The sequence below is a fragment of the Carcharhinus amblyrhynchos genome, chromosome 27 (assembly GCF_965287045.1).
Source record: "Carcharhinus amblyrhynchos chromosome 27, sCarAmb.v2.hapA, whole genome shotgun sequence".
NCBI lineage: Eukaryota > Metazoa > Chordata > Chondrichthyes > Carcharhiniformes > Carcharhinidae > Carcharhinus > Carcharhinus amblyrhynchos.
The window spans coordinates 28,404,324-28,548,502 of NC_137350.1; the positions used below are offsets into that span (position 1 = coordinate 28,404,324).

General features: G+C 43.6%; 2 protein-coding genes and 1 long non-coding RNA gene across 4 annotated transcripts; 2 read left to right on the forward strand and 1 right to left on the reverse strand.

Annotated features, from left to right (window-relative positions):
- Window positions 1-4,152: 4,152 nt before the first annotated feature.
- Window positions 4,153-13,655, reverse strand: LOC145359119 (uncharacterized). Its single transcript, XR_013889548.1, has 3 exons — window positions 13,543-13,655; window positions 11,957-11,979; window positions 4,153-6,473 (listed from the first exon to the last, which is right to left on the reverse strand). It is a non-coding gene; the product is annotated as an uncharacterized LOC145359119 (long non-coding RNA).
- Window positions 13,656-14,002: 347 nt separating this feature from the next.
- On the forward strand, window positions 14,003-56,931 carry kat2a (K(lysine) acetyltransferase 2A). Of its 2 annotated transcripts, XM_080213356.1 has the most exons (18): window positions 14,003-14,263; window positions 20,849-20,972; window positions 21,943-22,088; window positions 24,559-24,648; window positions 26,586-26,767; window positions 28,299-28,490; window positions 29,670-29,776; window positions 31,725-31,835; window positions 34,178-34,314; window positions 37,395-37,603; window positions 38,259-38,385; window positions 41,355-41,465; window positions 41,597-41,740; window positions 44,532-44,646; window positions 50,259-50,295; window positions 52,948-53,011; window positions 54,632-54,716; window positions 56,088-56,931. In XM_080213356.1, the coding sequence occupies exons 1-18, from the start codon at window positions 14,012-14,014 to the stop codon at window positions 56,279-56,281; spliced, it is 2,427 nt and encodes an 808-aa protein (XP_080069482.1). In that variant the 5' UTR covers window positions 14,003-14,011; the 3' UTR covers window positions 56,282-56,931. The 2 variants fall into 2 exon arrangements, 1 of the variants encoding a protein (XP_080069482.1); XR_013889543.1 differs by lacking the exons at window positions 54,632-54,716; window positions 56,088-56,931 and having other exon boundaries at window positions 44,532-44,698.
- A 2,114-nt stretch (window positions 56,932-59,045) lies between these two features.
- On the forward strand, window positions 59,046-101,073 carry dhx58 (DEXH (Asp-Glu-X-His) box polypeptide 58). Its single transcript, XM_080213404.1, has 13 exons — window positions 59,046-59,157; window positions 65,327-65,510; window positions 70,775-70,979; window positions 74,785-74,975; window positions 77,030-77,146; window positions 78,061-78,187; window positions 80,767-80,955; window positions 82,596-82,846; window positions 90,752-90,901; window positions 92,839-93,000; window positions 95,686-95,876; window positions 98,030-98,123; window positions 99,321-101,073. The coding sequence occupies exons 2-13, from the start codon at window positions 65,334-65,336 to the stop codon at window positions 99,534-99,536; spliced, it is 2,070 nt and encodes a 689-aa protein (XP_080069530.1). The 5' UTR covers window positions 59,046-59,157; window positions 65,327-65,333; the 3' UTR covers window positions 99,537-101,073.
- The last annotated feature ends 43,106 nt before the right edge of the window (window positions 101,074-144,179 follow it).

Consider the following 144,179-nt stretch of genomic DNA (forward strand, 5'->3'; position numbering starts at 1 on the left):
AGTGTCAGGGGGATTAGCAGGTAAATGAGTAGAGATACAGTGATAGGGCCTGTGTGGGATTGTTGTCAGCACAGGCTCAATAGGCTTAGTGGCCTAATTCTGTGTTGTAGGGATTCTATGAAATTGCATTTATGGAAGACCTTTCACAACCGCTATATCTCTCAAAGTGTTTTACAGCTGAAAAAACATTTCTGAAGTGTACTCATTGTTGTAATGTAGGAAATGTACACACAGCCAACCTCCACAAACAGCAATGGGTTAATAATTTGTCTTTTGTTATTATGACCAAGGAAATGAGAGAGTGCAGAATGTAATGTTACAGTCATAGCTAGGGTGTAGAGAAAGATCAACTTAATGCAAGGTAAGTCCATTCAAAAGTCTGACAGCAGCAGGGAGGAAGCTGTTCTTAAGTTGACTGGAACATGACCTCAGACTTCCGTATCTTTCTCCTGAAGGTGGAAGAACGTCCAGGGTGTGTTGATCCTTAATAATGCTGGCTGCTTTGCCGAGGCAGTGGGAAGAGTAGACAGTCAATGGACAGGGGGCTAGTTTGCGTGATGGATTGGGCTACATTCACAAGCTTTTCTAGTTCGTTGCGGTCTTGGACAGAGTAGGAGCCATGCCAAGCTGTGATACATCCAGAAAGAATGCTTTCTATGGTGCATCTATAAAAGTTGGTGAGTCGTAGCTGACATGCCAAATTTCCTTCATCTTCTGAGAAAGTAGAGGTGTTGGTGGGCTTTCTTGACTGCAGTGAAAGGCAAACTAAATGGGCCTTGGTCTTTTTCCATCCAGTAATTTTGTTTTGACAGTATATTTGAGTGCAATCTCGGGCCTCTACAAACTTCTGTTGTTTGGCTATGGCCTTCTCAGAAGTGTTTGATTAAGCTTGAGATTTGCTGTCTTTATGGCAAGCACACCACAGCCAAATCTGAATAATTCATTCAATCGGTCAAAAAGTAGTCTTGTAGTGGTGTTTATTTGATATTTAGTGAGCAAAAAGCAGAAGAGAAAAATCAGCACTGAAGGGAAGCGGAAAGGTTCAGGAAGGGGAGGATGCAACTGTCAGGCAAGATAACAGGAACTTAAGAGATCGAGGATCCCTGGTCCTACACAACAGATACAATGTACTCTCTACCTGTGAGGGCAAGGCAAAAAGCTGCAGCATGACAGGGCAGACCAAGGCCTCAAGGGTCAGACGGTTGGGTAGGGGGAAGAATAGAAGTGTGGGGATGGTAGCAGATTCCATATTTAAAGAGGAACATAGCAACCTTCGCAGCCACAAAACTGAGTCCTGAAGTGGAATTGTCTAACCAGTACCAAGCTGATGTATCACAGAGCATTTGGAGAGAATTTGGAAAGGGTGAGGGAAAACTGAATTGTTGTGGCCAATGTTGGAAACAGGTGGAGCTCCTGCCGAAGGCATGTTAGGAATAATAAATAAAATAGGAGTGGCAAGGGGGTTAGCACTGTTTGCGGTGGATAGAGGAGAGCCGGTGAATGTGGTGTTTCTTGATTTTCAGAAGGCGTTTGACAAGGTGCCTCACAAGAGGTTATTACAGAAGGTCAGGGGGCATGGAGTTGGGGGTAGGGTGTTAGTGTGGATAGAGGATTGGCTGTCAAATAGGAGGCAGAGAGTGGGGGTCAATGGGTGCTATTCGGATTGGCGGTTGGTGACTAGTGGAGTGCCCCAGGGGTCGGTGCTGGGGCCTCAGCTATTTACCATTTATATAGATGATCTGGAGGAGGGAACCGAGTGTATGGTGTCGAAATTTGCTGATGACACCAAGATTGGTGGAATGGCAAATTGTGCGGAGGGTGTGGAGAGTCTGCAGAAGGATCTAGATAGGCTGGGCGAATGGGCCAGGAACTGGCAAATGGAATTTAATGTTGGCAAATGTGAGGTTGTCCACTTTGGTAGGAAGAATGGTAGGAAGGACTATTACTTACATGGCGAAAAACTGCAGCAGGCGACGGGGCAGAGGGACCTCGGGGTCCTTGTGCATGAGTCGCAAAAACCCAGCCTACAGGTGCAGCAGGTGGTCAGGAAGGCAAATGGGATGCTGGCCTTCATAGCGCAGGGGATTGAATATAAAAGTAGGGAGGTCTTGCTGCAGCTGTATAGGGCACTGGTGAGGCCGCAGCTGGAGTACTGTGTGCAGTTTTGGTCGCCGCACTTATGCAAGGATATTTTGGCCTTGGAGGGAGTGCAGAGGAGGTTTACTAGGCTGATAAGGCTGCATAAACTAGGCTTGTACTCGTTAGAGTTTAGAAGAATGAGGGGAGATCTCATTGAGACGTATAAGATGATGAATGGGATGGATAGGATAGAGGTGGAGAGGCTCTTCCCGCTCAGAAAGGACAGTAGGACTAGAGGGCACAGCCTCAAGATAAAGGGGGGGAGGCGCAGTTTAGAACGGAGTTGAGGAGGAACTTCTTCACTCAAAGGGTGGTAATCTCTGGAATTCTCTGCCCTTTGAAGTGGTGGAGACTGCTTTGCTAAATATTTTTAAGATGCGGGTTGATAGGTTTTTGATAGGCAAGGGGATTAAGGGTTATGGGGAGAGGGCGGGAATGTGGAACTGAGACATGACAGATCAGCCATGATCTTATTGAATGGCGCGGCAGGCTCGAGGGGCTAGATGGCCTACTCCTGCTCCTATTTCTTATGTTCTTATGTTAGCACTGCTGCCTTATGGCGCCAGGCATCCAGGGTTGATTCCCAGCTCGGGTCACCATTTGTGTGGAGTCTGCACATTCTCTCTGTGTCTGCGTGGGTTTCCTCCCACAATCTGAAAGAGGTGCATTGGTGCTAAATTCTCTCTCAGTGTATCCCAACAGGTGCTGGAGCGTGGTGACTAGGGATTTTCATAGTAACTTCATTGCACTGTTAATGCAAGCCTACTTGTGACACTAATAAACGTTAAAAAAAAGCTGTCATTTTTTGCAGTGCACAGTGGATGTTTCTTTACATGGTCACTTAAATGGGTTGAGTTGTGTGCAGGAATCTTGACATGCTGCTTAGAGGAGCTTTATCAAATAAGGCTTTGAGGGAATGGCCTTTGGATTATTGCCTGAGCCAGTTACAAATGGGTATACAGATCAATGTTAACAAAAGGCTAAAGGGCAGGTAGGAAGTAGGAAAAGGGCAGGGTCCTTTTTATGAGATTCAGGTGAATATTGAATATATATTCTTTCATTCAGCACTGTCTGCAACTGGCAAGAGCGAGTACATAAGAACATAAGAACATAAGAAATAGGAGCAGGAGTAGGCCATCTAGCCCTTCGAGCCTGCCCCGCCATTCAATAAGATCATGGCTGATCTGTCGTGGCTCAGTTCCACTTTCCCGCCCTCTCCCCATAACCCTTAATCCCCTCTCTTATCAAGAACCCATCAACCCGCGTCTTAAAAATATTTAGCGAGGCAGCCTCCACCACTTCAACAGGCAGAGAATTCCAGAGATTCACCACCCTTTGAGTGAAGAAGTTCCTCCTCAACTCCGTTCTAAACCGCCTCCCCTTTATCTTGAGGCTGTGCCCCCTAGTCCTACTGTCTTTTTTGAGCGGGAAGAGTCTCTCCACCTCTATCCTATCCATCCCATTCATCATCTTATACGTCTCAATGAGATCTCCCCTCATTCTTCTAAACTCTAACGAGTACAAGCCTAGTTTATTCAGCCTCTCCTCATAGCTCAATCCCCTCAACTCCGGTATCAGCCTAGTAAACCTCCTCTGCACTCCCTCCAAGGCCAAAATATCCTTGCGCAGGTGCGGCGCCCAAAACTGCACACAGTACTCCAGCTGCGGCCTCACCAATGCCCTATACAGCTGCAGCAAGACCTCCCTACTTTTATATTCAATCCCCCTCGCTATGAAGGCCAGCATCCCATTCGCCTTCCTGACCACCTGCTGCACCTGCAAGCTGGGTTTTTGCGACTCATGCACATAGCATTGTCAGTCTCATGAGTAGCTAGAACAAAGTATGTTTGGGACAATAAAAGTTTGCAAATCTGATGCTCCACAAATGATACAGCACCCATTGCAGACCTTTTAGTGCAAAATCCAACTGTCTGAAAACATCATCTTGCAAAGTTAATAGGAGCAATATAAAGGGGACAAAAATGTATCATCACTGAACATAAAGCAATGTCATTGATGGTTAAAGTAAGTTTTCTTTATTGATTAATGTCACAAATAGGTTTACATTAACACTGTGATGAAGATATTGTGAAAATCCCTTGATTGCCACACTGCAGCACCTGTTCAGATACAGAGGGAGAATTTAGCATGGTCAATGAACCTAACCAGCACACCTTCAGACTGTGGGATGAAACCCACACACACACGGGGAGAACAAGCAGACTCTGCACAGACAGGGACCCAAGCCGGGAACCAAACCCGGGTCCCTAGCACTGTGAAGCAACAGTACTAACCACCGTAAGGAAAAAAAGTTTGTTGATAAAAACACAAAAATGTTTGAGGTTCAAGCCTTGTGCTTTTTTGAATTGCCAGGGTTCTTGGGGTGTCTTGTTCCCCAATGCAAAGCTATCAGTTTCAACTTGCCAACTAATCAGCACCCTTTTCCCCTGAAGTATAAATTGTTGATTGCTTGACATTTGGCACTCTCTCATTTGTCCTGATGAGCACAACAGTAGCAGCTTCAGCAACATGCTTGACTTTTTGGTGCATTCAAAAAAAATGACAAAGGTTTACAGCTACCAATATGAAAAGTAGGAATGAATCTGTCATAACATAAGACTAGTCAGCAGAGTGCTTTATATATGCAAGCAGTGTGCTTGCAGCAATGTAATTCAATCTCTATTTTGTTGGCATACATTATCATTTCAATACTTTCATCAAATCTCTACACCTTTAGATTGTATAATTGCCCAAGTAAACTTGTCATATTAATTACACCTTCCTGCCTCAGAGCTTCAGCAAGACAAGTTTACAGAAGCAGTATCCATTATAAATATGGAGAAAAATCATTTATAATGTAAATTAGTTAACAGACACAAAATGTTATAAATCATAGGACACAGGAGTGATTCAGGAAATTTGTAAACACTGCAAAGTGGAACCTCCTTCCTCCATGACAAAGAGCCATTCTGTAACTTTCAAAAGAGAACTAAATATAGATGTGAAAAGGAAGACAAGGCAGGTATGGAGGTAGTGAGGAAGAAGCAGGCAGCCCTTTCAAAGAAGCAGCAAAAGCATGATGGGCTGAATGGCCTCTTTGTGCTGTATAATTCTCACTTTTGCTGTGTAGTGCAAGTTTCTAATCATTTCACCTTGCATATACAGTGTGACAATAATGTCAAATACTGCAGCTATCAGAAATCTGAGAAAAATAATGTTTGAAACTCAGAACTGGCAGCAACATTAACTCCATTTCTCTCTCTCCACTGATGCTGCCCAGCTTCTATTTCCAGCATTTTAGTTTGGTATAACAATTCCCTTGGCACAGGGTGAGAAACTACATAAATATATTGAATTTAATTATCCACAAGCTGCAAAGGAGTTTTATGTTGGATTACTGAAATCAATGATGCAATGTGGTATTGTTCTGTTGTGTGTAAATTGCATTCAAAAACAAATCAGATCACACTGTCAGATAACACTGAACATTCCATACAGTAGCAAAGGGCCAACATTTTCCAGCTGTTCTCAGCAGCAGGGTAGAATCCCTACAGTGCAGAAAGAATCCATTCGGCCCATTAAGCCAGCACTGACAACAATCCCACCCAGGCCCTAACCCCGTAACACAAAGGATCAATTCACCATAGCCAATCAACCTAACCCACATATCTTTGGACTAGAGGAGGAAATCCACACAGACACGGCAGAATGTGCAAACTCCATACAGGCAGTCACCTGAGGCTGGAATTGAACTCGAGTCCTCCTGGTGCTGAGGCTGCAGTGCTAACCTCTGTGCCACATGCTGCCCAGTCCCATTGATGGGTGATACCCCACCACAGGTTCCCTGGCAGCAGAAGGTGTGAACAACAGGAAAACAGTGGCAGGGCTGGAACATCTTACTATCAGCAATGGCACTGTCACCGCAAGTGGGCAGAAAATCCTATCCACGCAGACACAGGTAGAATGCTATTTTGCTTAGAAGCTAAAACGGTAAAAGTAACTTATTAGAAATGGGGAAATAAACTTGTCGTATTAAAACACTCACTTTACTCTTGTTTTGTTTTCAAATGCACTTGAGATTTATTAAAAACAAATTTTCAAAACCATGTTAATTTTATTTTATAACATCAAAAACTTTATAAAACACATTCCAAAACAAAGTTCAGTAACTGGTGAAACAAGTGGGATTCCCCAAAACATGAAGCCTTGAGCATCTTTATTGATTACTGATGAAGCTAAAACTTGAACAGCCACCAGTCATCATGGTTCCACCATCCTTTGGTTGAAGGTGTTACTTGGATCTTGCTCTCATCTTCCTCCTCTTGCGTTTCAATCTATATCAGAAGAGAAACAGGGGGAGTTTAAAGTGAGTTACGCACTGCTAACTGCATTTACAAATTAAAGCAGCTAACATGCAAAAAAAAAAGTTAAACTCTTTTTATAATCTAACCATAGAATCTTTACATTGCAGAAAGAGGCCATTTAGCTCATTGAGCCTGAACCAACAACAATCCCATCCAGCATCTATCCCTGCAACACCACATTTATCCTGCTAATCCCCCAGCACTAAGGGATAACTGATCATGGCCAATCAACTTAACCTGAACTTTGGACCGTGGGAGGAAACTGGAACACAGAGGAAACCCACGCAGACATAGGGAGAATGTGCAAACTCCACAGTCTGCCAAGTCTGGAACAGAACCCAGGTCCCTGGCACTGAGGCAGCAATGCCAACCATTGTGCCACCCTGTTGGAAACAGGGGGAAGAGTTTTCCGCCTCATTTCTATATTCCAGTATTACATTCTACAAAATACTGTTCAAAAATATGAAAAAGCAAGTGTTTTACGCTGACTGTTTTAGCTGATTGACTATGGAGTGCTGGTCCTGGTTTTCAAATCCCCCCACAGCCTCATCCATCCCTATCTTTCTAATCTCCTCTAATCCCACAATCTTCCAAGATATCTGCACTCTTTGGATTCTCATGTTCCCAATTACACAGTGGTGGTGCCATGCCTCGAGTTGCCTACACCCCAAGCTCTGGAATTTCTTCCCACATCTCTCCGCCTGTCAAGCTTCACTTTCCTAAACTTCTGGTCATTTGATCTTATTTCCTTATGTGGCTCCGTGTCATATTCTGTTTTGTAATGCTCTTGTGAACTGCTTTGTCATGCTCCGTTGTGTTAAAGGTAATGTACAAATTTAAATTGTTGTTGAAGGTGGGGTAGCGCAGTGGTTAGCAATGCTGCTTCACAGCACCAAGAACCCAGGTTCAATTCCAGTCTTGGGTCATTGTCTGTGTGGAGTTTGCACATTCTGTGTGTCTGAGTGGGTTTCCTCCCACAGTCCAAAGCTGAGTGGGTTAGGTTGATTGGTCATGCTAAATTGACTCTTAAGTGTCAGGGGGAATTAGCAGGGGAAATATGTGGGGTTATAGGAATATGGCCTGGATGGGATTATAGTCAGTGCAGAGTCAATGAGCTGAATGGCTTCCTTCTGTACCGTAGGGATTCTGAGCCTGAACTGTCACAGATTTTCTCTGTATAAATACATTAAAACACATTCTGGTCAACATTCCTTTTAGAAATGTTAACACTTTTTACCATACCAGTGACGTCACTACAATATGGTTTGCCCTTGATGTTTTTCAGTTCCAAGCCTGGGATTTCTATTAAGTTTGGTTTCAGTCACAATTCCATACTTAGTCACTAGGCAGCACTGTGGAGCATGAACTTTTCATGTGTAATTTTCTCATTAATAGTTTTCTCCATCCAAACAGGAATAGGTGTGTGTTCCTTTCAAACTGCAAGGATGAGATTCTTCAACACAGTGAATTCCCAAAGATTCATTTTTCCACAATTGTGCTCATGTTCTTTTGAGTGATGTTGTGGACACCACAGAACACAGCAGCAGCAGCACTTGGGAAAACAAACTGCACCTCAATATTGAAATGACCAAAACCAGAGCTTTTGGTCTCAACACTAACTCCATTCCAGAGCCATGACGCTCTCCCTGAGACCTGTCCTAAGCTGACTTAGACTGTTTGCAAGCTTGGTATCATATCTGATCCTGAGAGGAGCTTCCGACTACATTTTCACCAAGACTGCCTGTCTCCACCTCTGTAATATCACCCAAACTCCTCCAACCTCCAGCTTACCTGCTGCTGAAACCCTCATCCAAGTCTTAGTTACTCCTAAACTTGATTATGCCAATGCATCCCTGGCTGGTCTCCCACATTCTGCCCTGCATAATCTTGAAGTCATTCAAAGCTCTGCTGCCTGTGCCCTAACTCACATGTTCTGTTCACCTATCTCTTCTGTGCTTAGTGACATGCATTAGAATCAAGGCATTGCTTAACTGAGAGCCAAAGTTCTCCTCTAGGTTTTCAAATCCCTCCCTATCTCTGAAGATAGCATCAAGGATCTAAGATCTGGAATTCCCTCCTAACACCTCTTCTTCCTCCTGCAGGCGGCTTCTTAAAACCTACCTCTCCAACCAAAATTTTGGCCATCTGTCTTAATATCTGTGGTTCTGGTCAAATTTTGATAACACCCCAGTGAAGCACCTTGAGATGTTTTATATTAAAGGTGTTATATAAATACAAGTTATCATTTTCATTCCAAATTTGTTTTACTATGGGATAATGATGGTAGACAGTTTAATAACCTACTGCAGAAAGAATAAGTAACCTGTTCAGTTTTAACTTTGTGGTGAGTGCTTTACTTCACATAGTACAAGAGATTTAAAAGCTGCAGTTATTTATTTGATGCAATTTTGCAATTTTTTTGTCAATGCTCCCAAAGCTGGAGGGAGGAAACAACCAACATTCAAACAATTTGTTTAGTCATATGTATGGCAGACTGTTTTGAATAAACTCTGAAAAATTCAAGTATGTGAAACAGGTTGAGCTGGAACAGGTTCAGCCAGTTATATACGAAATGACACTTTACAAAATTTAATTGCAGCAGTTACAATTGTAAATATAAAAAAATGCTAGTGGGGTGTTGGCATAACTGGCTCGTGGGATGTTGGCGTTTCTGGCCATCCAAATTGTCCTTGTGAAGGTGATGGTGAAGCTAGTCAGAAGCTTTCTGCCCCCCCCCGCCCCCGAGTGAAAGAGTCAATTACTGGGGGCATAGATTTAAGTGTAAGGGGCAAGGTTTAAAGGAGATGTTCAAGGCAAGTTTTTTTTTTAAAACAGAGACCATAAGAAAAGGAGCAGAATTAGGCCACTCAGCCCACTGAGTCCGCTCCACCATTCAATCATGGCTGATATTTTTCTCATCCCCATAACACTTGATCCCTTTATTAATCAAGAACCTATCTATATCTGACTTAAAGACACTCAATGACTGGCCTCCACAGCTTTCTGCGGTAAACAGTTCCACAGATTCACCATTCTGGCTGAAGAAATTCCTCCCTGTCTCTGTTTTAAAGGATCATCCCTTTAGCCTGAGGTTGTGATCTCAGGTTCTAATTTTTCCTCCTGGTGGAAACATCCTCTCCATGTCCACTCTATCTGGCCGTTGCAGTATCCTGTAAGATTCATTAAGATCCCCCCTCATCCTTCTCAACTCCAACGAATACAGACCCAGAGTCTTCAACTGTTCCTCATACGACAAGCTCTTCATTCCAGGGATCATTCTTGTGAACCTCCTCTGGACCCTTTCCAAGGCTAGTACATCCTTCCTTGATTGTGGGGCCCAAAATGGGATCTGACCAGAGCCTTATACACCTTCAGAAGTACATCCCTGCTCTTGTACTCTACATTGCATTTGCCGTCCTACCTGCCAACTGAAACTGCACGTTATCTTAAGAGAATCTTGAAAGATGACTCCCAAATCTGTTTTTCTGATTTCCTCAGCATTTTCTCATTTGGAAAATAAATGCGAGGTTGGTGGGTGCCTGGAACTTGCTGCTGGTGGTGGTGGGGGTGGAGGGTAGTGGAAGCAGATACGGTAGTGACTTTTAAGGGACTTCTGGACAAATACATGAATAGGATGGAATAGAGATATGGTCCCTGGAAAAATAGAGGGTTTTAGTTCAGTTGGGCAGCATGGTCGGTGCAGGTTTGGAGGGTTGAAGGGCCTGTTCGTGTGCTGTAATTTCCTTTGTTCTTGATTCACTGCAGGCCATGTGGTGTCAGAACATCCCTAGTTCTGTTCGGAAGCAAGTTCCAGGATTTTGACCCATTGGCAACAACAACAAAAAAACAGATTTGCCAATTCATCATGAATCTGTGGAATTCGCTATGCACGGAGTGGAGTGTTGGTTCCAGAACACTAAACAAATTTAGGGAGGTATAGATTGGTAACTAATAGTGAGGTGATGAGGAGCAGGCAGGAAGGTAGACATGAAGCCAAGATGAGATCAGTCACAGCTGTGTTGAAAAGGTGGAACAGGCCTCGAGGAGCTGAATTGCCAACTCCTGCTCCCAGTTCTTAATGTTTTTATACATCTTTTCTCTGCTTAATTTGCTTGTTAAATTAAAATGGAATTTGAAATTGTGACACTCTGCTGCTTGTGACTCCTATGAAAGATTGAATGCAGTAACTTATGCAGACGTTTTGTTCACCATCACAGAATCACTGTCAGAAATTTACCTACCATGTGGAGGGAGGTGGCAGGAAAATGTAGATAAATATGTAGATGACTAGCTCATTGCCTTCCCACAAAGCAGGTCCCTATAAAATTAGTAACCCACCTGCCATTTTTAAACCAGCAACTGAACTTGTTAGCAATTGCCCTGAATATTACACTGCCCACAACATAAAATGGTTGCGTGGGCAGAGCGAGAGGGCCTTATTTAACCTAATTGGTTAAAAAAGGAGGGTGAGAATAGGGTTTACCCTGTATGTAAAAGGGCACCCACCACCCCTACCAAAACCTGACCCTCAACCATCTTCAATAGGCTACCAATCCTTCCCTGTACAATGCCTCTGGCTAACCTCTCTCCAGGATCCACATAATCTTCATTCCAGAACCTACTTGTACTCCCAGCAGTGTTCACTACAGAGCTCTGATGCTGATTGAATTCTGACAGAGTTGCCAAGAGATGGGCCAGCAGCTGTCGAGAGTGGGACTTCTCCCACTGAGGGGCAGAAGTCCCACTCTCTTCCCCAAGGCCAATAATGCATTATTGCTGCAAGATGGCTTTGTTTAATATATGTCAGTCCTGAACAGACCCATTTTGTCTGAGGGGGTAGGCAATACACATTCCAACCGCTCCCATCGCACCACACCCCCACGTCTGCATCTTTAAGACTTGAATAGCAGGTTAGTTCTAAAGACCCACATTCTAATCAGTAATCTGTAAACTGTGTGTGCTGTTATATGTTCTGTCTGAGGCCAGAACTCTCCATTCACCTGACAAAGGGGCAAACCCCGAAAGCTTGTAGGTTTACTATCAAATAAATTGGTTGGACTTTAACCTGTGTTGAGACACTTCTTACTATGTGGAGTTTGCACATTCTCCCCATGACTGTGTGGGTTTCCTCCCACAGTCCAAAGATGCACTGGTTAGGTAGACTGGCATGCTAAATTGCCCGTTAGTGTCAGGGGGACTAGTTAGGGTAAATGCATGAGGTTATGGGGATAGAGCCTGGGTGGGATTGTGGTCGGCGCAGACTTGATGGGCCAAATGGCCTCCTTCTGTATTGTAGGATTCTATGATTTGATGTGACTTCTCAAAAAAGCCTCAAAATAGGAAGACAATAAGTAGTCAGGAATATGATTGGGATTGAAGTAGAAACAAAATGGAGACCATCCCTCACTTCACATTTTAATAAAATTCTGAAAACATTAAAGATTTATACAGACCTTCGCATCCGTTTCTTCCTCCACTAGAAATTAAAAGAAAAATAAGACGATTAGAAATGTTTGTTTTTGTTTTAGAACATGGACATTTTAGCATGTATTTTGAATTTATCAGAGATTAAAGCATACCATTTACTGCAACTCAGAAGCTCTAAAAATTATGCTCAATGAAATCCAAGCCAATCTGGTTGGTTTCCAATCACTTCTTTCTTATAGCAAAGATCTTCTTTGGTTATCCTCTACTTAAGAGATGTCCAAAATCTACATACCTGAACTATTCCCCCTCAACCATTCACATAATCTCAAATAAATAGCAAGATAAATGCAAATTACTGTGGATGCTGGAATCTGAAACAGAAGATGCTGGAAAATCTCAGGTCTGACAGCCTCTGTGGAGATAGAGAACAGAACTAATATTAAGTCTGGATGATTCTTTATCAGAGCAACAAAGCTCATCAGCTCCGAATTTATCCAGATTTGAAATGTTAACTTGTTTTCTCTCCATAGATGCTGTCAGACCTGCTGAGATTTTCCAGTATTTTGCTTTTAAAACCAATCTCAAATATTAATACACTTTCTACTTCATTTACTGGCATTGATTCTGGCTTGTTTTATTGTCTACAGGATGGCTCTTTTGTTTTCCATCTTAAATCTTTTGCCTTTAAGCTCATATCCATGGCTCCTCGATATTAACCCCCTGAGATCATCAGTAAGCGTTTATCTCATTCTCCCAATCACCCCACAATCTCCTTTGATGATCAAAAATAATTCTGATGAAGAGTCCACAATTGAAACACCATTCTCTGCACTGTCTTGGGCTTCATCAATCATACACACATTTTTAAATCAGAGTTTATTTTAAGCATACAGCCAGTTTTTAGATGTTAACAGGGAGTTGGTGATGCAGTGACATTGAACTAATAATCCAGAAATCCTGGGAACCTGGGTTTGAATCCCACCACAGCAGGTGGTGAAATTTGAAATCAATAACAAAACTAAAAGTAACTGTGAAATTACTGTTGTTACGTCTGGTTCATTATGGAAGGAAATCAGCTGTCCTTACCTGGTCTAGCCTACATGTGACTCCAGATCCACAGCAATGTGGTTTGACTCTGGGATAGCCTAGCCAGCCACTCAGTTCAAGGGATGGACCAGTGATACCCACATCCCCATTAAAAAAAAAGTGAGGATGGTATCCAATCAATAAATACCCCTAAACCATCAGTATGCCCCCCTTCTTCTGGAGAAGATGAAGGAAAATGTCTAAAGTACAGCCACATGTTGGTGAGAGCCAATCCGATTTATCATTTGAATTGAAGCTCGCTTTGTCCCAACTTAGAATCTGAGTTTGTGTCCTCTTTAAAGAACATTAATAATTTAAACACAATTCCCTTAATTATCCTCATCCATCGAACATGAAATGGCGGGGGGGACGGGAGAGGCAGAAATGCGCCAGCAGCACAGCGACGACACTCAACATAAACATGAGCGAGGGAGAGGCAAATAAATGCCTTCCACATAAAATATTTACCATTACTTTGCCTAAATCATGACTTTAGGGGCTAACTCGTTCCCCAGACTTCACTCACCTTGGCCCTCATGGCTTAGAAGCTAAACGGCTCCCAACGGTCTTAAACGTTCCAGCGCGCACGCGTCATCAGACAGCAGTAAGGCGCATGCGCCGATGCACGACAGAATAACGCATGCGCTGCCGAGCAACAGAAAAGCGCATGCGCCACCGGGTAACAAAATAATAGCGCATGCGCCGCCAGGTAGCAGAAAGGCGCATGTGTCACATTACTACCTTTAAAGAACGACAACTCCCATGATGCTACATAACTGGATAATAATTCATAAAATATTATTTTTCCTCTGTTACGGTTGTGTTCGAGTTATGTCATTGTTTTAATCTTAACTGAGATGTTGGGTTTCATTTTGATTTCACTGTGAGAAGATTGGACTACATGTCCCAATGTGCTCTACGCGGCACGCCTGCGTAATGGCGGCCCTGGCCGGTTGCCATGGCAGCGGGCGGGAGGGGTTGGGATCCTCTGGGTGATGGCGGAGGCAGCGCAAGCGTCGCAGGCCCGGCCTCAGCCGCCTTATCCGTCCCCATGCCAGGCACAGGCCGCGGCGTCGCCTTCTCCCGCCGCCGCTGCTACCGCCGGCACCACGACCGCGAGCCCGGCCGACCCGGCGCGCCCCGGTGCCAGTAGCAGCCAGCAGCGCTCGGTCCAGCGCAAGGCCCAGGTCCGCGCTTTCCCACGGGCCAAGAAGCTGGAGAAGCTCGGCGTTTTCTCAGCCTGCAAGGTAAGAACTGAGCCGCGGTGTCCGAGTGAAGCATCCCGCCAACTCCAAGGGGCTGCAGAGCGGACCAGAAATCCAGTCTGTCTCAGCCTGAGTCCTTTTTAAAATTTCAAACGCTAGTTTCCTAAAACAGACAGCAGGATGCTTATTTTAGAATTAAAATGTAAGAATGGCATCACCTCCTCTGCCTCCAGTATCCTTATGCATTCATTGTCTGGGACCATTGATCACTTAAGCTCAGAAAGCTGCGTGGGGAGGGGGGTGTTGATACCTTTTATTTGTTGTCACATCTTGAAAAGTATTGTTTCTTGCGAGCTATACAGACAAAGCATACTGTTCATAGAGTACATAGGAGAGAAGGAAAGGAGAGGATGCAGAATGTAGTGTTACAGTCATACGGTGTAGAGAAAGATCATTTACTATATGATAGGTCCGTTCAAAAGTCTGATGGCAGCAGGAAAGATGATCTTGAGTCAATTGGTACGTGATCTCTGATTTTTGTATCTTTTTCCTGGTGGAAGAGAGTATATCTGGAGTGCGCAGGGGCCCTTGAAAATGCTGGCTGCTTTTCTGAGACAATGGGATGGGAGGCTGGTTTGCGTGGAACTGGAATCAAAGTGGACAGAAAAGAATTGTCATTAGCTCCGTGTTATGTTCCAGAATCTTTCACTGACTAGAACTCTCCTTGAATGGACAAGTAATACCAAGCCTCTCAACTTGTAACCATAATTAAATAACATTTTTTTAAATCTAGTAAAATGATCTAAAGTGTCACCTTCAGAGGCAAAGACTGATTATGTACTGAGCACAAGTTTGTGAGGTGACCGAAGCATTGGTCAATGGTTGATGTCTTTTTTTTTTAGAGAAGGCAATATAAAGTTGCAGGGAGGTGGGTTAGAGACAAGAAAAGGAAGTTTAAAGTTTGAGCAGAGACGGTTTGAAAGCTGATGTACCATTCCACAAAAAAGAATACAGGCGTAAGTGGATGCAGTGAGAATGGGAAAGGCATTTACTGGCTGATTGTAAGGTAAAACTGAAGAGTTACAGTGCTGTTGGTGATGGATAGGATGTGACATTTGAAGTTCTGCTAAGGATCAACATACAACTGTCAAATTCAGTCTGAGTGAGTAGCTGAGGAGATAAAAACAGAAAATGCTGTCAATACTCAGCAGGTGAGGTAGCATCTGTGGAGAGAAAAACAGAAAACACTAGAAAAAAATCAGGGCTGGTAGCATCTGTAGAGAGAAACAGCATCTCTGAAGAGTCAGGTGGACTTCAAACATTAACTGTTTCTGTCTTCATAGATGCTGCTAGAGCTGCTTAGTCTTTCCAGAATTTTCTGTTTTTATTTCAAATTTCCAACATCTGCAGTGTTTGCTTTTATTTAAAAAAAAGGCAGAGTTAACTTTTCAGGACTGTGACCTCTCACACTGCTATGGATCTGGAGTGAAATGTAGACTAGGAGCAGGAGAGACCACTTGGTCCCTGAAGTCTGCTCCTGAGCATAGCTGTTCTCAGCCCCACACTTCTACTTACCCCGATGATCTTTCACCCCCTTGTTGATCAAAAATCTATCTAGCTCTGCCTTAAAAATGTTCAAAGATTCTGATTTTATTGGCTTTTGAGGAAAAGAGTTCCAGAGATTCTGAGAAAACAGCCTCATCTCCATCTTAAATTTGTGATTCTTACTTTTACTCAGTGATCCCTAATTCTAAGTTCTTCAAGAGGAAACATCCCTTCTGCATCCACCCTATCAACACCCCTTAATTTTGAAGATTTCGACCAAGTTATCTCTTACTTTTCTCACTTAACCTATCCATTCCCTTTGTAGTCTCTTCACGTCCTCTTCACAATTTACTTCCCCAGCTATCTTTGTGTTGTCAGCAAATTTAGCAACCATACCTTTAGTCCCTTCATCCAAATCATTTATACAATTTATAGGAGTTGAGGCCCCAGCACTGATTCCTGTGTCATGCCACTCGTCATATCCTGTCAACCAGAAAATGGCCCATTTATGCCAACTGTTTCCTATTAGCTAGCCAATCTTCAGTCCATGTCACTATGTTATCACCTATAACTGAGCTTTTAATTTCCACAATGCTTTTGATATTGCACCTTATCAAAAACGTTTAGAAATCTAAATACAGCGATTTCCCCTTTATTCACAGCACATGGCAGCACGGTGGCACAGTGATCAGCACTGCTACCTCACAGTGCTTGGGACCCAGGTTCACTCCCCGGCTTGGGTCACTGTCTGCGCAGAGTCTGCATGTTCTCCCTGTGTCCGCATAGGTTTCCTATTCGTGCTCCGGTTTCCTCCCACAGTCCGAAAGACATGCTGGTTAGGTGCATTGTCCAAGCTAGATTCTCCCTTTGTGTACCCGAACATGCGCCGGAGTATGGCAACTAGGGGGTTTTCACAGTAACTTTATTGCAGTGTTAATGTAAGCCTACTTGTGACACTAATAAATAAACTTTAACTTTAAAACTTCAAAGAACTCCAATAAATTGGTTAAATGTGATTTCCCTTTCACAAAACCATTGTTGACTGTGCCTGATTGCCTTGAATTTTTCCAAATGCCCTGCTATGACTCCTTTAATAATGGTTTCTGGCATTTTCCCTATGACATGTTAGGCCAATTGGCCTGTAGCTCCTCCCTTCTGTCTCCCTCCCTTTTTGAATAAAGGAATCATATTTACTATCTTCCAGTCCAATGGAACCTTTCCTGACTGTTGGGAATTTTGGAAAATTAAAAGCAATGCATCAACTTTCTTATTAACTACTTCTTTCAAGACCTTTTGAAGTCCATTTGGATGCAGTGGGTTTGTCAGCCCACAGAACCAATAATTTGACCAGTTCCCTAGTGATTGTAATTTTCTTAAGTCCCTCTCTCCCATCCATTTCCTGGTTTACTGTTATTTCTCTGTAGTGAAAACCGATCTAAAATACCTGTTTAAATTATATGCCATAGCCCAACTTTCTTTGATAAATTCCCCAGATGCACTTTCTATAACCAATACTCACTTTAACTCCTTTCTTACTAAATATCTATAGAAACTCTTACTATCCATCTCTACATTACTAGCTAGCTTTCTGTTATCTAGTTTTTTTCCCTCCTTATCAATCTTATTGTCATTCTTTGATCTTTGTTTTTTCACATCTTCTGAAGTGTCACAGCTCTTTGCACAAATATATGCTTTTTCTTTAAGTTTATACTGTCTTTAACTTTTTTTTAGTGAGGATGACAGATTTTCTCCCCTTAAGGTCATGAGTGGACCAGAGGGTAGTTTTATGACCAAAATTAATGTGACCAGCATTTATTCCAGATTTAAATTCCCTTGCTGCTGTGGTGGGACTTGAATTTATTTCTCCAGACTATTGGTCTGGACTTCTGGATCACTAGTCCATGTAATATTACCATGTAAGTATGAGGGGTTATGGGAATAGGGCCTGGGTAGGATTGTGGTCTGTGCAGACTCGATGGGCTGAACGATCCCTTTCTGCACAGTAGGGATTCTATCTATGATCGTTGCCTTGAGTGAAATGGGTACCCCTGAAGACACTCAATGAGAGAGGACTTAAAATGGATGTGTCTAGCATGCTGGCACAGTGATTAATGCTGCTCCCTGAGCACCAGGGACCCGGGTTCAATTCCGGCCTTGGGCGACTGTCTGTGAGCAGTTTGCATTTCTCATGTTTGTGTGGGTTTCCTCCGGGTGCCCAGTTTCCTCCCACAGTCCAAAGATTTGCACGTTAGATGGATTAGTTATGGGGATAGGACGGGGGAATGGCTGGCCTGGGTAAGATGCCCTTTCTGAGAGTTGGTGTCGAATTGATAGGCTGAATGGCCTCCTTCTGCACTGTAAAGATTTTATGGTAGCAGAATTCCATGATAGCAGCAACAGAATTTCCTCAGGGTGGAGCAGAATGCATACAAGCCCAGTTGTCTTGGGAAAATAGGTGAGATTCTTCAGGCGGAGTATGGCATGGAGTGGGACTAAGCAGATAGATTTCCTGAGACAGGAAAGTGACAGGGTTTGATGGATTGGCATAATGTGTTGCAGTAAAACCTGGAAGGTCATATTTGGGTTGTTTTTTGAGGGGCAGCCTGAGAGCAGAAATTAAAACAGGAAAATCTCCACAAAGTTGTCATAGGGCAAGATTGGAATTGATCCGAACGAGAATAATTGAGAGTTGCACTGCACAAAGTAACAGCAGTGAATTACAAGATAAGTTATTGAATTTATAACTGCAGAAAAAAATCCCTTGTGGAAGTAATTGTATTGTTCACCATTGTCCTGATATATTACGCAAGTTTCAGCAAAATCACATGGAAAACACAAGAACTGCCTTTAGACAAAAAATAAAATAAATTGTGTTTTAGAATGGATGTGCCCTGATTAGCAATATGGTGCGATAAATATGCCCGCTTGGCTGAGGATAGCTCCCTAGTGTCTCAGTGAATTATTCAATCAGGATGCCTCTCCGAGATATTTATCGTGTTATATACAATTGGTCACAACACTGCTGAAATCTGTGTCATATAAACCTACTGAAATCTGTGTCATATAAACCTACACAAAAGTAGTGCTTTTATATTGAATTATTACCACAAGTCCTCATCCAGACATTTATTATGTGCAATACAGTTTGGTTAGGCAGTTCTGAGAGTCACTGCCAGGTAATATTCTACTCACCTGTGGTTGTAAATAATGAGCACTGTGCTTTTATAAATCAATCATCAGAACCCAAGAGTCAAATCTAGAATAAATAGGCCTGTGTTTAAGACAACTTGGAGACATTCAGTTAAGTTTTGTTTATTTATTAGTGTTACAAGTAGGCTTGCATTAACACTGCAATGAAGTTACTCTGAAAACCATGCTTTTGCCATGGCTAATCCACCTAACCTGCACATCTTCGGACACTAAGGGGCAATTTGGCATGGCCACACTCCAATGCCTGTTCGAGCACACCGAGGGAGAATTCAGCATGGCCAATGCACCTAACCAGCACGTCTTTTGGACTGTGCGATGAAACCGGAGCACCTGGAGGAAGCCCATGCAGATACGGGGAGAATGTGCAGACTCTGCACATGCAGTGACGAAGCCAGGAAACAAACCCAGATCCCCGGCGTTGTGAGGCAGCTGTGCTAACCACTGAGTCACTGTGCCGCCCAGACTGGAAATTGCAGGAGTTTTACTCCGAGATTTATTTTCAGTCTTGAGAAGTGCTGCATCTTTTTTGCATGATCTTCTTACTGGTTAATACCTAAATAATAGCAATCTATTGCTAACGTTGTCAGATGTTGTTTAACAGTTCGTTTTGAAAGAAAGTGCAAGTACGTCTAATTAAAACAAATGATTTAAACTGAAGTTCTATTGTAGTCTTTAAATTACAGCTTTTGTGTCTGCTGATGAGAAACACACAAAAAGCCTTATTTATTTTTGTAACAATTCATATATCTGAATTCTTGCTTTGTTCAGCTGACTGCATGTTTTATACACTTGAGTGTTCATTCATGAATAGAAACTGCAGCATTATGTGAACAAATATAATCAATTGAACTTGGTTATATTCATTCCTCCTTATGGTCACAAAGTTACTAGTGGTCAGTGTCAGATAGAATGGTTTAATTTTAATTTTCCCCACACACCTAAGACGATAGAATGGTTACAACACAGAGGCCATTCAGTCCATCCTGTCCATGCCAACATCCTACACCAACAGCTCAACTAGTCCCAATCCCTTGGCCTTTCCTCATAATTTTGTTCTTTTTAGGGGAGCATCCAGTTCAAATTCCTGATTAGTCTGCCCTCCAGCACATTCTTGGGCATTTCTTTCCAGATCCTAGCTATGCAATGTTGTTACTTTTTTTTTTGAAAGTCACTTTAATTGATGTCTCTGGTTCTCAACACTTCCACCAATAGTTTCTCCCTATCTACACCCCTTTATTTCGAACAGTTCTACTAAATCAGCTCTCAGCCTTTTCTTTAAGAAAATAATTCCAGCTTCAATTTATCCTCATAATTGGAGTGTCTTTTCGGCACCCTTTCTAAAGCCTTTCCATCTTGCCTAAAGCCCAGAATTGAACACAGTACTCCAGGTGAGGCTGAGCCAGTGTTTTATGCAAGTTTACCATGACTTCTACACCTCTAAAAGAACAAAGGAGATCCTTGTCTTTATAACTACTTTCTCAACCTGCCATGATACTTTCAACAATTTTTGCGCTTGTACCCCCCAGCCCCCAACTTTGCAATAGCACCTTTTAGATTATATTGTCTTTCCTTGTTCTTCCTATCAAAATGTATAATTTGGCACTTTATTTTTATGTTCAAATGCAGGGACAGGTATTTACCATGGGAGTTGTATGGTTACCAGGAAACTAAGTAATTCATTAATAAATTGATTAAAACCCTTTACTCTCAATGCATCATTTCGTCCAGCTTCGCTTCATGTCAAAATGTACAGAAGTTTAAATAATACTGACCTGCATTTATTTTCATGAGAAATATCCCTGCTGAACAAGATGTCTCTGATTAGTTCAGCTATTATTGACATTTTCAGTAATATTTCATATTTCTCTCTAGGCTAACGATACCTGTAAATGCAATGGCTGGAAAAACCCAAACCCTCCTACAGCCCCAAGGATGGACATTCAGCAGCCTGCTGCCAGTCTGAGCGAGCTCTGTCGCAGTTGTGGGCATACGTTAGGTAACTATTTTTATGGACCGAGGTTTTGCTGTGATGCTTAAAACTTGTAATTTGGTGGTTCAACATCTTGGCGAACTCCAAACTAGGGTTTGGCTTCAGTCCGGCATGATGGATTGAAAGCTTTCTGTCTTCAGGTGCAAGTGCAATGAGTTTTTAATCAGTATGACTGGGTCCACAGTGTATAACTGTTCAATATTCAGCGCAATGAGCACATAGGAGGTCAACAGTGTGAAAAGTAGGGTGGCTGGGATGGGCACAGAAGAGTCATCTTTCAAGGCTGACATTTGCTTAGGAATGATGCCCATGCAGTGATTTATTTTCAATGTGGTAAGTTTGCCTGTGCCTGAGGGAAGGACATGCAAACTTAATACTCTCTCACAGGGACGCAATGGAGCATTAGAAGATGATTTACTATTGGTCAGTTGTCGACTAGTGAAAGTTTTGAGGAAATTATCTGCATTGTTCTGTTAAATAAGAGGCCGTTTTGAACGTTGTTGTACTCCACTGCATGTAAGGAATTGATATAGCAGTGAGCAACACTTCATTTTAAAATTCTCATCCGTATTTTCAAATTCTTCCATGATCTTGCTCCTGCTATTTATGTAATCTCCTCCAACTCTACAATCCATTGCAATATCTGGTGATCCTCCAATTCAGGCCTTGTGCACACTTCTGATTTTAATTACTTATTCCTTAATGCCTTTAGTTACTGAGAACCTAAGCTCAGAACTTCCCTCCCTAAAACTCTCCACCCCTCTACCTTATTTTTCTCTTTCAAAATGCTCCAAGGGATATACCTACTTATGACTTGATGTTAAATTTTGTTTGATAATACTTGTATGGGTCTTTTTAGTAAATTAAAGGTGCTGTAGAAATGCACACTAACTGTAGAAATAAGATCATATTTCAAAATAATTTGAGTAGAGAAGTAAATAAATGTCTCAAAGTCGCACTTTTGTTTGATCATTAGCGGACCATGTTTCTCACTTGGATAATGTCTCAGAAGATGAGATTAACAGGCTGCTTGGGATGGTGGTGGATGTGGAGAATCTATTCATGTCAGTTCATAAAGAGGAGGACACTGACACAAAACAAGTCTATTTCTATCTTTTCAAGGTAAGCCTGAAAGGTACTCTGGCTGATCTAACAATCTAGGAAATTGGTGCTCTAGCTTTGTATTTCCTGTGTTTGTTGAAGAAAATATTTGCTAAGCGTCTGTTAAGTCTAAAAAATGTCCTTTTGACTGCAGGTGCAAACTACATGTATGAGGCATGTTGCAATTTCAATGGCAGTGGTGCGTTGTGGGGCTCACTTTCCAAATGTGAGAAACTCAATTAATGAACTTGGGTGCAGCAGCGCAATATCTCATTGCGTATCCTGTTATCACGTGAAAATGTTTATCGCTAGTTTTGAACTTTGTGATTGCGAAATATTGAATGGCTTTGTGTAAACATTCATGCACATATTATTTTTAAGGTTAAAGTTTATTTATTAGTGTCACAAGTAAGCTTACATTAACACTGCAATGCAGTTACTGTGAAAATCTCCGAGTCGCCACACTCCGGCACCTGTTTGGATTGCTGAGGGAGAATTTTAGCATGGCCAGTGCACCTAACCAGCACATCTTTTGGACTGTGGGAGGAAACCAGAGCATCTGAGGGAAATCCGCACAGACATGGGGAGAAAGTGCAGACTCCATACAGAGTGTGACCCTAGCCTGGAATCAAACCCAGGTCCCTGGTGCTGTGAGACAGCGGTGCTATTTATAACTATTTCAGTTTAAGTTTTCAGGAAAAAGGAAAGGAGGCACTGGCATTTCAGGTTGTCTGAACCTGCTTAAGTTACTTTTTAAAGTGTAATCAATGTTATAATGTGGGGATAACAGTGCAATTAACATGGACGTAGCAAGGTGCCACAAACAGTGATAAGATAGATGACCTGATAAGTGTTATTATTTGGGAATAAATGGTGAGCTGCCATACTGTTCTTCGAATAGTGCCATGGGATTTTTGGAGAGGACAGAGGGCACTTTGGTTTAATGTCTTGGTCAAAAGGTGGTCCTTCTGAAAATACATCACTCTTATCGAATACCAGCTTAAGTGATATGTTCGAGTTTCAGGCATGAGGCTTGAACTGACAACCTTCTAGCTATGATGAGAATTCAATTATTAAGCCTCAAGGGTAAAGTAATGGCATTAAATAGAAGAATTGAAAATATGCGAAGTACATAATACATGTTGATAATGTTTGAGGTAATAGCAGATCTAGGGTTTAGTGGATAGCTTCTTACAGTTCTCCATTCAATGTTCACAGATGGCTTCAAAAGCAAATAGTGCATAGCTGGGTGTGTGACACAACATGAAGGAGATGATGATGAATTATATCTGGACTTGCTGAGAGCATGTTCAGTTCTTGCCCCACCATGTGGTGGAATTACTGTTGGGATTTTAGAGGAGAGTTAGTACGTTGGCTCCTGAAATTAGAGAGTTGGTCGAACTTCACTCTCTAGAGAATAAAAAGACGAGGCGTGTTTGATAGAATTCTTCAAGATTTTCCCAGGAATGGCAAATTTGGAAGTTCTGTCAAGCACATGATTTGAGGACTGGGAATATAGATTAAAATCACGAGTGCTGGAATAAATAATAATGTACAAGTTTTCTTTGGAAAAGGTGATAGTTTGCAGAACGAATTTAATCAGTGCTATTGGATGATGAAATATAATCAGAGAATCCCTACAGTGCAGAAGGAGGCCATTCAGCCCATCGAACCTGCATCAACAGCAATCCTACCTAGGTCCTGTCCCCATAACCCCAAGTATTTACCCTGCTAGCCCTCTTGACGTTAAGGGGCAATTTAGCATGATCAGTCCATCCAACCCGCACGTCTTTGGATTGTGGGACGAAACTGGAGCATCCAGAGGAAACGCAAGCAAACTCGGAGAAAGTGCAAACTCCACACAGTGACCTGAGGCTGGAATTGAATCTGGGTCTCTGGCGCTGTGAGACAGCACTGCTAACCACTGTGCCACTCATCTGATCATGTATTAATAATAACGTCTGGTCATGTGTTAAAATATCTGGATGAATTCCTATTACTATGTAGGATATAAAACTATTAATTTCAGAATCACAGGACAGGCTCCAGTGGAAGATTTAAAGTGTAGAATTAGAGGCATTAATGTTCAGTTCAAAACAATCAGTAAAAACAAATTCTGGTATTACACAGCAGGTCAAGTAATGTTTATCAAGTTAATGGTTCAGGCTGATGACCTTTCCTGAGTTAGTGTTTGGTTTTTGTGTGTTGCTGCTGTTTGAGAAATGTACAATTTGTATGTTGACTTTTAGACATCAAGTGGAACAGACTTGTAAGCAATGTGCGTATAACATTAAAGCTCTCCAGACAAGTTGGATTAAGTGAAGAAAACAAGCATTTTTATAAAGTTGTGCAATGTGTACCAAGCAGCAAACCAAACATTCCAATGCAATGTACAATATGAAGCTGCAGGTACTTAAATTGCATTCCATTTGCACTGTATTTTCACACATTGTAATGAGGCAAGTAGCTGACATTCTTTCCTCCTTGTTAGCTTTTACGGAAATGTATCTTGCAAATGGCGCGCCCTGTGGTAGAAGGAAAGTTGGGAAGCCCTCCATTTGAAAAACCAAGCATCGAGCAGGTGAGGTTTTGTGCCTGGAAGTTTGAGTTTGGTTGTAGTTTTGGCTGGATTATGAGTGCTGGATAAGAATGTTCCATTCGTAATCTAAATCTTCAGCATTACTGATTAAACTTTGTGACTCTAGTGGGATTGAAAATAGTCTTCTATCAAAAATAGCAATGCAATAAATACTTGTGGCTAAAATGTAAAATCTTGGTTGTGATGTAGGATGAATCTAAGAGTTGCAAATGTTGTGGGCTAAAATGTCTGAGTACAAAGACACAGCAGTTTATCTTTAGTCTTTTGGATTGATTGTTTCGTTACTAAATGTATTGAGGTGCTTGCTTTTTAAATAAGCCAAGGTAGTATATTTTGCAGAAATTATTCATTATTTTGCAGAAGAATTTCTCAATGTTTTCACATTTTGAAGTTGAAATCAGTGGTGAGCATAGATTTTTCTAAACAGCACTGAGCCGCTAAATGGAGGATCTAAACCTTTTTTATTATTCGTTCATGGGATATGGTTGTCACTGGCTAAGCCAAATTTATTGCCCTTGAGAAGGTGGTAGTTGGTGCAATCTATGCAGTGCTTGTATACCATTAGAGAGGGAGTGCTAGGATTTTGACCCAGTGACAGTGAACAACCACCGATTTATTTCCAAGCCTGGGTGGTGAGTGGCCTGGAAGGGAACTTGTGGGTGGTGACATGGATCTAATGCCCTTGTCCTTCTAGGTAGTCATGGGTTTGGAAGGTGCTGTTTAAGGAGTCATTGGTGAGTTCCTTCAGTGCATCTTTTAGATGTGGCACATTGCTGCCTGTGTGTCAATAGTAAAGGGGATGAATGGTATCCTTCTCACAAACAATCTGAGGGGCAGATGATTGAAGAATAAGTGACGCATTGAAATGTCAACCAAATTTATGTGGTCAGTTCACTGGAAAGGTGCATGTAATTGCAACTTGACATTGTTAAAGATTTAAATGTTGATGGAAAAAGAAGTGAAACAGAGTTTCTTGCATGTTCAACTTGGGGATAAAGGAAAAAGCTGTGGTACCATTAACTTGCCAGAATTAGCATTAATGGGAATTGCTTTCAGCCCTGTTAGTATCTGCCTGTCACGGGCAACATCATGCTCAAAATTAGACGACCTCCAATTGACATTTTAACACAACTGTTTGGAGTGTGATGTTGGTGATGTACCTATGAGGCTCCAAAAAAGCACTTTTTTTTTTAATGTGTCGCTTTGCTGTTACAAAAATAATCTGGACAATCTGCCTTGGGCTCTCTTGTAAGAAGTCTCACAACATCAGGTTAAAGTCCAACAGGTTTATTTGGCAGCACAAGCTTTCGGAGTCTCACTGCCTCTTCAGGTGTGCAAGGAGTTGTGTTCACAAACAGGGCATATACAGGCACAAACTCAATTTACAAGATAATGATTGGAATGCAAGTCTTTATAGGTAATCAAATCTTAAAGATACGGACAATGTGAGTGGAGAGAGGGCCAGACACAGGCTAAAGGTGTATATTGTCTCCAGCCAGGACAGTTAGTGAGATTTTGTAAGCCCAGGCAAGTCATGGGGGTTACAGGTAGTGTGACATTTGGGCTCTTGTGCCATGATGGAATATTGCCCAGACACTTTCCTTGCTGTTGGACAGGCATGCTCAAGATCATCCAGCCTGAATTGAAAGGTTCTTTTTGGCAAGCAGCTGGTAGCTCTATTTAAATGAACCCCGGACCTCAAAATAGCTCTAACCAACTCATTTAATCAGTTGGCATCGCGAAAGTTAAAATCAATCACAATGAGGCCAAGATTTGGTGGATGTAAAATTAAGGGTGGAACAGTTAAAGGTAAAAAATCACAGGGAACAAAGATGAAACGCCTTTGGGGAAGGTAGCATCAATAAATCTTGGATGTAAATGTGTGATAATTTAAATCTTTGGTATTTTGTTTCTACCAGGGAATTTTTAATTTTGTTCAATACAAATTCAGCCACATTCCTGCCAAAGAAAAGCAGACTATGTATGAACTTTCCAAAATGTTTCTGCTCTGTTTGAATTACTGGAAACTGGAAACTCCATCTCAGTTCCGACAGAGGTCCCAGAATGAAGATGTTGATGCGTACAAAGTTAATTATACCAGGTATTGGGAAGCATTACAAGTATATTTGTGAAGTAAAATACTGGATAAAAGCAAAATATTGTGGGTGCTGGAATCTAAAACCGAAAGAAAAAATGCCAGAAAATCTCAGCAGGTCTGGCAGCATCTACAAGGAGAGAAAAGAGCTGACATTTCGAATCCAGATGACAAAGCTTTGACAAAGGGTCATCTGGACTCGAAATGTCAGCTCTGTTCTCTCCTTACAGATACTGCTCGAGCTGATATTTGGTAAATGTTTAGTAATCTTTTTCAGTTTTTGTTCGATGAGAGGTGTTGATATGAGAGAAGGAAATTGTTGGTGACGGCATCAAATTCTCTCAGACTAGACATGAAATGTTTTGCTTAGCAATGTGTCTCAGTCTGACTTTTAGGAGAACATTTTATTGCAACATGGTGACACTTCCAATTCCTGCAGTATTTATTGACTTTCCTTGCCAAGTAGTGGACATTCTTGTGTTTTGGTCTCTTATGCTGTCAGAAATTGTTCGAGACTGCCACAACTCGTTTTACAGTAGACTCTTGGCGCAGGGTGTAAGGGGGAGCAGATAGTGTGCCAATGGATTTTGTTATCTGAAGCAGAGGCACAGTATTTTAGTTTTTTTGATTCAGTGTTTTCTTTGTGGAGTGTTTTACTTTAAAGGAGATTCAACATGAACACCAACTGGAGTCTGTGTGAGGAATGAGAGGAAAGAAATTGTGGATTGTTTGTCACATGAAGATTGGTACAATTCTTGTTTCCACAATTGTTTTATTTTTTACTTTTTTTCTGTTGAACATTGCCTTAAAGTTTATTTATTAGTGTCACAAGTAGGCTTATATTAACACTGCAATGTTACTGTGAAAACCGCCTGGTCGCCACACTTCAGCATCTGTTTGGGTATACCAGTGGATAATTTAGCATGGCCAATGCCCCTAACCAGCACGTCTTTCAGACTGTGAGAGGAAACCAAAGCACCCTTTATAAACATTCTTATTTATAAACACAAATATCACTGTCAACAGTGCTACCTCCCAATTGCATAAAATCTATTCCTGTGCGAGAGGGAGGTTCTTACGTTTTTGTATAGGAATGGTTTTTTAGCATACAAGAAAATATAAGCTGACTAAGGTGAGGATTGTTGATGCAAGGAAGTGGTACCCAGTCTGCTACCAGCATTATCTGGCCATGATTAGCAATTGGATGCAAAACATAAATATCTTTCCATTCTATCCCAGTAATATATCTCAGTACACATTTTAAAAGAACATCTCTTTTTGAACAGTCTTTTTTTAAATTTTCCATTTTGCCTTTTTTATATACAGTTACATATTTCCTCATTTAAGTTGGCAGTTTAAGTGCCAAAGGAAGGAAGATAATTTAGCTGCTGTACTATGGCACAATAGGTCTATGCTTTCTTATTTGTCACCAAACCAAAAAAAAATTCATTTCTAAAAGTAAATCGTGCATAATTTGTGCCTTGGTTTCAAGAATCAAAAGAGAATTTTTTCATGTGCTGCTTTCTTTGTTTTCCAGGTGGCTCTGCTACTGTCATGTCCCTCAAAGTTGTGACAGTCTTCCCCGATATGAAACCACGCAGGTGTTTGGGAGGACGTTGCTTCGGTCTATCTTCACAGTCACTCGACGACAGCTGCTTGAGAAGTTCAGGGTGGAGAAAGACAAGCTGATGCCAGAAAAACGAACGCTCATCCTCACCCATTTCCCAAAGTAAGAGGTTAATTGCTTCCAATTTGGTGCAATATTTTCTTTGGGGCATTGGAAGAAGTGCAGAAATTGAGGCCGTTGCCATGGAAAACAACTTTCCCCTTGGCATAGCTTTAGAAACTTTTCCCACCCCTTCTTCCCCAATCCCAAATCTCCAAGATATGTGGGCAAACCATGTTTGGAAAGTGTTTTCAAATGCTGCATCCTGTTAACTGTACCAGTAACCTCAGCTGCTGCTCAAACTATACACCCCCATCATTACCTATCAAAACTTTGTGTCAGATCTGGTGCACTTAGTACTGCTGCAAATCTCTCACCTATGTCTATTCTACAAAGGGTTGGTACATACTCTAGGTTTGATTCAGACATTGGGATTATTTCTAAGCTGTATTGCAGAACTAAGAAGATACGGATTACATAACTTCCCACTGCCCCAGCAAAGCAGCCAGCATAATTAAGGATTCCACACATCTCAGACATTCTCTCTTCCACCTTCTTCCGTCAGGAAAAAGATACAGAAATCTGAGGTCACGTACCAACTGACTCAAGAACAGCTTCTTCCCTGCTGCTGTCAGACTTTTGAATGGATTTACCTTATGTTAAGTTGATCTTTCTCTACAGCTTAGCTATGACTATAACACTACATTCTGCACTCTCTCCTTTCCTCTCTATGAACAGTATCTTCGTAAAGCGTGCAAGAAACAATACTTTTCATTGTACACTAATACATGTGACAATAATAAATCAAATCAAATGTTCCTAATCTCTCTTGAACTAGTTGTAAGAGAAAATCTCCTCCAGTGGGTAATCTGTGCAACCTGATCTACCCTACGAGGTTAAGCTCCATTCAAAGAGGAACTTATAATACAATTTCTAGAAAGTTTAATAGTTCATTAGTTAATCACGCAACTAGCTTAGAAATCTTTATCTTAAAATTACTTGTATTTTTCATGGCTTTGTCCTGAAAAACAACTGTTTAAATGCATTTAGAATCTTAACCTTTTGATCCCTCTGATAGTTCTGTAATGTATCTGGCATTTACTATTTTTGTTAGGTTTCTGATAGTAAACTATATTTTAAGACATTTCAACAACAATTTTTTTGATTAACAATCTTTCCAATATAGTAATTTTAGTTTACACTAATTGTCCTGTCAACTCAGTTTTGTTTATTTTCTTGCAGATTTTTATCTATGCTGGAGGAAGAGATTTATGGCCAGAGTTCTCCAATTTGGGATTCTGATTTCACATTGTCTGCTGCGGAAGGAGTGCAACTGGGACAACAGCCAGGTACCTGTCTCTAGAATCAATAGTTGCCGCAGATGTGCTCTCTCTCTCTGTCAGGCGTCAGAAGATTTAGTGGAGAGCCTCAGCAGTGAAAGTTTGTCTGCTTGCCCTGCATTCTATGTGAAATAAGTATAAGCAGCTTGTGAGTTAGGCTAAAAGCTATCCCTAATTCAGAACTAGCTGGTAGTCATGTTCAGTGATACCATGCAATAGCTAGTGTTTGAGATGCAAAACCCTGTATGCTCGGGAGAGAGGGTGCTTTTCCAAGGGTGATACTGAGATATCTTGATTCAGGATAACAACTATAAAAGTGCAACTTGAAACTTTGCGAGTTTTGGTGTTGACTCTAAACCCAGTATGAAAAGTCTTCATTACCCAGCACTATTCTTTTAAAATTTGTTCATGGATTGTGCACATTGCTTGCAAGATTAGCATTGTTTACCATCCCTAATTGCCCTTGAGGTGGTAGTGGTGATTTGCCTTTGTGAACCATTGCCATTCATCTGCTACAGTGCCCCTGTAGTACTGCTGGGAAGGAAGTTCCAGGATTTTAATCCTATGACAATGAAGGAGTAGCATTTAGTTCCAAGTTGGGATGGTGTGTTGTACCTTGAAGGGGAAATTTCATGTGGCGATGTTCCCATGCATCTGCTGCTCTTGTTCTAAGAGTTTAGAAGGTACTGCCAAAAGAGCTTTGCTGAGTTGCTGCAGTGCCCTTTGTATATGGTATATCTTGCTGCCTCTGTGCGCTGATGGTGGGTGATGTAAATGTTTAAGATGGTGGATTGAGTGCCAATCAAGTGGGCTGCATTGGCCTGGATGGTGTCAAACTTGGGTGTTGTTGGAGCTGTATGCACCCAGGCAAGTGGAGTGCATTTCATTGCATTCTTCACTTGTACCTTGTTGATGGTGGGCAAATTTTGAGGATTTGGGAGATGAGTTACTTGCTGCAAAATTCCCAGCCTCTGACTTGCGACTGTAGCCAGTTTTTATATGGCTGGTTCTTGTCCAATATAGCCTCCAGAATGTCGGTATTAGGAGATTCAGCAATACTAATGCCATTGAATGTCATGGGGAGATGGTTGGATTCTGTCTTGTTGGAGATGGTAATTGCCAGGCCCCTGTATGTTGTATCTATGTGGTATCTGGTGTAATTCACCCCACAACTCTGCATGCAATATTCTGGGGCTCTTAGGGTACTCAGTGCCCAAAATAAAATGGTGTTAACAAATGCAATTTCTCATTCAAAAAATCTGAATCAAGTTGAGGACAAAATAGGTTCAGATAGTAAAGAATGAACGAGAGCTAGTTACTAAAAAGTACTTTTAGTACTTTAGAACAAACTGATCTTAAAACAAAAGGTACCAGTCAAAAATAAAGGCCACTTCTTTACCCCTGTCTTAAATGTGAAAATTTTACTGCATTCTATAATTTTTCTGCAAGTCTGTGAACTTGATTTGGGTTGCCCTGGTTTAGGGGATAGTCTGGGCAGTGGTTGGAAATGTCCAGACAAAAGTCTGAGTGTATACAGAGCACTGATGGTTGTTCACAGCTTTGAACTTTGCATGCTTACTGTCTAATAAAATGGACTCTTTTGGATTGGTAATGTTGCATATTATAAAGTAGCATGTGTGGAGACGTATGTCGGATGGTAGCGTGCCTGTTAATTCCTAACTTTCATAAAGTACGATAGATTTTTGTGTTTTAATGCAGCTTCAGTCCTTGAAGGATTAATGCACTTTCCCCATACTAATTTGAAGCTAGAACTGCACTGCAGATATCCAATAGTGCTCAAGGACTGTCTTTCTGGTTGACTGTGCATCACTAAATGTAGCTTGGACATCAGATTATCTTCCACTGTATATATTTATTTTATGAGGTGATGAATTTATTCACAGCAACTTTATGTTTTACAAAAAGAATTTTTTACCACTGACATTTTATTTTTCAGCTGTCAGTCCATCCCCAGTGCCTAGTATCCCTACATCAAGCAGAAACATCAATTGTAGCTCAAGTCCAGCATCCATTAGTGTTGACATGGGGGTCTCTGAGCCAGAACCAGGTAATTACTTTGTTACTGTGAACTGAGTCTTTTTTAAATCTGATATTTGTGTTAGAAAATTGTAATGCAGTTACATAACTAATGCATGTTTCGCATGTAAAGTATTTGGCCTAGAATCTTTTCAGTAGATCAGCTGGTGATCATTGTATTGTAAGATTAGAATTTTTTTTAAAGTTTCTTTTTTTTTAAAGTTTTTTTTTAAGTTTGTCTATTTAAGTTAAGATGTCTTAAGACACACCACTATGATACAGCAGTCAATTTAATTGATGAAGATCTCAGCCAGCTTTGTAGTGCTTGGCACTTGTCGAGTAAGGACCTGCCATTTAGTATAACAAATAGAAAGCAGCAAATATGAAGTACCAGATAATGGATGATGTGCTGTAGCGTTACTTAGATATTCAAGGCTTAACCTAGCTGTGTTTGCCGAGATCAGCCACTGCTGTTCTGTTCACATCACGTTTGCTGCTTTTCTCAAAATGTAGTTTTACATCTTAAACACATGGTGGCATCAACCCTCTATTTATCAGTGCTTTAAATTATTACCTATCTTATATATCACTGCAATGATTTACTGCAATGTGGTTTGGAAATTCACCTTTTAAATGTAATGACCTGATGGCCTAGTTTTGAAAGCTGAAGTGAAAGAGGAAGCTTAATGTCCAACAAATCAACTTTGTGATCCCTGTAAATGGGTTACATCATGGTTACTTTGTCTGATTTACCATCTTGCAGTTTCATCTGTTTGATCCAATTTTTGGCAGTATTTTGGCAAGCAAGATTCTTTTATTCTCCTTCCCCCTCATATCTTAAAATCTTTGCTATGTGACATAGGACTACACGGTGGTACAGTGGTTAGTACTGCTACCTCACAGCGCCAGAGACCCAGGTTCAGTTCCCGGCTTGGGTCACTGTCTGTGCGGAGGTCTACATGTTCTCCCTGTGTCTACGTGGATTTCCTCTGGGTGCTCTGGTTCCCTCCCGCAGCCTGAAAGACTGTGCTGATTAGCTGCATTGGCCATGCTAAATTCTCACTCAGTGTACCTGAACAGGCACCAGAGTGTGGCGACTGGTGGATTTTTGCAGTAACTTCATTGCAATTATAATGAAAGCCTACTTGTGACAATAATAAATAAACTTTATACAAACTTTGTCAGGCAAGGAAGATGGGTTAAATTTTCTTCTGCTTGTCTCCTTTCACTCTTCCTATATGATACACCATTTCTTGTTTGAAGGATGGAGTTGACTTATTTCAAAGTCTTTGTCAGTGTCACTCTAATAAATTAGAAGAAAGGGGGATAGTTCATCCTGAATTCCCTTCATTCTGCTTCAGGAGAATTTTGCTTTTTCTTCTTTCCTCTTCCTAAGTGACCTGAGGGGAGCTGAAGTGTGCAGATTCTCATAAGAATAGATGAAGTGCACCAGTCCCAAAAGGTAATGGATGATATATGAAGATTCTGACTAGGGCGATACTTGTTTTCTTCAATTCTCCCTCCAGTTTTCTTTCCTATAATGGAAGTGGTCAATCCTGCTGGGATATGATTTTACTGGTACCATGGCTGCACTTTGCATCAGAATCTGGGCAGCTTGGGCCAGTTTCACAGAAACTTCATTGTAGTGTTAATGTAAGCCTACTTGTGACTAACAAACTTTAGGTTAGTTAGCAATAGGGTCATCATTGCTAATGCCAGCCTTGTGATCCATGAAGTTCTTGAAAAGCAGTCAGGAAGAAAAGCCACAGTGAATCAAGTCATTTCTGCAAACACAAACGGTGAATATGTGAGACTGCTTTATTCATTAGAAATCATACACTCCTTACAGTGCAGAGGGAGGCCATTTGGCCCATCAAGCCTGTACTGACAACAGTCCCACCCAAGTCCGATCCCTGTAACCCCACATATTTACCCTGCCAATCCCCCTGACACTAAGAATCAATTAACCACAGCCAATCCCTTTAACCCGCACGTCTTTGGAGTGTGGGAGAAGCCAGAGGAAACCCACGCAGACACAGGGAAAATGTGTAAATTCCACACACACACACTGACCCGAAGCTGGAATTAAAGTTGGGTTCCTAGTGCTGTTAGGCAGCAGTGCTAACAACTGACCCCCTGCACATTTTGATGGCATCCCAGTCCGGTCTTTACTCAATAACCATGCACAAGTCGTTTCAGGACAGAAATTATGAGACTAGGTGGAGTACTTCTATCATCAATTCTGTCTGGGATGAGTCACCTTAAGAGTGCTGACAAGCGATTGACTCTGACTTGTCTGGCGCTATGCATTGCAAAAATTTACCTGTTTACTGAATGCTCAAATATTTCAAGCTAATTATTTGTCCATCACAGGAGAGAAAAGGAAAATGTCTGAAACTATGACACTAGAAGATGCGAAGAGGATGCGTGTGATGGGTGACATTCCTATGGAGCTAGTTAACGAAGTAATGTTGACTATCACAGATCCAGCAGCCATGTTGGGTCCTGAGGTAAGTCACTGCTTAAGATAATGGAATGCACATGCTAGCCACATCATCCAAGGAATTCAATATCACCCTGTCCTGAAAGCAGATCCAAATGGATATTAGCTGTGTGAATAATGTCTGGACTGGGATCAATTGTGATGCCAATTTGTATCTCAACTTATTTCTTCCCTTGCTCAGTCTCTCCCCAGCTGCAACCATGACTCTGCTGATGCCCCCCACACCATTTTAATAGTTTCATGTTTGCTGGCCCCATCTGTCCTTTCCACCATGGCATCCAAAGCCTCTACACCATTAGCCTCCAGGACAATCTGAGGGTGCTCCACTTTTTCCTTGAATGGAAACTCAGCTAGTCCCCATCCACTACTGCACTCCTCCCCTTGTTGAACTTGTTCTCACATTGAAAAAAAATGTTTTGATACGTTCATCTACCCCAATGGAAACTACGCTCGCCTTTCAGTGGGGTTTTTTTTGAGGATTTGTTGTTCCGGTCCGATTCAGGTCCCACCCCTCATCTCTTTTCGTGGTAGATTGATGATTGTTGGAAATACTTAGGGACATAGAAACAGGATTGGTTTCCTTCTTTTGCCTCACAAGCTGAAAAATTTAAGCAACCTCGCTTCCAATTTCTACCCTCGCTTTGACATAATCTAACTCCATGTTACCCTTTCCATTTACTTTGCTGTCTCCCTTTCTAAAGTTGACCAGTGTATATCATAAGCTCACTGATTCCCACATACAGTTTGATTTTGCTTCTTCCCATCCCGCTTTTTCCCATCCCACTTCTTATAAGGACTCAATTCCCTTCTTCCTGGTTTTCTGTCTTCGTTGCGTTTGTTCTGACAATGATGCTTTCCGTATCAGAGCTTCCAGTATATTTTTCTTTCTCGGTAAAGAAAAATTCTCCACTGCTTTGGCCATTCCATTTGTTGCACCTTCTCACATCTCTTCTCCTCTCTCCAGAACTACAGTACGGTTTCTCTTGTTCTCTACCCCCCCAGCATCTACATTCAGTGAATCATCTGCCATTTCTCTTACACTTCTGCCCACCACTACCTACATCTTCCCCTCCTCTCCACTTTTAGCACTCCAAAGCTGAACGTTCACGGCATGACACCTTAGTCCATACTTTGATCACCACTAAAGCCATTCTTCCCCACCCAGTATCATCTTCCTGGCTAGCATAGGAATACATTACTGTTCTATTGCATCCTTCCATCCCACCATCCAGTGCTCAAACACTAATACCAGGTGAGATTGTCATTAAAGTACCTCTTTCAGTTTGATATTAATTGTTCACGATGGACAGACCAATTGCAGATTGTGTGATCGTTCTTTGGAACAACTTGGCTCACTCAACAAAGTTTATCCTGAGTTCACTTATTATTTCAATCCTCTGCCTCATTTCTCCTCTTGATCTTTCTGTTTTTGGCTGTTGCAGTAATGTTCTAATGAAGGTTCAAGAAAAACAGCATCTTGTTTTTTGCTTAAGCACTTTTTAGCCATCTGGACTCAAATTTGAGCTCTGAGTTCCAAATTACTGGTCCCATTTTTTTGGACAACAATTATTGGTAATGATTCTGCTATTTCCATTTATATCTATAGACCAGTTTTTGTTTCTTCACTTACTCTATTAACACCAACCTTTTGTTATCTATTCTCTCCTGTTTTCCACCCTATCAAAATGTTTTTTTCTTCACTTGCCCTGACCCAACCCTTGCATTTGCTTAAAAGCTGTTGCAGCTTTAACATTTTCCAGTTCTAATGAAAGGCTATCAACCTGAAACATTAATTTTTGTTTTTTTCCATTGGTGCTCAGTGTTTCAGCATTTTCTATCTTTATTTCGGATTTATAGCATTCAAATTATTTTGTTGTTGTGTTAGTGTTGGAATTATGCTATGGCAACTTCTCAAAATGCTATTTTTTAAACTTTGAAAGCTTGTGTTGCTTCCCACCAAAGTGTATTTATTTCTTCCTGCTCTGTGACTCAGAAATTGGAGGTGTTCAGGATAGGACAGCAATTATTTTCTTTCCCTGGGGTGTGTTCAACTCCTGTATCCAGAGGAAGCTAATGCATAGTAAAATATCAGTTTGTATTGCTTTAATTTACAAGTCAGCTGTGCACAACAAATGGGTAAATGAAGTCGCCACTTCCTGTTTCAATTAATTATTTAGATAAGACTGCAATAACATTTCTCTACTAATTCATCTATTTTGCTCTGAAGAAGAGTCACACAGACTTGACATTAACTCTGCTTCTCACACCACAGATGCTGCCAGACCTCCTGAGTTTTTCCAACAATTTCTGTTTTTCTTTCAGATTTCCAGTGTCTGTAGTATTTTGCCTTTTATCATCATCCATCTCTCTTTCGAACAATTCTCTCCCTGTAAGTTTGGGCGGATGAGGAAGTAATAATAGAATTGTACAGAAGGAGGCCATTTGGCCCATCGAGTCTGCACTAACCACAATTGCATCCAGACCCTATCCCCCTAAACCCCATGTATTTACCGTAGCTAGCCTCCCCGACACTAGGGGCAACTGAGCATGGCCAATCAACTTAACTCTTTGGAGAGTGGGAAGAAACTGGAGCACTTGGAGGAAACTTACACAAACACGGGGAGAACGTGCACACTCCACACAGTAACCTGAGGCCAGAGTTGAACCCAGGTCCCTGAAACTGTGAGGCAGCAGTGCTAACCACCGTGCCACCCTTTGTTTTTCAGATTCCAGCATCCTCAGTATTTTATTTATTAGTCTCACAAGTAGGCTTACATTAACACTGCAGTGAAGTTACTGTGAAAATCCCTTCGTTGCCACTCTCTGGCACCTGTTCAGGTACACTGAGGGAGAATTTAGCATGGCCAATGCACCTAGCCAGCACGTCTTTCAGGAAATCCACATAGACACTGGGACGAGGTACAGACTCCAAACAGACAGTGACCCAAGCTGGGAATCGAACCCGGATCCCTGGTGCTGTGAGGCAGCAGTGCTAACCATTGTGCCACCAAGCCAATTAAGAATTAAAAGCGTATCAGTTGATCATCAAAGATTTTAACGCATCTTTTATTCTTGGATTTCTTTCAGACAAATTTGTTGTCTGCAAATGCAGCTCGGGATGAAGCTGCACGTCTGGAAGAGCGGAGAGGTGTCATTGAATTTCATGTCATAGGAAACTCGCTTTCTCAGAGGTCAAATAAGAAAATAATGATGTGGCTGGTTGGCTTGCAAAATGTCTTCTCACACCAGTTACCACGAATGCCAAAAGAGTACATCACACGGCTTGTCTTTGATCCGTAAGTGTATTTGAGTAACTTATAGTGCAGATCTTTCACAAATGAAATTGTCATGTTATAAATAGCAGTTATTATTTTCTAAACATCCGTTTGCTTAACAAGTAGAGAAAGTAGAAGTTCGATGTGCTGTCAGGCCAACTGATGGTTATGATTTTAATTTTGGTCACAATTTATTGAATTTGTATGTAAACCATTTTGAAATTTACTCACAGCTAGAAACAGCGATCAGTGCAAATGAAATTTTAAATGCATCCCTTTGGACCACGTTGAAATTTTTTTGGGTGGAAATGAGTCATCTCTGCAAATGTATTTTTTATGTTGCTATATATTACCAGAATAGGAATTTTACCCAATATGTGTTCTCAAGTGAAGTGTCCTGAATTATGACTTCTTGAAATCAGACTACTTAAAATTAACAACAGAAATAATCATGTGGTTGTTGATCTGCCAACCTATTTAATTCTTGCTTTAAATTGCAATTTATGTTGACATTTTAGATGTGTTCGCTCAAACAGGAGCCAGCGAGTGTTACACTGTTAATTGTGTAAGCGTCACAAGTAATCTTTTAAGTATGAACTTAAAGACATTATAATTTTTGTTTTAGTTTTTTTTTAAAGTAAACTTTCCAAACCCAGTTTACGTCCTGTTTCTACAGAAAGCACAAGACCCTAGCCCTGATTAAGGATGGTCGCGTCATTGGAGGGATATGTTTCAGGATGTTTCCCACCCAAGGATTCACAGAGATTGTATTTTGTGCTGTTACATCCAATGAGCAAGTGAAGGTAAAGGAATAATGCTCTGGAGTGTAAGCCAGTGATTTCTATAATGCAAAAGTTTGTAGCACATGTAAGTGATAGAGTTTTCTTCTTGGCTGCAACCTATTGCTTTTTTGTGGAAGTGAACTTTCAAGTTTAAAATAAGGACTTGAGAAGGATTTGTTGGTAACTGAGAAACCATCTTTTCTGAAATTATTAACAAGCCAATGTTAAAAATGCTAAAATCTAGGTAATACTACAGTTAAATTCATTCATTAGCATTTACCAATTTATCGTCAAACACAAGGTTTTGGCTTATTTTAAGAGCCCTGAGATTTTTGTTGCTCTTGTTTACATCCAAAAATAATGTCTGTGAGCATATTTTCCTTAGCATCATTTATCAAGGATACTAATAATGCTGGGAGGACTATTGTGAATAGGTACTGAAGATGTTCTGTCTTTTTGCTGCGCAAATGATTACAATTATGCATCACGCTGAGAAATGAGCATGGAAATTAAGTGATTTAAGGTGACAGTACAAGGGATCAGAGATGACCTATAATCCATTACTGTCAAGCTTAATTCCTGTTAACTGGTTCTTCCATCTTTCTCCAACTTGTTTGCTTTAGATGAGAAAGTTCATTCTAAACTTTACATAATGTACAACATATCTCATAAAACAGTTAGTGAGCACGGTGCCAACGAGCCAGTATTAAGATGCAGACAATAAAAGAAAACAGTGCAATCAACCGCCAACATCTAAAACGAATTGTGGCTCTAATGTAAAGATGTTATGCATTTTAATACCTCATACATCTTAAACATTGGTTATCACCATTCTAAGGAGATCTGCACTGCAAGGTTTGACAGATCGTTCAGTATCCTTATCGGTTTCACAATTGTGAAAGTTTCAAACAATTAGTGAAAGGACAGAATGTACATGTTGCCTGTAAGAGGGAGCGAGGAAAGAAAGCATTAATCTTTTCTCATCTTTTCAAAGGAATGCTCTCAAGTCTGGGAATTCTTCACAAGGAATGTTGATGCAATTTTACAATTAATGTTCACCCAATTATTAATGTTTTATTTAAACAAAACTTATTCCAAACTTTGCATCAAGCACAGCTTACTTCACATAAAGTAGTTAGTGAACGCAGTGCTGAAAGCCAATATTAGTATGCAAAGAGTAGAAACAAAATATATAGAACAGATTGTACTCCAAACGTAGAGATGTTATGTATTTTAAAATGGCATATGTTTTGCACATTGACTTTCTCCCCTCTCAAGGCAAACACTACAAAATTTAACAGACATGTTTGTCAAGAGTCGCAGTTGCATGGCAAATCTGTGCACCAATTTCAACAGTTATCAAGAAACTGAAATGGTTGGCGTGTTCATAGACCCAACCTCCCCTCTCCCTGTTTTTACAAACCAAATTTTAACAAGGAAAAATCATAAGTATTCTCTAACTGTGATGCATTATCAGTCCTTGGTATGTGCGCAGCTTTTGACAGAGTTGACCCACACGATTATTTCCTAGCGCCACTGTTCCACTATTTACTTGAGATTGATCTTGTCTGGTTCCATTCCTGGCATCCAATCACAGCCAACACTTCCCTAGTAATGAACGATTACCTCTGATCTATCCGAGGTTCCTTCATCGTCCTCACTGACATGCTTCTCTTTGGCAAGACCAGCTGCAGATTTGGGGTCAGTACATTGCCTTTCTTGATGCTTTCCATTGCCTCTGTGCTATTGGATTGCTTGTCTAGCACCCAGTCTTGGATCACCTGGAATTTCTTGAGGCTAAGCAGCAAGGAGTCCAACGTTATCATTTTGACCCCATCCCAGGCCATAGTCTCGAAGTGAAGCTGATCTTTCCCACTCTTGCTATCCTGGTAAAGCCAGGAATGAAGTCCATTCTTATATTCCCGCCATCCTTGGCCTGTCAGCTTCCATTTCTGGCAATCCCTGGCTCTGCCTTTACCTCAGCTGATTTGCTGCTGCTGAAATTCTCAAATGTATCTCGTCACCTTTATTCCGATGCTCTACAGGTTGGTCTTTGACATCCTCCATTGTTTGTAAGTTCAGCTCATCCCAGGCTCCGCTTAGCCATCAGCCTAGTTTTCAATAACTTGCTGCTAGTTCCCCATTGTATTAAATTAAGATTCTTATCTTTGCTTGTTCTTCCTCTTAACTCGTCTTTCAACCCATCATCTGTTTTTGCTTCATATCTTTGCAGAGTGCCTAGGGATTATTTATTTATAAATGGTGCAATAGAAAATTCAGGTTATTGTGGTTTTCTTTTGACCTATCATAATATTAGAAAGGTACATGATGTATAATTTATAGGATTTGTTTATCATCCTAACAATGAATTAATTTGTTAGATAATTACGGGGTGGTGATGACCTATTGGTATTATTGCTAGACTATTAATCCAGAAACTCAGCTTGCATTCTAGGGACCCAGGTTTGAATCCCACCACAGCAGATAGTGGAATTCAAATTCAATTAAAAAATCTCGAATTAAGGATCTACTGATGACCATGAAACCATTGTCGATTGTTGGGAAAAAAACCATCTGGTTCACTAATATCCTTCCGGGAAGGAAATCTACCATCCTTATCTGCTCTGGCCTACATATGACTCCTGAACCACAGCAATGTGGTTGACTCTTAACTTCTGAAATGGCCTGGCAAAGTACTCAGTTTCAGGTGCAATTAGGGATGGGCCATAAATGCTGGCAAGCCAGCGATGCCCATGTCCCATGAGTGAATTAAAAAAAATTACAACCATTGGGCAGATGTTTAATCTCAAATCTCTTTTTATACTACTGATTCTGTTCTTAACAGCAGTTGAATGACAGAGTTTTGCATCAATGTGATCCTGGGGCTTGGGATGAGGTTTTCACAAAGTTGTGCAATTATATGTTCCCACATAGGAGCAGCAGTAAATGCATGGTGTTAAATATTAATAAAACCTATTTTCATGTGGCAGGGTTATGGGACACATTTGATGAATCACCTGAAAGAATACCACATTAAGCACAACATTCTGCACTTCCTGACGTATGCTGATGAATATGCCATTGGCTACTTCAAAAAGCAGGTACTGCTCCTCTCCAGCTCAATGCTTTCTTTCTCCCTCTGTCAGAATAAAAGAGGAAAGTCTAATGACTTCAATACATAATAGTCACTTAAAAAAAAATTGAATATAGCTTTTTATGCTTTATTCTTCAGGGATTTTCAAAAGATATAAAAGTTCCCAAAAGTCGTTACGTGGGCTACATCAAGGATTATGAAGGAGCAACGCTGATGGAATGCGAACTTAATCCCAGAATCCCTTACACAGAATTATCCCATATTATTAAGAAGCAAAAAGAGGTAAGGCCACTGGAAAAGCATTATTTTTATTGCTGGAGGCCTTCATTTTGGTATATTTGACATAGAAGTGCAGTAATATTGAAAAATAGATGTGTGCACTGAGCACAAAGTGTTAACTGAAACAGAGTTCTGAGGGCAGAAAGGGCTCCAATGCCAGACTTTAATACTTCTATTGATTGAACCATTCTTTCTAACAATTATATATTCTTTATATATCTGCAAAGTTTTAAACCTGCATGAGCAGTTTGTTCATTTTTATTCATTGTCAATTCTTGTGTTCACATTTCTAATTATATAAACTTGTCATATTATAATTGCACCCTCCTCCCAATAGAAGGGCAGCAACATCAGTGCTGGCTTGAGGGCATCAAGACAGTGATAAACAGTGTCCTTATAAATATGAATATTAGTTTCTAATGAAAATATAGGAAACTGAGAGAGGTGAATTTTTTATTCATTTGTGGGACATGGGTGTCGCAGGCTGGCCAGCATTTATTGCCCATCCCTAGTTGTGCCTTGAGAAGGTGGTGGCGAGCTGCCTTCTTTAAATGCTGTAGTCCATGTGCTGTGCATTGTCCCATAATGCCTTTGGGGAGGGAATTCCAGGATTTTAACCCAGCGACTGCGAAGGAATGGTGATATCTTTCCAAGTCATGATGGAGTGGCGTGGTCCCATGTATCTGCTGCCCATTGTCCTTCTAGGCAGACTGAAATATGGTCTCTGCCACTTGGTCCAATTATGCACCGACTTCTAATGCCAAAATAAAATGCCTGGAATGATTCTGCTGTTGCCATTTACAACTCCTTTGGACTCATCTTTTGTTTATTTATCTATTCCTTTATCAGCCCTTTTATCTTGCATTGTTGCCCTTTTGGTCATTTTATCACCTCTTCCTACCACCCATTCACAGAACTAAGCTTTTGTTTTTTTCTCTCCCCATCACCCCACCCCCCCGCCGCCACCAAAGATACCTCTTCCACTTATGAAGAAAGGTACCAACCTGAAACCTTAATTCTGTTTTTCACTCAATAGATGCTGACTGACTTGATGAGTATTTTCAGAATTTTCTGTCTTTCTTTCAGATTTACAATATATGCAGTTTTCTTTGCCTTCATTGTCATTGGAAGTCATTTCAGCCACCTATGGCTGCCTACTAATATTTATTTTATTGGTCAGAGATTCATACGTAAAATGAGTAATGCACATAAAATTCTCTGGTCCATCACATCATGCGATATTGATATAGCACTTTTTTTTGGCAACTGAATGCTAGAAAATATCCGTTCACTTGGTCTGAAATCAGAAAACTGAATGTGTAATCATATTTTATCACCTTGAGTAAGTCAGCTAAAACTGATAGCTAATGAAATTAAGAGCTATACAAATTTTATTTAAAGAGACTCCACAATACATGCCTCCATAGGATTAAGTAGGAATAGCCTGGGTGTGGCAAGAAACCAGTTTAAGCCCCTTGAGAATTTAATTAATGACACTCCCCTGACGCTGACTGGGTTTTCAACCTGGCAGAGGGTGGTACCTGTCACTTCAGGAGGCCGTCTGTGAAATGGCCAAAGACTCCATTCGATGGTGCTCTTCCAAAAGTTGCCCACGATTGTGGCATTGCCTGTTACCTTGTATGGGGTTTTGCTCACATGTTCAACAGCTCCAAACCTTCTGGCTGTCTGTGTTCTGTGGCTGGCAGTTTAGGAATGTAAGCATCTTCACACTTTTCTACTCGCTTCAGCAGCATCCACTTCTAAAAGTGGAGTTGCCAACCTTTGACCACTGAGCGACATCCAACTGGCCCACTGAGCCCACCCGATATCCTTATTTGGACTTGGTACTCGAAGTTGGACACTTGTTTGACCATCTCCTCCAAAATTCACCCTTCGGACCTTTGAGCCGGCATTTGTGGGTTCCCGACCCTCATTTCAATCTGAAGGTGGGATAGTGATCTGGAGGCGCAAGCCCTGTCCATAATCTGTAAAACATACAGTACCATGTGTGAGTGAATATTTATTTAAATATTTCAATATTTAATATTTATCTCTAGTTGCCTGATAGGTTCTCTCTCTCATTGCTCTTTTTTTGGTGCAGGCATTGGCAGTGTTAAGTAATGTTACTGTGTAACAGCTATAGCATTCTGTACTGCACAGTTACCTATCCTCCAGAATTCATACGCGCATAAACAAAATAGTTGAATTACAGGAATCATAGAATCCCTACAGTAAAGAAAGAGGCAGTTTGGCTCTTTGAGCCTGTACCGACAACAATCCCAACCAGGTCTGATCCCTGTAACCCCATGTATTTAACCTCCTATTGGCCTGACACTAAGGGCAATTTATCATGGCCAGTGCACCTAACCAACACATCTTTGGACTGTGGGAGGAAACCAGAGCACCCGGAAGAAACCCATGCAGACACAGAGAATGTGCAGACTCCGCACGAACAGTGACCCAAGCGGCAATTGGACCCAAGCCCTTGGTGCTGTGAGGCAGTAGTGCTAACCACCATGCCGCTCCATAGAAACTGAAGCCATGAGTTGTCAGCTACTGAGCACTCATTGAATAAGATAATGCAAATAATAAAGACCATTCAAAATAATTCATGTTCTAGTTTAGAGAGACTTTAACAATAAACAGAATACTGTATGTGCTGAGCACTTGCGGAAGGTGGAGAGCTTTTTTTCTGCCCCTTGGAAAATCAATCACAGTTCCAGAAATAAATTAGTACTCAATATTTACAACCAATTCTAATTTAAGTCACAATAAACTTCTGCCTCCCATACAGATCATAAAGAAGCTGATCGAGAGGAAGCAAGCACAGATTCGGAAGGTTTACCCTGGTCTTACCTGTTTCAAGGAAGGAGTTCGGCAGATACCCATAGAGAGTATACCTGGAATTCGTAAGTGTTCCATTTCAGAAGAGTGAATACAGAATGCATTGAAAAGCTGAAGGTACATTGACCATGGGAATGTATTAGATACTGTAAATATCATTATGCCAGAAGTGTATGGTAAACAATACAGGGATGTATGTGGTCTGTTCAAATGTAGACTTGTTCTCTGAGCAAGATTTAAATAAGTTGTAGATAATATGCAAATGGTAAATTAATGGAGTGACCTGTTAATAGAATCAGTGGGAATGGACAGTCAACAATTTGGAAATGTGATTAAGAACCTGACAAAACATTTGGCAGAAGGGTAGGAGAGGTAATGTGAAGTCAGAATATTTTCCAAAATCAGTTTCCCTAGCTCTGCCAGTCTCTAATATCCAGGTTAATTGAAATTTTCAGAACTAAAATAGTTTTTTTTTTCGACAAGTGTATTGAGGGTTTTACAGGACAAAAGCAGGTGGATGAAGTTGTGGTATAGGCACAGGCATGGTACTGAACAGGCTCTTGGTACTGAGTGGCCTATTCGTGTCCCATTTTTCTGTAAATGAGATTTCTTGCACACTGGATTCTTAGGATTACGTGAGTAATATGAGGACTATGTAAGAGATAATATGAAAAATGTTTCTCAGTAATCCAACTGTGCAGCTCATAAATAGAAATATTTTATATATGTTACATCCCAACTGAGTTCCTGTGGAAAGCAGTTAGAGAACTTGCACAGTACATGGTGTGTCCATAATGTCGGCCCAGGCTCAGTTGGCAGCACTCTTTCCTCTGAGTCAGAAGGTTGTGGATTGAACTATCACTCCACAGAGTTGATTAGACAAATCTAGGCTGGCACTCCAGTGTTGTACTGAGGGAGTGCTGTACTATCAGAGGTGCCCTCTTTCAGTTAAACTGAAGCCCCCGTCTGCTCTCTAAGGTGAATGCAGATGGCTCTTCTGCACAATATTGACATGAGATTAAGAGAGTTATCTTCACTGTCCTGACTAATATTCACCTCTCAATGAACATCACATAAAATAGATTATCTGGTCATTGTCACATTGCTTTTTGTGGGAATTTGCTGTGTGTAAATAAGCTTCCGAAACTCTTGCATCGCAGCAGTGGCTACGTTTTGAAACTGCTTCACTAGCTGAATGATGCTTTGAGACATTCTGAGGTTGTGAATGGCACTATGTAAATGCATGTATCAGAGTCATAGAGTCATGCAATCATACAGTGCAGAAAACAATCTTCAGCCTACTGAGTCTGCACTGATAATATCTACCACTGAAGAACAATGTCTACCACTTGTCCCATATCCTTGAATAACGTGATATTTCAAGTGCTCATACAAATGTTTGTAAGGTTTCCAGCCTTGACTACCTTCCCAAGCAGTGCATTCAAATTCCAAGATCTTCTGAGTGAAAAAGGTTTTTCTCAAATCTCCTCTGAATCCCCTGTCCCTTACTGTAAAAATATGCCCCCTTGTGATTGACCCTTCAACCAAGGGGAACAGCTGCTCCCTACTCTCGCTGTCTCCATAGCCCTCATTATCTTATACAACTTAGCCCCCCCCGCACCTCCTTAGCTGCCTTGTGTCTTTCTCAGTCGTGAAAACAGGAATAATTTCTTGAGTGCATGTTCCCAAATATAGTAAGAAGTCTGTCAACACCAGGTTTAAGTCCAACCGATTTATTTGATAGTAAACTCACAAGCTTTCAAGGTTAAACTCTTCACTTGACGAATCTTTTTCTTGAATCTTCTGGGTGGTGATACCACTACTGCTATATGTATGCATATCTTTGTTTCATCTGTACTACTCCAGCATCCTTTTGAACAAACTTCCATCCCAACATTTTTCTAAATAGTTAAAGGCTTTATAGTTTGCATCAGTGTTTTTCAAGACAAAGGATTTCATAAATGTCAAGCATCCTAATGGCAAAAGTTTATTAGTGTCGCAAGTAGGCTCACGTTAATACTGTGATGAAGTTATTGTGAAAATCTCCCAGTCATCACACTGGTACACTGAAGGAGAATTTAGCATGGCCAGTGCATCTAAACAGCGTGTCTTGCGGACTGTGGGAGGAAACCAGAGCACCTGGAGGAAACCCACGCAGATACGGGGAGAATGTGCAAAATCCGCACAGACAGTGACCCAATCCAGGTCCCTATCAGTGCTATCCACTGTGCCGTGCTTTGATATTTGATCCAAGTATTCACTATCTGTCGAGCTAATAATCTAATAATCAATTAAGTGAGACACCAATTATAGTTCTATTTGCTCAGCAGTTAGAGAAAGGTACCAGTGAGGAACTGATACCAGCTCAAAACCGAGGAGCCAAGCTTGTTCTTCCCCCAAATCAGTGAAATTACTTGTACAATTTTGCTGTAAGTAGTTCAATAAAAATAATTCTTTTTGAGCCACTGAATTGAATGTGTAAACACCAAAAGAAATTCTCTGAAGCAAGACTACTAGCCCGCCTCCCCACTCCCAGTCTATCTGCTTTATCTTGGACATTTGTGTCAAAACTTTCTTCAGAGGCTACTCCTATTTGTGTAGTCTAAAGCTGGAGAGTTGCCAGGTTCTCAATGCTTAGAGTGGGACATCTATGCCTTTTAGCAGGTTCCATTTATTTTGTGACTTCTGAAGGCCACCAATATTTACTGATGGCAAAATCTTGTTCCATGCTGGTGTAATTAATAAAGTTAGAAATTTATGAAAATATGGGATGGCGCAGTTGCTAGCACTGCTGCCTCAGCGTCAGGGACCTGAGTTCAATTCCGGTCTGAGGTGATTGCTTGTGTGGAGTTTACATGTTCTCCTTGTGTCTGCGTGGATTTCTTCCGGGTGCTCTGGTTTCCTCCCACTGACCAAATAGGTGCAGGTTAGGTGGATTGGCCTTGGTACATGCTCAGGATTGTGGGAATAGGACAGGAGAGAGGGCTTGAATAAGATACTCTGTGTCGATGGGCTGATTTGGCCTCCTTCTGCATTGTAGGGATTCTATAGTTCTGAAATCTCCACTGGCAAAAGAAAAAATAGACTCAAGAAAAAGTGAACCAGTAAAGAGCATTTAATTCACCAGCAGGCCATGTTTATCATACTAATGTGGGTTTACCTGGATGGGTATGGTTTGAGACATTCTAATGGATGTTGTTTGAACAGGCTATTACACTGCATTGAATGAATCATGTTTTTTACCACTTTGTTGAATTATCCCAGTTTGTTTCAAAGCTAGTCGTCAGGAGGAGTATTATGACATGAAATAACATTCTTTTTGAGTTATGACTGTCCCACAGCATCTAGCTCCTTACCCTTCCACCTTTTCTGCCCATGGACATTGTGGAGATCAGCCAGCTTTTACATTTTGATCTCACTGGCTGACAGTGGAGTTAGTGCCCAATCGATCAGTACATATTCATATAACATTGCCTCCAGTTGACTTATGAACTGGAGTTTATTGCAATGCTGCCGGATTTTTAGGTATTATAATTTGCAATGGAACAAACCAAGATGATTTTTTTATTTTTTTCTGTTGACTCAAATCTTAGGATGCTTATCTTTAATGTCTAAGGACTACTCACAGGTCAAAGAGCAGAAGCAGCATATGATAAACAGAACTAAGTAATGCCCCAGCCAACAGCTCAGATCAAAGCTTGGCAGTCCTGCTACCTGCAATCCTGAATGGTGGCGGACAATTAAATAGTATATGGGAGAAGAAGGCTCCGTAAATATCTTTATTCTCAATGATGGGGGAGCCCAGAACATCGGTGCTAAAGATGAGGCTGAAACTTTTGCAACTGTTTTCAGTCAGAAGTGCCGAGTCAATGATCCAGTAGACCTTCTGAAGCCTCCAGCAACACAGACGTCAGTCTTCATCCAATTCATATGATATTAAGAAATGGCTGAAGGCACTGGATACTGAAAAAGCCAGGGGTCCTATCAACATCCTGGCAATGGCAGTGAGCTCTCCTAGCCAAGCTGTTCCAGTGCAGCTTTAACACTGCATCTACTCAGCAATATGGAAAATTGCTTAGGTCTATCCTGTCCATAAAAAGGATGGCATGGTGGCATAGTGGTTAGCACTGCTACCTCACAGCGCCAGGGACCTGGATTCAATTCCAGCTTCGGGTCATGGTCTGTGTGGAGTTTGCACATTCTCCCTGTGTCTGCGTGAGTTTCCTCCAGGTACTATGGTTTCCTCCCACAGTCCAAAGATTTGCAAGTTAGGTGGATTGGCCACGCTAAATTGACCTTTAGAGTCAGGGGGCTAAGCAAGGTAGATACATGGGGCTATACGAATAGGACCTTGGTGGGATTGTTGTTGGTGCAGACTTGATGGGCCGAATGGCCTCCTGTGCTGCAGGGATATATGACGTTCAATCCAACCAATTACTGCCCCATCAACTGCCTCTCTATCGATCAGCAAAGAGATGGAAGATGTCATTGAAAATGGTATCAATCAGCACATACAGAGCAATAATCTGCTTACTAATATTTGCTTTGGGTTCTGCAGGGCCACTCTGCTCCTGTTTTCATTACAAGCTTGGTACAAACATAGACAGAAGAGCTGAACCCGAAGGAAGATGGGCGGAATGCTGGCACAGTGGTTAGCACTGTTGCCTCTCAGCGCCAGGACCTGGGTTCGACTCTTGGCTTAGGTCACTGTCTGTGTGGAGTTTGTATGTTCTCCCTGTGTCTGTGTGGGTTTCCAGCAGGTGCTCTGGTTTGGTCCTACAGTCTGAAAGGCGTGCTAGTTATGTGCATTTACCAAACAGGCACCTGGGAGAATTTCATAGTAATTTCATTGCAGCGTAATGTAACCATCTCCCTATGACATTACCATGACCGGAACTCTCACTATCAACATCGTCAGAATTACCATCGACTAGAAACTGGACTGGGCCAGCCATATAAATACTGTGGCTACAAAAGTGGGTCAGAAGCTGGGAAATTAAGGTGAGTAAATCACCTGACTCCCAAAGCCAATGCACCTTCCACAAGGCACATTGAGGCATGTGATGGAATATTCTTGATGAGTGCGGTTCTATTACTGTCAAGAAGCTCAACACCATCCAGGACAACTTGATTGGCATCCATCCATCACCTTAAACATTCAATTCTCCATCACCAACCAGTGCACAGTGGCTACAGTGTGTACTGTCTACAAAATGCACTGCAGCAACTCACTGGGGCTCCTTTGAGAGCAAACTCCCATGACTTCTACCACCTAGAAGGTCAAGGGCAGTGGACATATGGTAATACCATCCCTTCCAAGCCGCATACCGTCTGACTTGGAACTATATAACCATTCCTTCACTGTCACTGGATCAAAATCCTGGAACTCCCTCCCTAACAGCACTATGGGTGTACCTGTACCATATGGACTGCAGTAGTTCAAGAATGCCGCTCACAACCACCTACTCATGGATAATTTGGGATGGGCAACAAAGCTGGCCTTGCCAGTGTTGCCCACAACCCGCTATAGAATATGTAGAAAAAAAGACACTCTGAATAAAGATTTTGGGTAATTTGATGTCTGACAATGTGTTCTTTACTGTGCTCTGATGCTGAGAATAGTGTTTGTTGTTTCCTTTTAAACCAAATTGTAAAATCCACATTTTCTCCCCAACAGAGGAAACTGGATGGAAACCTAGCGGAAAAGAGAGAGGGTAAGAACATTTTGTCAAAGGCTTTTTGTATGAATGTAAACTGAGACTGGATGATGAAGTTAGGATAAAAGATCGAATGCAAAGTATTCTAAAATGTGTTTTAAAAAGACATCTGTTCTCCAGGTGTGGACAGTTCTGAAAAAGATACATTTATTGCCCTACTCTAGTCCTGAGAAAGCAATGGTAGGTGCCTTCTCCCTGAAATACTGCAATCCTAATGCTGCGACTGTGCTCTGAATGGTGTTTGGTCAGGAATTCCAGGATATTGATTCAGCGGCAAGAAAAGAACGGAGATAAATGTCCCAAGTCAGCATACCGCGTGACTTGACGCAATATTGTTGCACTGCCTGTTCTGCTTGATGGTATTCACAGGAGGGAGATGGTGCATTATTTCTTGTTGACTGTGTGAACTATAGCCGTAGTACGTGGTATTAAGTGAGGTGGCGAGAGCATCAATCTGTCCTGTAGTGCTGTCTTTCGGTGTCGTGGCTACACCATCTGGATGAGTAATGGGGTTTACATCACTTGAACCTCGTGGATGCTGGAAAAACTCTGTAGGTGCCACCAAAGTGAGCTGCTGCTGCATAGTTGTACCCTGCTCCTGTAGCCATTATGTTTAAACTAGTTCAGCTTGTAGTTAAAGTTTTTAAGTTTATTTATTTATTAACGTCAAGTAGGCTTACATTAACACTGCAATGAAGTTGCTGTGAAAATCCTGTACTCGCCACACTCCGGCGCCTGTTCGGGTACACCGAGAGAGAATTTAGCATGGCCAGTGTACCTTGTCAGCACGTCTTTCGGACTGTGGGAGGAAACTGGAGCACCCAGAGGAAACCCATGCAGACATGGGGAAAAGGTGCAAATTCCACATAGGCAGTGACCCAAGCTGGGAATCGAACCTGAGTTTGTGGAGTTATGAGGCAGCAGTGCTAACCACTGTGCCACCCAATGAAGAAGACCAATTTTAATAATGGTGGTGGTGGTCGTCAGGGCACATAGTAGAACTAGTTAAATGTGGTTGTTACCTAGTATTTACATGATTCACATGATACCTGCCAGCACAAATGAGTATGTTCTGCAGGCCCTGTTATAAGCTGGTATTGGCTATTTCACTTATCACAAGTGTTGTGAATGAGATGAGTACCAGTATACAGCCCCACTCCTGATGGAAGGAAGGATACTGAAAAGTATTGGATTTATCTGGTACACATTTTTGTAGAAGAATACTAGCCAATTTAAATGAATTCTTTAAAAAGTTGATAAATTCTTGATGGCTTCAAAGAACCTGGTTAGGAAGTTGCTACATTTATAGCTATAGATTGATGTAGCAATTCCAAAAAACTAATCTACTTTCTGTACACTCAGCTTCAGTTGCTTTGCAGCGCAGTCAAGTTTAATTTCCAGTGATGTCATAGGGATTAGTACTTAAACAAAAAACATTAGCCAATAATCTCCGGGTTCAGCAGTGTTGCATTTTGGGGGGATTATGCGCTGGGAAATTCCTCCAGGAGATTCGTACATGAATGGTTACTTGGCACTTGTCTCGAGGCATTAAATTCCTCTGGGCAATTGCGCTGGGTTGGGAACTGTGCAACAGAAGCGATTTAAATTGGTAACTTTCGGTTGTTCTGCCAGTTTTACCTTGATGGATACTCTGAAAGAATTAGAAGGGAAAAAAGTCCCTTCTAAAGCAGACCAAACTTTGCGGGAGAACCCCCACCCCTGCGTGCTTTGGACCCTGGGCTGTAGTCCAACTCGTCTCCCAGTCCAAACTCTTCTCCAGCGCCAATACCCTCTCCATTTCCAACGCTCTGTCCGGTCAGACCTGACTCTTCTGTCTGACCCACATCCCACACATGCTGTGGCTCCCCCTCTTTGGTCTGATCCCCTTCCCCCACACCCTCCACCCCACCTGCTCCAGGAGCCCCCTCACCCCCACCCACTGCCATACAAAGGTGGGGAGTGACTTACCCCGTTATGCCCTAGGCCCCAGTTACTGCACCAATGCTACTGGAGACACTGCATAGCTCCTGTTTCCCAGCCGGAGTGTGCAAGGTTGGCTAATTGTGGGAATCAAAATGAAAGTAAATTTGTCAAGAGTGACAATCCAATGGCAATTGCCACTCTGGAAGTTGCATCTAATGTTGTAAGCAAATTATTAAACATTTCCTCTTTTAAACACAGTTTCAAACAGTTTTTGTACATAAACATTTAATGGTTACATCCCTAAACACAATCCTGATTGATATTTGAGTACAAGAACCATACAATTTATTGCTATTTCTTTGCTTCCTCTGTGAAACAAAGTTTTATTTTTTGCCACCCTAATTAGATGATCCATGTCTTACTGCTGTGATGTTCCAGCGAATCTGCATTAATATTGGGAGATATTGATTTCTCCCTTGGTGAATCATCCTGCAACTTGAAGTTTTTAAAAAAAAATGTATGCTAAGAATGTTTAATATTGAAACACAGCTCATTTTTCATTCTTGGTACAGTTACACTTGAGACTAACAGCTTCTCATGCCTGAATTGTGATCCTGCCAGACAACCAATTGAATATTTTTCCAACTGTAATTTGTAAAATCGCATTAGTCTGCAATCCAATGCATGTTAATAAGGAGCATAATCAATTTCTACTTTGTTTTCCAGAAAAGAGCTGAAGGATCCAGATCAACTACACAACTCTCTGAAAAATCTACTGGCCCAAATAAAGGTTGTGAGAAGAGAGTGCATGGGATGTAATTAAAGGATGATTTGCAATAATCCTTATTAATGTGGGGTGGCACAGTAGCTAGCACTGCTGTCTCACAGCGCCAGCGACCTGGGTTCAATTCCAGCTTCAGGTGACTGTGTGGAGTTTGGACATTCTCCCCGTACCTGCATGGGTTTGCTCCCACAGTTCAAAAGATGTGCTGGTTAGGTGCCTTGGCCATGCTAAATTCTCTCTGTGTACCCAAACAAGTGCCAGAGTGTGGCGATTAGGGGATTTTCACAGTAACTTCAGTACAGTGTTAATGCAAGCCTACTTGTGACACTGATGTCACTAGTCATAGCCATTATCAATTACAAATCAGTCTTTTTTAAATTAAGCAGTGAGTAACATTCATGCCCCATAAGTGCCAGGCAATAACTGTCTCCTATAGGAGGGAATGCATGACATCGCTGTCATTATCATTCCTGAATCCTCACCCCTATCAACAACCTGCAAACGGTGAGAGGGAGGAGAAAACCTGAACTGGATTAAAGGTAAAGTCGCCATTGTCCCAGATGAGCATAATCTGCTCTTCCCTTTCAGGGAGGAGAATTGACTGGTGGTGATTTAACCTGAGGATCACCACACTGAGAAGGTGTGCTTTCATGAACAATTTCAGCTGGTACGGCAGTTGAATCTGTGCTGTTGGCGTCACTGTCCATCACCAACTGAACTAAATCAACCCCTAGTCACCCACTAACTCCCCAAAGGCTATCCATCATCTGCAAGGTTTGAGTCAGGAGTGTGATGGAATGCTGTCTACTTGCTGGATGCATGTGGCTCCAATAATACTCAAAGCTCAACGCCATCCAGGACAAAGCAGCCCACTTGATTGGTACCACATTCACCACTTTAAAAACTTTCTCTCTTCACCACGAGCACACAATGGCAGCCATGCTGTACAAGATACACTGCAGCTACTCTACTCCTTCCATCTTCCAAATCTGCGACCTCTACTGTCTTGAAGGATAAGGGCAACAGATGCCAACCACCACTTACAAGTTCTCCTCCAAGACACACACCATCCTGACTTGAAAATATATCACTTTCCCGTGTCAGAATCCTGAAACTTCCTTCCTAACAGCACTGTAGGTGTACCTACATCACATAGACTGCAGAGGTTCAAGGATGTAAGTCCACACCACCTTCTCAAGTGTAATAATCAGTGCAAGAATATTTTTTTTAAATATACTTTGACGTCCCAACTTTAAAGTTCCTTCTCCCCTCTTGTTTGGATTTTTGCACAATGCACATTCTGCCTGAAATAATGAGCAACATTCTGGGTTTCCACCAATCTGGATTTGCATCTAGTATGTGAAAGTGGTTGCAAGCTGGACTGTACATCAGTGAGACCCAGCGTAACTTTGATCTTCTTTACTACGAGTGAGCAAATAACCAGAGTCTTCTGGCCGACTACCCATGATGATAACGTTAAACTGGTGTAGGGAATTGCAGAACCAGATCCACATTTCACTGTTCCTATGTTTCAGTCCTATTTATTTTACAGACTTCCCTCCAAAATAACTAAAATTCCATTTTCCGACATTCCCAATCTCTCTCAAACCACTTTTTCTTTAACAGAGCCATCCTAGTGCTTGGCCTTTCATGGAACCAGTGAAGAAGTCAGAGGCTCCAGATTACTATGAAATTATTCGGTTTCCAATTGGTATGTTTTAGTAATTGCACAAGTTTTTCATTTTAACTCTTTCACCTTTCTGTTATAAAGGGGATATATAAAGTGATTAAATAATTGATTCCACATACAGTGCAATTTCATTTTAATTAGATATTTGCATTTGATCAGATTACTTTTTGGCAGTGTTTGAACATTAATCCAGTTTGTCTCTGTAATTATGATTGTGATGACTTGTAGCGGGTTCTATTTGACCCAACATTAATCAGCTGGACCACGCTGTCTTTTGTTAAACTTATTAATATGAGCCAACTGAAGAGAGTTTCAAAAGCAATAGCCATATTGCAAGCTAGCTTATTTTACACTTTTGTTCCGATCAGCAATAATTCATTTGAATTTGAGCCAATTTATATTCTGCTGGGATGCTTATCTCTTGATGAACCACATTCATTGGCTTTGTTTTTGTAAAGAGGATGATATTTAGACTTCATTTACATTATTTCTTCAGGTCAGCCGTAAGATCTATAACTGCGCTACAATGGTTTCCTTCTAATTTATAGCGTTTAATCAAAATGGGTGGCACAGTGATTAACACTGCTGCCTCACAGCACCAGGGACCCGGGTTCAACTTCGGCTTGGGTTACTGTCTGTGCAGAGTCTGCATGTTCTCCCTGTGTCTGCATGGGTTTCCTCTGGGTGCTCTGGTTTCCTCCCGCAGTCTGAAAGGCATACTGGTTAGGTGCGTTGGCCATGCTAAATTCTCCGTGTGCCTGAACAGGTGGCGGAGTGTGGCGACTAGGGGATTAACTTCATTGCAATGTCAGTGTAAGCCTACTTGTGACACTAATAAATAAACTTGGTAAAATCTTTGTCAGTTAAGGAAGGTGGGGTAAATTTTCTTCTACTTGCCTCCTTTCATTCTTCCTATATGATGTACCATTTCCTGTTCGATGGACGGAGTTGAGTTATTTCAAGGTCTTTGTCAGTGTCACACTAATAAGTTAGAATAAAGGGGTTAGCTGCATTGTCCGTGCTAAATTCTCCCTCTGTACCCGAATGGAGAATTTAGCATGGTGACTAGGGGATTTTCACAGTATCTTCATTGCAGTGTTAATTAATGGAAGCCTATTTGTGACACAAATAAACTTTAAACAAAATGCGGCAATTAGACTGACAGTGCCTAAGAATTTAAATTTGACCACTCTCCTTTTGATTTTTGAATTCAGAAGATTTTAATTTATGTATTTTATAGAAAGTTTTCATTGTAGAAAAAGCCAACTTGTGCAAGCTGCAACCTTGCTAAGTATTTACCAGTTTTAGATTTTCTTATTCTCTATGGTTTATTTTCTTTTGTAATTTCTATCTGAGTGATGGTGGCTAATTTGTTGCTTGTTTTTACCTCAGATTTGAAGAGTATGAGTGACAGGCTAAAGAATCGTTATTACGTTTCCAAGAAATTATTTATTGCTGATGTCCAACGTATCATCACAAATTGCCGTGAATATAATCCTCCGGAGAGCGAGTACTGCAAATGTGCCAACATGCTGGAGAAGTTTTTCTACTTCAAGATTAAGGAAATGGGGCTTTTGGACAAGTGAAGCCACTTTCAACGAGAAAGAACTGAAAGCTTGGGGCATTGAGATCTGACAGACCAAGGACACAGCAAAATAAACTACTCCGAAAGTGCAACTCGGTCTGATCAGTGCGTTTTGGAAAGTGGCATTATTGAAATCTGTTTGGATGCCCTTTATGATATCCTGTAATTGCATGGGCTGGTTAATGGTATCCATAATGATTCATTACCTTACAAACATTCAGTCTGTTCCAGTGTTTAACTGTTGAAGTATCCATCTCACTGCATGTAGTTTCTGCTGTCAAAAATGTACACAAGTAACCAAGACATTGGGTGCTCCGTTAGGATATCTAATGGTCTGTAATATTCACACGTGCAAAGATGATGCCCATCACAGACGTAATCACTAAGCATTCATGTTGCTTATTGAAATCGATGACGGAACCTACACAAAGTAGATCATTTCAGCAGAATGCGTACTACTGTGAGCTTCTCACTTCTCACTCTGTGGAGTCTGTGACTTCAGTGTTGCCTGTCAGTAAACTATAAATAGGGCATGTTGTGATAATGCCTGACTACCTACAAATTTTGTAATTTTTTTTAAAAACTGAGTTGCATTTTGTATGTTTCCTGTAATGTCTTGCTGATGTAAATAAATTCAACAGTACTTCACTCAATGATGATACAGTCTTTATTTCTTGCTCTTTGTAAAAGAGTTGCTGTGTATGTCACCATATAAAATCATTAAATATCATTTTGGAATATTCCAGATACCCAAATGCAAATTTTTTTATTGTGTTAGTGTGTTTGTGTCAGATATATGCTGGATTAGATTTTGTCACCGAGCATTCTGCGAAAAAAATTGCTTCTATATTCATTACACAGTTCAACACACTGGAAATTTTCAGTATCACTTGCAAATATTTATGAAGCCTTTGTATTAACTTTTAACTGTGCTGAAAAGAGGAACAGGGAGCTTTGCTCCAAACAGTGCATTTATATTGGCTAACTTGGATTCAGTTTTGTTATGACTTCTTTCTGTATTGCATGGACCTTTTTGATTACATTTTCTGTTTGCAACAACCAGGGTGGCATGTGATTGGGTTATTTCCAGGAGAGCCCAGCACAATAGACAGCTGCAACCCTAAATTGCAAACTGTGTGTTGCTGGTTTTTATTTGGAGATGTCTTTAATTCTTGAACCTTGCAGTTCTCTGCAGTCCATGAAGCATTGACAAAAGCCCATTGTTTGGAGAATAAAAAGTCAAATTGTGTGGCTGTAACTAAGTAAAAAGAGAATAATGAAGGTTATTAGGAATCAAACAATGAGGCATATTTACCTTTAGGCTAATATACTTGTCTAATTCAAATTAATCTAACAATGAAACCTGTGTCTAGTCTGAACCAAACTAATCTGCAGTACTGTCATGGAATAGTCATTTTGGGTTGTCTTGCAATTGGCTGTATTCATCTCTTAAAACCTGCACCAAAGTTTTGTTTTTAAAAATTCACATTACTGGAGTGGCACGGTGGCACAGTGATTAGCACTGCTGCCTTACTGCACCAGGGACCTGGGTTCAATTCTGGCCTTGGGTGAATATATGGAGTTTGCATCTTCTCCCCATGTCTGTGTGGGTTTCATCTGGATGCTCCAGTTTCCTCCCACACTCCGAAGACGTGCAGGTTAGGTTGATTGGCCATTGCCCATTAGTGTCAGGATAAATACATGGGATTACGGGGATAGAGCTTGGCTGGGATTGTTCTTGGTGCAGACTCGATGGGCTGAATGGCCTCCTGCCTTGTAGGGATTCTGTGGCAATCACGCTCGTGCGAATGACATATATAGCCTCGGTAAGGTTTCCTGCTTGTGATTATTGTACCTGCTGGAAACGTACACATGCGGAAGCTACTAAAGGTGACTGGGCTGAGCTAAGATGCCATCACGTTTATTGGATAGCTAACACCCATTCACTGAGTTTGTACATGGTGAATTTAGTTACGTCGGGCAGCATGGTCAGTGCAGGCTTGGAGGGCCAAAGGATCTGTTCCTGTGCTGTAGTTTTCTTCGTTCTTTGGATGGCCAGCTTGGTGATTAAATAGATAGTTGCTGCTAGCTATGGCACAAAGCTGCTTGGGTTGATATTGTGCTGCAAGGCCCTTTTGTTTCATGCATTAGTTGTTTTATCCTGAACGCTATGAAACTCATGGCTATTCTATCTATAAAGTAACCTTGGCTTAAATATTTTCCTTAATGTTATTGAATAACTCAGATTATGGTCTTGCAAACCTCGTATTAAATTGCAATGGGGAAAAGTTGCATAGTGCAAAAGAGTAACTTAATCGAATAACAAGGGGAGTTCTCTAATATTCATGAGATCTGGGGAAGAATGGGAGATGAAGCTGTGGATGGTTACTAACTCCTTCGCTCCCTCCCTCCTTCCCCGCCCCCCTTCAACTTGCAAAGCAAACAGCAGTCACCCTACTAAACAGTCTGGAATCCATATTTCCGGTTAATAGCAGTTCAAAGCCTTTCGATCCCAAAGGCTCTTTAAGACCTTTTATTTTATTAGTGTTTTACAGCATGACAGTGCAGCTCCCTAACATACATTTCCAGCAACACCATTTGCACACAAACCATTTTCAACCCAGGAGCACAGAACGAACCCCGGTCCATTTATTTTTACATTCAGCACAAGCGCAGTTTCAGCAACAAACATTTGACGTTTGTTGGTTGTCACGGAGCTCCTCTGTGGGCCCTTGACAGCATTTCAGAGAAACGTTCAGTTTCAGTTTCTATTCCAGTTGCATGATAGCAGAATGAAACTGATGCATAAGCTTTTTCTCAGACCCGAGAATTTCCTCCACTGCTTCTGAGGAGGACAAGAAGGGAGGGAGCTTCTGGGTGAGTTGTGTTAGATTTGCAAAGCGGTGTCGGGGTCCCCAGTTGCAACTTACTTTTCCCTGCCGGTACTGTTCGTGATATACTCCCGATCTTAAAAGTATCTGAATAATCTCTATTTTTTTCTTAGCTGACATTCCTCGCCTTTAAGTGAAGCGATGCAATTCTCTGGAGTTGTACCAGCAGTGAGTGGGCATTCTTCTGAGTTAAGTGGGTGCCTCCAGCAGACTTTGATAGCAAAAGATTGAGTGAATCAAAGCAGAAACCGACTGTTTTGCACCTCCACGTCTCAGCCATATATCCAATAGCCAGAATCTGTATATAGAAATCAGGAACATGACATTGGCTGGCTATTTCTCGAACGCAATAGGTGTGGTAGATTGAGTGTTGCTATCACTGCGTTGGTTTGTAATGAGATTATTTTCCCCAGGCTGGCGATCCAGCCGACTTGTAAGACCCACTGTACCAATATGGTCTCATTTCCCCAATGAGCCATCACTGTGGGTCTCAACGAGTTACTTCCATCCGTTGCAATGGTATCACAGTAGCGAGCTGTGGATAAGGAACAGATGTTTCAGATTTAATCCAGGGTTGCTGGGTGGCATTTGATGTACCCAGTGTTTTTCATATCCTAGTTCATAGCACAGACTGGTTTCAGGAAACCATGCATTGTTACCTGAAAGGAATGGAATTCCAGTTCCAAAATGATCAGAGGGAAGAGGGTCCGATAGGTAGGTGAAATGAAACCTTGCCAGTGTTATGCTTTGATGCAGAATTTTTTTTATTCATTTGTGAGACATGGATGTCGCTGGCTGGCCAGCATTTATTGCCTGTCCCTAGTCACCCTTGAACTGAGTGGCTTGCTAGGCCATTTTAGAGGTCAGTTGAGAGCCAATCACATTGCTGTCCCTGGAGTCACATATTAGCCAGACCAGGTCAGGACAGCAGATTTCCTTTCCGAAAGGACATCAGTGAATCAGATGGGTTTTCCCAACAATGGTTTCATGGTCATGAGCAGATTCTTAATTATAGATTTATTTACTAAATTAAAATTCTACCACCTGCTGTGGTGGGATTCGAACCCAGGTCCCCAGAACATTAGCTGAGTTTCTGGATTAATATGAGATGCAGTTGTGCTCCATACCAATGCCACATGTTCCTGTTTGCATTCATGTAATAGTGCTTCATCCATGATCTTGTATAAATTAAGTCTTCATAGTCCCAAATGACCACACTCTCCTTTGAGGGGGAGAGTTGCAGATGGTGCTTTAACTTGAGGATCACCACACCACAGGCAAGGAACCTTCATGAATAACCTCAGCCTGTACGGAATTGAACCCACGCTTGTTGGCGTTACGCTGCATTCACAAACCAACTAGCCAGCCAACCGAGCTAAAAGGCAGGTGACCGGTCTGTGTGATAGACAGTGGAGTCAGGCGTGGAGTAGACCATTTTAATCTACTTCCTGACTACACTGATTTCAGGAGCATAAGATTTAAATTTTCTTGTCCAATTTGCCAAACAAGACCTCAGTATTCCCCTGAAGGAATGTAGGGCTTGCCATGCAGTCAAGATTTCTACTGAGCACTGCTGTGACATCCCCAGGAAAACATTTACAATTAGCAGAACAGGTAGCTGAATGCTTGCAGTAGAAGAGGATTTGTACCCTTAGATAGTGCGTGATAACAGGTCGTATCTTTAACAAAGCCAAGCTTTTTGATATCTGAAGGCTAAATATTGCTTGGTTCACTTTTCAGTTATCCAGTCAATGCTCCTGTGCCAGATGTGCAGTTAATCATTTGTCGAGGTAAGTCTCACTAGGCACAAACGTGCCAAAGTTCTTTTAGCATTATTATGATACATTGTGGATATTTTCACATTGGTAGTTCAACTTTCTTTTGGTCCCTCATTTTCAAGGACAGACTGTGTAAGGACAGACTGCACAATGATCCCAAACAGGGAAATTCCATTCAGTTTATCTAGGATGATGATCAGAAAATGTTGGAAATGCTCAGCAGATCAGGCTGTGGAAAGAGGAACAGAGTAATCAGAGAAATAATGAACTCGTTCTCTCTCCCCAGATGCTGTCTGAACTGCTGAGTATTTCCAGCATTTTCTGTTTTTATTTCCGATTTCCAGCATCTGCAGCGTTCTGCATTTTAACCTAGCTAGCGCAGGTCTGTCTTACCAGGAAATAAACATTATATGTAATTACATTGGCGTTCTTCATGGAACAGGTAATGCGACAAGCTATAGAATACAAGCTTGGGTTACAGTACTGGATACATTCTGTTCTTTGTTTATCATTGAATTGAATCCCTACAGTGCAGATTAGGCCATTTGGATCATCAAGTCTGCACCGACTCTTTGACAGAGCATCTTAACCAGAACTTCTCCTCCTTCCGTATCCCTGTAACATCTCACATTTCCATAATCCATCTAAACGACACATCTTGGGACACAAAGGGGCAATTTAGCATGGCCAATCCAGCTAACCTGCTCATCTTTGGAGTGTGGGAGAAAACCCATGCAGACATGGAGAGAACATGCAAACTCCACACAGTCACCCAAGGCCGGAATTGAACCCAGGTCCCTGGCACTGTGAAGCAGCTGTGCTAACCACTGTGCCACACTTATAATATGTACATTAATTTTTGACCTTTTTGTCAGCGACCCGTGAAATAACAATCAGTGATGATTGGTGGCATTCTACATTTGAGTTGTGTGATCTGAATTACAATAATATTGAGTTTAATTTTACTGCATTTCATGGGGAATATCATAGAATAAAATCATTGAGTTGATAAAATTGATAATGACTGCTCCACCCTGGATATTGAAGCCAATAAATAATGCAAGAAGCAGTCATTCTCACTTTCACCTTAGGTACAGCTACAACTTCCTTTAAAAACACAAAACAACAATTGGGTTGATTTCCTTTCGACCCGCTCACCACTAGGCTATCAAAATTGAAGCCCAACTTTCATTTTCCTGTTGCTTTCAAGTGGCAGGATGGAGGTGGCACAGTGGTTAGCACAGCTGTCTCTCAGTGCCAGGGACCTAGGTTCGATTCCTGGCTTGGGTCACTGTCTGTGCAGAGTTTGAACATTCTCCTCTGTCTGTATTGGGTTCTAACAGGTGCTCTGGTTTCTTTCCACAGCCCAAAGACATGTTGGTTAGGTGGATTAGCCATGTTAAATACCACGTCACTGTACCTGAACATGTGTCAGAGCGTGGTGACTAGAGGGTTTTCACAATAACATCATTGCAGCGCTAATGTAAGTCCACTTGTGACACTAATAAATAAACTTTTAAATCTACTGCAATAATAAAGGAACATGGACATTTGGATGATGCCAACCACTAGTGTCAAGTTCCACTCCAAATCTCTCACACACCATCCTGACTTGGCAATCTATCTCCGCTCCTCCACTATCCCTGGGTCAAAAATCCTGGAGTTCCCTTCCTAACAATCCTGTGCCTCCGCAACTGGGACTGCAGCTGGTCCAATAAGGCAGCTCTCATCTTCTGAAGGGCAATTAGGGTTGGGCAATAAGTGCTGGCCTAATTAACAACACTCATATTCTCTGAAAGAATTTTTAAAAGCACAGTTGAAAAACAAACTAATTCCCATGGCACAAGTTTGAGGGACACCATTGGAGATTTGCAGTTATATTTTGATTTTGATTTGATTTAATTTATTATTGTCACCTGTATTAGTATACAGTGAAAAGTATTATTTCTTGTGCGCTATACAGCCAAAGCATACCATTCATAGAGAAGGAAAGAATAGGATGGAAAATGTAGTACATAAGAACATAAGAAATAGGAGCAGGAGTAGGCCATCTAGCCCCTCGAGCCTGCACCGCCATTCAATAAGATCATGGCTGATCTGTTGTGGCTCAGTTCCACATACCCGCCCTCTCCCCATAACCCTTAATCCCCTTGCCTATCAAAAACCTATCAACCCGCGTCTTAAAAATATTGAGTGAGGCAGCCTCCACCACTTCAACGGGCAGAGAATTCCAGAGATTCACCACCCTTTGAGTGAAGAAGTTCCTCCTCAACTCCGTTCTAAACCGCCCCCCCTTTATCCTGAGGCTGTGCCCCCTAGTCCTACTGTCCTTTCTGAGCGGGAAGAGCCTCTCCACCTCTATCCTATCCATCCCATTCAACATCTTATACGTCTCAATGAGATCTCCCCTCATTCTTCTAAACTCTAACGAGTACAAGCCTAATTTGTTCAGCCTCTCCTCATAGTTCAACCCCCTCAACTCCGGTAGTGTTACAGTCATAGCTAAGATGTGGAGAAAGGTCAAATTAGTGCAGTGTACATCCATTCAAATGTCTCATGGCAACAGGGAAGAAGCTGTTCTTGAGTCGGCTACTACGTAACCACAGACTTTTGTATCTTTTTCCTGACAGAAGAAGGTGGAAGAGAATATGTCCGGGTGCATGGGGCCCATAATTATGATGGCTGCTTTTCCGAGGCAGTGGGAAGTGTAGACAGAGTCAATGGACGGGAGTCTGGTTTGCGTGATGGATTGGGTTTTGTTCATGACCCTTTGTAGTTTCTTGCAGCCTTAGAGCAGGAGCAACACAAGCTTCTGTACAACCAGAAAGAATGCTTTCTATGGTGCATCTGTCAAGTTGGTGAGAGATGAAGCTGACATGCCAAATTTCCTTAGTCTTCTGAGAAAGTAGAGGCATTGGTGGGTTTTCTTAACTGTATGGAGGGACCAGAACAGGTTGTTGGTTTTCTGTATACCTAAAAACATGAAGCTCTTGACCATTTCTACTTCGTCCCCATTGATGTAGACAGGGGCTTAAAAGGAGCAATCTTCCCACAAATGTCATAGATGTCTGAAAACCAGAGAGTTTAACTCCATTTTTTTTCAGCAAGCTACCCCACGCAATTTTCCCACATGCTGGTGAGGGGGGAGAAGGCAGAGCCTAAGCTTACTGGTGAAGCTGGCTGCAATCCCTTTGGGGTGCCGTTGTGCTGGTGCTCCTGTTTCCCAATGCACTGGGAGGCCTCCAGCCATCCTCCACTGCACTGTCCCCTCTCCTACACACACACACACCCCTCCCTATCACCAGTGGCAGTGTAACCTCCCTCACCATGACAACACAGGTCGCCGTCATCGGGGCCCTCCTAATGAGTGCCCCACCATGACCCCCTCCATGGCCCACTCCCTCCTCGGCCCATCCTCTCCTCAACTACCCATGCACGATCGCACCAGCAAAACAAGGCTAGGAAGATGACTTTTGGGTGTGGCACTGGCTCGACCGGTTTAGTGGGCCTGAAATATTGCACCCAAAGTCTTTCCAGATGGCCTTCCGATGTAGCTGGGGCGTTCCCTACATGGCAACATGACCACCAGGGAAACTCTTCTCTCCAGTTGCTTAGTTACTCATCTCATACACACTGCCTGTCACTAATCTGTTGATCTTCCATCTTTGGTGAAACTACCCCCAACTCTTGCACACTTTTTACCTCACACTTCAATTCCACTAACTAATTTTCCAGTTAGGATGCTTCTGTTAATATCGACAATTGCTTTACACTCACGTTCCCCGGTAGATTTATGAATAGCGCATCTTTAAACCACAGGAAAATGTAAATAAAAAAACTACCTTAAAGAGAGAAAAATTAGAATGATTTCAATCTCGGTGTTGCTCGGAAAGGAGTAGCTGAGCTATAAGGAGAGATTGGATAGACTTGGATTGTTTTCTTTCGAGCAGGGAGCCTGAAGAGGGGACATGATTCAGGTGAATAAGACTATGAGGGGTATGGACAGGGTGAATACCTTTTGGTAAGGCGTCAATCACAAGGGTTTTTTTTAGGGTAAGGGGCAGGAGATTCAGAGGGGCGTTGAGAAAATAAAATTCACTCAGAGGGTGGAGGGAATGTGGAACGCGCTGCCTGGGAAGGTAATGGAGGCTGGAAACCTTTAAAAAGTATTTGGATAAGCACTTGAAATATCAAAGATATGGGGCGAGTGCTGGAAAATGGTATTAGCGCGACTTTAGTGGTAGTTGTTGATGATGCAGACTCGATGGGCTTCAGGGCCGTTTCTGCGTTGGACGACTCTATGTAAATCTGCAGGCTGTTTCATTTGATGTCAGGTTACTGGCGGAGGAGGGTTAATGTTTTAAAATCTTGTTCCAGGTATACAATGCAAATTAATTTGCGGGATTACCAGTGGGAGGTTGTGCAGCCCGCCCTTCAGGGCAAGAACATCATCATATGGCTTCCGACAGGTGGGGGAAAGACCCGTGCGGCTGTGTTTGTTACCAAATATCACCTGGAAACGAGAGGAGGTGATGGCAAAGTAGCAGTCCTCGTAAATAAGGTAAGAAAAAATAAAGTCGCCATTTTTCGTTATAAGCAAATGTTGATTGTAAGAACATCATTGCCTGGCGATGCTGCTTCTTATTTTGGAGGTGGGATTGAACAATGATACAGGGGGGATTTACAAGAATGTTTTCAAGGGATGTGCGATTACGGTGATGTGGATAGACCAGAGACGTTGGATTTGTCTTTAGAGCAAAGAAGGTTGAGAGGAGATTTAATAGAAATGTTCAAAATCATGAAAAGCTTGGATGGAGTAAATAAAGAGAAACTGTTTTCAATGGCTGATGGGTTGATAACCAGGGAGCACAGATTCTAGGTGAACCATTGAATCCCTACAGTACAGAAAGAGGCTATCCAGCCCATCGAGTCTGCACTCACTCTCCCAAAAGGAGCATTTCATCCAGACTCTCCTTGCTTTCCTATCCCTATAATCTCACACATTTACCATGATTAATCACCTAACCTGCACATCTTTGGACTGTGGGAGGAAATGGGAGCACCGAGAAGAAACCCAGGCAGACACGGGGAGAATGTGCACACAGTCACCCAAGGCCAGAATCAAACCCAGTGCTAACATCTGTGCCATTGTGAAGTGGAAGGGACTACCTGATTTGCACTTAAGTTGCATTGCCCTTAAAATCTTAGTGTGTACTTGGTTTGCAATAATGATTGCTGCTCTTATGATTATTTGGAAGAGCATTTGGAAAAATTTATTGCAAGTTTTATTTAGGCCTAGTTGTTGAGCTCCTCTGTTCATTGGTTGTGTAGATTCTGCAGAGGGTTAACCCTAATGACAGCTAATGAGCATTGTGGATAAGAGGCCATGCCATAGTCACTTACTGAGAGAAGATGATTGAGAAGTACTGCAGAGAGTAGCTGTAGCCAAATCCTGACGCTTTTCAACCTCGTTAGAAATGAGAGATTACTCATGGAGGGTAGCGATGAGCAATAGAACATTCTCATAGAACACACACACATGCATGCACACAAGCACACATACACACACGCTGTCTCTCTCTCTCGCTCTCTCACTGTCGGAACAGGGCTAAAGAAGTAGGGTGGCACAGTGGTGAGCACGTCCTCTGGGTGCATTGCTTCCCTCCCACAATCCAAAGATGTGCAGGTTAGGAAGATTAGCCATGGTTAATGTCTGGGATTACAGGTAAGGGGCGGAAGAGAGGGCTTGAGTAAGATACTCTGTCAGAGAGTCGGTGTAGAGTCACTGGGCTGAATGGCCTCTTCTGCACTGTAGGGATTCTATTCTGAAGCTGAAAATATAGCAAGGCAAGAACTAGGGAAGCACCTTGAAAAGGCGGTAGCCACTATTTTTCAGTGTCTCCATTGTGGTAGGGACAATGCGCACTGGTGGAAGAACACCCCGCCTGAATTGTGCAATGCACTGGGTGTGGTGCAATTGGTCATTTCAAAACAATCTGCTGTATCTGGAAATCTGTGCTTACAATACGGAAGGAGAAATCGGTTAAAGGAACATCCATTCAAGATCTTAACAATCAGGAAATCACCTTCCTAGGAGAAATAGAGGAAAATACAAGTCAGACTTGGAGCACTGACATTGAGCATCCTGCTGAATGCAACCACAGACACAGCAGCAAGGCTTTCAGTTTTATCTGACAGAGCTTCATGGCTGAATAAGATAACTCTGCAAGTTTCTGTCCGTACAACCCCCAAGGTTCAGGTGGAATCCAGCTAAATATATTAAAGGTCAGCTTGACGCAACACTAAAATACAAAGATGGGAACATTTCTGAATTGTTATATATTATTCAGAATCAAGAATGTTCGGGGTTGAGCAGAAAAGCTGAAAGACCTTGCTCATAAAATTTGGTAAAGTCAACAAGATAATAAATTTCAAGAAGCACTCCCCACACTCTTCAAAGGTTTGGGTAAATTGAAGACTCTGAACCACATCAGCCCCCGTCTCTCCCCTCCCGCCCCTGTCAGCCCGCCACCCTCCCCCTGCCCTGGAGTTGACTTCAGAGAAAATGGATTCCCAGCTACCTCAGAAGGAGCCTCCACACTCGTTCAGGAAGACGGGTGGAACAACCAAAGAGACTATCTCTTTAAAAATGGAGATGTTGGTGGTGTAGGTGCTGTGGGTTTCCTTTTACATTCATGTGATCAAGCAGATGGGGGATGGGATTAATGAGCCGTCCAAAATGGCAGCCAAGTCGCCAGTGCCGCACTCCCTCAGTAGTGCTCTGGAGCGCCAACCTTGACTTTTTCTGTTGCTCATGATACAGGTTAGGTCTGAAACTTAAACTGCATAACTCAGTTTGGATGAAGAAACAAAATGGCAGATTATTACTTACATGGTGATAGGTTGGGACTTGAATGTCCTTTACGTCAATCGCTGAAAGCCAACGTGCAGGTGAACATAGAAACATCGAAGATAGGAGCAGGAGGAGGCCTTCGAGCCTGCTCCATCATTCATTACAATTCTGGCTGATTATCCAACTCAGTAGCCTAATCCTGCTTTTTCCCTATAACCTTTGATCCCATTTGCCCCAAGTGCTATATTCAGCCACCTCTTGAATACATTCAATGTTTTGGCATCAGTTATTTCCTGTGGTAATGAATTCCACACGTTACCACTCTTTGAGCGAAGAAATGTCTCCTCACCTCTGTCCTAAATGGTCTACTCCGAATCCTCAGACTGTGACCCCTGGCTCTGGACCCCTGGTTCTGGACTCCCCCATCATTGGGAATAACCTCCCTACATCCTTCCTGTCTAGTTCTGTTAGAATTTTATAAGTCTCTTAGAGATCCCCCCCCCATTCGTCTGAACCCCAGCGAAAACAATCCTAACCTAGTTAATCTCTTCTCATACATCATTGGCCTAATCCTCCTTTCTCCCCATAACTTTTAATCCCGTTCGCCCCAAGTGCCATATCAAGGCATCCCTTGAATACATTCAGCGTGTTGTCATCAACTACTCCCTGTGATAATGAATTCCACAGGCTCACCACTCTCTGGTGAAGAAATGTCTCTCACCTCCGTCCTAAGCAGTCTACCTCAGATTGTGACCCTTGGTTCTGGACTCAGCAAGCAGTTTGGAAGACAAATGATATGTTGACTTTCATTGCAAGAGGACATGAGTACAGGAGCAAGGATGTCTTACTGCAGCTTTACAATCCTTGCTGAGACTGTATCTGGAGTATTATGTGTAGTTTGGCCTCCTTATCTAAGAAAGGATAGACTTACTATAGAGGGAGTGCACTGAACATTCACCAGAATGAATCTTGGGATGGCAGGATTGTTGTTTGAGGGGAAATTGTGTCGACTGCGCTTATATTCACTGGAGTTGAGAAGAATGAGAGGGGATCTAATTGAAATGTATACAATTCTGACAGGACTGGATAAACTGGACACACAGATGTTTCCAGGTCTAGATCAAGAGGTCGCAGTCTCAGGATACAGGGGGAGGCCATTTAAGACTGAGATGAGGAGAAATCAAGTCTGCACTGACCCTCCAAAAGAGCATCCCAAGCCTACCTTATCCCCATAACCCCATGCATTTTCTCACAGCTAATTTCCTTAACCTGCAAATCCTGGAACACTAGGGGACAAATTAGCTTGGCAATTCCACCTAACCCACACCTCTTTGGACTGTGGGAAGAAATTAGAGCAGCTGGAAGAAACCCATACTGACGTGGGGAGAATGTGCAAACTCTACACAGTCACCCAAAGTAGGAATCGAACCCGGGTCCCTGGCGCTGTGAGGCAGCAATGCTAACCACTGTGCCACCAATTATGTTTCTATGTCACAAAGGCAAGAGGGCTATCAACTCAGCCACAGCTAATACTTTAATGTCACAAGATTGACCCAACTTGTTAATGTACTAAATACCATAGAATCCCTGCAGTGCAGAAGAAGGCCATTTGGCCCATCGAGTTTGCACCGACCACAATCCCAACCAGGCCCTGTTCCCATAACCCCACACATTTACCCTGCTAATTCCCTGACACTAGGGTCAATTTAGCATGGCCAATCCACCTAACCTGCATATCTTTGTACTGTGGGAGGAAACCGGAGCACCCAGAGGAAACCCACACAGATATGGGAAGAAAGTGCAAACTCCACACAGGCAGTGAGTGACCTGAGGCCAGAATTGAACCCGGTTCCCTGGTGCTTTGAGGCAGCAGTGCTATCGCCGTGCCGCCCAAGTATACTAAAGAATTACTTTGGCATAATACTCTAAATTCAGCATCTCAAATTAAGAACATATTTTGCCTGAGTAGTTATTAGATGTTTCCAATCTTGCAGTTCTTCAATGGTTGTAAGTTTTTGCAACATTACCGATACGTGCGGAAGTGTTGCAAGCATAAGCAAAAGAAGGATACCGATCACACATGCTCCAGATAACATCGGGGCCATGACATCTACTGCAGTACAACATCCGTCAAGGCTATTGGAAAGTATTCAGATTAAGCTGTTCAAATTTAGCCTGCCCCTGAATTCTCCCAAAGGGAACAAGGTTGCTTGTCAAGTGCATTTGTCCATGGTTTTGACTGTGAGCAGCCAGGGGAGGATATTATCTCAGTCCAGTTCACATCACCAGAGGGAAAGCAGCTTTGGACATGTAGTTTCTGAGCACTGCTATAAGCTAGTCTCTAATGCATGTAGTTAGCACTGCTGCCTCACAGCGCCAGGGACCTGAGTTCAATTCCAGCCTTGGGTCACTGCCTGTGCCGAGTCCGCACGTTCTTCCCGTGTCTGCACGGGTTTCCTCCGGGTGCGCTGATTTCCTCCCACACTCCAAAAACATGCAGATTGGGTAGATTGGCCATGCTAAGTTGCCGCTTAGTTTCCCAAAATGTGTAGGTTAGGGGGATTTGCAGGATAAATACGTAGGGTTCTGGGATAGGGAAGGGGGGAGGATGGGGTGGGCTTGGGAGAGTTATTCTGTCAGAGAGTTGATGCAGATTTGAAGGGCTGAATGGCCTCCTTCTGCACTGTAGGGATCCTCTGAAAATTCCTGTGTGTTAAAAATCAGTTCCTAATATTCGTGAAATTTTTTGAAGCAACAAAGTGAGTTTGGATAACTTTGCGAAAATAAAATTGCCTGTTGCATATGGCTTTTTGTACGTGCTATATCCGACTGCTCGTTTACAATGATGACAATCGGGTCTTCTGTCTGGGACTTTTGCCACGTCACTCCGTTGTAATCCATAGTACATCTGGCCAAATCGTAAGTGAAATGATGGACATGTTTTCTCTGTCTTTTAAAACTTGTTCGTATAGGTGCCTTTGGTGAATCAGCATTACGAAAATGAATTTTGGCCAGCCCTGAAAGATACATACAAGGTGGTGCCAATAAGTGGAGACAGTGAGCTTAAAGAACACTTTGCAATTGCTGTACGGAATAATCATGTCATCATCTGCACAGCTCAGATCCTGCAAAATGCACTGAACAGTACTGAAGAAGAGAAACATGTGGATCTAACAGGTAAGGGAGCTTGGTCCACCCAGCTTTGCACCTTTCAAAGCAAGAGCCACTCTCTTTAGAATTTAACGCGAAGGGAAGAATAAGCCACACAGTTGTTTCAGTAAGAAATCCCCCACGAGAAAGCAGCCTGTTTGATTGGCACCACATCCACAGACATCCACTCCCTCCATCACCGACGCTCAGTAGCCACAATGCGTACCACCTACAAGATACACGGCAGAAATTCACCAAAGACTTTTAGACAGACCTTCCAAGCCCACCACCACTTCCATCTAGAAGGACAAGGGCAGCAGCTACATTTGAGTTCCCTTCCAAGCCACTCAACCTGGAAATGTATCACCGTTCCTTCGCAGTTGCTGGGTCAAAATCCTGGAATTCCATCCCTAACGGTGTTGCGGGTCAACCCATAGCACATGGACTGCAGCGTTTCGAGAAGGCAGCTCACCACTACCTTCTCAAGGGGCAACTAGGGATGCGCAATAAATGCTGGCCAGCCAGCGATGCCCACGTCCCACAAATGAGTAAAAAAAACTCAGATAGGATGTCAGACTTGTCTGGGTTAGTTTCGTAACTGGGATTAATGTTGGGATTTTTAGTCATTTCTTTCTTCATGGTAATTACTTGACTTTGAGTTTTGTTCTTTTTGAAGGTCTAATTTTGTGCAGTTTTATAAAGAAAGGTGACAGGTGTTGACAATATGACAATATGTGTTAAAACCAAGCTTTGCAGTATTTTACAAACTGATATAACAGCATCATCTCAAGCCAAGTAACCAGGCTGACTAGAATCATAGAGTCCCTACAGTGCAGAAGGAGGCCATTCAGTCCATCAAGCATGCATGAAAAACAATCCCACCTAGGCCCTGTGCCCGTAACCCCCATGTATTTACCCTGTAATCTCCCTGTCGCTAAGGGGCAATTTAGCATGGCCATTCAACCTAAACTGCACATCTTTGGACTGTGGGAGAAACCCAGAGCATCTGGAGGAAACCCATGCAGGCATGGGGAGAATGTGCAAACTGCACACAGACGGTGAATTGAGGTCCCAGTTGATCCCTGGCACTGTGAGGCTGCAGTGCTATCCACTGTGCCACCATGCTGCCCAGGGGGGTTAAACAATTAATTATCGTGTTCTAGATGGTCAACTAATGTTCACATCCATCTTCCTGGGAGATAATGTGCTCAATAGGTTATCCAACCCGCAACCAACGCCTTACAAGGTAAGGTGCCCTTCTGTTCCCTCCGCAGCAGGACATTGCAATCTCCCCCCTCCGCCCCCTGACTTCTCTTATGGGATAAAAGAGGTTAGTAAAAAGAAAAAGCAGGGCAAACTTGATGGGCCGAATGGCCCCCTTCTGCCCCATAAAGAATGAAAAGCAATGCCAAAAAACAAGGAAGCCAGCCCGCAAAAAAAGTGTGATAACCCCTCCATGAGGTCCATGGGAAATCACTGATGATCAGCTATGATCAAAATGAACGGTGGAGCAGGCTCAAAGAGCTGAATGGCCTACTCCTGCTTCCATTTTCTGCATTTATGACCTCCCTGTGTGGCTTGTTGAGCATGAGTTCCCTTGGTAACAGGCAATAAGTCTGCCCAGCTGGAACTCATCACCTGAGCCTTTTTTAAGGCAGGCCCAGGACTTGGCCTGTTGAACTGCAGTCAAAGGCATCGACTCGTGTGTGTACACCACGGCAGTGGTTTTACTTTACATTCTATAATAAACCAGGTTCCTTTCCAGTCAGGCTTCCTGAGTCATTACAGTTTCAGATAAAGGACAATTAGAATTGTTCATAATTCTCCCTCCCCCAATTTTTTTAGGACAGAAGTTATATTGAGCTAAATTTCATAGAATCCCTACAGTGCAGAAAGAGGCCATCCGGCCCATCGAGTCTGCACCAATCACAATCCCATTCAGGCCCTACCCCCATATCCCTGTACATTTACCGCTAATCCCTCTAACCTACGCACCTCAGGACACTACAGGGCAGTTTTTGCATGGCCAATCAACCTAACCCACACATCTTTGGACTGTGGGAGAAACTGGAGCACCTGGAGGAAACCCACGCAGACACGAGGAGAATGTGCATACTCCACACAGACAGTGATCCAAGTCAGAATCAAATCCAGGTCCCTGGAGCTGTGATGCAGCAGTGCTAACCAGTGGGCTATCGTGCCGCTCTTTGCTTTGAGTGCTTTGAAATAAAGGTTAATAAATTTTGGCCTCCACTTATGCTTCTCAGTAAACCTTCAAAAATGGTGAGGAATTACATTGTGTGGACAAAGGAGAAAAACATTGCACTAAAATCAGGGCACAAATTTCTGACTGTTTCTTAGTTTATGTTACAGCATGCTTAGCAATATTTCAGCACTTTCCTGAAAGTAAGATGCTTTGACCATGTAAGGTGTCATCACTGACGTACCTAAAAGACTGTTGCAGACAGACTTGCATTATGTCTCCTCATCTCTTTAATGGGTGACCCCTTATTCTGAGATTATGCCCTCTGGTCTTAGATTCTCCCACAAGGGCAAACAACTTCTCAGCATCTACCCTGTCAAGCTCCCTCAGCATCCAATGCGTCTCAATTAGGTCACCTCTCATTCTTCTTAATTCCAGTAAGTACAGGCCCAACCTCCCCCCATAAGAAAACCCCTACCACACTCAGGATCAACCTTGTGAACCTTATCTGGACTGTCCCCAATGCCAGGATAGCTTTCCTGAGATAAAAGGACCAAAAATGTCCAATGTCCTTTGTCAACCAGTTTAAATACCACCTTATAGAATTCCAACAAATTTGCAACATGGAATCTATTGCTTCTAGATCCACACTATCAAGTATGGCCCTGTGTTCTTTGATGAAGCCTCTTGGAACATTCTCCCACTATAGATATTAGTCTAGTTTTCCTGTGAATTTCCGGACTCATGATTATGTATTATGGGTTAATATTGTTTTTCCCCACTTTTCCATAATTACAGAAGTCCTAAGAAATATTAGTGGGAGCCTCAACTATTTTCTTAAGAATTCTCAGATGTATTCCATCTTCCAATTCTTTGATTTTTCTCATGTGGGGCAGTCAGTACTAATGTTTATTGATCTAATCTCCCAGTGTAATAGGTCTGTGTGATCGACTTTTGAGTCGTAATGACTGATCTGACGTTTGTTCAAGTTTATTCATTAGTGTCACAAGTAGATTTACATTAACACTGCCATGGAGTGAGAATTCCCCTCGTCACCACACTCCAGCGCCTGTTTGGGTACACTGAGGGAGAATTTAGCATGGCCAATACACCTAACCAGCACGTCTTTCGAACTGTGGGCGGAAGCTGGAGCACCCAGAGGAAACCCACGCAGACACAGGGAGAACATGCAGACTCCACACACAGACAGGGACCCAAGCTGGGGACCGAACCCGAGTCGTGGCACTGTGGGGTAGCAGTGCTAACCACTGTGTCACCGTGCTGCCCTATGTCGCATGGCAAGGATTTTAAGATGTTGAGGGGGAAGGAGAATAATCTTACTGCGTATATTGGCAAAAATTTAATCAAACAGATCTGTAACTGTGCTAGACGGTGACCCAAGCCGGGAATCGAACCTGGGTCCCTGGCACTGTGAGGCAGCAGTGCTGAACGCTGTGCCGCCGTGTTGTCTTTATGTAACCTTTGCTTCGGAAAGAATTTCTGAAGGCTAAGTTCTGAATGAAGTAGAATTTACTCTGATACCTGCAGCGTAATCTCCAGTTGTGGCCGTTCAGGGCTTTAAAGGCTTTCTTTAAGAGCGAGAGTTTTTTATTTATTTTTTTGATACAGAATTTTCCCTGCTGATAATCGACGAGTGTCACCACACCCAGAAGGATGGAGTCTACAATAAAATCATGTGCCAGTACATTGAGAAAAAGCACCAGCACAAGAGGGGTTTACCTCAAATCCTTGGATTAACAGCATCACCTGGAACAGATGGGGCCAATTCTTTTGAGCATGCAAAGAAGCACATCTTACAGGTTAGTCTAACTTCTGAGTCCCAGTTGAAACAAAGATGTTGCGGTTAGGTTGATAGGCCATGCTAAATTGACCCTCTTGTCAGGGGGATTAGCAGGGTAAATTAAGGGAATAAGGCCTGGGTGGGATTGCAGTCAATGCAGGCTCGAGGGGCTGAATGGCCTCCTTCTGCACTGTGGGGATTCTATGATCTTTCTGATGCTTGTTGGCTGTCACAGAGGCTCCGCCGTTTCTATTTGGGGAATCTTCTATCCTTTGCCTGAGTTGCCTTGGTAAAACAAGAGCCAGACAGCCTTCTTTGTGCTTATTTTCCTTATTTGATGGTTTGCGAGCTTTATGAGCTTGGAGATTTTGGAGTTAGCTTTTTATCTCACTGCTGCCCTAATCAAAAACCAGGACAGCCACATTTGTTGAAATTGGCAAATTGAAATGTAAACAAATTCAAACCTTGAGTTCCTACCATGCTGACAGAGGCCATTTGGCCCATCTGGTCTGCACTGATTCTGCAAAAGAGCATCCCACCCAGACCCTCCCCTTCACTCTAGCTCCATAACCTTGCACATTTATAATGTCTAATCCCCCTAATCGACACATCTTTGGACACTAAGGGCCCTATTTTGATTCTAAGTGCCAGGCGGACTTGGAACTGGCAGTGTTTCAGATCCAGCGTTTAGACCTGTTCTCAGGCGTCCCCATACGCACTCTGCTGGGAAAAAAAAATCAGCAATTCCAAATCGTGCTGCACAAGCCTGTGGGCGGAGCTTAACGCACCCGAAACCCTGCAGCTCCCATCGGAGCCCCCAACTGCGCACGCGCAAAAGAAAATGATAGAATGCTGCTCCCCTACCACATCGTTCCCGGGCCAGATAATGCCTCCTCCTGACTCCCACAGACATTGCCCTACCTCTGCTAGCATCACTGGCCCCCTTATCCCACCACCACCCCCCTGCTATCCAGACTGATTATAGCTCCCTCTGCCCCTTTCCCCCACTGATCACGGGCAGAGTAGCAGTGGACAGCATCCCCCCTATTTCTCCCCATCGGATCTCAAGCAGAGTACTGACAGACACCCCCAAACCCCCCACCGATCTCAAGCAGAGAACCGTCAGACGCTCCTCATTAACCCTCACTAACTGGAGCACCCAAATCGGACTTCTACGGAGCACGTTTGTTTTGTGCTGATTCTGGATGGGCGAACGCAGTGGTAAAGGGTGGGGAAGTGCCGATAAAGTTGACCCCATTAAGTCAGTTTAAACTGAGCACTAATTATTGTAAATCTAATGTAATCATCATTCCTATTCACTTGCTTACCTTTCAGTTTGTGGTGATATTATGTATGAGGTGGGCCTGCAGTCACCAGCGAAACCATAGCTCAAAATGAAACCAAAGCAAGTTACGAAGGTTCTTTTCTTCATAATAGCAGAGAGTAATGTCAAAGGCCGCATTCTAATCACACAGTTCAAATAATAGTTATAAGCTGAGCGAAGCTTTTAATAAACTCTGTCTCAATTGAGTTATTGTTATAATTAGCAAAAGGCAATCAGGATCAGAGGGGTTTTTTGTCACAAAATAAGAGTGCTTTGGAACAACAGGTCAATGTGACCGAATGTGGAGTGAGCCGTCACTGTAAGAGTAATTGCACCGGTTGAAAGTTATACTTGGCTTCTCAGTAAATAAAATTGCCCTCTCCGGAAGTTTTTGATGTACAGGTTCAGAGTAAATCCACAACGGAAATAAAGCTGAGAGATTTATTTGGGTTTTGTCACTTTTATGTTCCTGTCTGGTGCCTCGGGTTGCCTGAATGTGCTGTGCATTGACTCAACCCATTTGGAATTCCAGGCTTCGCTGAGTTTGTACTTAGCTTCTGTTGGACTCACTGGGCAGATCCAGTTTCCCAACTGCTGAGAATAGAGGAAAGCAATTTTCACATATGGCGAACAAAAAACATAATTAATTTGGGGCTAAGCACAGCCGTTTTTTAATATTAGTTACAATATTGACATACTGTATTAATTTATTGATGCCCATTGAAGCTTGCATCTCTTATTTGTCACAGATCTGTGCTAATATGGATGCTGCTATGATAGCATCCTCCAAAAACTGTGTGAAAGAACTGCAAGATACTGTTCCTCAGCCTGTGAAAACCTACGATATTTCAGAGGAAAGAAAGAAGGTGCGACATTTTAATTCCTGCACGTGAATTAAAAAAAACACAAAGTCCATAAAAACTTCTTTTCCAGATGTATCACAGCTTGGTATGGCTCCTGCGCTGACTGAGATGGCAAGAAACTACAAAGGGTCATGAATGTAGCCCAGTCCATCATGCAAACCAGCCTCCCATCCATTGACTCTGTCTACACTTCCCAGTTCCTCGGAACAGCAGCCAGCATAATCTAGGACACCACGCACCCCAGACATTCTCTCTTCCACCTTCTTCTGTCAAAAAAAAAGCATGAGTCTGAGATCACATTCCAACCAACTGAAGAACTACTTCTTCCCTGCTGCCATCAGACTTTTGAACGGTCCTATCACAGAATCATAGAACTTCTCCTGTGCCGAAGGAGCCATTTGGCCCATCAAATCTGCACTTACCACAATTCTACCCACGCCCTTTCCCTGTAACACCACATATTTACCCTGCTAATCCCCCCGCGGGGCAATTTAGCACGGCCAGCCGACCTAACCTGTACGCCTTTGGAGTGTGGGAGGAAGCCGGAGCACCGGGAGGAAACCCACGCAGACATGGGGAGAACGTGCAAACTCAGCACAGACCGAAGGCTGGAATTGAACCCGGGTCTTGCTGTAGGAGCAGCAGTGCTAACCAATGTGCGCGTGTATTAAGCTAATCTCTTTCTTCTCCCTAGCTATGACTCTAACACTACATTCTGCATCCCTCTCCTTTCCTCCTCCCCTAAGTACTCAGTGAATGGTATACTTTGTCTGTAATGTGCAAGAAACAATACTTTTCACTGTAGCTCTTTACATGACAATCATAAATCAAATCAAATATATAAGAAAAGGATGTTTGGAGCACATTATCTAGTGCAAATTTCTAAACATTCACCTTTCATCATGACTCTTACGCAGGACCCCTTTGGTGACACAATTAAGCAGATGATGAGAACCATTCACTTCCACTTGGACGAACCTTTAGTCTCGGGAAAGTTTGGGTCACAGATTTATGAGCAAGCGGTTGTCGAGCTGGAGAAAGAAGGTGAGGGAGTCCATTTCTTGTTGCACGCGGTAAATCATTTGCACCAGAGATCCAGGGTAACGCTCTGGGGACCTGGGTTCGCATCCCACCCCGGCAGATGGTGAAATTTGAACTCAATGCTAAAAATCTGGAATTAAGAATCTAGTAATGACCATGAAACCATAATCGATTGTCAGAGAAACCCATCTGGTTCACTGATGTCCGTTAGGGAAGGAAATCTGCCGTCCTTACCTGGTCTGACCTACATTTGACTCCAGACACATAGCAATGTGGTTGACTCCTAAATTCCCTCTGAAATGGAGGGCTGTTATGGATGGGGAATAAACGTTGGCCCAGCCAGTGGTGCCCATGTCTCGTAAATGAATTTTTAAAAAACGTTTAGGTGATAAGCAGAGATACAAAGGTGAAATTCTGCACGGAAATATGTCCCCCTCTCAACTGAATGGGCTGACTTGAGAAGTTTAAACACAGCCCCCCTGTGAAAAGGAGGGAGTGGAATAATGCACAATCAGCAGTCAGGCAAAAAAAAGACTTGCATTTATGTAGCACCCTTCATGGCCTCCTGATATTGCAAAGTTCTTTACAGCCAGTTAAGTGTCTTTATTTAAGCACTTAAACATTTAAACGCTGTTGTAATGTCGGAAATGCTGTAGCGAATTCGGGCACAGCAAACCACCACAAACAGTAATGATATATTTTTCTGACGGGGTCTTGGTCCAAAAGGCAGCATCTTTGACAGGACAACACACCCTGAGTAAGGCATTGGAGAGCTAATCTTGATTTCAAGTCCAAAGGTGTATGGGTTAGTTTGATTGGCCCTGTTAAATTGTCATTTAGTGTCGGGGGATTAGCAGGGTAAATATGAGGCGTTACAGCAATAGTGCCTTAGGTGGGATTGTGTTTGGCGCAGACTCGATGGGCTGATAGGCCTCCTTCTGCACTCTAGGATTCCACGGATTCTAAGTCTTGGAGCAAGATTTAAATTTTGAATCCTGTGTCTAAGAGGCAAGATTGCTACCAACGGGAGCCACGCTTGCCGTGCTCCTCGTAAAGCTTCCCATGACAGGTTAGCATAGTGGTTAGCACTGCTGCCTCACAGCGCCAGGGACCTGGATTCAATTCCGGACTTGGGTCACTGTCTGTGCCGAGTTTGCACATTTTCCCGGTGTCTGCGTGGGTTTCCTCTGGGTGCTCCGGTTTCCTCCCACTGTGTAAAGATGTGTGGGTTAGGTTGATTGGCTATGTTAGGTTGACCCTAGTGTTAAGGGGATTAGCAGGGTAAATATGTAGGGTTATGGGAATAGGGACTGGTCCTATTCCCATAGGATTGCCCTTAAGATTGTGGTCGGTGCAGGATCGATGGGTCAAATGGCCTCCTTCTACACTGTAGGGATTCTATGATTCTATTCCATGATTGATTTTGGTTTAAGCCAAAAACAATAGCCAGTGATTGCTAGAAAAATAATGGTTCATTGGAATGAAGGGACAGTTCTGATTTCAGTGGGCTCTGCAGCCACAGAATTGGTGCGTGCAGTATATTTCATACTTGCTGCATGTCTGAATTTGGCCACAGTTGAACTTCCAAGACTGTGTAGACAGGGGAGATACATGAAGGATGTTCCTGATGGTGAGGAGGTTCTGAATCAGGGATCATGTTCTAAAGATATGGGGTAAACATTTTAGGACTGAGATGAAGAGAAGTTTCTTCACCCAGAGAGTGTTTAGCCTGTGGAATTCACTACCACATAGCACAGTGGCCTAGTGGTTAGCACTGCTGCCTCACAGCGCCAGTGACTCCGGTTCAATTCCAGTCTTGGGTGACTGTCTGTGTCGAGCTTACACAATCTCCCCGTGTCTGCGTGGATTTCCTCCGGCTGCTCCGGTTTCCTCCCACAGTCTAAAGATGTGTGGGGAAGCCAGACATGCCATGCTAAATTTGCACATTCTCCCAGTTTCCTCTGGGTTTCGTCTGGGTGCTGCAGTTTCCTTCCATACTTCAAAGATGTGCAGGTTAGGTGGATTGGCCATGCAAAGTTGCTCCGTTTACTAGCAGGGTAAATGCATGGGTTTACAGGGATAGGACCTGGATGGGATTGTTGTTGGTGCAGGTTCGATAGGATTCCATGAGAAAATAGTTGAGGCCAAAACATTGAATGTTTTCAAGGAGGAGTTAATATATCTTTGTTTTGATTTATTATTGTCACATGTATCAGTATACAATGAAAAGTATTGTTTTTTGCACGCTCTACAGACAAAGCATACCCCATTCATAGAGATGGAAAGGAGAGGATGCAGAATATAGTGAATAAAGTGACTGGAATTGAACCGGAGTCACTGATGCTCTGAGGTAGAATATAGTGTTACATAGCTGGGGTGTAGAGAAAGATCTCTTGAGAGCGAAGGGAATCAAAGGATACGGGAGGATGTCAGAATCAGGCTATTGTGTTGGATGGTCCCCATGATCAAAATGAATGGCAGAGCAGACTCAAAGGGCTGAATGGCCTATTTCTGCTCCTATTTTCTATGTTTCTATGTGTACATGTTCTGCATGTCTTTATTCTGTATTTGGATGTTGCTAGGTGCCATTGATTTCGACAGAAAGAAACGTAACTGTGCCCTTCACCTGCGGAAATACAACGATGCTCTCCTGATCAATGAGACAGTGCGAATGATTGATGCCTTGAAATACCTGGAGGAATTCTACGACGTTGAGATAACTAAAGATATTCTTGATGGAACAGATCGCTTGCTTCTTAAGGTATTTTATGGTAAGGATGCATTCTGGTTTATAGAGTCATAGAATCGCTACAGTACAGAAGAGACAATTTGGCCCATCGAGTCTGCACTGACTGTCTGACAGAGTATCTTACACAGGCCTGTCCTAACCCTGTAACCCCACACATTTAACATAACTAATCCATGTAACCGACACAAATTGGGGCACTAAGGGGTAATTTAGCATGGCCAGTCCACCTAACTCACAGATCTTTGGACTGTGGGAGGAAATAGGAGCACCCAGAGAAAACCCACATAGATATCGGGAGAACGTGCAAATGCCACATAGTCATCGAAGACTGGAATTGGGTCCCTGGTGCTGTGAGGCAGCAGTGTTAACCAACATGCCGCCCTTTAATGGAAAGGTTTGTTTCTGTAAGATGATTACATAAGAAACAGGATTAGGAGTGAGCCATTCGGCCCCTCAAGCCTGTTCTGCCAATCAGTAAGATCATGGTTGTTTTGTCTATGTCCTTAATTCCCTGCCCGTTCCTCTATAATCCTTGACTCCCTTGTCAATCAGGAATCTGTATAACTCAGTCTTGAATATATCCAATGACCCAGCATTCACAGTCCGCTGGGGAAGGGGTTTCCAAACATGAACAACTCTGAGGGAAGTAGTTCCTCTTCCTCTTTTCTTAAATGGGAGAGACTTTCCTTATCACCTGTGTCCCATAGTTTTGATTCCTTCAGGAACAAGAGAAGAAACATCCTCATGGCTTCTACCTGTAGAGTCCCCTCAAAATCTTATACATGTCAACAAACTCATCCCTCATTCTTCTGAACTCCAATTGGTGAAGACCTAACATAAGACAAAACCCTCATTCCTCAGGAATCAGCCTGGTAAACCTTCTCTGATCTTCCAGTGCAAGTATGTCCCTTCTTAAGTACAGTGACCAAAACTGTACACAGTACTGTAAATGTAATCTCACCAATGCCCTATACAGTTCCAGCAATATTTCCCAACATGTATATACCATCTGCTTTGCAGTAAAGACCATTTGGTTTCTTACTTACCTGCTGTACTTGCATGCCGACTTTTTATGATTGATATACAAGACCATTCAAATCCCTCTGTGCTGTAGAACTCTGTCCATTTGAATAATACTCTGCTTTTCTGTCCTGTCTACCAAATCAGACAACCTTACATTTTCCCACATTATGCTCCATCAGCCAGTTTTTAGCACTGCTGCCTCACAGCGCCAGGAACCCGGGTTCATTTCCAGTCTCAGGTAGAGTTTGCACGTTCTCCCCATGTCTGCGTGGGTTTCCTCCGGGTGATGTGGTTTCCTTCCACAGCCCAAAGATGTGCTGATTAAGTTGATTGGCCATGTTAAATTGCTTTTTAATGTCAGGAGGATTAGCAGGGTAAATATGTGGCATTACAAGGAAAGAATCCGTGTGGAATTATTGACGGTGTTGGCTCGATAGGTCAAATGGCCTCTTTCTGCACTGTAGGGATTCTGTGAAAGTTTTATGTTTAGAACAGAATTAGCATAATTTTATTCTAAATAAGCATATTGCAATTTCACAAAAATGATAGTCAAATGAATGGTGTTGTGAAATGGTCAATTAATGAATGAATGTTGCTGCTGCACTCTCCATTTCCCACACTCTGTGCATCTCTCATTAGACGGGAAAGACGAGTTGCGCTTACTCGCCTCTAAGAAAGAGTACGAAAACCCCAATCTCAACACGCTGGAGAAAATACTCCTGGAACGGTTCAGTCTCACAAACTCCCGAGGGATTATCTTCACGAAAACACGGCAGAGCACGCACGCCATGCTGGCCTGGATTAGGAGCAGTCACTTACTGGCAACCAAAGTCAAAGCGGAATGTCTAACAGGGGCCGGTGTCAATAGCCAGACAAAGCACATGACTCAGGTGAGCTGGAATGGTGTGGCGCACTGAAAATACCATTCTCAACCGCGGTTACCATCTTAGTAGTGAAGCTGGTTGGGATTGCAATAATTTTTTTTATTTATTCATGTACTTTTTATATTAAAAGAATGACTTCATCCTTAAAGTTACAAAGCTGAATGTTCAATGTGGACTGGGTAAACCCAAATCCATTCCTTGCTTGTTCCAAAAACCAAATTCAAAATCCAATTGAATCCAGTTCACTATTCTGGCCTTTTGGCTAAGATCAAGTGTAGTCATAGAGCCATAGAGGTTTACAGCATGGAAACAGGCCCTTCTGCCCTTTCACCCAACTTGTCCTTGCCGTCCCTTTTTATAACCACTGTTAGTCCCAGTTGCCATCGTTTGGCCCATATCCCTCTATACCTCTATATCTTACCCACATAACTGTCTAAATGCTTTCAAAAGACAAAATTGTACCCGCCTCGACTACTGGCAGCTTGTTGCAGACATTCACCACCCTCTGTATGAAAAAATTGCCCCCCTGGACCCTTTTGTATCTCTCCTTAAACCTATGCCCTCTAGTTTTAGACCCCCTTAACTTTGGGAAAACATATTGACTATCTAGCTGATCTAAATGTATCCACATAAAAGCTTGAGATCACATACCAACTGACCAAAAAACAGCTTCTTCCCTGCTGCCATTAGACTTCTACATGGACCTACCTTGTATTAAGTTGCTCTTTCTCTACACCCCAGCTATAACATTAACAATACATTCTGCATTATCTCCTTTCCTTCTCTATAAATGATATGCCTTGTCTGTATAAAGAAACAATACTTTTCACTGTATACTAATACATGTGACAATAATCAAATCAAATAATGATTCAAGTACACAGAGTAGTGAGGTGATAAGTACAAAAGATGAATATGGTTCCCAGTCCTTTGGGAACCAGGTGTTGATGCCATCTGGCTCTCTTTGCATTTCTGCCCTTCTCCCTTGAGGCAATTCTTACTCCCAACTCCATCCTGCATCCATCTGATCGTAAGACCTTCCACTCATTGTAGCCAATTTAACCCCCATATTCATGTTTTTATTTTGTTTCTTCCTGACTCCTAACAAGCAATACTTTTTCTAAAAATCTGCAGCAAGAGAGTTTAGGATTTCGGAACAGTGCCCCACGTTCTGTTCTTTTTGTGTCCTTTCCTGAAGATAATGGATTTGTGAGGCAGTACCATCACAGTGCTGGTGATGACAATTAGTGTCTTGCCTGAGTGGCTGAGTGGCCATTGTGACACACAAGTTGAAACAATAATAATTAATAGACTAATTGATTGTGGCTTAGAAACTTCAGGTCGACCTAATCTTCTGTCATGGATGTCCACATAGACGCACTTCTATGTGGGAGATAAAGCCACCAGGAACCTTTACTGATTTAAGCCTTTCTATATCAGGCTGGTAACTTCATCATTATCTAACTCTATTCAAACTCGATCACATCCTGGCCATTGCTACCGTACCATACATTCCTTTATCCATTACAGTTAAGATTCACTGAGATTTCTTCTTCTTCATTTTTAGGATGTGGGTGTTGCTGGCTGGGCCAACATTTATTACCCATCCTTAGTTGATCTTGAGAAACTGGTGGTGAGCTGCCACCTTGAAACACCGTAGCTTATGTTGGTGTTGGTACACCCACAGTGCTGTTAAAAAGGGTGTTCCTGCATTTTGACCCAGCAACAATGAAGGAACAGCAGTATAGTTCCAAGTCAGGATGGTGTGTGATGGCTTGGAGGAGAACTTGCAGAGGAGGTGAGGGCCTAGTGGTGTAAATCATTAGATTTTAAATCCAGAAACACAGCTAATGTTCTGGGGATCTGGGTTCGAATCCTGCCATGGCACATGATGGAGTTTGAAGTCAGCAAAAATATGCCTGGAACTAAGAATCTACTGAAGACTATGTTTGTTGGAAAAATGCATCACTAATGTCCTTTAGAAGGAAATCTGCTGTCCTTAACTAGCCTGGCCTACATATGACTCCAGAGCCACAGCAATGTGGTTGACTCCCAACTGCCCTCAGGCAACCAGGGATGGACACTAAATGCTGGCCAGCCAGCGATGCCCCTGTCCCATGAATGAATAAAAACAAGGTACGTTCCCATGCTTTTACTGTCCTTGTCCTTCTAGGTGGCAGAGATTGTGGCTTTGAACAGTGCTGGTGAAGGAGCCTTGGTGAGCTCTGTTGAACCTTTTCTTACATCTGTTCACTGGAGCTGCAATGCTGCCCAATTTTGTCTCACAGCTCATCATACATCGGCCACAGATCCTGGATATATCAAAGAGGAAGTAACTCAGTGAACAGCAAGCCAGCATTCTTTGGATTAGTCAGCAGCTGCTGCTGGTAAACGCCAAAGTGACATTATCGCTGCATTGCAATGAATTTCCTCCTGCATATTCAATTAAATTAATTCTAAACTGTTAAAAATATGGGACAAAGCTTAACAATAAAAAAAGCACACACAACAAATGATACCTTACACAAAATAGGCACTGTATTAGAACAACAAGACAGTGATTGCTTCAAAAGATCTTGAAGATTTTTTTTATTCAACGATGGGATATGGGTGTCGCTGGCATTTATTGCCCATCCCTAGTTGCCCTTGAGAAGGTGATGGTGAGCTGCCATCTTGAATCGCTGCAGTCCACGTGCTGTGGATTGACCCACAATGCTATTAAGGAGGGAATTCCAGGATTTTGACTCAGCGACTGCGAAGGAGCGGCGCTATATTTCCAAACAGGATGCTGAGTGGCTTGGAGGGGAACTTGCAGGTGGTGGTGTTCCCGTGTATCACCATCCAAGTGGTGGCGTTCCCATATATCTGCTGCCCTTGTCATTCTAGATAGAAGTGGTTGTGGGTTTGGAAGGTGCTGTCCAAGGATCTTTGGTGAATTTCTGCAGTGCATCTTGTAGGTAGCACACAATGTTGCTAATGAGCATCGTTGGTGGAGTGAGTGGATGTGGTGCCAATCAAATGGGCAGCTTTGTCGTGGATGTTGTCAAGCTTCTTGAGTGATGTTGGAGCTGCATCCGTCCAGGGAAGTGGAGAGTGTTCTATTACACTCCTGACTTGTGTCTTGTAGATGGGGACAGGATTTGGGGAGTCAGAGGTGAGTTACTCACCACAGTATTCCTAGTCTCTGACCTGTTGTTGTAGCCACTGTGTTTATGTGGCAAATCCAGTTGAGTTTCTGGTCAATGGAAATCCCAAGGATGTTGATGATGGGGGATTCAATGATGGTAGCACAATTGAACGTCAAGGGGTGATGGTTAGATTCTCTCTTGTTAGTGATGGTCATTGCCAGCACTTGTGTGATGTGAATGTTACTTGCCACTTGTCAGCCCAAGCCTGGATATTGTCTAGATGTTGCATTTGAACGTGGGCTGCTTCAGTATCTGAGGAGTTGGTAGTAGTGCTGAACATTGTGCAATCACTGGCAAACATTCCTGCTTCTGATGAGAGGATAATGCTGATGGTGAAAAGGGTCAGTTTAGGAGATTTACCACCTCTAGCGTCAGATATTCCAGTTTTTAGAAATATATTAGAAATAAAAATATCATAAAAAATACCAAAACAGTAGTGAAAATATCAGGGTGATCGTTTTGAATGGAGGAAGGACAGAGTCTGAGGGAGGTGGCCATTCCTGATGTCAATGAATGTTGGAGTGTCGGTGCAGGGTGATGAAGAGCTGGGTGAGAAGGAGTTCAAGGGGCAAGTTCAGGGACATCAGAGAGCAGCTATGGAGGAAGCAGGAGAAGGCTGAGGAAGCTCCGTACATTTCCCAACTACCATCCGGGTGACTCCTACATAGTCTGATTGATAGCATTCAAGAAGCAGTGTAAGATTCATATCTTTCAGCTTCAGCCCCAACTTTGCTGCTAAGCATTCATAGAATCCCTCTAGTGCAGAAGAAGGCCATTTAGCCCACTGAACCTGTACCGACAACAATCCCACTCAGGCCCTATCCCTGTAGCCCCAGTTATTTGCCCTGTTGGCTCCCTGACACTAAGGGACAATTTAGCATGGCCAATCCACCTAACCCGCACATCTTTAGACTGTGGGAAAAAAACTGGAGCACCCAGAGGAAACCCACACAGACATGGGGAGAATGTGCAAACTCCACACAGACGGTGACCCAAGCTGGGATTGAACCTATGGATGCTGGCAGCTGTGAGGCAGAAGTGCTAACCACTTCGCCACCGTGCCGCCCAAATAATAGATAGTGAGGAAAGACTCCAGGAACAATTCCAGAACGGGGAGCGAGAGTGACATAACCCCCACCCAAAAAAAAAGTCCTCCAGCCCCATAGTTTGTTAGAAATTAGAAAACTTCTCCAGAAGTTTTCAAAAACCAAAGAGTAAAATTACACATGGATCGTGGCAGACAGCCACAGATTTCACGGAAGCAGGGGTAATGCAGCACGTCAACTAAATTACATGGAACAACTTGAATAATCAAACCAGATAATATTTTGCATTTGCCATTATCTCATCTGACCCCCTCGGATGAGTTTGTACAATTAACGATGCTGCAAAATGAATCCTAGCATTCGCAAAATTATAACAAATGTGCTAATTTAAACAATTCCATTAACTCCGTCTAACACTCCTGTTCATCGCAGGGCACGGAAATATGCCTACAAGTGGTTCATTCATTTAAATGTGTTTTATTAAAAAAATACATCACTGAATTTAATGCAAGCTATTCCTGCTTGACTAATATACAATGGAGTTTTAAGCAGCCTTACAATGGAAACGTTAATGGAATATCACTTGATTAAGTTGGCACAGGACAAGGCAAATCTCTTTGGAGGATGTCTGCCTCTTTCCAGTGTGATTGCTGAGAGAAAACTGCTGGTAATGAATTTGAAGGCAGTTGGCTTCGGGGTGAGAAAAGAGCTGCTCGCACAGCCGGGTCTCTGAAGACTACTTGCCGAGTGTTATGAACAGTTTGATCAAAGGATCCTGGCACAAAGATTCACCGCTGTACTCAGGAACTATTCACACATCACCAAATGAGCTGATGCACTGGGAAATTCTCCAGGCTAAATTATTACAAAGTCTCTACCCTTCTGGATTCTTCTGAATCAAATGCTTCAGTTGCAAAGGTTTTTTTGCGACGCTGATAAATAAACTTAAAAAAAGCGCTTGATCTTGTTGGTAACCTGATTGGGGCCACCACGCCTGAGGCTAGTATCTTGACACCCAACCATTCAATCCTTTCCAATGATGTTTTCCAAATGGCTGCATCGGGTTGCTTAGCTCAGATGGCTGGTTCGCGATGCAGAGCGACGCCAACAGCCTGGGTTCAATTCCCGTACTGGCTGAGGTTATTCACGAAGGTTCTCCCTCTCAATCTTGCCCCTCACCTGAGGTGCGGTGATCCTCGGGATTAAATGGTTGTCTGGGGCTACGGTAACTTACCTTTACCAGTCAAACAAAATGACTTCGTAAAACCTACAGAAACTGAACGATCGCAGGTTTGCTCTGAAGTTGGTAAATGCTTTAAAACGCTGAAAAAATGATTTTTTTTATTGGATGAGTTTCAAATCTTACAGTTTCTTTAGCAGTGAAACAGTTTGTTGGAGTTTTTCTGCAGTTAAGTTACCAAGAGAGGCAAAACTTGAGCTACTATTGAGCAAAAGCTATAATTATAACCATGCAAAGCTAACAGGAAATTTCCATTACACGTGGACATCTGAGGAATCATAAACGGGACTAGCTTTGTAAAATGTTGCTTGTACATTGCCCTTATCATTCATTCAATCCTCCTTCTTCAAAGACCACTCTTTGCACTTCCTCAATGTCAGAGGCACTCTTACTGATCCCTATTTTAAATAACTTGGCCCAATTTCACTGTATATTCTTGAACCAATTCCTTTCCATCAGGGAGACTTTGTCCCTCCTGCAACTCCCAATGGCAGCTGATAGCATGATCATTGTATTTCACCCTAACATTAACTGCACCTAACACTGGGATGTAGTTATTGGAATTACTAGTCAAGTTTCACAGCAGTTTTGCTTAGGGGAATGTGATTTGGGAATTTCTTGTGCTGTATAAATGGTGAAAATAATTTTTTTATATTCATTCGTGGGATATGGGCGTTGCTGGCTGGCCTGCATTTATTGCCCATCCCTAGTTGCCCGATGGCAGTTGAGAGACAACCACATTGCTGTGGCTCTGAGTCACATGTAGGCCAGACCAGGTAAGGATGACAGATTTCCTTCCTTAAAGGACATTAAAGAACCAGATAGGTTTTCCTGACAATCGAGTCTCCCTGATGGAAAGGAATTGGTTCAAGAATATACAGTGAAGCTGGGCCAAGTTATTTAAAATAGGGATCAGTAAGAGTGTATCTGACATTGAGGAAGTGCAAAGAGTGGTCTTTGAATGATAAGGGCAATGTACAAGCAACATTTTACAAAGCTAGCCCCGTTTATGATTCCTCAGATGTCCACGTGTAATGGAAATTGCCTGTTAGCTTTGCATGATTATAATTATAGCTTTTGCTCAATAGTAGCTCAAGTTTTGCCTCTCTTGGTAACTAAACTGCAGAGAAACTGGCCATCAGTAGTTCATAGTTCCAGATTTTTTTTATTGAATTCATAGTTTATCATCTGCCGTGGCAGAATTTGAACCTGGGCCCCCAGAACATTAACTGAGTTTCTGGATTAATGGTTTAGCGATAATACCACCAGGCCATTGCTTTTCCTATCATGAATCTCAAACTGGACTCCTCCTGCTCCTATCTTCTATACACTGTCGATGGGATCAGACAGTCCCATCAGCGTAAATGGTAGCCAGATTTTGGCGATAATATGGCACATGTGGCTATCTTTCAAATCACTCAAAACCTCCTCAAAATCAACTTTACAAGTTCCAAAAAGTGTGTCACCCTGTTCTTCAGTGCTTAATTTTTCAGATGTAAGGGAAAAGAAATCTCAGTCTCATCATCATTTTGTCGTGCATTGCGCAGAGAACAGATTAACATGTGGGGCGTGATCTTACTGGCCGTTCAGGTCATGTTCCCACTGCAGCAAGGGCAGAAAATTAGACGTCCAGCCAAATCTCTGTTCACTGCAGTGGGATGGGAAAATCCCACTAGCCTGAACAGTGATAAGAATCTAGCCATGGACTCACAGCCAATTATTGAACTAACTGTACTTACACCTCCATATTTTTCCAAGATGGCACTGGAGCAAGGCGACTTCTTGCAAGCTGCGCCCAGCATACTTTCTAATTCTATCTTTTACTCTCATTCTATACTTCTAAAACTTCATTCTCTTTTAAACTCTCAACACCCTCGCTATGACTGTAATACTACATTCCGCACTGTCTCGTTTCCTTCTCTACGAACTGGAGATGCCGGCAATGGACTGGGGTGGGCACAGTAAGAAGTCTCACAACACCAGGTTAATGTGTATTGACCACTCACCTGATGAAGGAGCAGCGCTCTGAAAGCTTGTGATACCAAATAAACCTGTTGGACTTTAACCTGGTGTTGTGAGACTTCTTACTGTGCTCTATGAACGGTATGCTTTGTATACAGCACAAGAAGCAATACTTTTCACTGTATACTAATACATGTCACAAAGAATCAAATTAAGTCAAACAATAAAGGCAGCAGAAAGGGCAATGCAACAGTTTAGATTTTGCAATTTACTGCAAGTGTTTTGGATGGTGATTATTCATCAGAACTGGAACAATTAAAAGAAAGTTGAGAATTGTGGAATGCACTTGCCTCCCATTCTAATTTTCTGACATTTAGTCTAGTTTGTTTTAGACTTTGTTATGATGTCTACGGAAAGTTAACAGTGTTCAGAATATTTGATATTCAGTGTTTCCTGTGTGTTTGTGACGTTACAGCAAGAGCAACACAATGTCATCCGGAAATTCCGTAATGGCGACATCAACCTCCTCGTTGCCACCAGTGTTGCGGAAGAAGGCTTGGATATCAGAGAATGCAACGTGGTCATCCGCTATGGACTTATCACCAATGAGATTGCTATGGTTCAGGTAAACCAATGTGAAATGCAGAATGTGGAATTAATCACAGTACAATTTTATGTTTAGCTTTTCGTCCTGTTTTGCAACAGGCACCATTGTACAAGATTAAATGCAGTACACCACCATCTGGTCCATTAGGCCTGCAGAGAAAAGATGCAGGGCCAATTAGGGATAAGATGCTCTGGCAAATTCCTCTTCCATACTCTCGGGTGATTGAAACCAGCCTAAGAGATCACACAGGCTAAAGGGTACTTATAAAGCTGCTTTATTTCATCATAGAATTCATAGATCATAGAACCCTTCAGTGCAGAAAGAGGCCCTTCGGCCCATCGAGCCTGCACCGAACACAACCCCACCCAGGCCCTACCCCCCTATCCCTACATATTATACCCACTAATCCACGCATCCCTAGACACTAAGGGGCAATTTCTAAGCATGGCCAATCAACCTAACCCACACAACTTTGGACTGTGGGAGGAAACCAGAGTACCCGGAAGAAACACACGCAGGCACGAGGAGAATGTGCAAACTCCACACAGACGGTGACCTGAGCCGGGAATTGAACCCAGGACCCTGGAGCTGTGAAGCAGCAGTGCTAACCACTGTATGGTGTGACCTCTCTCTCAGCCAAGAATCACAGACTGTCAATCGCCACAAATGCAAACTCTACGTTAGATGTTGATTGAATCCATACAATCCCTACAGTGCAGAAGGAGGCCCTCGGATCTGCACTGAGTCTTAGACAGAGTATCTTACCTAGGTCCTCTCCCCTGCGCTATCCCCGTAACCCCACACATTTACCCCACTAATCCACTTAACCCACACATCTTGGGACAATAATGGCCAATTTAGCATGGCCAATCAATCTAACCTGCGCATCTTTGGACTGTGGGAGGAAACCAGAGCACCTGGAGGAAACCCACGCAGACACAGGGAGAATGGACAGACTCCACACAGACAGTGACCCAAGGTCAGATTCGAAGCTGGGTCCCACGGTCTGTGAATTAGTAGTGGTAACCACTGTGCCATCATGCTGCTCCCCATGTTGACTAAGAATCAGTCGTAGATCACTGACCAGTGTCAAAATGAAATATACTTTCACTGGAAATATAAAACAGACCACGATTCAAACTTGTTACATTTAAATCGTGCTGGGAATCAATGGCGCACATTTTCAGCACAACTAAGAGTAGTAGACCTAGAGAAATGATTACAAGCGAGGGAGGACACTGGATTAACATATCAAGTGGTATTAGCTTTTGGCTAGACTGCCAACTACTGTAGTGGGCACTAGCTAAGTCGATTCAGTAAAGAGCAAAAGTGTACAGGTTTTCATTATGGAAAGAGGTAAAATCGATTGGGTTCTGAAATAGAATAAAGCACAGGCCATAAGATCATAAGACATAGGAGAAGAATTAGGCCAGTCGGCCCATCGAGTCTGCTCCACCATTCAACCATGGCTGATACTTTTCTCATCCCCATTCTCCTGCTTTTTCCCCATAACCCCTGATCCCCTTATTAATCAAGAACCTATCTATCTCTCTCTTAAAGACACTCAGTGGGTGTCAGGTGAGCTTTAGAGTGTAAACCTTCCTTCACAACTAGATCTGTACCTGGAACATTAACCGGTCTGTTCTCTGTACAGATGCTGCCTGGCCTGATGAGCGTATCCAGCGTTTTTCTCTGACTTTCAGATGCCCAACATCAACACTTTGCATGAATTTTGTACTCCATCGTAGTCCCAAAAGTCAACTGTTGTTAGCCTTAGTCTGGTTGCTGAGGTATAGTTCCTGATGGGTTTGCTCAGGATAACATTGGATAGAAGTCCCACGAATGAATTAAAAAAAAGTTGGTGACCGCAGAGATAATTCCCTGCTTGTCAGAGAGACTGGCGCTTGGCGCTCTTGCCCGTTTGATAATCTTTGCACTTTGCCTTCTTCTCCCAGGCCAGAGGACGAGCCAGAGCTGAGAACAGCACTTACTCCGTGGTTGCTAAGCAAGGAGGGAGAGAGATCCAACGGGAATTTACAAACGAGTTCCGTGAGAGCCTTATGAAACGTGCAATAGAGGCTGTACAAGAAATGCCTCTGGGTGAATACTGTTTGAAGGTAAGGCACTTGAATCATTTTGCACAAACTTTTTACCACTGCAATGCAACGGGGTGAATGTTGCTGCAAAATCGGCCACTATGCAATTCTGTGTAGCCCAGAAATACAATGTATACAATTTCCTCTTGCTTCAGAACATTATACAAAGCAGAGAGATGGACCCTGTGGCAGCAAGAGAATGATTTCAATGTTTGGGATGGCACAGTGGTTAGCACTGCTGCTTCACAGTGCCAGGGACCTGGGTTCGATTCCCGGCTTGGGTCACCGTCTGTGCGGAATTTGCACATTGTCCTCCTGTGCGCATGGCTTTCCTCTGGGTGCTCCGGTTTCATCCCACAGTGCAAAGACGTGTGGGTTAGGTGGATTGTCCATGCTAAATTGCGCCTTAGTATCAGGGGGACTAGCTAGGGTAAATACACGGGGTCATGGGGATTAGGTCTGGGTGGGACTGTGATCAGTGCAGACTCGATGGGCCAAATGGCCTCCTTCTGCCCTGTCGGATTCTATGATTCTGTGACTTTGCTGTGTTGTTGGGATCCACAGGTTCGTGGAGGGCTGCGCGGAGGGTGGGGGGATGTGGTGTTATTGAAGTTGTGGTATCGGAGACTTTGAAAACCAATGAAGCAAAGAGAGTGCTTTAGGAAGCTGAATATCAGGAAGCAGTGGATTTCCCGTTGGTTATGAGTAACCTGGGATCTGGGGTTCGCGGATTTACCTATCTGATCTGCACTCATTACTACTCTGCCTGTCCCAGTGCTTGTCCCTAATCCCCAATAGCAGCAACTTCCAGGTGTGTTTGGTTGTGAAGGATGACTGTAAGGGCAAGAAAATGGGAGTGATCCAGGCTGGTCTTTTTGGCATGGACCGGACTGTAATCGTCCCACACTTAGTCAATTTTTGGTAAAGTTGTGAATTTCTGTTTTGAGGGAGATGGGCCTAAACATGATGGCGAGTCAGGCTGCCAAGTGATTGGGCACCATCTTGAAAGGGCAAGTGCTGCCCCCAATGTTGCAGTTCACACCTCTTTAACCGATGCTTAACCCCCCTATCCACTCGCATTGCCTGTACCTGTAAGGACTTGATTACCTGTTAAGAGTCGCATTCCAACCATTCTCTTGTAATTGAGTCTATGTCTGTATATGCCCTGTTTGTGAACCCACCTCTTCATTCACCTGATGAAGGAGCAGCACTCCAAAAGCTCGTGCTAACAAATAAACCTGTTGGACTTTAATCTGATATTGTGAAACTTCTCACTATGTCATCTTGCCCTTGGAGTAGGTACTCCAGTTAAATAATTTAGCAGCAAGTTTTTGTCAGTTTAAAATGAGTAAGTGCTTATATTTTCAGATGTTTATCTGGAATTAATATAATGTCTGTCTCTCTCTCTCACACTCTTACACATACACACACACACTCTCTCTCTCTCACACACACATTGAATACAGATAGATTATTCACTTTTACAGATTATTTAGTCTCTGGTTTACTATTTCTGGTCTCCCAAGTGGCAGGCCTATGGTTTCTTGAATGGATTTGATGATTCCTAATTGAGGGAGGGTCTCAGAAAGTGAAAGGTTCACAGCCAGTTGTGAGGCTTCTTGCAGTCAAATATCCAGGAGGTTTGTTCTCAAGTGAACTTTGAAACTGGAACAGATTAAGTATTTTGACTGCTTGATGATTTGCTGGATCTCGGGCTGGCTGATGATTGGTGGTTCTGATAGATCTATGGAGTCCTGGAGTAATAGTTGTGTAATCCCTAAAACTAGCTTCTATTCAATGACGGTAAGTTAGTGTTTTTGATGGAAGAGGCTGTAGTGATACAATGGGAAGTTATTAACGGCTACCGATTTTTCTTTTTATCTAATGTGAAACATGGAGATACAGGCAGCCTGGAAACCTCATAGTTTTCAGGTACTGTTCTGTTCTTAAACAATGAGAAATGTGAATTCCACAGAATGCTATGAGGTACCCTCACCAATGTTCATAATTAATTAGATAGCTGCTGGAGACTGGACTTTGTAGCACAGTGGTTAGCACTGCTGCCTCACAGTGCCAGGGTCCTATGTTCGATTCTAGCCTTGGGTAACTGACCATGGAGAGTTTGCATGTTCTCCCCGTGTCTGCGTGGGTTTCCTCCAGATGCTGCAGCTTCCTCCCACAATCCAAACATGTGCAGGTTAGGTGGATTGGCCATGCTAAATTAACCCATAGGTCAGAACTCTTCCAGCGTGCCCGCCCTGATTCCGGGGGTGGGCGGGGCTCGGAGAACAGCATTCTCCACTGGCTTCAGGTGGATCGTACGAACCTTGAGCGGACGTGCCGGTAAAATTCCGCCCTTAATGTCCCAAGTTGTGTAGCTTTGATGGATTAGCTATGCTGAATGTAGAGGGATGGGGGAGGGTGTTCTTCAGGGAGTTCGGTGCAGACTCGATGGGCTGAATGGCCTCCTTCTGCACTGTATGGATTCTGTGATACTATCCATAGTCCAAATGCTAAATTTTCAGCAGCTGTTTTAACAGCTTGCCTGTGGACAGATTTTAGACGCATTGAGTTCCTGCCTGTACAGGGTACGACACCTGTTTCTGTACCGTAATCCTGGGCACTAGAGTGACAGAAGAGGCTGGAACATCTGGTTGGGAAGTCACATTGCTGCCACTTTAACTCAAATTGCTTGTTCTGTTATAGATTCGAGAGCTGCAAGTGGAAGGTATAGTCAGCCGCAAAGTTAAAGAACGGAAGCAACATGCCGCAAAGTTGGGAAACTCTCCGAAAGACGTGAGGTTTTTTTGCCGGGACTGCAATGAGGCAGTGTGCCATGCCAGTGACATTCAGATCATTGAGGGCATGCACCATGTTAATGTGAACCCAAACTTTAAGTAAGTCTGCAGATAGCTCTTTCTGATGCTTAACTTTTTGTGGTGATCACACTGGGTGTGCTTTCATAAATGCCATGCTATTGAGTTTTCCTTCTGTTCTCCCCTCCCCTGTGAATCTTTCCCTTTCAGTCTTTCAACCCTCCCATACCCACTTCATCCCTCTGACGTTTTGCCCTGATACAGTGCTGGAATGGTAAACAATCCCTAGCATTGAAACAGAAAACGCCAGACCCCATATCTAGGGAAGCTCAGGACCGGATGTGAGGCAGGCACAGGGATTTTCTGGATTTTGGATCCCGAGGTGATGGTGGGTAAAGGATAATTAGTGCTTTTGCCACTGAGGGGAATCCATGGTGGCACTGTGGTTAGCACTGCTGCCTCACAGCGTTAGGGACGCAGGTTCCGTTCCGGCCTCGGATTACTGTCTGTGTGGAATTTGCACATTCTCCCCATGTCCGCATGGGTTTCCTCCAGGCGCTCCAGTCTTCTCCCACAGTCCAAGGATGTGTGGCTTTGGCCATGTTAAATTGACCCTAATGTCAGGGGATTGGCAGGGTAAATGTGTGGGGTTATGGAAACAGGGCCTGGGTCTGATTGTGGTTAGTGCAGGCTCGATGGGTGGAGTGACCTTCTTCTGCAGTGTAAGGATTCTGTGAACCTGCTGTGACAAAAAGGAAGGGACGAGGGACGGGTCAGACCTGCCTCCACCATTACTCCTGGGGATCCATGCTCCACGACCCATTCAGCAATGCCCGATGGGTACTGCCAGCCACTGTGTCTGACCACCCTGGGGACCCCAATGGTCTCTGAGCTCCCCCATCCTGGTGTGGCCATCAGCGCCCTGGTGTGAGAGAATCGGAGAATCCCAGGAGCAGGGATTAACTTTAACCCCCCCCCCCCAGGCACCGCCGCCGCCTCCCCCTCCCCCCTTGGGCACTGCAAACGTGATGGGGAATTTGGCGCTCAGCCAAACCTCTGTTCACTGCAGTGGGACTGGAAAGTCCTGCTGGTGTGAAAGGCTGGAAAATTCCGCCCTGAATATTTAAATGAATGGGTGGCACAGTGGCACAGTGATTAGCACCGCTGCCTCACAGCGCCAGGGTCCCGGCTTTGATTCCGGCCTTGGGTTATTGTGTGCATGGAGTCTGCACATTCTGCCTGTGTCTGCATGGGTTTCCATCCACACTCCAGAGAAGTGCGGGTTAGGTTGATTGGCCATGCTAAATTTCCCCTTAGTGTCAGGCGGGTTAGCAGGGTAAATGTGTGAGGTTACAGGAATAGGGCCAGGGTGGCATTGTTGTTGGTACAGGCTTGATGGGCCAAATGGCGTCCTTCTGCATTGTCGAATTCTACGTGCGGATGCGGGGGCTGGGAGAATCTTTAAGGGGGTTCCTGCCAGTGTTAAATCTTCAAATCCTCTCTGACCCCCGCAAAATGGCCCCAGTATGTTTTACATATGAATGCATGAGGTCTGAACACTGCCCCCGAGGTGTCTTGAATAACCTAGCGGGCCAGGGAGGGAGAAACAGTAAAACGTTTGGACCTGTGACTTAATATCAGAACTGAGGAAAGTTCGAAATCAAATAAGTTTTATGCAATGGAAAGGTCAGAAAAGGTCAGAAGGTGAAGAAGAGGGAAGGCCTGTGATTGTTGGAGGGCAGGAGAGGCAAAATGACAAAAGGTTTCAATGGTACAAAGTAAAATAAAAAAGTAAAGTTTATTTTAGTCGCAAGTAGTCTTACACTGCAATGAAGTCACTGTGAAAATCCTCTCGTCACTACACTCTGGCGCCTGTCCGAGTAAACTGAGGAGAATTTAGCATGGCCAATGCACCTAACCTGCACATCTTTGGACTGTAGAAGGAAACCGGAGTACCTGGAGGAAACCCATGCAGACATGGGGAAAACATGCAAGCTCCATACAGACAGTGGCCCAAGCCAGGAACTAAACCCAGGTCTCTGGCACTGTGAGGCAGCAATGCCAACCACTGCCACCATTTCTGTCCCCAAACTTGTCCAATCTATACAAAGATTCAAATCGCCCAGAGTTATAGCAGTAACTTTCTTACAAGCCAACAGCCTGTCATCAAATCATTGATTCCAGTTGAAAATAAATGTTTGGTATGTTCACTTTTGCCTCCTTTGTCTTCGCAGAATTTACTACAGGGTATCTGGAAAAATAAACCTTCCAAGAAAATTTGAGGACTGGGAACCAGGCGGGTCAGTGAGCTGTCGGAAATGTGGTCAAGTGAGTAAAATCCATTCAACTCTGCTTCCAGACCAGCCACTCAATGATAGCGTGAGAGTAAAAGTTAGTAACTGCATTAGTGATTTTAAAATCAGGATATCTGAAAATTAGAATGATTTAGAATGAGTGGGATTTGCAAAAAGGATCTTGTGCTCTCACTGGTGGCGAGCTTGGGCCTGTAATTATGTGGGGTGGAAGTGCACCCGAATCCCGTCACCTTCTCTCCTTCCTCCAACATTGAGTTCTGGTTGGAAAGACCGATGGTCAATCTTCATGTTGAGGCCTTTAAATGGCTAACTAATGACCACTAATAACCATCATTACCATTGACCCAGCTGGGTCACCATGGTGTGCCTGGTAGCTAACACAGTGCAGCCATCTTGTCACTGCACGGGGAAGGCTTGGTCTCTCGATTAAAGGCTTGACACCTGATTGAGGCTCTCGCCATTGGGAAAGGGACTACTGGGAGCCAGCCCCCTGCGCCCATCTTTTTACAACCCCCCTGCTTGTAAAACCCTCCCCCACATTACTTACCCTGGCCTATATTGCTCTACAAACCTGAGACCCTAATGCCTGTTTAGCATGGCAGCACACTGCTTTAGCACTGCTGCCTCACAGCACCAGAGACCCGGATTCGATTCCGGCCTTGGGTGACTGCCTGTGTGCAGTTTGCACATTCTCCCCGTGTCAGCGTGGGTTTCCTCCGGGTGCTCCGGTTTCCTCCCACAGTCCAAAGACGTGCGGGTTATGTTGATTGGCCATGCTAAATTCACAGGATCATAGAATCCCTACAGTGCAGAGGGAGGCCATTTGGCCCATTGAGTCTGCAGTGACCATAATCCCACCCAGACCCGATTCCCATAACCCCACATATTTACCCCACTAACCCCACCCCGACACTAGGATCAATTTAGTATGGCTAGTCAACCTAACCCGCAAATCTTTGGAATTAAATTGCCCCTTAGTGTCAGGGGCGACTAGCAGGGTGAGTATATGGGGTTACGGGGATGGGACCTGATCGGGATTGCTGTCCATACAGGCTCAGTGGGCCTCCTTGTGTACTGTGGGATGATTCTATGATCTGAGTTGTGAAGCTCCCATTGATGGTCACTGCTGATTTGGGGGATGTGTAGCGGCCTCACAAGGTCTACTTTGAAATACTGTTAGGTTAACTGTGTACTCCGCCTCTCCACACAGGAATGGGGAATGGAGATGATCTACAAGTCTGTGCCCATTCCCAGTTTGTGCATTAAGAAATTTGTGGTTGAGCTGCCAATGGGGAGAAGAACATTCAAGAAGTGGAAAGATGTTCCCTGTCAGATGGAAGAATTCAACTACTATGAATTTTGTGAAAGAAACCATTCAGATCTCCTCGCGGATTATGTTAATTTAAAGCTAGATATTAGTCCATAACATCTCCATATATTTAACCACAATCAGGGTTTAATTAGGGCATGAATTTACAGCCTCCAGTTTGCAACAGGAAGAAAGATTTCACAGAAATGAACTGTATAATCATTTCAGCTAACAATACATATTCTGAATCTCTTTATTTTCCAAACCCAACTAAGGGAGGGAGGGAACAGCATTATTTAGAATTAAGATTACGGAATTAAGGTTACTGAATATGGGCGGTACGGCAGAACAAGTGGTTAGCACTGCTGCCTCAGAGCGCCAGGGACCTGGATTCGATTCCCGGCTTGGGTCACTGTGTGGAGTTTGCACGTTCTCCCTTGTGCCTGCGTGGGTTTCCTCTGGTTTCCTCCCACATTTCTAAGGATGTGTGGTTTAGGTGGATTAGCCATGCTAAATTGCCCCTTAGTGTCAGGGGGACTAGCTAGGGTACATACATGGGGTTATGGGGATGGGGCCTGGGTGGAATTGTGATCAGTGCAGAATAATTGGACCAAATGGCCTCCTCTTGCAATGTAGGATTCTATAATTGAGATTACTGTTACTTTTATGCGGAGAAGGGAGTGAGAAGCTTACTTTAAAATTATGGATTAAGATTATTGTTACTTCTGTGTGGGGCTTATAATAATTACTGAATTCTTGAAATGAAATCTGAAAATAAAACTACTGCCCCCTCTTCTTTATTTAAAAAAATTATCCTCTGGGATAAAGATGTTATTGCTAAGGTCCAGCCTCTCACTGCAGTGAAGTGGTGACGGACTGCCCACTGTCTTCAGATTGTAACATTGGTGTGGAGTCAATGGCTTTGAAGGCAGTCAAGTCATCCATGCTGCTTATGCTAATGTCACTTTGTAGATACAGGATAATTAACTCCAGTGGAATTTAATATATGTTAAATGGTTGTGCACTTAATTATCACAGAATTGTCCACACAACACAGCATGTTAGAGCACTTAATATTCAACACCATAGAATATCAGTCAGTCTGAACAATTTTTGCACTTCTCTATTTTACAGAATTAGATTTCAGGTGGGAAGCATGTTTGCTATTTGTGGCGGTTATGGTTAACATGTCACCTGGGTGGAAGGGTGGCGCAGTGGTTAGTACTGCTGCCTCACAGTGCCAGGGCCCCGGGTTCAATTCCAGCCTTGGGTGACTGTCTTTGTGGAGTTTGCACATTCTCCTCCATGTCCGTGTGGGTTTTCTCCGGGTGCTCCCGTTTCCTCCTGTGGTCCAGAGATGGGTGCAGTAAGAAGTCTCACAACACCAGGTTAAAGTCCCACCAGATTTGCTATATCAGAAAGCCTGTTGACAGCAGTGGGACTGGAAGATCTGGCCAATGGCCTCTGCCACTGTGGTGAAACACACAGCGGGAGATGTGGAAAATCCTGCCCACTTCTCCTTTGTTGGAGAAAATCAAACAGGCACTGGGATGAATTCCTGCTGCAATTTTTATTGTCACATTCAACTGTTGTCTTTGATAATTTTTGTTGCATCCGGCGAAATTATTGTATTAATAAAAATCTTATGTGAACACATTTCCTGTCTGCAAGAACTTTGCTTTGCCCATTCTCCTCTCCTTGTAGCTTAGTTTTCAACACCAAAAGCACTGAGTCTCCCCTCTCTTTTTCTCTCCTTTTAATGTTTGTGTAAATTCTCCATTTCTGGAATCAGTTATTTTTATTCTTTCATGGGATGTGGGTGTTGCTGGCTGGACTTTCATTTGTTGCCCATTCTGTTTCAGAGGGCATTTAAGAGTCAGTCACATTACTGTGGGTCTGGACATGTGTAGACCAGACCCAGTAAGGACGGCAGATGTCCTTCCCTAAAGTGAACTAGGTGGGTATTTCTGACAATTGGTAATAGTTTGATCGTCATCAGAAGACTTTTAACTCCAGGTCTTTTATTGAATTCAAATTTCTCCATCTGCCATGGTGGGATTCGAATCCAAGTCGCCAGAGGATTATCCTGAGTGTCTGGATTACTAGTGCAGCAACAATAACATTGCACCACTGCTGGTGTGATCAATTTCCGACAATCATTTACCTCAGATTGGTAACATTTATTTGAAACCCTGATCTCCATTGGGCTCCTACTCCTCTAATAATTTGGACAGTGCCACATGAGATTTATTAGTAACTTTACAAGTATATGCCTTGCTCAAATATGTTACTCTCCACACATTGTAAAAGCAGGAAATTTGCATGCTCAACAGAATTATTTGGATTTGATTTTGATTTGATTTATTGTCACATGCATTAGTAGACAGTGAAAAGTATTGTTTCTTGTGCGCTATACAGACAAAGCATACCGTTCACAAAGAAGCAAAGGAGAGGGTGCAGAATGTAGGGTTAGTTTTTAATTAATGTCTATCTTCAGCTAATCCCACCACACTTTACCCATCCTCCGCCCCATGGTGATACCCCAAGTCCTGTTCAAACTGTGGCCTGCTCTACCAGGTTTTGGTCGATGCTGTTCCAAACGTGGTCACTTGGTGATGTAGGTTATCGTGGCCACGATACTCTCATGTCAGCTGAGATGGACATGATACAGCGTCGAAGTGCCTGACTCAGAATTACTGAAAAAGGTGCTCGACCCAAAGCAATACCAGGGAGCTCATTTATATGGGAAGAAGAGGGGGGTCAAAAGAAACATTTCAAAGACAATCTTAAAGCCTCCATGAAGTTTGCTTGCTTTGAACACATGGTTGAAGCATTGTACAGGAAGCTTGTGCCCAAGCCTCGCGCCAGCTATACCAAAGTTGAGCAGCTGGTGAAGACTCCTTTGTGGCTGGTTCTATAGCGGGTGTGTCTTGTGCTTTGGTGTTTGTGCTGTTGCCCCACCAGCCCTTGATGCAACTGACAGAAGGATACGCCCCTCACTGGAAAGCCACTGGAGGCACGGGGTAGCCCTGCCGCTTGCATCATCAAAAACGATGCCAAAACCTTCCAATCGTTGAGAGCAGCCACTGAGAGAGAATGATAAGAGAGAGGGCAGTAGCTTGAGCCAACAATCTGTCACCATCTTTACTGGCTGACTACCAATGTCCTCACTTGTTGAGCCTGTGAGGCCAAGATCAAGCATAAACAGTCGGTAAACCCACAGACAAGACTGATATCTCACTTAAACCCAGCCATCTTAAGGTGGCATGGTGACACAGTGGTTAGTACTGCTGCCTCACATCGCCAGCAACCCGGGTTCAATTCCCAGTTGGGCCACCATCTGTGTGGAGTCTGCACATTTTCCCCGTGTCTGCATGGGTTTCCCCCGGGTACTTCAGTTTCCTCCCACAGTCCAAAAGATGTGCTGGTTAGGTGCATAGGCCATGCTAAATTCTCCCTCAGTGTACCCGAACAGGCACCGGAGAGTGGCTGCTAGGCGATTTTAACAGTGACTTCATTGCAGCGTTAATGTAAGCCTACTTGTGACACTAATAAGTAAAAAAAAAGTCAAGGGAGAATCATCCTCAATGTGAAGGATTGCTGGTGAGGATGACGACTTGATGGCACCTCAGGGTTGGCTGCTATGATATGGCTGACTCTCTACATTGCCGTGTGAGGAGGAGTTGGGCCTCTGGCGGTTCCCCAACAGATTGCTGAAAATCTCTGCAAGAGTGGTAGAATGGTTGACCTCAGGTGGGAGCCTAGTGGGTTACATAGTTGCAGCTCTGCTATTTACTCCAGTGCCATTTCCCTTCTGTTTCTCCCATCTTCCACTTCATAGGTTTCCTTTTATTTATCCCTTTATGAGATACTCCATATCCAAGTGACCCTCAGCACAAAATGGCTGACTCTCTATCGCCTCACCCACCTGATTCCTGGGCGGGTGAGTTTCCTGAATGGAAATTCCATTTCCCTCCATTGTCTCGGGAGGGATTTTGCAATCTCGCCCGAGCGAGGCCGTAAAATCCCCAACCAATCGAAAGTAAAGTTTTTTTTCAATGTCATGAGTAGGTTTACATTAACACTGCAGTGAAATTACTGTGAAAATCCCCTAGTTGCCACACTCCTGCGCCTGTTCGGGTACACTGAGGGGGAATTTAGCACGGCCAATGCACCTAACCAGCGCATCTTTTGGATTGCGTTTAGAAATGAGTGGAGGATTCACAACGCGAAGGGGATGCAGATATGTAATGCAGGGCCAAAGCATTTAAAAGTCAACGTAACCAAGTCATGAACGTACAAAACTGGAACAAGAGTAGGCCATTCTGCCCCTCAAATCTATTCTGCCATTCAATGAGATCATGGCCAATCAGTTTGTGTTTCCAATTCCACATTCTCACCCACTGCCTGATAACCTTTAATTTCCTTGCCTAACCAGAATCTACCTTCCTCCACCTTAAAACTATTCAGGCCAGTGGCCTGTATCTGCCTTCTGCCCAATGTTGCCCCACAAATGGCTACTTGACCACTTGGCTATCATGCTGAGATGAATGGGACATGTCCGACGTTAAGTACCCGACTTAACGCTGCCCCAAACTGAGTATTCAGAGCTTTAACTGACAAAGGAGTAGCGCTCTGAAAGCTAGTGGCGTTCGCTACCAAATAAACCTGTTGGACTTTAACCTGGTGTTGCGAGACTTCTTACTGTATTCAGAGCTTTGCCAGAGAGATTTCTCAAAGAGGTGGGGGTGGAGAGTGCGTGGGGCAAAGAAAATGTTCTAAAAAAAATGTATTCCGTTCTCAAATGTGCAGCATGGACAAGGCAAGCCCCTATTCCATCTCATTGCTTGCTCCAAAAACCAATTTAAGTTGCATCTAATTCATGGTCCCCACGAGAGAGACCACACAATCCAAGCGACAAGATAAGGCATTGCACCCCATCCTGGGCTTGATCCTAGCCAAAGAATCATAGAATCCCTACAGTGCAGAAGAGACCATTTGGTCCATCAAGTTTGCACTGACTCTCTGCAGAGTATCTTACCCAGGCCTTCTTCCCTGGCCTGTTTCCCATGGTTAACCCATCTAATTTGCACATCTAGGGACACTGAGAGAGAATTTAATGTGGCCAATCCATCCAGCCTGCATATCTTCGAAATGTGGGAGAAAACCAGAGCACCCAGAGGAAACCCACACACACATGGGGAGAACATGCAAACTCTGCACAGACAGTGACCCAAGGCCAGGATTGAACCTTGGTCCCTGGCGCTGTGAGTCGGCAGTGTTAACCATGGTGCCACCGAGGAGAAAAAATTTAAAGTAAAAGTTTATTTATTTATTAGTCACAAATAAGGTTTAATTAACACTGCAATGAAGTTAGAGTGAAATTCCCCTAGTCGCCAGTCCAGGTCAAAGCCCCTAAACCAGCACATCTTTCAGAATGCGGGAGGAAACCAGAGCACCCGGAGGAAACCCGCACAGACACGGGGAGAATGTGCAAACCCAACACAGACAGTGATCCAAACCGGGAATTGAACCCGGATCCCTGGCGCTGTGAGCCAGCGGTGCTAACCACTGTGCTGCCGTTTCACACATAGGCCGAAATTTTACCGCAGAACGGCATTCTCCGTCAGTCCCAGCGGGATCTTAAGCACCTCGAGCGGGCGAGGTGGTAAAATTCCAGCAATAATCCCAATGTCTCCATGATTGTGCACTTTATTAATAGCAGCAAACTGGAAGAAGGGTACCCAATGAACAAGTTCCAATTTGTCTGTGTGCCTCCCGTCTGCGGGTAAGGGAGTCAGTGGCATGTTAATAAGCAGGTGAGAATTCTCCTGCTGAAGGTGATTAATTCTGACAGCTGAATGTGAGCTCGGAGCCCACACTCCTCGTGCAGCTAGTTCCGTCAAATGCTTCATATTCAAATTGCCTGGGCGAACAGTAATTATCCGCACACTTCCATTGGTTCCTTTTTAATTTGGATTTAACGGTGATGGCACTGCATGTCGTTGGGTCAGGTGTTCACCAGCCGAGTTTGCATTCTGAATATTATTCACTGCAGTGCACCCAGAATGACACTTCGGAGAGATGTGAAAATAATTGATTTCTGATGTCAAAACACAGTAGCGCTTGTTCCCCCCATGTCACTTGACAAAGTCTCTCCCGTGTGGGTAAGCATTTTATTCTCAATCGCTGAGGGCAACTGAGTCTCTTCTGAGGTCAGTTTTTTAACACAGATTTACATCCAGTGCTCCTTAATCTACAGTCAGACATAAATTATACATCTAGCATCTTAGATTTCATCTTCTCGCCATTCGGCCCATCGAGCCTACACCAACAATAATCCCACCCAGGCTCTACCCATGTATTTACCCTGCCAATCATCCTGACACATACGAGCAATTTAGCATGGCCAATCAACCTAACCCACACATCATTGGACTGTGGGAGAAAACCGGAGCACCTGGAGGAACCCCATGCAGACACGGGGAGAATGTGCAAACTCCACGCACACAGTAATCCGAGGCCGGAATTGAAACCAGATCCCTGGCGCTGTAGGGATTTGCTGACAACCAGGATGGAACAATATGGATAATGGGGAAGGTTTTACCATGCAGCATCCAGGGTCAACAGGGTGGGTCTCTGATTGGTTCGATGAACACATAAGGGACTGACACTCAGAATACTCGCCACGCCAAAGCAGATCCACCATAGAAAGTATTCTTTTCGTTGTATAACAGCTTGGTATGGCTCCTGCTCTACCCAATACCACAAGAAACTACAAAAGGCCATGAACGAAGCCCAGTTCATCACGTAAACCAACCTCCCATCCATTGACTCTGTCTACACTTCCCACTGCCTCGGCAAAGCAGCCAGCCTAATTAACGTCTCCATGCATCCCGGACATTCTCTTTTCCACCTTCTTCCATCGGGAAAAAGATACAAAAGTCTGAGGTCATGTACCAACCAAGTTTCTTCCCTGCTGCCATCAGACTTTTGAATGGACCTACCTCGCATTAAGTTGATAATTCCCTACACCCTAGCTGTGACTGTAGCACTACAGTCTGCGCTTTCTCGTTTTCTTCTCTATGAATGGCATGCTTTGTCTGTATCGTGCTCAAGAAACAACACTTTTCACTGTATACTAATACATGCGACAATAAATCAAATCAAACCAAAGAAACATTCAGGAGAGAAAATGAAGTAAAAGGAAGATCAAGGAATTGAATCATTGAATCCCTACAGGGCAGAAGGAGGCCATTCAGCTCATCGAATTTGCACCAAGTCTCTAACCAGAGTATCTTACTCAGGCCCGGTTCCTTCCCCCCACCCACCAACCCACCTTCCCCCTCGCCCCCACCCCCCTACGCTTATCCCTGTAACCCCACAAATTTAGCATGGCCAATCCACCCAACCTACACATCTTTGGACATGCCTGGGAACATTCTATTATGCTAAAGATGTTAATTTGCTCGTTGTTGTTGCACTGGATAGATTAGATTAGTGCATTGGTCTGCAATTTCCTCCTTAAGGCGTTGCTTGTTTTAAATAAAGACACCGCCTTCTATTAAAATAGCAATCAAAAGAATTCTATGCAAACATATATTGGCCGGAACTCTACCACCTCGCCCGCCATGGAATTGGCACAGATGAGGGTCCGACAATGGAAATCTGTGTTGGCCTCAGGCAGTAATTTCCAGTCTCACCCCAGTGAAATATTAAACTCTCCTCCTCCCCCAAATAACGACTATCCCGTGACTTATCGCATGTCCTGGTTTTAGTTCAAGAACCTCAAACAGTACTAATTCCATTCCCTACTTTATAATCTTTTGCCAATAAACTGCAATCCCCTTGCTGTAGTTGGATACTTGCAGCCTGTTTTTGTGAGCACTGTAAACCTCCCACTGAGTGTCGACAACGTCGATGGAAAAATCTTGTGCCACCGGAATACCCTTCAACTCATGATCGAAAGTAAATCATTTGTCTCAAAACATGGGCGGCACAATGTTTGTACCGCTGCTCTCACAGTGCCAGGGATCCAGGTTCGATCCCCAGCTTGGGTCACTGTCTGTGTGGAGTTTGCACAGTCTCCCCGTGTCTGCCTGGGTTTCCTCCGGGTGCTTCGGTTTCCTCCCACAGTCCAAAAGACATGCTGATTAGGTGCATTGGCCACGCTAAATTCTCCCTCAGTGCGCCTGAACAGGTACCAGCTGGAGGGTGGCGACTAGGGGATTGTCACTTCATTGCAGTGTTAATGTAAGTCTACTTAGACTTAGACCTTAGTATCAGGAAGCCCTATCCTTCCTGATACTAAAAGACCTGTTCGTCATACCCCAAGTATTTCCCTTGCTAATCCCCCTAATCTACACATCTTGGGATACTAAGGGGCAATTTGGCATGGCCAATACAACTAACCTGCACATCTTTGGAGTGTGGGAGGAAACTGGAGTAAACATACACAGGGAGAACATACAAAGTCCACACAGCCAGTAACCCAAGACTGGAATTGAACCCAGCACCCTGGTGCTGTGAGGCAGCAGAGCTAACCACTGTGCTACCATGCCTCCCCTCTTGTAACACTAATAATAAACTTTAAACATCACTTCACCTCAGGAGCCTTGGTTTGGGGCAGCAACAAATTGAATTTGAGCTCTTTCTGTATGAATCTTCTTAAACTAAGTATAAATGTCGTTTAAAACAGAAGGACCCGTGATCTTTGAGAACAGAACCAATGTGCTATGTCTGCATGTGACCACAGGAAGGAGCTGGTTGTCCACACACGGCTGCACATTTTCTGCTTTCAATCCTCTCACCATTGAAATGGTTTTAGAAATGGTTTTGCATTTATGGTGGGAGGCTATATTGAGCTACCTCAATTTTCAGGGACAGGAAAGAATTCATCTGGTAATATCTGGGCTCTTGGTTTAAAAATTAAGCCTTCCGAACGGGCGCACATTAAGGCTAAAAATGGAAAAGGGAATTTCCGACACAGAAACAGAAAATGCTGGAAAATCTCAGCAGGTCTGACAGCATCTGTGGGGAGAGAACAGAGCCACCATGGATACTGAGGGTTCGCACACTTCATTCACTATCACAAAAAATAATTGAGGACAAAAGCATTGCGTGACTTCAAGAAGAAATTAGATATAACTCGTGGGGCTAAAGGAATCAAGGGATAAGCGAGGAAGGGAGTATCAGGATGCTGATATTTGATGGCCAGCCATCATCATAATGAATGGCACAGCAAGAGCAAAGGGCCGAATGGCCTACTCCTGCTTCTAGATTTTGTTTCTATCCCCGAGGTCAGAATTTCACAGAATTTCCAAGCCCTTTAACCTCCCAAAAGAGCTGACAAGAAGCTGATTCTTATTATGGTGAAGAGTTAAACCACAAAAAAAATGTTTGTTTTGCAGAATAGGCACAAACATACAAAAATCCATGTATACAAGTATTTTCTATTTCTTATATGTTTACATTTCTTGTAATTATAAAATATCTTATTCAGCAAGGTTTTACCTTTTGTTGTTTTTAGTGGGAGAAGGGATGCTGCTTCTTTGGCTCACAAATGTATTTAATTGTTAGAGAGCTGCTGGAGAGCTGGATTCTCATTGCACGCACTCACACCTCCCTCTGTCACACTCACACCTCCCTCTGTCACACTCAGACCTCCCTCTCTCTCTCACACACTCACACCTCTCTCTCTCACACACATTTCCCTCTTTTTCATACACACTCGAACACCTCTCTCTCTCCTTCACACACACACAAAACTGTCTCTCTCTCCACACACACCTTACCCTCACTCACACCTCTCTCTCTCTTTCACACACACACACTCATACCTCCCTCTCTCACACACAAACAAAACTCTCTCTCTTTCACACAGTCTTTCACACCTTATTCACACACACATCTCCCTCTCTCTCAAACAGAGCTCTCTCTCTCACACACACTCACACACCTCTCTCTCTCACACACACAAACCTCTCTCTTTCACACACACACTTTACTCTCACCACAGGTCCCTCTCTCTCACATTCTCAACTCTCTTTCACACACACACAACTCTCTTTTTCACACACACACATCCCTCTCTCTCACACAAACACTTCCCTCTTTCTCATTCACACACATTCACCCCTTTCTCTGTCTCTGTCTTACACACACACACACTTTCCCTTCTCTCAGATACACTCTCGCCCCTCTTTCACACCTCTCTCTCTCTCACACACCACACCTCTCTCCCTCTCTCACACACACTTCCCTCTCTCTCACTCACCTCCTTCTTTCACACATACTCACCTTTCTTTCTCACATGCACTCCCCTTTCTCTCACATACACTCACCTCTCTCTCTCTCACACACACATCTTTCTCCCTCACACACACATACCTCTCTCTCTCTCTCACACACCTCTGTCTCACACACTCACATCTCTCTTTTACACACACCTCTCTCTTTCGCACACACTCACCTCTCTGTCTCTCACACACACATATTTTTCTCTCACACACAAACATCTTTCTGTCTCTCACACACACACATATACTCACACACACTCACCCACCTCTCTCACACACACACACACACACACACACACACACCTACTTCTCTCACTCACACACACACACACACCTCCCACACACACATATCCCTCTTTCTCATGCACACACACCACATATTCCCATGAAGCTGAAGTTTCTTCTTTATGACAGAAATCTGGATAACAATTCCACACTGTGGGATTTGACCCAGGACGGTTAATGGAATCTGGGACAAGAATACAGAATTTCTGGTGAGAGCTAAACAGGATTGTTGCCCGAAGCATTTAACGTTTATGTCGCAGTGAGCAGACTGGCTTGCTGCACATTTTCAACATTCAGGGTCTGTGTTTTATCCTAACAGCAATATTGACAACTGTTCATCATTAAAATGTTTATTGGATGGAGGGAAACTTACCAAATGGCCACGATGCGGTCCTCCCTGGGGAGTGGGAAAAGGCCACTACACTGACAATTAACCCTCTGGGGAAATGTTACCGCACACTGAAAGCTGAATCAGATAAATTCTGGGACACTGAGTAACAAAGAATAGCAATGATTTCGAAGCTTCAGTTAGAATTGGTGAGGCCTGTGTGAAACTTGCTGCTCACCTATCCCCTCACCGTTGCAAACTTCCTTGAAATTTTGATCAGTGATTGTCCGATGGGATTATTGTGCGTTCCAACTTTTGATTTAAACCAAAATAGGTGTTGTGCGCAAGAATGTTTTTTTAAAATTACCTCAGAAAGTTTCTGGATTGAACCTTATCGAAACTAGACCAACTAATAATCAAACAAATCGATTTATTTCAACTTTATTTATTTTTCTCACTCTTAAACCATTTAATTTTTAAAAAATGTTTTGCAATCTTACTTTTCTTAACTGGAATTCTCAATCCTAATATTTCCCTACTCCTGATGTCCCTTTCAATGAAGATGTTTCTAGAAATATTCACTATTATCCTCACTTTCCTAGTTGCCCCTAAACTTCATTGTCAACACTTCATAGAATCCCTACTGTGCAGAAGAAGGCCAGTTGGCCCATCAAGTCTGCACCAACAACAATCCCACCTAGGCTCCATCCCCATAACCCCACATATTTACTCTGCTAATCCCTCTAACCTGGGACACTAAGGAGCAATTTAGCATGGCCAATCAACCTAAACCACACATCTTTGGAGTGTGGGAGGAAAGCGGAGCACCCGGAGGGAACCCACGCAGACACAAGGAGAATGTGCAAACGCCACACAGACAGTGACCCGAGCCAGGAACTGAACCCGGCCCCCTGGAGCTGTGAGGCAGCAGTGCTAACCACTGTGCCATCGACAACAGATCATCCAGATTCAAAATGTTGGTTCTATTCTGTCAGTCTGAGGATTCAGGGTAGACCATTGAGGACGGAGGTGAGGAGACATTTCTTCATCCAAAGAGTGGTGAACCTGTGGAATTTGTTACCACAGGAAGAAGTTGATGCCAAAATATTGAATGTATCCAAGAGATGGCTGGGTATAGCACTTGGGGCGAATGGGATCAAAGGTTATGGGGAGAAAGCAGGATTAGGCGATTGAGTTGGACGATCAGCTGTGAGCGTGATGAATGGTGGAGCAGGCTCGAAAGGCGGAATAGCCTCCTCCTGCACTTATCTTCTATGTTCCTATGTTTCTTTCTCCACAGGTGCTACCAGACTTGCTGAGAGTTTCCGGCATTTTCTGTTTTTGTTTCAGATGTCTGTAATCTGACTTGTCTCGGGTAATACCCCAGTATAAAACAATTACAATTCGGTCCCCAGTGTAGTCTGTAATCTGTACTGCCCAGGGTTGCATTAAATAGTAATTCAGAAGAACCAACCACTTCTGGCTGGATCAAGGAGCTGGTGATTTGTTTTGTGTGAAATGCTTTTGTGTGTTTTTCAGCATCTATATCCATCACCCACTGTGAAAGGCACATGAGGTTCTGTAGCATCAGCTTGTTTTCTGTTATTTAATATCGCTTGGGTAGCCATGGTGGAATCCTCACTCTTCCATCTTAAAGATGCAATGTGCAGGGTTTACAGTTTCTTCACGTCTGATTTTCTGCACCATGTATGAGGTTGATGGAAAGAACGCCAGACGCAAAGTTTGGCTTTAAATGCCTGGCTATACGGACGGCACGGTGGCACAGTGGTTAGCACTGCTGCCTCACAGCAGCAGAGACCCGGGTTCAATTCTGGCCTCGGGTCACTGCCTGTGTGGAGTTTGCATGTTCTCCCTATGTCTGCACGGGTTTCCTCCGGGTGCTCTGATTTCCTACAACGGGTTAGGTTGATTGGCCAAACTAAATTGTCCCTTAGTGTGAGGGGGACTAGCAGGGAAGATATGTGTGGTTACGAGGATAGGGTTGTGGGGCTAGGGCCTGGGTAAAAATTGGTGCAGGGTTGATGAGCCAATTTGTTTCCTTCTGCATTAATGTTCCAAGCTGTGTAGGTTAGGTGGATTATCCAGGGTCAAAATGCATGGGATTATGGGTAAATAGACAGTGTGTGGGCCTGAGTAAGATGCTCTTTTGGAGAGTTGGTGCAGACTCGATGGGCCGAATAGCCTCCTCCTGCACTGTAGGGATTTATGGTTCTATCTGTGCTCGGATTATTCCACTTTCCCTCGAGCGGTGCTGCGGAGTAGCCTTGTTGGATTTGATGGGCAGAGGAAGAAATTCATGGAACAGAAGCGGGCCATTCAACCCATCATGTCAGTGCTGGAGGGAACAGAACTATTCAGCCAATCTCACTTTCTAGTTTCCCTTCCAGCCTTGCAGGTTACTTCTCCTGACTCTCACTAACCATTTACTCCAATTGCAGGGAGTCAGAGCCTATCATCACAAACACTGGGCATAGAATCATAGAATCCCTACAGTGCAGAAGGAAGCCATTCGGCCCATCAAGTCTGCACCGACAACACTCCCTCCCAGACTTTATTCCTGTAATGCCACATATTTACCTTGCTAATCCCCCTGCATTAGGCAAGGTACACCCAGGACTGTACACCAGGGCCTTGTACGTTATGTCACTTCAAATGTATATCCCAGCATTCCTATTCAACACGAAGAGGCTTTCTCCCTCTATCGCCCTTTCGGGCTCTGAGTTCCAGACCCTCACCAGCCAGAAATAATTTCTCTTCTAATCCTTCTACCAATTATTTCTAGTTACCCTATTCACTCTTCAGATGCTTCTATAATTTTGCTATTGTTTTCTAAACCTAACCAGCCCAAATCCTGGAGCAAAGTTTGAGAACATCAATGATTGGTATACAATATCTGACCCTTGACTTGTGTTTTGGTTCAGTGATTGGTGCATAGTCTCTGACCTTTGACTCGAGTCCTTGGTTCAGTGATTGGTGCATAGTATCTGATCTTTGACTTGTATTCTCGGTTCAATGATTGGTGCGTAGTATCTGACCTTTGACTCGTGTCCTTGGTTCAGTGATTGGTGCATAGTCTCTGACCTTTGATTTGTGTTTTGGTTCAGTGATTGGTGCATAGTCTCTGACCTTTGACTTGTGTCCTTGGTTCAGTGATTGGTGCATAATCTCTGACCTTTGACTCGTGTCCTTGGTTCAGTGATTGGTGCATAGTCTCTGACCTCTGACTCGTGTCCTTGGTTCAGTGATTGGTGCATAGTCTCTGACCTTTGACTCGTGTTTTGGTTCAGTGATTCATGCATAGCATCTGACCTTTGACTTGGGCTCCTGGTTCAGTGATTGGTAAGCACCAGGATATAGAAACTAGTGACTTCTGTTCAAAATGTAACATTGTCCGCTTTGACTGCAACTTCAAGATGCATGACATTTGAAATGTAACTTTTAAGTTTTCATTTTTAGTATTTCTAGTATTTATTTTAGCATTTTCTAGTACTTACTAAAGAAGGCACCCTGACTAAATCCTGAAGGATTTTGAGGGTCTGTGAAGCAGGGCCACTTGATAACTTATAGGAAGCTGAAGACATATTGGCCAGAATTTTACCACCCCACCCATCACGGGAATCGGAGTGGGTGAGGGGTGGACCATGAGAATGTCTGTTGACAGTGGATGAGATTTTATGGTTTCAGGATGAGCAAGGTAGTAAAATCCCACCCATTGTCTCAAGTGAGATGTGTTTTTGGCTTCTGAAAGAGAACACAGATTAAATTTTCAGGGCACAAGGTATTCCCATTGCACCTATAGTTAGTTCAATTCTGATCATGGGTCACTGTCTATGTGGAATTTGCACATTGTCCCCATGTCTGCATGGGTGCTTTGGTTTTCTCCCACACTCCAAAGATCTCCGGGTTAGGATGAATTGCCATGCTAAATTGCCCTTAATGTCAGAGGGATTGGCAGGGTAAATACATGGGATTATGGAGATAGGGCCTGGGTGGGATTATTGCCGGGTCCAGGTTCAATGGGCCAAATGGCCCCCTTCTTCACAGGAGGGATTCTATTTTATAAATAAAGGGTGACAAATCTGGCCCTGACAGCCACAGATCCAATAAACTGTCGTTTAAACCAATGGAAACAACTCCAAGTGGAGTATAGCATAGGAATAACATAACACAGCCAGCATAGGTTTAGAAGGATAGTCACCCTCAACGTGGCAGAGCAAGCTCAATGGACCGAATGGCCTACTCCTGCTCCTATTTTCCGTGACTTCTTTGAGGACACTACAGATGAAGTAGTTAGTGAGACTACCCTTAACATAATTTACTTGGAAGCTTTTGATATAGATGTATAGGAAATGCTTCTCATAATACTTAAAAGGCTTAGAAATACAGTAGAGAACACGGAAAGTGGAAAGTTGGACTCCTGACAGGTTTGACTGAGGTGAGGTTCTGAATGGAGTCCTGTAGGGGTCAGTACATGGATGCCGTTTCCAATCTACTTAAAACCAAGTGCCAAATTTGCTGATAACACAAACAGAGGGAGAGAGAGAGAGAAAGAGAGCAAAGTCAGAGGTTTCATAAAAGGATTTGGTTGTATAATCTGACAGCAAAATAGCAAATGAAATTAAACTTATTAATGCAAATTATTGTTCAAAAAGTGCATGCCGAACTTACACAAGGAACAAACCGAACTAACAAAGAGCAAGAGAATAAAATAAAATGTTACTTTATTCACAAAAATAATGTGATTTTTTTCACATTATTCTTACTTCGTAGGAACAATGTGAAAAAAAAACCAATCTAGTTAAGCAAGTGAAGGAGCTCTTCAAAAATCAGGCTATATCATCACAACTACAGAGGATAAGAGACAATGCTAAGGGTTTTACACTGATTAGGCTAGAAGGTTTCATACATGAAGCACTTTCTAAGTTGTTGGACAGCTTACTGAAAAATAAAATAATTCAAAGCAGGAAGAATGGTAGCCCTAGAGTTAGCAATCTGATGGGGAAGACGATAGATCTGAGTCCAACATTAATATCTCATTCTCATTTTCCAAGCTTTGGAATGGCTTACATATATCAAAGCAAAATATCTTTCCGTCTGTCTGATGACAAACTCCTCCAAAGTCCTTAGGCTAATCTCAAACTTGAGGGATGCTTAAAATTTATTTATTAGTGTCACAAGTAGGCTTACATTAACACTGCAATGAAGTTACTGTGAAAATCCCCGAGTCGCCACGTTCCGGCGCCTGTTCGGGTACACTGAGGGAGAATTTAGCATGACCAGCGCACCTAAGCAGCACGTCTTTTGGATTGTGGGGTGGGGGGGGAACTGGAGCAGCCAGAGGGAACCCACACAGACACAGGAACAAAAGCAGACTCTGCACTGACAGTGACCCAAGCCGGGAATCAAACCCCGATCTCTTGTGCTGTGAGGCAGCAGTGCTAACTACTGTGCCACCGTGCCACTTGATCCAAGAGTACCTCGTAGGCATTAGAAAAGTTCCCATTCCCAACCCCACCCCCACTGGAGGGATGCGGGTGGAAGGTGATGGCTTGGCCCGCTCGCGGAGAATCCCACCATTTTGCCCAGGCAGGATTTTCTGGCCATTTCCATTGGTGGGATCTTCCAGTCCTGCTGACGGGTTACCCAGCGGGGCAGGGTGTGAACCAATAGGAAACCTCGTGGTCAGCAACGGGACCGGAAGTTTGCATTGGTGACCAATGGTGGGCCACCTCTACTGCCGCAAAACACACCGTTGTGTGGAGGGGGGGGGAGGAGCTGTGGAAAATCCCGCCCATACCCTCCCGACGCTGTAACTCTGACATACTTTAACCAAACTGAACCATACATTTACCTCATAAAACCACAGACATTCTTCCATATATTACTGTGTATTTTTATATATTTTATTTGTTTCACCAATGATATGCATTGCAACACCCCAGATTATTATTTGGTAGGGGAAAGTGACAGGTAGCATGCTGAGACAGGGAAGATGAAGAGGATAGCAACAAATGCAAAAAAGCTAGCAGGAAGCAACAAGACAGCAATTAGAGAAAGGGAAGATGTAGAGGCGGGAGCAAGAAGGAAAGAAGTTGACATGACAGAGTGCAAGTTTTGCATACTAACGGCACAGTGGCACAGTGATTAGCATTGCTGTCTCACTGTGCCAGGGACCTGGGTTCAATTCCCACCTTGGGTCACTGTCTATGTGTAGTCTGCATGTTCTCCCCATGTCTGCGTGGGTTTCCTCTGGGTGCTCCAGTTTCCCTCCACAGTATGAAAGACGTGCTGGTTCAGTGCATTAACCATGCTAAATTCTCCCTCAGTGTATCCTAACTGGCACCGGAGCATGGTGACAAGGAGATTTTCACAGCAACTTCATTGCAGTGTTAATGTAAGCCTGCTTATATTAGTAAATAAACTTAAGGCACTTAGGTGGCCAGTTAAAGGCCCTTTATTGCCCATCTTCAATTTTTAGGTGGTGAGAGTGTGACTAGGGTGGGAAAAAAACAACTTCTCTCCATCTCAGTTTGTGGGGAGCAGGAGGAGCAGGGGGATGAGACTCCTGAATCCGAAGGTCCATTCTGATTTGGGGCACCCATCTGTCCAAGATCTTGGATCCCTAGCCTTCTCTCCTCCCTTGGCCCATCCCTAAAGCTACGATCATTCCATTCCAATTCCCCAGAGCATCTACAATCTTCCTGTCCCCAGAACTTAGCTTTACGAAGATCCTGGACTCCAGGCAGAGCGCTGCAGTACCGCTTCTGGCCACTTCAGCGCTGTGCCTGGCTGGGTTGGTCAAACAGACTGTCTCATTAAGATGTTAGCCCTGCAGCTGTACATATTTTAATATTTCCTCTCCCAAACTAAAGTTGCCCCTGTCATAAAATGTGCCTGAATTTATTATCACTAGTTTGAGGCACCTACCTCTCAGAATCAGAGATCTTTGAGGTGAATGTTGATTGGGTCACCCTGTGGTTCCTGTTTTAGACATACTCAGGGCCTTCCCCACAGGCCCCAGGTCAGATGAGATGACTAATTTCACCCCAATAGCATGATGAGACTTGAGTAATGACTAATTTGATTGAGTTACCAGGAGATATTTAATTCCTACCAGACTTTATCCTGAGAAACAAACGATACCTTTGGGAGAAGATGTGAGAGATTTGACAGTGAAGAAAAATCAAATAAATTCCAATTAGGAATGGGATTGAGATCTTGATAATATTTTAATATAGAGTCTTAGAGCCTTTATGACCCAGAAGGCAACTATTAGACCCATCAAGTCCATGTTGAGAGCATTGGACATTGATATTTTATCTTAATATTGTTTATAAAAATGTTGTTTAAAAGAGAACAATGTTGCTGAAGCTTTTTGAGCTGGTGGCAGCACAGTGGCACAGTGATTAGCACTGCTGCCTCACAGAGCTGGAGATCTGGATTTGATTCCCAGCTTGGGTCACTGCCTGTGTGGAGTTTGCATGTTCTCCCCATGTCTGCGTGGGTTTCCTCCAGATGCTCTGCTTTCCTCCCACTGTCCAAAGGTGTGCGGGTTAGGTTGATTGGCCATGGTAGTTTGACCCTAGTGTCAGGGGGATTAGCAGGGTAAACCTGTGGGGTTACGGCAATAGGGCCTGGGTGGGATTGTGGTCGGTGCAGACTCGATGGGCCAAATGGCCTCCTTTTGCACTGTAGGGATACTATGATTACATAGAACATAGTGTTCCTACTGCAAAAGGAGCCCATTCGGCCCATCGAGTCTGCACTGACCACAATCCTACTCAGGCCCTATCCCCGTAACACCACACATTTACCCTGCTAAACCCCCTGACACTCGGGTCAATCTAGCATGGCTAAACGCCTAACACACACATTTTTGGACTGTGGGAGGAAACCGGAGTACCCAGAGGAAACCCACGCAGACACGGGGAGGATGTGCAAACTCCAAACAGACAGTGACCCGAGGCTGGAATTGAACCCGGGTCCCTGGTGCTGTGAGGCAGCAGTGCTAACCATGGTGCCACTGTGTTGCCCAAGAGATTCTATGAACTATAATCATCAGGACAAATGCAAGAATGCCAAATTTCAAATAATCTCTTCAAGTTATACTGCAGGAGGGAAGAGTGCTGATTAATTGGAAAGTTGACTCTGGTAGACTAAGGTGTTGCTGTGAAGAAATTAACAGGGAATTTTAGGCTCCCCAGGCTCCCCGGTAATACAAAAGATTGTAAAAATTGAACACATTCCTTTTGTTTGCAGAGAATTGGTCACTGGGTATGAATATATATTACATCTAGTGTGATGATACTGTGCCTTTAAGAAATGTACTTTAATCATGTTCCTTTGCAAGATGTTTCTAGCAGGCCCTGGAAGTTGTTGGCACTGAGATGTTTGTGACAGTTGTCCTCTAATTACTATTGACGCAATATAATGGACATCTGACTGAATTTAATCTGGATCTGCATGGACCCTGAACCTAAACTGTAGCTTGTAAAAACAGCTCTCTGACACAGTCTGAGCAAGAGTGTCAGAAACTTAGAAACAGATTCTTTCTGGGTGGCCTCTCTTATGTCTGAGAAAAGGATCGGCAGTGACTGAAAAGGAAAGCATTGAATGTGGTACGCCTGATGCAAGCAGCAGAGGCCCTGGGGGCAGGATTCCTTCTGGTGTCTGTGATCAGGTATTGGGATATCACAAACAGCAGGTGTGGGAAAGAACAGAATCATAGAATCCCAACACTGCAGAAAGAGGCCATTTGGCCCCTCGAGTCTGCACTGATCTCAATCCCTCCCAGGCCCTATCCCCGTTACCCCACTTATTTACCCTGCTAATTCCCCTGATACTAAGGGGCAACTTAGCATCGCCAATCAACTTGACCCGCACATCCTTGGGCAGTGGGAGCAAACCGGAGCACCTGGAGGAAAACCTTTGATAAGGGCAAAATGTGCAAACTCCACACAGACAGCGACCCAAGCTGGGAATCGAACCCGGGTCCCTGGTGTTGTGAGTCAGCAGTGCAATCCACTGTGCCATCGCGCCACCCCAGGAGAAACTCAGGAGAAACCAACTTCTTTATTGAAAAGGGCAGAAGAAATGGGATTCAAATGGAGATTCTGGAGACTTCTCAAAAGGCATTGAAATAAATAAAGATGTTTCTGGAATAAAGGAAATTGGAAACAGGGGCTGCAGCGTGGCACAGTGGTTAGCACGGCTGCCTCATAGTGCCAGGAACCCGGGTTCAGTTCCGGCCTTGAGTGATTATCCGTGTGGAAAGTAGCACATTCTTCCCGTGTCTATGTGAGTTTCCTCCGGGTGCTCCGATTTCCTCCCAAGTCCAAAGGTATGCAGGGTATGTTATTCGGCCGGGCTAAGTTGCCCCTTAGTGTCCCAAGATATGTAGTTTAGGAGGATTAGTGGTGTAAATACATGGGATTGCGGGGATAGGGTCTGGATAAAGATGAGCCATCAGAGAGAGTCGGTGCAGATTTGATGGGCCAAATGGCCTGTTTCTGCACTGTAGGGATTCTATGATTCAATGGTGAGGATGTAGAAAATAGCCCACGTTGCAAAATTGTGATAGCTGGCAGGACCAGCTGGGTCAGAGCACTGCCAGTGTAGAAGAGAGATCCAGCCTCTTTTCCACAATGCTTTGCTTTTTTGAACAATATAATATTAAAAGGCATCATATCTGAACATTGATCCACACACGTGATGCAGGCATTCTAAGCCATTTCCACAGGCAGCAAGCCATTTAGCGCTATGTCAGTGGGATGCCACATAAACGGTGCCTCTCTCAAATGTGCTTTCTCCGCAAATGCACTTTTTTTTCCCCCCTCTCTGCATCGCATTTATAAAGCAACAGCTGCAAGCTTCCTTCCTCTGGGAACCGCATTGCCTCAATATAGAAAGCAAGACAGATCATTAATGCGCCGTGTCCACACACTTGACTTCTGTCATAAATTTTCATACAGTCTTTATTACCTGTGAAATTCCTGTTATGGAGAACAAATTAACAAACAAAGACAGAGCCGTCAATCTACCCAACATCATCTCCTAACTACTGCCGGTAAATAAAACAACGTTTTCGATAAAAATCTAAACTTGTAGAAGAAGGCCATTGGCACAACGATGCCATAAGTAGATAAACTACATTCTGCCCATTGACTGGAAACACATAAAGATGTTACCATTGCGCCAGTGGGTCAAATGCCCATCAAGTTGAGTGATGCCAATCCTGTCATTATCAATAAATATTTAAGAATCAATTGATTGCTGTCTGGAAAATCATCTGTTTAGACAGTCACTACACCAGACTGCACAGAAACAGGCCATTTTTACAGAAGCAGGCGCAACCATTTTCTTTGCATGTGTGGCATCTGGCACAATGTGTGATGTCAAACACTAGAATGGAACACTGCTGCCCATTCAGCTCATCTGGTCCATACTGGAGCTTATACTCCACATGAGCTTCTTTCAATCCCTTTACTTCAAACCTTATCAGTATGTCCTTCTAATTCTTCCTCCCTTATCTATTTATTTAGCTTTGCCATTAAATACAAGGGTCATTTATCTCTTTGTTGAGATTAAGTCCATTCTGTGCAGTAACTCTTGGGACATAAAGACATTTTATAAATGGAAGGAAAATCACCAAATATTATTTACTTCCAACACAAAACCAGAAAATGCTGGAAAATCTCAGCAAGCCTGACAGCATCTGTTGGAAGAGAGAAGAGTCAACGTTTTGAGTCTGGATGACTCTTGATGATGAATCAAAGAACAAAGAACAATGCAGCACAGGATCAGGCCCTTCAGCCCTCCAAGCCTGCACCGAGCACGTTGTCCTGTCTAGGCCAACCACTTATATCCCCCTATTCCCGCTTGTTCGTGTATCTATCCAGATAAGTCTTAAGTGTCGCTAACATATCTGCCTCAACTAACTCACTTGGAAGTGCATCCCAGGCCCCCACCAACCTCCGTGTAAAAAACTTACCTCACACATCTCCACTGAAATTTTCCCCATTATCTTGAACTTATATCCCCTTGTAATTGTCATTTCTGCCCTGGGAAAAAGTTTCCAACTGTTCACCCTATCTATACCTCTCCTAACTTTATAAACTTCTATCAATGGGATGGATAGGATAGAGGTGGAGAGACTCTTCCCGCTCAAAAAAGACAGTAGGACTATGGGGCACAGCCTCAAGATAAAAGGGGGGCGGTTTAGAACGGAATTGAGGAGGAACTTCTTCACTCAAAGGGTGGTGAATCTCTGGAATTCTCTGCCCGTTGAAGTGGTGGAGGCTGCCTCGCTAAATATTTTTAAGACGCGGGTTGATGGGTTTTTGATAAGAGAGGGGATTAAGGGTTATGGGGAGAAAGCGGGAAAGTGGAACTGAGCCACGACAGATCAGCCATGATCTTATTGAATGGCGGGGCAGGCTCGAAGGGCTAGATGGCCTACTCCTGCTCCTATTTCTTATGTTCTTATGTTCTTATGTACCCCCTTCAGCCTCCATCTTCCCAGGGAGAACAATCCCAATTTATTCAATCTCTCCTCATAGCTAATACCTTCCATACCAGGCACCATCCTGGTAAATCTTTTCTGTACTCTCTTCAAAGTCTCCCCATCCTTCTAGTAGTGTGGTGACCAGAATTGGACTAACCAGACTCAAAACATTGGCTCTATTCTCTCTCCACAGATGCTGTCAGACCTGCTGCGATTTTCCAGCATTTTCTGTTTTTGTTTCCAGCATCCGCAGTGTTTTTTTAATCTTATTATTTACTTCCAACCTTCCCATTAAGTTTCTTTTCTCTTCGCACGCTTGGCCACGACAAGTGTTTTCACTGTTCATTAATGATTCCGTAGGTCTGTCTCTAAAGCTAAAAGGAGGTATGTAATTCCATTCTAAATTAGTAAATCTAATTTCATCTTTCAAAGTGAAGATTTCAAACACAGGTTAGCGTTATCATGACTCACTTTGTGATCTTCTGCTGAACCAGAAGTCAAGACCCACCCCAGGACCTAAGCAAGTAATCTGGATTGACACACTCTTTAATCTTTCTGTCCATCCCTAATTGCCCTTGAAGTGAGTGGAAGAAGTAATTTGACAAGGAAGTATACTATGAAAGGTTTGACACTGGAAAGTTTCGAAGAACAAAGGGGCCTTGACGTGCTTATCTATAGATCTCTGAGGGTGAAAAGGCAGGTTAATAGGATGGTGAAAAAGGCATATGGTGCACTCGCCTTTATCCATGGGGGTACCGATTACAAAAGCAGAGAGGGTATGATGGAGTTGTGTAGAACTTTGGTGAGGCCACAGCTGGAGAACTGTGTGCAGTTCTGGTCGCCACATTATCGGAAGGACATGAATGCACAGGAAGGGATGCAGAAGAGTTTCACCAGCATGTTGTGTGGGATGGATCATTTAAGTTATAAAAAGAGATTGAATAGGCTTGGGTTGTTTTCTCTGGAGCAGAGAAGACTCAGGGTGAAACCCGATTGAATTGTTCAAAATTATGAGGTTCATGGACAGAGTGGACAGGGAGCAGCAGTTCCTCTGAGTTGAAGGGTCAGTTACAAGGGGACACAAATTAAAAGTGAGAGGTTTAGGGGGGAATTTGAGGAAAAGCTTTTTTACCCAGAGAGTGGTGACGGTCTGGAGTGTGCAGCCTGGGAGGGTGGTGGAGACGGATTGCCTCGCATTCTTTGAAAAGCACTTGAATGAGTACTTGGCACGCCATAACATTCAAGGCAATGGGCCAAGTGCTGGCAAGTGGGATTAGGTGGGCAGGTGAGGCCATTTCATTCATCGATGAAGACTCAATGGGCCGAAGGGCCTCTTCTGCACTGTAGTATCCTGTGAGTGGCTACAGAGGGCATTTAAGAGTGCCATGGGTCTGGAGTTTTATGTTGGCCAGAGCAAGTTCGGATGCCCTGAAGGATATTAGTGAACCAGGTAAGTTTTTGCAACAATCAATGATAGTTTCGTGATCACTTTTACTGCCTTTGTATTTCAGTTTTATTAAATTCCACCAGTTGCCGTGTTGGGATCTGAACCTGCATCCCCCAGGCCTTTGGATTTCTAGTTGGTGACATTACCACTGTGCCACCACTTGGGCAATGGCACATAACTGGAGGTGGAATTTTCCAGTCCTTCTTGCCAGCAGGGTCTTCTGCCCCTGGCGATGGTGACTGGCCCCTTCCACCCCAGCGTCTGAGGCTACATAAAACCACAGTGGCAGGGTCAGAGGGTCAATGGCAGAACTGCTGGAAAACATGTTGTTGTTGTGTGTGTGTGTGTGTGTATAAGCTTAGGGGGGCAGGGGAGTGGTGCAGTGCAACGCAGAAATTCACCCCACTGTCTTTCACATGGGACATCAATTAAGGCTTCTGGTGATTGATACAGGTGAGGAGGGAGCACTCTCTATGTCCAGTCCATCATTTATCCCCGAGCCAACACTATCAATCAGATTAAGTAGTTGCTCAACATATTTGCTGTTTGTGGGATCTTGCTGTGTTCAAATTGAGTGCCTTGGGTACCCAGGCAATGACTGAGAACTTCACACCCACCAATTCATTACTTGTGAAGAACCAGGAGACATTTGGGCGGCGCAGTGGCACAGTGGTTAGCACTGCTGCCTCACAGCACCAGGGACCTGGGTTCGATTCCCGGCTCGGGACACAGTTTGTGCACAGTTTGCACATTCTCCCCATGTCTGCATGGGTTTCCTCCGGGTGCTCTGGTTTCCTCCCACAATCCAAAGACGTGTGGGTTTGGTGGATTGGCCACGCTAAATTGTGACTAACTAGGGTGAATGCCTGGGGTTATGGGCATAGGGCCTCGGTGGGATTGTGGTTGGCGCAGACTCAATAGACCGAATGGCCTCCTTCTGCACTGTAGGATTCTATGAATCCCAAAGAAGTCAAATGTATTAAATAAATGTAAGTTCTCCCTTTAACCAATGTGGTTGTCTCTAATGATGTTCTAGCCTAAATAATTCAACATCTTCAACATTTAGGGTGTTGGGGGAAACATAGCCATGTGTAATAAGGAGGCAGAGGCCCCTTCAGCCAAAAATCCTTTACTTACAAGTCTGACAACACTCCTGGTTAAATACACAGTGAGAAGCTCCCTGATTGGCCCATCAATTTGGTCCTTATTCAGAGAGTTCATATTCTAATAGGCCCACCTGATTAAAGACATTACACATGTCTATGATATAATTTGGTTGTTTGCCTATGGAAGCAAAGTGTTGCTGGCAGCACAGGTAGATGTCTACTATTGGCAGCATTGAGGAGACAGTTCTGTGTAATTCTTGGCTGCAGTGGATGAATTGAAAAGTGTATGTATCCTTATAGACTACTAACCCACTTTTCACATTCTCCATGCGCCTCCCGTCAGTGTTGCTGCCTTTTGAGTACATGGCCAGGCGTGGTACTGTTGCTGAAATCTGCCTGAAAATTTGAAAAAGGACAGCCGCAGATCACACAAAGAGGGCAGTAAACAGTCACCAGAATTCCCTTATACTCAGTGTAATCCTTACCATCAGCTTTTGAATGGCTTACAATTAATGTGGCCATATTCACTGTAACCGTGAGCCCCACTTTGCTGGATGAGAACAGGAAACATTTTGCTGGAGTCTCCATGGTAACGCCCATGACCTGCATGGGGAATCACTGATTGACCTCCCTGTAGGACTCATTCAATATGAGCTCCCTGGGTATTGGTAATTAACTCTCCATATACTGAACCCTGTATAAAGCAGGTTCCTGAGTGGGACCTATTTGTGTTGACTTGTTACTTTTGCTTTAATTTGTGCAATGAAGCACAGTTCCTTTAAGCCGACTCCTGAAGTTATTACAGTCTCTCATTTATTTTTGGTGAGTGAAAGATGAACATGTCCATATGATTTACCTCTCCAGCAACAACATTTGTAACATACTCTGCGTAAGTCCACCAGTATCGCGAACAGCAATCTCCAACTTGATAAATAACTCCTGTGATTGTTCACCACACCTCAGAGATCTGAACACTGGTGTTGAGTTTTGGATTGCCCCGTGATTGCTCATTCATTGGTTAGTGCCCTGTGGGACCATCTCTTCAGTTAATGCAAGGGTTGACATTTCATGGCATTTCTTCCATTCAGAATCCCACAATCTGGGCTTGGAGGGAAGTCCAGTGGTTTCTTGGGATTGTGGTGCAGGAGGAGTTACAAACGATGGTCAGAAGAGGTGCTTGTTGGCTGGGAAGAGACGGGTGCGGGAGGGGATGCAGGGGTGGGGGAGGGAGGATGAGAGGACGGGGGGCAATGGGGATGGTGGGTGAGAACAGTCAGATTGTCAGGGGTTGATAGGCGTGTTTGAACACAAAAGGTTCCCTGGGTAACATATCTGTTCTAGAGGCACTCGTACTCCTCCTGGCCCACAAGCAGTGCTGGAAAGGCACTCACATCATGGGTTCAGCCCCTCTTGCCTCAATAGCTGTTCAGTTTCCTGAAGTCTGAGAAACTGAATCATCCACGGTTAAAGACAACATGAAGGCAGGCAACTTAATGTTTTATTTTTTAATCATCTGTGGGACATGGGACATGGGTGTTGCTGGCCAGCCAGCATTTATTGCCCATCCATAATTGCCCCTTGAAACTGAGTGACTTGCTAAGACATTACAGAGGGCAGTTGAGAATCAACCATATTAAATGACCAACCCACTTCCCATGAATGGAATGACTTACAGTAATAGGCCCTGATTTTACAGACACACTCGCCCCAAAATCGAGACGGGCAAGGCTCACAGAACTGCATTCTCTAATGACCTTGGGCGCAATTCCGGCCATAGAGATTTACAGCATGGAAACAAGCCGTTTGGCCCAACTTGCCCATGCTGCCCAGTTTTTACCACTAAGCTAGTCCTAATTGCCCACATTTGGCCCATATCCCTCTGCCCTTTTGTCCACCTTCATTAAAACTGCTGGTGAGTGGGTTCGAATCGGGTTGGGTTCATACTCGAGACATTTTGCATTTGAAACTCCGACACTGCCCCACCCCATCTGAATTTTTGGAGTTAAAATTCAGACCAATTTAGAATTTAAAAATGGAGGTGTCAGAGAACTGGAAGCCATTGCAGGACAGGGAGGGCAGAAGTGAAAGTTGAATGGCACTTGTTGTGGGCTAGAATATCGCATCCCTGTCCTTCTTCCATCTCGGCCAGTTTCAAAGTATTTTTATATCTGTGGTGGGAACACGGAGCAAAATAGAAATTTCAATTAGTAATCTACCAAATTACACAGAAGTACTATTTCTGAAGCTGTTTGGGGGCCTTAGTAGAGCACGGAAATTAGTTTCAGTTCCCATGGTGGGGTAAAGTACAAGGGGACATTGATCTTAAAAAGAAATAAGATACACATATTCACTGGTCTGTAACGCTTGCAAGTGTTAATAACACAGGCGACTTTGCTAAGTCTCAAGTGAACTCAATGGGGGGAATTGAATCATTAACATTGACAAATTCTGGGTTAAATGATACACCAGCGAGTATCCCCTCATTCTGCATTACATAAAATATAATACAAGAACTTATTATTTTTATGACTGTATCAATAGTATTTTATTCCAGGCTATTAATACTTGTAGAAAGCATTTCAACAGATCCTGCATCTTTATACAGAGCAGTTTCGATTTTCTAATACCCGATTTGTTCCACTGTTATGGAAAGAATCAACAGAGGGGATTAAATTTAGAGAAGTTCTAAACAAATATAGCCCAAAGGCTGTACAAATTAACAACTTGGTATCCAGTTGGTTTAAAGGCTAGCTTTCAGACTCCACGATGAAAGCCCAGCTTGGTACACTCTCCTCTCGTTTGTCCATCCAGGAGGAGACGGCCATCTACATTATTTGGGATGGAGAGGAAGATTTTAGTGCAAGCTGGATCATGGTGAGGGAGAACTGAGCCTCGTCAGCCTCATCCACGTGTTCTGATCTATCTTGGTTGGGTGGTATGAACAACTTTCACGGCTGGAGGTAGATTCAGATGCAGTGGGTGACCAGGATGTTTTCTGTGTCTTGTTGAGCTCTCCCCATTCCTCAACCCGCACTGACTCACCTTCAAGACTTTTGGATTGGTACAATCCACCCAGACTGCCGGAATCAGTCTTTGTGCGCCGGCTAGACAAATCGCTCAGTCGTCTAAGATAGGAGACTCGATGGCTGCCCTCAACAGAACCAGTAAAAAGTCTGACAACACCAGGTTTTAGTCCAACTGATTTATTTGATAATAGACTCACAAGCTTTCGGGGTTAGCCCCTCATTCACCTGACGAAGGGGCTAACCCCGAAAGCTTGTGAGTCTATTATCAAATAAATCGGTTGGACTAAAACCTGGTGTTGTCAGACTTTTTACTGTGCTTATGCCAGTCCAATGCCGGCATACCCACATCACTCAACAGAACCAGCATTGCTTTGATGGTCACACGTTGAATTGGTTGATAGGATTGGCCACTGTTGCTCGCTACTGATGACTGGGAGTCAGAGATGAAACCTGGGTGAAAATATTTTTTATTCATTCATAAAACATGGGTGTCACTGGCTGGCCAGCATTTATTGTCCATCCCTAGCTGCCCTTGTCCCGAGGGCAGTTCCGAGTCAATCACATTGCCGTGGCTCCAGAGTCATATGTAGGCCAGGCTGGATAAGGACAGCAGATTTTCTTCCCTAAAGGATATTAGTGAACCGGATGGGTTTCTCTGACAATCGAAATTGGTTTCATGGTACAAAAACAGGAAATGCTGGAAAATCTCAGCAGGTCTGACAGCACTGGGGGAAGGGAATAGAGCCAATGTTTCAAGTCTGGATGACCCTTCGTGACAAAGGTGGGGAGGGACTGCAGCTGGGTTCAGTAGGCGAGTGAGGAGGAAAACCAACCAGGGCTGTTGGGCATTAACCAGCAACTGCTTGGGTGGCGACAGGATTGGGTTCTGCTGCCATGCTCCTCAGTGGCCTTCTGACTGAAATACCCACTAGGGTGAGGGGTTTTTTAATTTAAAAAAAATCCTGTCTTCACGTTACAAAGCTAAAATTACAAATCAAGAGTGAACAAAGAACAGTACAGCACAGGAACAGGCCCTTCAGCTCTCCAAGCCTTTGCCGAACACGATAACATTGATGACTACGTGGTGGGGTAGGATTAGTAAGTTTGCCGATGATATAAAGTTTGGCTGGATGGTTAATAGTGAGACAGAGTATCTTGGGCAACAAGAAGATATAAATGGGATGGTCAAATGGGCAGATAAGTGGCAGATGGAATTTATCCCTAAAATGCGTGTGAGGTGATGCACTTTGGAAAGAGTAATTTGACAAGAAAGTACTCAATGAATGGTAGGACACTCAGAAGCTCTCTGGAACAAAGGGATTTTGATGTGTTTGTCCACAGATCTCTGAAGGCAAAGGTAGGGTGGTGAAAAAGGCACATGGGACACTTGCCTTTATCAATTAAGGCATAGATTACAAAAGCAGGGAAGTCATAAGAACATAAGAACATAAGAAATAGGAGCAGGAGTAGGCCATCTGGCCCTTCGAGCCTGCCCCGCCATTCAATAAGATCATGGCTGATCTGTCGTGGCTCAGTTCCACTTTCCCGCCCTCTCCCCATAACCCTTAATCCCCTCTCTTATCAAAAACCCATCAACCCGCTTCTTAAAAATATTTAGCGAGGCAGCCTCCACCACTTCAACGGGCAGAGAATTCCAGAGATTCACCACCCTTTGAGTGAAGAAGTTCCTCCTCAACTCCGTTCTGAACTGCCCCCCCTTTATCTTGAGGCTGTGCCCCCTAGTCCTACTGTCTTTTTTGAGCGGGAAGAGTCTTTCCACCTCTATCCTATCCATCCCATTCATCATCTTATACGTCTCAATGAGATCTCCCCTCATTCTTCTAAACTCTAACGAGTACAAGCCTAGTTTATTCAGCCTCTCCTCATAGCTCAACCCCCTCAACTCCGGTATCAGCCTAGTAAACCTCCTCTGCACTCCCTCCAAGGCCAAAATATCCTTGCGCAGGTGCGGCGCCCAAAACTGCACACAGTACTCCAGCTGCGGCCTCACCAATGCCCTATACAGCTGCAGCAAGACCTCCCTACTTTTATATTCAATCCCCCTCGCTATGAAGGCCAGCATCCCATTCGCCTTCCTGACCACCTGCTGCACCTGCAGGCTGGGTTTTTGCGACTCATGCACAAGGACCCCGAGGTCCCTCTGCACCGTCGCCATGTCATGTTGGAATTGAATGGAACTTTGGTGAGGACATAGCTGGAGTACTGTGTACAGTTCTGGTCGCCACATTGTAGGAAAGATGTGATTGCACTGGAGGGGGTGCAGAGGAGATTCACCAGCAGACTGCCTGGGGTGGAACATTTAAGTTATGAAGAGCAGTTGCGTAGGTTTAGTTGTTTTCATTTGAGGAGAGAAGACTGAGGGGTGACCTGATCGAGGTGTCCTAGATTATGAGGGACCCGGACAGAGAGGATAAGGAGCAGCTATTCCTCTTAGTTGAACGGTCAGTCACAAGGGGACATAGGTTCAAGCTGAGGGTCAGGACGTTTGGAGGGATATGAGTAAAACTTTTTTAACCAGGGGGTGGTGATGGTCTGGAATGTACTGCCTGGGAGGGTAGTAGAAGCGGGTCGCCTGGCATCCTTTGAAAGATATCTGAATGAACATTTGGCACCTCACAACATTCATGGCTATGGGTCAAATGCTGGTAGATGGGAATAGGTGAGAGTTCAGGTGTTTCTAATGTGTCGGTGCAGACCTGATGGGCTGAAGGGTCTCTAGTGTGTTGTATGATTCTATGATGCCCTAGCTAAATTTAAAAACCCTCTGTCCTTACTCCGAACATATCCTTCTATTCTCTGCCTATTCATGTACACGTCCCAGATGTTTCTTAACTGTTGCTAATGTGCCTACTTCCACCACCTCCTCTTCAGGCACCCACACCCGCACACCTCCCTTAAACCTTCACCCTCTCAGTGGACAGAGCAAGGCCTTAATCCACCTCCTTGCTTTCCCCAAAAACCAATTCAAATGGAATCCAGTTCACGGTCCCCACAAGATCCAAGCTGACGTGAGAAGGCTCCGCCATATCTTGGGCTTGATCTTACCCAAGAGGCTGAGAAGCATTGAGGATCGGAGGGCTTTCCACAAACGGTGACAGGCGGGAAAACTGTGGGCTGGCCAATTTTCCCCGTGGTTAACCCCAGTGCAAACCCACCTACTGCAACACCCACCCCACTTTTTTGTTCCTTCCCGAAACTGACTCGATTAAAATTTGCGGTGTCAGTGATTCAAGGAGATCGCAATTTAGCGTTTTCACCAAGGCAAATTTATTAAAATATATACTGTTTTCCCAGCATTAGCCGAGCAGTTCTGCAAGCAGGAAATTAGTCGCAGTTCCTGCAGCTGAATAAATTATGCAAATGAGGGATTGTTGAATAACATAAAATGTACTCAGCTATCTATGGTGCCCAGATGAGAGGCGTAAATTTGAGCTTGCCATAAGCAGATTCTGTTGTATAGTCATTATAAATCATTTTAAATGCCTCCAGAACTGGCAGCTACTATTACTGTGAGGTGCCCACATTTCAGTAACATTTACCAGCTAAGCTACATACTCCTCACGAAGTGACTGTTAAAATAGGAAATTGTGTTTGTGTGGGACTTTAACATTGGGTGGATGATCTGTCAGGAACTGACGATTAACTGGACACTGTATCCAAACTCCTGATTGAAACACTAAAAGATGCCAAGCTGCGTGACATCTTCAGCAACCCTGCCAATGGAATCCAGTGTAAATTTGCACTATTGCGGCTGGACAGGTCTGTCTGCTCCACGGTTGACTTTGTACTTGTGTCCTGTGTGCTCATGGGCAGGTCCACCAGCATCAATGCAGAGTTCTTCTCTGACTGCTGCCTCCTACTGGCCAACTGTCACCTAGGGGAAAACCAGAAAGTAGGCAGGGGGTCCTGGAAGCTAAATGTGAAACTGCTGACCCCCAGAGAACTCGAGGAACTCGTAAGCGATTGCCAGGGTTGGAGAACCAAGAAACCCTTCTTTGAGTCTCCATTGCTCTGGTGTGAAACAATCAAGAGGAATATCAAAAGGTATTATTGTGATATATACACATAGTATGTTGGGGTTTGGACTGCCCCTTTGGATCAGGTGACCCCTGGGTTATTAGCTTGCACTGTGTGGGATCCTGTGAACAGTCTTAGACCTGACTGTGAATGAGTGCACACCTTAAATAAACAGCTCCCAGTATTGAAGTATAGGAACTAGCAGCAGAAGTTGGCAAATTCAGCTCTTCGAGTCTGCTCCGCTATTCGATCAGCTCAAGGCTGATCTTCCCCGGTCTCAAATCCACCGCACTACCCAGTCCTCATATCCCCTTATCCCTTTATTATTATAAATATATTTATCTCCCTCTTGAAACCATCCAACAATTCAGATTCCACTGCGTTATGGGGCAGCAAGTTCCACACATTCTCTACCCTCTGTGAGAAGTAGTTCCTCCTCATCTCAGTTTTAAATCTACCGCCTCGCAACCTATACAAGCCTACCTTGTGTTTTTTTTTGCCCCTTAATCCACAGGGTCATACATAATAATTATATGTGTCAGAATTGTATTGAAGCACCTCAGAATGCAACTTGATCTGTGCAGACAACTTAAATACTAAAGCACCATTTGGAATGATCATTTTGAAAGTTTCATAATGTTTTCTCGTTTGTATTGACGCACCTCAGAGGTCAACATGAGGTATGTGGGGAATCTGCATATTATTGGACTTTGTGTGGTGGCCAGTTTGAAATGTTTGTAACATTCTTTCAGATATTTTCCAAATAAAGTATGTTTTTTGCAATAAAAAACACTTTTACCAACACAAAATGTTCTCAAGGCCTTTCACAGCAGCCTAACACATGAAGGATATGACAAATGATTGAAAACTTAGTTAATGCATTAAGATCTTTTTTAAGGTGTGGGGAGGTATTTAAGGATGACATCAGGGCAGCAGTGAGAGATGATATAGGTTCAATGGAGAAAAAGGTTGGATCCATTTGGTGGAAATTGGAAATAGTGAGGAGAAAAAGCTACTAATAGGCGTAGTCAATAGGCCACCAAATAATCTCATCATGGGTGGGGTGAGCAATAAACAAAAAAAAATTGACGCATGTAAAAATGGTATGGCAATTATCACGGGGGATTTTAATCTACATGTTGATTGACCAAACCAAGTTGGTCAAGGCAACCTTGTGGAGAAGTTCATAGGATGTATCCACGATAGTTTCCTCAAACAATATATAATGGAACCTACAAGACAGCAAGCTATCCTAGATCTGGTCCTATGTAATGATGTGGAGGTGCTGGCGTTGGACTGGGGTAAACACAGTAAGAAGTCTCACAGCACCAGGTTAAAGTCCAACAGGTTTAATTGGTAGCAAAAGCCACTAGAGGCGCTCCGAAAGCTAGTGGCTTTTGCTACCAAATAAACCTGTTGGACTTTAACCTGATGTTGTGAGACTACTTCCTATGAAATGAGACAGGAGTAATTAATGATCTTAGAGTTAGGAATCCTTTTGGAAGGAGTGGCCAGAGTATGGTTGAATTTAAAATACAGATGGAGCATGAAAAGATAAAATTCAATACAGTGTCTTTTCTAAAACAAAGGAGACTACAATGAGGTGAGTTGGCAAAGGTAAACCTGGAGCAAAAACTTTATGGTGAGACAATTGAGAAACAGTAGAGGACTTTCAAAGTGATTTTTCACAGTGCTCAGTAAAAATGTATACCAACGATATGGAAAGACTTCAGAAAAAGGGATTATCAGCCATGGATATCTAAGGAAATAAAGGAGGGTATCAAATTGAAAGAAAATGCACAGAAAGTGGCAATGATTAGCAGGAAACCGAGTTGAGGAGGAATTTCTTCATGCAAAGAGTTGTGAATCTGTGGAATTCCCTACCCAGTGAAGCAGTTGAGGCTACCTCATTGAATGTTTTTAAGGCAGAGATAGATAAATTTTTGAACAGTAAAGGGATTAAGGGTTATGGTGAATGGACGTGTAAGTGGAGCTGAATCGACAAAAGCCATGATTTTATTGAATGGTGGAGCAGGCTCGAGGAGCCAGATGGCCTACTCCTACTCTCTGTTCTTATGTATCTGAAAGGAGGAGATGTCTGGGGGGGAAATTCCAAAGCATCACCACCAATGGTAAAGGGTTAATATCAGAGTTGCCACAATTGGAGGTCTGTTTTTAATCTTTACCCCCCCAGCTTCCTGTTGGTGCTCCTTGAATCCATGCTATGTCTATTTTTAATTATGATAGCCCTGACTAACTCCACAACTATTAGAACCTGAGAGACCATAAGAGGTTGAACATTGCTTTGCATAAATCCACTAAAACACATTTGAGTGTTTTTATGGGAAGCATGGTAACAAAGAATCATAGAATCATACAGTGCAGAAAGAGGCCCTTCAGCCCATCGAGTCTACATTGATGGTTAGCACTGCTGCCTCACAGCACCAGGGACATGGGTTCGATTCCCAGCTTGTCCGTGTGGAGTTTGCACATTCTTTCCGTGTCTGCGTGGGTTTCCTCTGGGTGCTCTGGTTTCCGTCCACATTCTGAAAGATGTGCTGGTTAGGTGCCTTGACCAGAACAGATGCCAGACTGCGGTGACTAGGGGAACTTCACAACAACTTCATTGCAGTGTTAATGTAAGCCTTATGACTAATAAATAAATTTTAAACTTTTACTTTTAAATGTCCCCCAAATGAATAAGAAAAGTAATGTGATAACTTACTGTATGTGTTGAAGAGGAGGGATGACTGAAAATGTGAATGTGGCCATGAATCCCAGTAAGAGGTCTCACAACACCAGGTTAAAGTCCAACAGGTTTATTAGGTAGTAAACGCCACTAGCTTTCGGGGTTTGCCCCATCACGTCACCTGATGAAGAGGCAAACCCCGAAAGCTAGTGGTGTTCACTACCAAATAAACCTGTTGGACTTTAACCTGGTGTTGTGAGACTTCTTACTGTGTTTACCCCAGTCCAACGCCGGCATTTCCACATCACAAATCCCAGGCCATGGAACATACCACAAAGAACTGCCTGTTGATATCGAAGGGACACTTCATTCCTTCCTCCATTCAAAGTCTCAGGAGGTTATAGACTGGATAGACAAACTGGATATCCCATTTTGACCTTATCCCCCCATTAGATGTAAGTAGTCACACATTTTCTTTACTCCTCTCAAACAAAGCAATATAATGTTTGCATTTCTTTGATACTGCTACTGTTTCGATTGCAACAATTTAGGTTACATCTTTCTACTGAGCAAGCCACAATCAGGTTAAATCTGATTCAGTCTATGACAGGATGGCCAATACCAATCGGCCCAACTCAGGTCACCCTACGTCATCAAAGGCTGCATTGCATCGACATTGAAAAAAAAGGTGCAGTCCTTGAGGAAACATGTTATTTTTGAAAGTATCAATTTCATTTTTAAAACATTTTGACAGCAAACAGATGGAATGGCCATTCAAAAATTAAATAGTCAAAATGTGACTCAAAGACCTGATGATGTGTATCCCAGGATGTTGAGGGAAGCTAGAGAGGAAATTGCGGGTCCCCTAGCTGAAATATTTGAATCATCGATAGTCACGGGTGAGGTGCCTGAAGATTGGAGAGTGGCAAATGTTGTGCAATTGGGGGTGGGTTAGATAAGGGGGACAGTGATGTGTTTGGGTAGTGGGGGGAGTGGATAAGGGGGTCAGTGATGTGTGTGGGTAGAGGGGGTTGGACAAGGGGGACAGTGAAATGTATGGATAGTGGGTGGGTGGATAAGGGGAACAGTGATGTGTTTGGGTAGTGGGGGCATTGATAAGGGGAACAGTGATACGTGTGTGGATAGTGGGGGGGTGGATAAGGGGGACAGTGATACGTGTGTGGATAGTGGGGGGGTGGATAAGGGGGACAGTGACGAGTGTGGGCAGTGGAGGGGTGGATAAGGGGGACAGTGACGTGTGTGGGCAGTGGAGGGGTGGATAAGGGGGACAGTGATGTGTGTGGGCAGTGGAGGGGTGGATAAGGGGGACAGTGATGTGTGTGGGCAGTGGAGGGGTGGATAAGGGGGACAGTGATGTGTGTGGGCAGTGGAGGGGTGGATAAGGGGGACAGTGATGTGTTTGGGTAGTGGGGGGAGTGGATAAGGGGGTCAGTGATGTGTGTGGGTAGAGGGGGTTGGACAAGGGGGACAGTGAAATGTATGGATAGTGGGTGGGTGGATAAGGGGAACAGTGATGTGTTTGGGTAGTGGGGGCATTGATAAGGGGAACAGTGATACGTGTGTGGATAGTGGGGGGGTGGATAAGGGGGACAGTGATACGTGTGTGGATAGTGGGGGGGTGGATAAGGGGGACAGTGACGTGTGTGGGCAGTGGAGGGGTGGATAAGGGGGACAGTGACGTGTGTGGGCAGTGGAGGGGTGGATAAGGGGGACAGTGATGTGTGTGGGCAGTGGAGGGGTGGATAAGGGGGACAGTGATGTGTGTGGGCAGTGGAGGGGCGGATAAGGGGGACAGTGATGTGTGTGGGCAGTGGAGGGGTGGATAAGGGGGACAGTGATGTGTTTGGGTAGTGGGGGGAGTGGATAAGGGGGTCAGTGATGTGTGTGGGTAGAGGGGGTTGGACAAGGGGGACAGTGAAATGTATGGATAGTGGGTGGGTGGATAAGGGGAACAGTGATGTGTTTGGGTAGTGGGGGCATTGATAAGGGGAACAGTGATACGTGTGTGGATAGTGGGGGGGTGGATAAGGGGGACAGTGATATGTGTGTGGATAGTGGGGGGGGTGGATAAGGGGGACAGTGATATGTGTGTGGATAGTGGGGGGGGTGGATAAGGGGGACAGTGACGTGTGTGGATAGTGGGGGGGGTGGATAAGGGGGACAGTGACGTGTGTGGATAGTGGGGGGGGTGGATAAGGGGGACAGTGACGTGTGTGGGCAGTGGAGGGGTGGATAAGGGGGACAGTGATGTGTGTGGATAGTGGGGGGGGCGGATAAGGGGGACAGTGATATGTGTGGGCAGTGGAGGGGTGGATAAGGGGGACAGTGATGTGTGTGGGCAGTGGAGGGGTGGATAAGGGGGACAGTGACGTGTGTGGGCAGTGGAGGGGTGGATAAGGGGGACAGTGATGTGTGTGGGTAGTGGGGGCGTGGATAAGGGGGACAGTGACGTGTGTGGGCAGTGGAGGGGTGGATAAGGGGGACAGTGATGTGTGTGGATAGTGGGAGGGGTGGATAAGGGGGACAGTGATGTGTGTGGGCAGTGGAGGGGTGGATAAGGGGGACAGTGATATGTGTGTGGATAGTGGGGGGGGTGGATAAGGGGGACAGTGATGTGTGTGGGCCGTGGAGGGGTGGATAAGGGGGACAGTGATGTGTGTCGGTAGTGGGGGGAGTTGATAAGGGGGACAGTGATGTGTGTGTGGATAGTGGGGGGGGTGGATAAGGGGGACAGTGACGTGTGTGGGTAGTGGAGGGGTGGATAAGGGGGACAGTGACGTGTGTGGGCAGTGGAGGGGTGGATAAGGGGGACAGTGATGTGTTTGGGCCGTGGAGGGGTGGATAAGGGGGACAGTGATGTGTGTCGGTAGTGGGGGGAGTTGATAAGGGAGACGGTGATATGTATGGGGACCATCACTCTCGCTTTTTGCTCCCAGGCCACTTTCTCCACTTTCTGTGGCCCGGGAGCGATCTGACATGGATGCGCATTTTCAATTTTTTTTCTGACTACGCATGCGCAGTTCAGAGCTCCGATCATTTTGGCCGTGCTAAGCCCTGCCCATAGCATGAACGGGACTGCAGATGGCTGAGTGCGTATGGGGGTGCCTGAAAGCAGATTTCTAAGTCGGATCTGCATTACGCCCAGATTCAGCATTAGAATGAAAATAGTAAAATCAGGCCCTTGTATTCAACCTTCTGCACTACCTCACACAGCTGTGGCAGGATTTCTGTACCATGTTCAACCCAGCCTCAGCTTAACAGTCCAGCCCTCAGGTGCCTGGTAGATAGCTCTGATTTGCGCCAATCTATCTTGTTTAGATTTTATGCGGCTGTTTGTTTACTCTCAGCCGTTTCCTCATTGTGGATCAGCCCTGGATCAGAACAACACAAACTCTCAATGCCAGCTACTTGAATCATAGAATCCCTACAATGCTGAAGGAGACCAATTGGCCCATCGCAGAATACTACAGTGCAGAAGAGGCTCTTCAGCCCATCAAGTCTGCATCGATGCGTGAAAGGCCCTGACCTGCCCACCTAATCCTACTTGCCAGGACTTGGCCTTGAATGCTGTCTGCATCGACTTTTACCCAGGTCTTATCCCCGCAACCCTATCCTCATAACCACACATATCTCCCCTGCTAGTCCCCCTGACCCAAAAGGGAAATTTAACATGACTACTAACCTGCGCATCTTTGGAGTGTGGGAGGAAACTGGAGCACCTGGAGGAAACCCATGCAGACACAGGGCGAATGTGCAAACTCCACACAGACAGTGACCCAAGGCCGGAATCGAACCTGGTATCTGACACTGTGAGACAGCAGTGCTAAGCACTGTGTCACCGTGCCAGGAGATGAGAGAAATTTGCCTTGGGTGGCAATGCCCAATGGGTGGCATCCTGTTGTACCCCTTGCCCAATCTGTCATATGTGGCTCCTCATTCAACTTCCATATGACCTCATAGGGTCAGGACAATCTGGACAGTCCTGGCTATGGAAGATTCGCAAGCTTTAGCCCTTAGGATTGTGCAGTTGGAGAGAGGGGAGGAATTAAACATTAAAAAAAACCAAATAACGTTCAATATAAACTGAACTGATTGGTGTACTGATTATTGTCGTGCTCTTGGTTCCTAGAAAACGTCATTAAATATAATAATAATTGTGATAGCCGACATCAGTCTGGTTTCCAATCAATGGGGAATCCAAGGTAACAATACATTGAAGTACTTGATGTGGGTGAGGGATTTCAATGTTCTTCTCAACATTAAATATTTACTTGGTGAACATTATTGTAGCTGTCCTTTGGTGCCAATAAGTGCTTTTAGTGCCTTTGGACTTTTAAAATCAGCAGCATTTGTGTTATTGTCGATTCGGTTAAATGGGGTGGAATTAAATTCAGTGAAATAATGTGAAGGATGGTGAACTTTTTGGCCATTCAGCTTCCAGAGTAATTCGGGCTGTCCTTGGAGATGCCATCCTGTGGTCACAGGTCACCCAGCGTTAAACCAGAACATCAAAGAGAAAGGCTCACACAGCTTAAAACAAAACTAAAAATAACTTGGATTAGAGGCAGGAAAAGGTTCAAGTTGGGTGAAGATACAGAGGGCAGCACATCACAGAAGTTTGAAAAAGCAAGGTGATGAGGGAAATCAGGCTAGTCCTCTTAACTGGAACTAAATCAATTTAGTTTGAATTTGTGGGTCTATTGAATTGGCATGAATTCTGGTTTATATGTTAATGATATCCCCTGTACAGGATTGAGGAGCTGGCCACTAAAATCAGTGGTGGGCTGTCCATTGCCTGAACGAGATGTATCCCAGTTGCAACTGTAACTTGCTGAAGAAACTGGGAACGTTCATAGAATCTTAGAATACCTACAGAGTGTAGGAGGCCATTCAACCCATTGAGTCTGCACTGGCAACACTCCCACCCAGGCCCTATTCCCATAACACCAGATACTTACCCTGCTGATCTCCCTGACACTAAAGGGCAACCTACCATAGCTAATCAACCTAACCCACACAACTTTGGAGCTGCCAATGGTAGATACTTACCAAGCATTTACCTTTATAAAAGGGTGAATTTTGGTAGCGTGTCTGCTCAAGCCGTGTTTTGCCAAACTGCAAAGGCCATTGTCTCCAAGAACCCCATTCCTTCTTGGATGAATTTACGTGAAGGTCACAGGAAGACATTCAGCAAATTCTTAAAGTGCTTTTCAATTGTTTACATGTGGATAATGTGAAGTCCAAATGCATTCAGTAGATTCAGTGGAGTATTTTAATTATAGTTATCAGTCGTGACTTACTTGGTGTCACACACTCCCCTTATGAGGTTTTGGATTCAAGTCCCACTCAGGGGCTGACATTTCAGTGCAGCACCAAAGGAGAGCCTTGCAGTTATCCCTGGTGCCCTGGTCAATATTTATCCCTCAGTCAACATTGTATAAACAGATGACCTGGTCATGATCACATTGCTGTTTTTGTGAGCATGTTGTGCACAACTGGCTGTCCATTTTCCTACATTTCAACAGTGACTGCATTTAGAAGTATGTCATTGGCTGTAAAGTGCTTTGTAGGTGGCACAGTGGTTGGCGCTGCCTCCTCACAGAGCCAGGGATCTGGGTTCAATTCTGGCCTTGGGTGACTGCGTGGAATATGCACATTTTCCCTGTGTTGGTGTGGATTTCCTCTGGGTACTCCAGTTTCTTCCAACAGTCTAAAGGTGTGCAGGTTAGGTAGATTGGCCATGCTAAATTGCCTTTTAGTATCCCAGGATATGTACATTAGGGGAATTAGCGAGGTAAATACGTAGGGTTAGGACTAGAACATAGAACGTTACAGCGCAGTACAGGCCCTTTGGCCTTTGATGTTGCGCCGACCTGTGAAACCAATCTAAAGCCCACCTAACCTACACTATTCCAATACCATCCATATGTTTATCCAATGACCATTTAAATGCCCTTAGGAATTGCTCCATTGGAGAGTTGGTGCTGACACAATGGGCGGAATAGCCTGCTTCTGCACTATAGGGATTCTAAGATTCTATGATATCCTGTGGTTGGGAAAAACACCATTTAAATACATTTTCTTTTTGATTTGAGTTGATTTATTATTGTCCCATGTATTAGCATACAGTGAAAAGTATTGTTTCTTGCACATTATACAGACAAAGCATACCATTCATAAAGGAGAAAACGAGAGAGTGCAGAATGTAGTGTCACAGTCACAGCTAGGGTGTAGAGAAAGATCAACTTAATGCAAGGTAAGTCCATTCAAAAGTGTGATAGGAAAAGTAAAGAAGTTCTTGAGTCGGTTGGTACGTGACCTCAGACTTTTGTACCTTTATCCCGACAGAAGAAGGTGGAAGAGAGAATGTCCGGGGTGTGTGGGGTTCTTAATTATGCTGGCTGCTTTGCCGAGGCATCGGGAAATTTAGTCAGAGTCAATGGATGGGAGCTGGTTTACGTGATGGATTGAACTACATTCACCATCTTTTGTGGTTCCTTGCAGAACATGAGCCATACCAAATTGTGGTACAACCAGAAAGAATGCTTTCTGTCCTTTCTCTTTTTATATTGTCAATAAAAGTTTGGTTCTCAGTTGTCAGAGGGAAGTTTCAGCAATGATTCAGAACTGCTTCAATGAGATGCATGTTGGTCACTTGGCCCAGTCTAGGTATAGCCAATTAAAATGAAAGCTGATTCCAAACATCTCAAAGATCACGTGGAGTAGACATTTTATAAGACGGTAAAGTGGAAGTGGTGGAAATCCTGTCAGAATATTTCAAATATTTCATTGAATCCCTCCAGTACAGCAGAAGGCCATTTGGCCCATCGAGTCTGTACCGACCACAATTCCACCCGGGCCCTATTTCTGTAACCCCACACATTTACCCTGCTAATCCCGCTGACCCTAGAGTCAATTTAGCATGACCAATCAACCTAACCTGCATACTTTTGGGGCTGTGGGAGGAAACTGGAGCACCCACAGGAAACCCACGCAAACACAGGGTGAAAGTGCAAACTCCACAGAGACCCAAGGTCGGAATTGAACCTGGGTCCCTGGCGCAGTGAGGCAGCAGTTGGCTAACTACTTTGCCATTGTGCCACCCATATATCTCCCTATCTACTCTATCTGGACCCTTTGTGACTTTCAGTGCCTCTATCAAAGCCCCTCTTGACATACGCTCCTCCGAGGGGGACACCACCAGCTTCTGCAGTCTATCCACATATTTGCAAGTCTCACATCCCCACAATCGATCTCTGCTGCCATCAGATCTACAATTATACAGTAGACATACAGGGCGGCATGGCGGCACAGTGGTTCGCACTGCTGCCTCACAGTACCAGGGGCCCAAGTTCAATTCTGGCCTTGGGTCACTGTCTGTGTGGGTTTCCTCCGGGTGCTCCGGTTTCCTCCCACACTCCAAAGGTGCGTGAGTTAGGTAGATTAGCCATGCTAAATTGCCCCTTAGTGTCGGGGGATAATCAGGGTAAATGTGTGGAGTTAAGGGGATAGGCCTGGGTGGGATTATGGTCAGGATAGACTCAATGGGGCAAATGGCTCCTTCTGTATTGTAGGGATTCTATGGTTCTACACTGAGATGGCTGGCCAATCAAAGATGGATGTTTCCTTCAGGTACTTTTTAATCGTTGTCCCATTCGCATTGCCATTGTTTTGTTTGAATAAACACTCTAACTGGTTGTAGGTCACAACACAACATCACCATTTGATTCATCAAAGGCAGTCAGTCGATTAATGCATGTGACACTTCCACAGCAAACCACCCACTTAAACTAAAATTGTAACAGCTCCAACCTTCTGTTTAATAACATCAACACTCTCTTTTTTTCACATTCCCACGGAATCAGGGCATACATGAAACTAATTTGAAATGAAGCTGTAGGAAAAAGCAAATCTTTCAGTGTGTCTTTAAAAAAAAATTGCTTAAATTTGAGTACAGGCTAATTTGACATTTGTTAGTAAAAATGATTTCAAATTAACAGTTGACTGTAATGACAAGATCACAGTTAACTGGGTTTTAAAAGCCTTTAAATTTTAGAAGGAAGGAGATTGAGGTCCTATGAAAGTATGAGTTACAATTTTGACTTGATTTGGCCAGCACAGTGGTACAGTGGTTAGCACTGCTGCCTCACAGCTCCAGGGATCTGGGTTCAATTCCCAGCTCGGGTCAATGTCTCTGCACAGTTCGCGCGTTCTCTCCATGTCTGTATGAGTTTCCTCCTGGCGCTCCGGTTTCCTCTCACAGTCCAAAGATGTGCTGGTTAGGCTGATTGGCCATGCTAAATTGCCCCTTAGTGAGCTGGGATGCATAGGTTAAAGGGATGAGCGAGGTGAATATGTGGAGCTAAGGAGATAGGGCCGGGGTGCAATTGATGTTGGTGAAGACTTGATGGGCTGAATGGCCTCCTTCTGCATTGTAGGGTTTTTATTATTGTCACATGTATTGGGATACAGTATTGTTTCCTGCGTGCTATACAGACAAAATATTACTATTCGTAGAGTATATAGGGGGAAAAGGAAAGGAGAGGGTGCATAATGAAGTGTTACGGACATAGCTAGATGCAGATAAAGGTCAGCTTAATATAAGGTAGGTCCTTTCAAATGTTTGATGGCAGCAGGGAAGAAGTTGTTCTTGCGTTGGTTGGTACATGACCTCAGGCTTTTGTATCTTGTCCGGGGTGAGTGGGATCCTTAATTAAGTTGGCTGCTTTTCTGAGGTAGTGGGAAGTTTGGACGGAGTCAATGGATGGGAGGCTGGGGTGATGAACGAATAAGGATACAAAAAGGACATGAAGATAGGAGAAGTGTGAAAGGAATGCTAACCAGCATAAAAATGGAAAACAATTATAGACTGGGGAGGTTGATGAAGCATTCCTGCATGAGTCTGAACGAGGTGCGGAAGGAATTTGTCCCAGATGGGGTAGCGTTCAATTCTTGAGATCTATGGAGAGTAAATTAAAAGCTTCCCTCTCACTGACCATAATGAATGCCCAAGCCTCAGATAAAAGATTGCCTCATAATCCACAAACGCCCATTGTGCATTAATGTTACAATTAGAATCTCCCAGTGCTGAACTGCGGATTATGATGGAGAAATCCACAGTGCTGGCACCACAATTACTTATGCACCTGTGTAAACATTATTGTGCAGCTAGGAGGGGGCCATCCTGGCAGCTTGCATTAAGACTGCAACCAGGTTGGAATAAATAATGAAGCTTGGCTTTGTGTAGGACGTATTGCATTTCAGAGAAACATCTGCAAAGCTTTATTCGCATCAAAAATCTATGACTTAGGTAGGCAAGTGCAGCAGGCATTTTCTACCTATAACAGCATGCAATCGGGCCATTCATTTAGTCATTTATTGCAGAGAGGGAGGCCATTCAGCCCATCGGTTTCAGGCCAGAAGAGAGAAATGAGTAAATATAACCAGAACAATGTAAAGTCTTGGCAGAAACTTGATATATTATTTAAGGGGTGGCACAGCGGTTAGCATTGCTGTCTGACCCCACCAGGGACCTGGGTTCGATTCCTGGCATGAGTAATTGCCTGTGCGATATCTGCACCCCGTGTCTGCGTGGGTTTCTTCCGGGTGCTCCGGTTTCCTCCCACAACCTGAAAGGCGTGCTGGTTAAGTACATTGGCCATGCTAGATTCTCCCTCAGTGTACCTGAACTGGTGCCGCAGTATGGCGGCGAAGGGATTTTCACAATAACTTCACTGCAGTGGTAATGTTAGCTTACTTGTGAAACTAATAAATAAACTTTAAAATGTATTTACTGGCCAAAAGCCAGAGTTTATAATTTATTTAAATTGAATTTATTGCTCTCGCAGGTTGTTTCACTTCTGAGATAAGATTAGCCCTTGAATTTGGTCGTTCATATCCATTTTTCTTCAGATAATTCCTCCAGAGTAGCTGTTACTCTGTATTTTACCTCCATATTTATCCTGATGGATGAGAGGATACTATTAAAAAGCAAGTTT

What these genes read in the sequence shown, in the direction of transcription:
- kat2a (XM_080213356.1), top strand. Translation starts at nt 14,012, where the DNA reads ATGGCGGAGGCAGCGCAAGCGTCGCAGGCCCGGCCTCAGCCGCCTTAT. An exon ending in GCGTTTTCTCAGCCTGCAAG is followed by an intron (nt 14,264 to 20,848) that starts GTAAGAACTGAG and finishes ATTTCTCTCTAG; the next exon opens with GCTAACGATACCTGTAAATG. An exon ending in AGAGAGTATACCTGGAATTC is followed by an intron (nt 44,647 to 50,258) that starts GTAAGTGTTCCA and finishes TCTCCCCAACAG; the next exon opens with AGGAAACTGGATGGAAACCT.
- dhx58 (XM_080213404.1), top strand. Translation starts at nt 65,334, where the DNA reads ATGCAAATTAATTTGCGGGATTACCAGTGGGAGGTTGTGCAGCCCGCC. An exon ending in TAGCAGTCCTCGTAAATAAG is followed by an intron (nt 65,511 to 70,774) that starts GTAAGAAAAAAT and finishes TTGTTCGTATAG; the next exon opens with GTGCCTTTGGTGAATCAGCA. An exon ending in TTTCAGAGGAAAGAAAGAAG is followed by an intron (nt 77,147 to 78,060) that starts GTGCGACATTTT and finishes ACTCTTACGCAG; the next exon opens with GACCCCTTTGGTGACACAAT.